The sequence below is a fragment of the Stegodyphus dumicola genome, chromosome 1, assembly GCF_044657685.1.
Source record: "Stegodyphus dumicola isolate Sdum_Otavi_A_Nest chromosome 1, ASM4465768v1".
NCBI classification, from domain to species: domain Eukaryota; kingdom Metazoa; phylum Arthropoda; class Arachnida; order Araneae; family Eresidae; genus Stegodyphus; species Stegodyphus dumicola.
Window position 1 is genome coordinate 110105173 of NC_140768.1, and position 144179 is coordinate 110249351.

General features: G+C 33.4%; 1 protein-coding gene across 1 annotated transcript; it reads left to right on the forward strand.

Annotated features, from left to right (window-relative positions):
- Nucleotides 1-61401: 61401 nt before the first annotated feature.
- On the forward strand, nucleotides 61402-120327 carry CCT2 (chaperonin containing TCP1 subunit 2). Its single transcript, XM_085819300.1, has 10 exons — nucleotides 61402-61532; nucleotides 77140-77277; nucleotides 79726-79843; nucleotides 82727-82916; nucleotides 87180-87382; nucleotides 107190-107374; nucleotides 109294-109441; nucleotides 112832-113184; nucleotides 117303-117402; nucleotides 119936-120327. Exons 1-10 carry the CDS (start codon nucleotides 61530-61532, stop codon nucleotides 120106-120108), a joined length of 1611 nt encoding a protein of 536 aa, XP_085675426.1. The 5' UTR covers nucleotides 61402-61529; the 3' UTR covers nucleotides 120109-120327.
- Nucleotides 120328-144179: the final 23852 nt, after the last annotated feature.

A 144179-nucleotide genomic window follows, 5' to 3' on the forward strand; every position in this document is an offset into this window, starting at 1 on the left:
ACTTTTCGCCATTTAGAGACCTTTTCTCCTGAGCATTTGCAAAGCCTATAGAACGACAGCTAATTCCTCTCTATGCGTTCTTACTGGGATTCCTCCCCTTCATTTAATTGCGACGAAGGATTCAATAAAAGCCAGAGTACTCCAGTTGAAAGAAGATGCTTACCTGAACGGCACCACCTTTTCTGCCTCAAAGTATGAATCTCCAGCCATACCATTGACCTACCATCCTGCAAAGTATTGGAATTTAATTATCAATACGGACGCTTCAGCAATCAGTAGTAAAAAATGTCCAAGAGCATTTACAGACGGCTCTAAAATTCATGGAGAAGTGGGCGCAGCATCAATAATCTATTCTTCTTCCTTTATTCCAACAGTATGGCAAGGAAAATTATCTCCAGAAAATTTCTGTTTATCAAGCCGAGCTGTCAGCAATTCAATCTGCAGTAAATAAAGCTATATCAAATAATTTCAGGACAATAGCTATCTATTCAGACAGTAAATCTGCATTATATGCCCTGAAGGACAGAAACAATAAGAACCAACTGGTTCAGGATATTCAAAATACTATAAGTGCCCACCCAGAAATCCAGTTTATCCTCAATTAGGTGAAAGCCCACAACGGAAACGACGGCAACGAGGCAGCTGACCTCCTTGCAAAGGATGCAATGACTAACATCAACAGTGAGGTAATTCATGTCCCGTGGCCCAAGTCCCATTTAAAATATACACTGAATGCAATTGTCGACTCAAAGTGGCAAGAAGAGTGGGATTCTACATTGCAAGGCAGAAGAGTCCACAATTTTTCTCAAAAACTGACAAAGAGGCCCTACACTATGACCATGTTCTGAATCAGTATATCACAGGACACGGTCCTTTCCCCACCTACTTCCATGACAGAGGCATGTGCCCCACGGATCTCTGCATATGTGGCGAAAGGGGTGACCCTGATCATTACATTTTTGACTGTAATCTAACAGACGGCAAACATCTGATCAAGCCTAACAACAATCTAATACCATTTAAGAAATATGCAATAAAGAACAGACACCTTAGGACCAAAATCAGAGACGTTCTTATTCATATCCAAAGACTCGGACTGGATATTTGTCATATCTAAAGCTTATTCATCTCCATATGTTACTATACCATATTTGTCTTTTTTATTTTATTTTATTTTATCTTTATATTTTTATTTTTTATTTTTCATTATTTATTTTTATTTATTTATTATTTTTTATTTTTTTTTATTTCATTTCATTTTAACGTTCCAACAGTTTCATTTATCTACGCAATGCTGATGGACGGGAGCTCCAAAGACTTGCTTATTACACCTTCCGCCTTAGAAAAGACATTTATTCTTACATGCCTATTGCAAATAAGGCTGTTTATCTTGGTGTGGTCATGAATAATAAACTCAGTTGGAAAGACCATGTGACTAAAGCCAGAAGTAAGGCCATGGCTGCACTTAAGAGTAGCATTATGGGCAAAAACTCAAAGTTAAACCTCTCTAAAAAGAGACATTTATATACGGCGATTATTCGTTCCATTTTCTCGTACACGTCCCCGGCGTGGGCGGCGGCCACACATAGAGATATAAATAAATTGCAAATTCTCCTAAACAAAGCCCTGCGTTTAATGACAAACGCACACTACTTTCTCTCTAATGACACGCTTCACGGAGACCTAAAAATTGAGCCTGTTGACAAATTTCTTCACCGCACCAACAGCAGTTTCTTCGATAGAACTGTCAATTGCCTGTACCTTGCTCAATTCAACACGTTTGATTATATACCTCTGCAAGAGGATTACAAAATAAGACAGTACGCTGCACATATCACGAGGAATGCAAATGTCCCTACTTAATTATGATAGCGCACGGACACTTTGTACATATGTAAATATTTATTTTAATTGTATTGTATTTTATTTTGTACCTTATTTGTGTATTTATGTACCCTGTAAATAATTTTATTTTATACTTACTTTCTGTGTATTGTTTTATACATGTATATGTCACGAACAGACACTTGTCAGACTGTGCGACAACAGCCTCTCCTTGGTATTTCGCCCCTTGTGACGCATGGTCACCTCCTCTCACCTACCTCCGATGCCTCCTTGGCCCGTCCTGTTTTTACCGTCATGGGCCCATACGGCTAATTCTATCATTGAGCAGGACACGTCGCGCTCCTCGTGATATCTTTGCGATACCGGTATGACTGACTGACTGACCGTTCAACTCATGAGCGGGGACTTGGTGGATGAAGGTTCGCCGTCAGAGATTGTGCCTGCCTCAGATCCATTTCTGCGTGTACGTACATCCAACGTGGTTTGCCTGAGCGAACACATGCAATTGCTTATCTGACTACATCAGCTTTTTTTAATGCTATTTTGTGGTTTGTATGATTTTTGAAACGCTGAAACGCTTTCACTAATTTCTCATTTTCGATTATTTTTGGTATATTGAGTTTAATTATGAAATTTAAAACCGCGTGTCTTGCCAAATAGCCTGATTGCTGGTTAATGATTTTTTCTGCCATTTTACGTTAAATTACGCTTAACTGCGCGATTTAAAAAATTAATTGGATAAATTTTATCTGCTTTGCGCGACTGATTTTGGATTTTATAACGCACGTCGTTACCCCCAAGCTTTGACTTCAGGTGACTGTCAGGGGGCCTCGTGTGTTCGCCTAGACATCCGTCTGTGGAGAAGGCTGTCGAGCCAGGGCTCCATTCTGGGGTGTAGGACTCCTGCTTTATGGGCGCTGGATTTTTGGATTTTTCTTCGTTTTGCTTTTGCTTAGCGCGACCATGGAGAGGCTCGTAGAAAATTACAAGTTACAAATACACGAGTTGTAGCAACTCAAATTGGATAAAAGTGAACTTACAAAAATTGAAGCTAAATTCTTAAACTTTTTGTTAAGCTCATTAGAAATTGTCAATGCACTTGTAGGGTTTATATTTATTTTAAATAACATTTATTTTAAGTTTAAACTATCTTTCCTGTCAAGCCTTACTTTCCCCCTGGAATTCCCAATGCCAGAGTATGTAAATTTTAGTAGAACGCGCAAAATATTCAAAATCGTCAGCGGAAGTAATCTGAGTTAAATAGAAGGGAAACGAGTTCGAAAGTGTGCTTTCTTGCTTCACGAGCGTGGAGGTGGCTAGTTAGAAATTGAAGAACCACGCGTTTCGGACTGTGTGCTTGCCTCGCGAGATAGTTAAATTTTTTAACGTAATATTCAGAAGTTTGCTGAATTATCAGCGGTATCCTAGAACGCGGTTAGATTAGTTACGTTTAGAGAGCCTCGTAGGTAGTCACTTGTTATTATTCATTTTTAGTTTCTTATTTTTATTTTACCGCCGGGACGGCGTAGTTTGTGAGCGTTAAGAGCACGCATCTGTAATTTCTAAAGTTGAATAAAAAGGGATATAAATCCTTCTGAAGACTTTGTATACTTTCCAGTTCATAGCAGTCACCACTATTGTTGCGTGCAGGTTGCAAGCGCGCAACATTACATTAGCGCCCGAACACTTGTCGAACTGAAACGGTCGAAAACTGGATGGAAGCTGCTGGACAACAACAAGAAATGGCAAGCCAATTTGAAGGATTTGGATACCTGGTCCAGACGATGAGAGCGTCAATCAAGCCAAACGTCAATTTCGACGGAAAACATTCGGTGGCGATATTTCTAGAAGGCCTCGAAAATCATTTCCAGCTCTACCCTGTGTTTGAAAGACAAAAAGTTGCCATCGCCACATCTGCACTAAGAGGACAGGCCGCGCTATGCTGGAAGAATATAGGCAAATTTTTATTAGGGGAATTTGAAAGCCAGACATATACATTTGAAAATTTCAAAAAACCGTTATTAAAGGCCTTCCCCATAGTGAAAGACCGAGCAAGGCTAGAAGCCGAACTATATAGTTTTTATCAACGGAATATAGAAGAGTTGACGGACTTTATTCTGCGAAAAATTAAGCTGACGGATATGCTGTATGGGAAGAAACCCGACGCGGAGATTATTGAAATAATCTTACCAAGATTGCTAGCTGCTGTTCAAGATTACTTCGAAATTAGAAACCCAAGCACATTGCAGGAGCTCTTCGAATTGGCGATCAAGTTCCAAAATCGCAGAATAGCTGAAAAAGCTAGAGGGGCATCGTATTCTCAAAGTATTCCAAGGCAATCTTCAAATGAGCAGACCAGAAATGCAAACCTCTTTTATGGGGGAAAGAGGTATCAAGCTAACTCATCGAAGCTCGAAGGTCAAGGCCCAAAAGGGAAATTTGAAAACAACCGTCTGCGTAACCAGAAGGCAGAAGTTGAAAGGAAAGATTTAAACGAGTAGAGGGGCCTGTGAAAGCGAGGGTCCAGACCTCGGAAGTTTTGAAAAAACCCTCAACAAGATACTTAGATATGGTCATCGTCAAAAACTCACAATTACCAATTGGTTGGCGATGTACCAATAGAAGCCCTCATCGATACAGGAGCAGAAGGTAATTTTATGAGTGATATTTTTTTAAGATGAATTTTAATAGGTTACGATTATTTAAAAATATAAACACAGAAATCATAGCAGCGCAAGAACAAACTTGTCACTGTATTGGAAAATTATCTTAAAAAATATAGGTTCAAAACGAAAGCCTTAAAGTATTAATTTTTGTAGTAAAAAACTTGCAAAGTCCACTTATTTTAGGTATGGAGTTTTTAAAAGCCGCGAAGGCCAAACTGAATTTTCAGGAAATTTCTATTGTGTTGGAGATGGATCGGAGGGTGGTGGAACCGGTGGAACAACCGCAAGTCGACCTTAGCCATTTGAATGACCATGAAAGCCAAGCCATCCAGCAAGTGATGAGTACTTTTTCAAACTTGTTTTCAGAACGGCCTGGTAGTTGTCAAATAGTTACGCATGAGATACAGTTATCTAACGACAAACCCTGTAGGACTAAACCTTACCGCTATGATAAACAGAAAAAGCAAATCGTAGAAGAACATATTCAGGAAATCTTAAAGAACCAAATAATAATGCCCATAAATAGTGAATACGCGATTCCAGTCGTACTATGTAGGGAAAAGAACGAGTTTCCTCCTTCGGATAAAAGGGCTTGGAGGTTTGCTATCGATTACAGAAAACTGAATAGTGTTACTAAATTCCCAGTTTACCCTTTGCCGGTCATAGAGGAAATTATTAGAAAGATTAAATCTACAAGATACATGACTACGTTGGACTTAACGTCTGGCTACTATCAAATAGCTATGAGACCCGAAGACATACATAAAACCGCGTTTGTAACAAAATCGGGCACTTATGCATTTTTACGCATGCCCTTTGAGTTGTGTGTGGCCCCGTCAACATTCCAGAGAGCTATGGACGTTATTCTAAAGCCTGTCCTAGGAAAATCGACTTTAATCTATCTAGATGATATAGCTATAACGAGTAGTACGTTGGAACAACATATCAAAGATTTAGAAGAGGTTTTTAAATTATTAAAAGAGGCCGGTCTTACAATTAACGCATCAAAATGCAAGTTCGCGACTAAAGAACTTAAATATCTGGAGTATAAAATTTCGCAAAAGGGTATAGAAACTCAGGATTCAAAAGTAAAAGCCATCAAGAATTTCTCACCTCCCATCACCGCCAAGAAACTTTCTTCTTTCCTTGGGTTATGTTCTTATTATCGGTCGTTCATAAAAGATTTTGCGAACATTTTTGAACCGTTGTTCGTAATTAAAAGAAAGAAAAGTAAATTTACGTGGACAGCAGAGGCAAATACTGCATTTGAAAGGTTAAAAGAAGCACTCATCAATGCCGCTGCTTTGAAATTCCCGGAGGGGAACGAAAACCTGAAAATTGCAGCAGATGCGTCGGACTATGCGATGGGTGCTGTAGGTGTAGGTTGTTTAGTAAAACGTTGAACCCTACACAAAGGAATTATACAGCTACAGAGAGAGAAAGATAAGCCGTATTAATGGCTGTACACAAATTTCGAGTTTATTTCGGCAAAGCGCCAGTAACAGTCTTTTCGGATCATGCGGCTGTTGGTAGACGTTACTCGGGGAAAACTCTAACGCCCAGGTTAATAAGATGAGCTTTAAAACTTCAAGAGTATAACCTAGTAATTAAATATAAACCAGGTAAGGAAGCAATGTAGCTGACGCACTTTCTCGTATAAAACTGGACGATGAAGGAAATGAACTCAAATGCGCTGTGTTGACTTCAAAAATTTTAGATTCCAGAGAAACAATTATTGCTGAATTGAAAGCTGATCCTGAATTTGGAAGTATCTATGCATATTTGAAAGACCCCGAAATCTTTGAGCACACAGATATCGATGCGATAAGAAATAGAGCAGAAAACTATGAAATAATAGATAATTTATTATTTTATACGAAAACAACAAACGAAATCCTCGAGTACAAACCAGTCATCCCAGCCTCGCTTCGATTAAGCATTTTGAAGGAATTACACGACGCGAAAACAGCGGGTCATTTAGGGGTCAGAAAGACTTTAAAAAACGGTACGCGAGGCGGTATATTTCCCGCAATTATACAAAATAGTAACTGCGTATGTCAGGTCCTGCAATCAATGTCAGTTAATAAATGATATCAATTACAGCCCGGCCGGGTACTTAAATAGCATTCGCGCTACATTTCCGAATGAAATTTTAGGCATAGATCTTCTTGGTCCTTTCCCCCAGAGTGAGTTAAATAAATATCATTTTCTTTTAGTAATTGTAGATCATTTTTCAAAATGGACAGAAATTGTTCCACTTAAACGCGCGTCAGCCAAAACAATCGCAGATGCACTCTTACACAGATACATTTTAAAATACGGTGCACCGATAAAAGTCATTAGGGATAACGGTAAACAATTCGTTAGCGAAATATTTGAAAATATTTGCTTTGGAATTGGCATACGCCATATCAAAATTGTTCCGTATAGACCACAGGCAAATATAGCAGAAAGAGTTAATAAAAATATTGTAAAAATAATTCGAAGTTATGTTAGCACACATCACAAGCGCTGGGATGGCTACATAAATGAGTTGGCTTATGCTTTAAGAACGGCAAATCACGATACTACGAGAAACACTCCAGCAGAATTATTTTTAGGACGGAAGTTAATTACGCCATTAGATAAATTATTCTTTGTGCAACAAAGAGAGCAAGAATTTAAACAAAAAGATGTGCAAAAACTCATTGACCAGGCGATTAAAAGCTCGGATACGGCAAGAAATAGACAAAAAATATACTATGATAGAAAACGCCGTGAAGCAGATTTTAAAGTTGGAGATAAAGTGTTGAAACGGATTTTTTCTTTATCAAGTGCCCGAGACAATTTTACTGCAAAGTTAGCTCCAAAATTTGAAGGCCCCTATGTAATTCAGGAAATAAAGGGAGTTGTATTGTACCTTAAGAACGAGAGAGGGAAAATTTGTAAAGCAAGTCCCGACCAGGTGAAAAATATTATAATCAAAAGTATTTTTAAATCCTTAAAATTTTCTTGCAGGACTCAAGCGTAAAAGAAGTGGAAGGTCAAGAATTAACGTCACCCGCTCCACCCACCCAAGAAGCAGAGAACTGAAGAGAAACCTAGCCTTTCTACAAGTCATGCGACGGTACCGAAAAGAAGAAATGAAAACGTTCAGACTCCAGCATTTAAGAAATACAAGAAAGCAACGCCGTCGCGTAAAGAAGCTTTGGTAAAGAGGAAAAGACCACTTACAACGTATCGCAGTAGAAATTCTGCATCAAAGAAAACGCTTCCAGGGCCGGAGTGTCAGGTGCAAACCAAGGAGGTTAGAATAGAAGGAGGGAGGGTTCGCAGTTTCCTCCTCTATCGGGAAATGAAGCTCCACGGAGCAAGCGGCGTCCATGTTTGTAACTTCAAAACATTTGCCATACGGTAGTGAAACGTACGTGTTTCTCAGCTGTTAAATGCAGGGATTTTCCAGTAAAAATATCTTAAATTTATAATGAAATGCTTCGCTATTGTTAGTATTTTGTTTTAAAGTTATAAAGATGATATCCGTAATTTACTAAATACAGAAAATCATTAAGAAATAGTTCGAAATCTAAATGATGTTTCTGCATAACTTCAAGAATTTGTATAGGTTTTATTATCAACTTGTTGGGTATACTTTCCAATTGTTTCTTTAAGAAGTGATATTTCTGATTTATTCGCAATATTATTACAATTTATTAAAGAATCAATTTATTAAATAATTTTTACCTGAAATTAATAGCAGATAATTATTTAAAAAAATGGTAACATGTTGCTTTTTTTTTAAATGAATGTTTTAAATAGCTTTTTTTCACAACCAACAACCTTATATCAACAAGCAAATAAACATTTTAACAACTGAACAGTTTATCTCGATCAAATGCACAAATTATATTCGTAACAGTTCACAAAACTTAAAAATGAATAATAATTAATGCATAAAGAAAGCGTTGATTTATTTAACACTTTTACAATTCATAAAAATAGTAACAATTGATTTCTTACTTTTCATGAAAATTATAAAACTATTTACCTAAGCGTTCAAATCATACAGTTTAATTACTAGCACATATCATTGTATGTTAAGGAACGAAGATACCAGCTGTAAGCAAAAACATTAAAATGTATTTAAGATGTTTCGATTATTATTAAGTCTTTTTTTTTCACATATGGAAAGAAAACAACATGACATTGTGATATTTTTTAACATATTTATGAAATTACACACACACAAAAAAAAAAAGAAAATCAATACTTACGAGTGAACAGTAATCCCAGGAATATTTTTTGAAAATCTATTTGTGCATCCATATGCAATATAAGCTGACATGCTTCAAAAAGAAAAGGGGGGAAAAATGTTACAATTACAGACTTCCTTGCACAAATCAAGTGATAACAGTAACATGGCCGCCATGCTTCACCGTTTGAGTTGAACCTTCCCTCCTTCTATTCTAACCTCCTTGGTGCAAACAAGGCCGCCGTTCCCGAGAACGAAAAGACAGCAGGAGGAACGAAAAGACCACCACCAACAGAAGAAATTCAAGCATGATTCCAGACCGGAAGATGCCAAGACCAGCCGTCCAGGGGCAAAACGGAAAAGACAGCAACCCGACGACTACCATTCCAAGAGGCCAGCATGCAGAGGGCGAAAAAGAAATATCAACATGGACGACACTCGAAGGACACAAAGGAGAAGATTGACGTCCATGAAACCTATAACGTGGGAACAATTTTTCCAGAAAACAATGACGGAGATTCAATCATCGAAAACTCAAAGATAAGTTAAAATCTTCTATAATTTTTTTTCTTTTGTTCCGAAATGTTATGCATAAGTACGAAGTTCTATGTTTTGACGAAAGTCAATATGTCTCGGTTGAGACGTAGTTTGGTTTTACTTTATTTAGCTAAGGCAAAAGTATTATTTTCTTTAAGTATAAAATCTAAGAACAAGCAGTTTCTGTTGGTCGAAAGACTAATTCTGTTATGTTAAAGCCAAAATTTGGCCGAAGATAAAAATAACTTCGTATTCTTGTATTAATAAGAAATTTGGTTTCAGTGCCGCCAGCTTGGCGAAGAATGCGTAAAGTAAAAATTTATTTTTCTCTTATTCATTTTATGGTAAATTGTAAAAATCATATGTATTAGAATTTTGTAAATATACATAAATACTTGAAAGTTATGTAAAAGTAGAATTTAGTCTAGAAGCATAAAATTTTAGACGCTAAAAGTAAATACTCGAAAGAAATGAATTCAAATTTAAGTATTAAACTGTAGATAAAATCATGCTTTAGAGCGAAAGCCTGCATGTATAAAGATGAATGAGGTGGAATTAGTAGAATGAATGTGTTTTGTAGGGTTCTCCACCTACACTTGAATTTTAAGAATGTTAAAATAGCTCATCGAGTTTTAGAATGTAGAGTAAGGTGTGTTTATTTGGTCGTTGAATTCTAACAAATCATGGTGGTTAGGGGAAGTGTTGTAAGACTAAAACACGAATATTCCCGTTTGACACCACACATGGTGGAGAGCCAGGGTAAAGTTAAATTCATGTTTGAATACTTGAATGAATGTGAATTAAGCAGTAACTAAGGAAAAAAATCGTTCAAAAACAAAAACTTATTTACTATCAAGAAAGTGTAAATTATAATGTATTTAGAAAGATACTGATACTTATTCCTTCCAGATGCTGGAAGGAAGAGAACAGATTGATTGCTGAAGTCCAGGAATGGTTACTGTAAGAAGAGAGGGTTAAATAAGTATCTACAGAAATTTATTCTACCTTTTGTGAGAAAACAGTTTTTTTATGTAAACGAGGCTCTTAAATTTTTCAGAATTGTTGAAACTTTTCAGCAGGTCGTTTCTAGGACCTGCTTCTAAGTTTACCAAATTCTGGCAGCGGCAAATGTAGGTTTTATATTTATTTTAACTAACATTTATTTTAAGTTTAAACTATCTTTCCTGTCAAGCCTTACTTTCCCCTAGACTTGCCAATGCCAGAGTATATAAATTTTAGTAGAACGCGCAAAGTATTCAAAATTGTCAGCGGAAGTAATCTGAGTTAAATAGAAGGGAAACGAGTTCGAAAGTGTGCTTTGTTGCTTCACGAGCGTGGAGGTGGCTAGTTAGAAATTGAAGAACCACGCGTTTCGGCCTGTGTGCTAGCCTCGGCAGATAGTTGAATTTTTCAACGTAATATTCAGAAGTTTGCTGAATTATCAGCGGTATTTTAGAACGCGGTTAGGTTAGTTACGTTTAGAGAGCCTCGTAGGTAGTCACTTGTTATTATTCATTTTTAGTTTCTTATTTTTATTTTACCGCCGGGTCGACGTAGTTTGTGAGCGTCAAGAGCACGCATCTGTAATTTCTAAAGTTGAATAAAAAGGGATTTAAACCCTTCTCAAGACTTTGTATACTTTCCAGTTCATAGCAGTCACCACTATTGTTGCGTGCAGGTTGGAAGCGCGCAACATTACACACTTATTAATCAAAGTAAAACTGATTCAGTTTTAAATCATGACATAACACAACCACAAATGCCATCTACAAGTAGCAGTTATGAGGATAATGACAGGGCAAGAAGCCCAATTAGTTTACATGATAACACAATTATCACTGATGATGAAAAAACACTAGATAAAGATTCTAGTTCTGAGGACGACTTCCCACAACGTTTTTGGAGACAAAACAGTCCGAACAAAAATTCCCAGACAGGGTATTAAGAAGATCAAATTAGATAATTATACACAAATAATTTCTCCAGTCATAATTCATAAGGATAACAATGGTACTAATGTGCCGCAGGAAAACACTCAAAATACTAATCAAGAATCAGTTATTCCTGAACAACACACTACCTCTGATAATACAGAAATGGATACAACTAATGCTGAAGATCAGCAAAATATCACGAATGATAACAATGCACAGGTTAAGACACTTAAAAAGAACAAACTACCTCCCACAATTCTCAAAGAAAACACAATTCAAATATAAAGCGTTAACAGGGTTATTCCATCAACATTAATATAAGTTCATAGGACAGAACATTAAATATGGTGTAAAAGTTATTACTTCAGATCCTGAAAGTTATAAGGGAATTGTTAGGATCTTAAAAGAGATGAAAGTGGAGCATCATTCTTACATTTTGCCAGAGGATAAGAATCTTAAAGTAGTAATTAATGGTCTACTTCTCACGACTGAAATTGAGGAAATTAAGGAAAATTTAACAGAATTAAATTATCAGGTTCTTGAAATCAAACAAATGTCACGACGTAGGGGCGGAGAAGTTCAGAAACTCCCACTATACCTCATTACCTTACCCAAAAATGAAAACTCAAAACAAATCTATCATGAACACTATTTATGCGACCTCAGAGTCAAAATCGTAGAATACAGAGGCCGACAAGGACCATTACCATGTTTTCGATGCCAGGGTTTTGGCCATACCCAGGCAGGTTGTAATTACGAACCAAAATGTGTCAGATGTAGTAAAAATCATTACATAAAAGATTGTCCTGACAAGAATAATAAAGACGTTCCCTTAGTTTGTGTAAATTGCGGTGGCAACCACACATCAAGTTTCAAAGGGTGCGAAAAATTCGCCAAAAATAAGACAGAAAAGCCTAAAACTTTCTCTAATAGAATAGTTGAAGGTAAATCTTTCGCAGCAGCACTTTCAACAGGTATCCGCTGGTTTTTTCCAGCTTACACAACAAGTTAAGGACTTGAACAGAAATAATCAGGAAAGCAGTCAACCCAACATTACTGATAATGGGCCCACACAGAATTAATAGAGCCCCTATCCAAATCATGATTTGGAATGCTCGTAGCATACTTAATAAAATCCAGGAGTTTCATAACTTCTTACTTACATATGATATTGATGTTGCTTTAGTCACCGAAACGTTTGCGACTCCATGCTTCAATAAGATCGCAAACTACAATTGTTACAGATGTGACAGACTGTGTCACCGAGGTGGGGGGTCGCTATTTACGTAAAGCACTTCTTACAATCAAATGTATGAAATGGCTACGAAGCTGTTACAGCTTCTGTTCTTTTACCACATTATGGCATAGTATATTTTATTGCATTATACAATCCTCCTAAGATTCCTATAGACGAGCATAAACTTGCACAGTTACTGCCCAATTCTGAACATATCATTTTAGCTGGCGATCTTAACGCTAAGAATGTAGAATGGGGAGTGCAGGCGCACCAATAGAAACGGAGAACTCTTATTTGACTTCATTAATAATTATCCCATTTATTTTAATGCTCCTGCTGAATATTCTTATCTTCCTGACGATCCAAAGAAAGGAGACATCCTTGATGTTATTCTTACCACCACTTCAAACCCGATTTACTTAGAAGTGAAAGTTGAATTGACCTCAGATCACGTACCGGTTTTAGCTACGCTTGGTACGAATAAAAACACTGACGAAAGGTTCAAAATTATTACTGACTGGAATAGTTATCATAACCACCTCGTTGAAAATCCTCCGGCTATTAAGCACCTTAAAACGAAATTTGATATTGATTATGCAATTGATGTTCTCAACAATAGCATCCTAAGTGCATATAACAGGGCCACTAAGAAAATTCCTGCTGATAAGTACAGTGCTAGATTACCAAGTAGCATCAGAAACATGATTACTCAAAGAAATAAATTACGCAAAAGATGGCACATTGCTTGGGACCCTAGAGTTAAGAAAGACTTAAACAAGCTCAACAGAGAAATTAAAAAATGTATTCATAGACACAGAGAGGAGACTTGGAACACAAAAATACAAACATTCAATGAACCGAATAACGCATTCTGGTCTTTTGCACGAAATCTTCGCGGCAAAAAGCCGAACAATAAACTGATTTACGGGGACAACAATATTCCTGTCACGAATAAAGACAAAGCCAATGTTATGGCTGAATACTTAGAAAAACAATTTGTTCCAAATCAAGATCCGAGTGACCCTTTATTTTCCTATGACGTGAGATACTTTATACAAGATTGGACTAGCGGCCCGGGCGCCAAAAATGAACAAATTATACTTCACCTAAGGAAGTTAGAAAGATTATTTAAAGGATGAAAAATAGAAAAGCTCCCGGGTTTGATAATACACTCATGTCCATAAATTAAGGATAATTCGGAGTCACGCGAAAATCGAACTCTAAAATAAATATATCACTTGTAAAATCACTACACACATCTTCAAGAATCATATGCAAATTTCAGAAAGTAACCAGATTACACCGATGGTACGTCACAATGAGGAGAGTGTAAGAGAGTGATATATAAGGAATACAGGCAAAGAAGTAAAATTGTTCGCAGGCGCTTTATAAGCATTTCAGTGCAATAACCGAATAGTTATGACACAAAAGACGCATTTGGATGATTTTTTACGTGGTAGAATTATCGGCCGTCTGGAATGGGCGCGTACCCAACTGGAAGTATCAGACGAACTTGGAATTGCCCAGAGTGTCATCTCCAGGCTTTGGCAACGATTCCAAGGTGATGGTAATGTGAGTAGACGTTACAGGACAGGTCGCCCCAGAGTTACAACGCCGAATGAGGACCGGTATTTGGCAGTTACTGCCAAAAGAACAGGTGGAGCACAGACTCAGACCTGTCTCGTCAGCTCTCTTAGCCACTGCTACGAGAATTTCAAGGCAGACCGTGTACAGACGCTTAGGGCAGATTGGTCTATATACTCGTAGACCTGTCAGACGCGTTCCACTTACTGCAACTCACTGTCGTCTGCGGTTAGCCTGGAGTAGAGAGCATGCATTGTGGACACCACAACAGTGGGCTTGTGTGATGTTTTCCGACGAGTCCAGGTTTAGCTTGCAGTCTGAATCTCGGCGGACTTTCATATGGAGAGCTCCAGGTACCCGTTACCACCAAGAAAACATCATTGAACAACACCGTTACGGTGATGCAGGAGTGCTCGTTTGGGATGGAATTATTCTGGGTTCCAGAACTGACCTGCATGTTCAAATTGGAACCATGACAAGCCAAATCTATCGGGACGTCATTCTGGAACAACATGTACGTTTGTTTCGGGGCGCCATGGGCGCACGATTTGTGTTTATGGATGACAACGCCCGTCCTCACCGTGCAAACATTGTAAGCGAATGCCTTCAATCGGAGGATATCACCCGTATGGACTGTCCAGCATTCTCACCGTACTTGAATCCAGTAGAGCACGTGTAGGACATGCTTGGCCGACGAGTTGCAGCCCGTCAACCTCCTCCTACATGTCTACCGGAACTTCGGAGAGCATTGCCTTTTGAGTTCTGTAATATCCCCCAAGATCAGATCGATAATTTGATACTCAGCATGCTTAGGCGTTGTACGGACTGTATTGCATCGTCTGGGAGACATACAATGTATTAACAATCATACCAACGATGTAATATTGGTTTTTTGTAAATAGGTTTTTTTTTGTAATTTGCTCCAGGGAGACAAATCTCTAATTTTTTTTTAATAATATCAAACATATAGCATCTTGTTTTGCTCTTTACCTTTTGTTTAATAAATAAGCTTTACAAATAAGTCAAATTTGTTTTGCTTCTAACTCTTCCTTTGCCTGGTTTTGCATTATCCTTAATTTATGGACATGAGTGTATTACAAACTTCGCTATCAAAAACATGCCCATTAATGTCATCACGAAATATGTTAGTATTTTAAATGCATGCCTGGAGAGAAATTATTTCCCTGATAAATGGAAAAAAGCTAAGGTAATTTTGTTACCTAAGCCAGGAAAAAATGCTACTTCCCCGGAAGGTTATAGACCCATAAGTTTAATGCCCGGACTGGGCAAAATTTTTGAACGTGTTATTTATAGAAGAATTGAGCCCTACATAGAAAAGATACCACCTGAACAGTTCGGCTCTCGAAAGAATCTCTCAACGACCAAACAACTTGTCCGACTTTGTGAATATATTGGCTGTGCACTTTTCAAACATCAGAGTGTCGCCTTACTCATGCTAGACGTGGCGAAAGCTTTCGACCGCGTCTATCATGAGGGACTTATTTTCAAGCTTATCTCCCTGGACTTTGACAGATATTTGATTATGCTTATCTATTCGTTTATCAAAAATAGAATTTTTTTGTCAATATTGGAAATGATAACTCTGATCCCAGAAGACTTAACGCTGGAGTATCACAAGGGTCAATTTTAGGGCCTATTTTATTTTTATTCTATGTTGCGGACTTTCCAAAAATCTGCACAGACCCAAATTTTTATTTACGATGCTACGCCGATGACACGGTTCTTGCTTATAAATCACATAACCAGGAACTTTCCATTTCCAAACTTCAAGAGAAAATACCAAAAATTGAGCACTGGTGCACGAAATGGCGTATAGCCATCAACGCACAAAAATCTCAACTCATTATTATTGGGAAAAGACACTCTAGAAGTCCTTTTGTCAATCAACTAAAAACCTTTAATGATGAAGTCCCGATTGTAAATAAGGCTACCTACCTGGGAGTTGTTTTAAATAATAAATTTACATGAAAAGATCATATTCAGGAAGTCAGAGGTAAGACTGTAGCTGCCATTAGAGATCTTATTCTATTAATCGGAAGGAATTCAAAACTTGATTTACGAAGAAAAAGGCATATTTATACTGCCATTATTGGACCTATCTTTTCTTGCGCGTCTCCTGCCTGGGCGACCTATTCGAAAAATGACCTCAAGAAATTACAGATTACACAAAACAAATTTTTAAGACTTATCACGAATGCTCATTTTTATGTTTCTAATGAAACGCTTCACAGGGATTTGAAAATAGAGAATGTCGAGAATTTCCTTCACAATGCTGCAAATGGTAAATTTTTTGATAAGGCGAGAAACTGCTCGCACATGAATAACTTTAAAGTTTTCGATTATGTCGTGTTTCCTGAAGATGTCAAGATCAGACCTTTAGCGGCCTTCCTCACTGCGAACCTTCCTCCCTTCTATTCTAACCTTCTTGGTTTTAAAAATAAGCTCTATCGTTTTTGTAAGAATAACTGCTTCTAAATTTTTGTAAATATCTGCAACTAAAGTATTTTTTCATATTAAATCTATAGTTATTTTCGAATCATTTAAAATACTGACGTCCGTGGGACAGAACTATGGATAATTTAAAACGGGAAAGAACACAATTACGACGATATTTCCCAACTTCTTTGAAAGACGTGGACACTGTTCTAAGAGATGAAGCAGTAAGTAAGATTGATTTGATATCTGTATTTAATATATTTAATGATAAAGCTGACATATTATTTCAGTCAGATGAAAAAGTTAAAAGTAAAATGGCTAGAAATAAAAAATTTTAATGAAGATGGATTTCTAATGATATGGAAAGCTATCGAAATAAGTGGGTTGCTGTGAAAACGAAAGTTGATTTAATGTTTTCCACCACTGAAAGAAAGGACGATATTCCCCGCGTAGTAAATGAAACCAAGCGAAATTTCCGTCTTTTTAAGTTAGAATTGAAACGTTTTGATGGTAATATTAAAAACTGGCTAGGATTCTGGGGACAATTTAAAAAGATTCATGACGATGATAGCATTGATGCAGATGACAAATTTCAGTATCTTTTACGAGCAACTGAAGAAGGTTCATCGGCCAGAGATTCAGTTGCAAGTTTTCCACCATTTGGCGAAAACTATTATAATGCTATTGAAAAACTGAAATCTCGTTTTGCTAAAGATTAACTATTAATTCAAATTTATGTTCGTGAACTTTTAAATCTAGTTTTAATTCAAAAGTGGAGAAAATTCTACTTTGTGGATTATTTATGATAAATTGGAGACTCAGCTGCGAGCATTAGAGACTTTAGGGGTAACGTCTGAAAAATATGAAGCAATGTTATATCCTTTAAGTAGAGTCTGCTCTGCCAGAAGTTCTTATCAAGGAGTGGAAACGCACACATAACCGTGTAGAAAATAAAGACAAATGAACACGTTAAGAAATTTATTAGAATTTCTTCGTTTGGAAGTCGAAAGTGAAGAGCGGTTACAACTTGCTCGATCAGGGTTTGTGAATGATCAATTTGAAAAATTGAAAACGAAAGAAATAATCCCCACTGCAGCTTGTATTGTATTTAATGAAAAGCAAAGATCTGAGAAAAATGGCAAACATTGTATAATTTCTAATAAGTCGTTTCATAATACCTCAGAATGTTTTAAGGCTGCCGAGATGTCATTGGAGGCGGAAAGGGAAACATTGAAGAAAAGGGCAGCTTGTTTCGTCTGTTTGAAACCAGGACACAATTCTAAGATCTGCAAAGCTTATTTAAAGTGTATTATATGCAAGGAAAAACACCATAGCATTTTGTGTCCAAATATAAATCAATCAAAACAAGTCAAACAATCTGAATCGGATGCACAGATTCAGGTTCTTTCGTCACCAAAAAATTCTCCAAAGTAATTGTTAACTGTAATGGTGAAAATCATCAATGATGACAAGTCCGGAATCGTTCGCGGATTATTTGATACTGGTGCTCAGAGATCTTTCATACGAAAAGATATTGCGGAGAAACTAGGATTGAAACTTGTAGATCAAGAAATGATGAGTCATGGACTTTTTGGGGGCAGTGAAACTAAACAAGAGTCCCATAATGTCTACACTATTACATTACAAAGCTTGTGTTCAAATTTCAAGTACACTATTTCAGTTTTGGACGAAAAGAAGATATGTGGTGCTTTTCCACGTGTAGAGGATCCTGATATTTATCCAATTTTGAAAAAGAAAAATATACGCTTAAGAGATGCAGGAGAATATGTGCCTGAAATAGGTTTATTAATAGGAGTAGATTATCTTGGCGTATTATTGACTGGGAGAATTGAGCCCATTGATAATAATTTGGTAGTTATTAAAACAAAACTTGGATGGACGCTTCAAGGTAAACAAAGAAACTACTCAAAATCTTTGGAGAGTATTGTATATGCTAATAATTTAGATTTGACGGAATTATGGAGCCTAGATGTCATCGGTATAAGATGTCCTGCAGAAGTAAAGTCAAGGCAGGTAACCGATGAAGAAACGGTAGATTTTTTCCGTAAAACTATTAAAAGAAACGAAGACAAAAGATATGAAGTATGTTTGCCATGGAAAAGTGGACGTCCAGAATTAGAAACGAATGAAGAATTAGCCACTAAACGGTTAATGTCAACGACCAAAAATCTCATACGATCTGGACATTTAAGAGAATACGATGATGCGTTTAATGATTGCGTTCGGGGTGGAATTATTGAAATTGTGGATAAAGACGAGGAAAAGAAACACTATTTACCACATCATCCTGTGATAAAAACTGGTGTAAAAAAAACAAAAATGCATCCGGTTTTTGATGCGTTGAAGAAATATTCCAAAGGAAATTCCTTGAATAATTGTTTAGAAAAAGGGCCAAATTTATTAGAATTGGTACCCAAATTGATAATGCAGTTTCGAAAAAACGCAATTGGCGTAACATCAGACATCAGAAAAGCATTTTTACAAATCAGTTTGAATCCAGAGGATAGGGAGTATTTTAAATTTCTGCAGTGTGTAGAGTTGCGCGCCTCCAACCTGCACGCAACCAAGAGGTGACTGTTGAAACTGGAAAATAGACAAAGTCTTGCTAAGGGTTTAAGTCCCTTTTTATTCAACCTAATAAATTACAAGTGCGTGCTCTTGACGCTCACAAACTACGCCGACCCGGCGGTAAAATAAAAATAAGAACCTGAAAAGAAAATAATAACAAGACTCTAACTACGAGGCTCTCTAAAAGTAACTACCCTCACCGCGTTTTACAATACCGCTGCTAATTCAGCAAACTTTGAATATCACGTTGAACAATGAACAATTCTCCTATTCAAGCACACAGGCCGAAACGCGGGGTTCTTCAATTTCTGGCTAACTACCTCCGCTCTAGTGAAGTAAGAACAGCGCACCTCGAACTCGTTTCCTTTCTATTTAACTCAGAATACTTCCGCTGATAATTTGAATCCTTGCGCGTTCTACTAAAATTTACATACTCTGGCATTGGCAATTCTAGGGGAAAGTAAGGCTTGACAGGAAAGATAGTTTAAACTTAAAATAAATGTTAGTTAAAATAAATATAAACCCTACATTTGCCGCTGCCAGAATTTGGAAAACTTGGAAGCAGATCCTACAAACGACCTGTTGTAAATTTTCTACAATTCTGAACTAACTCTCAAGAGCCTCGTTTACACAAAAAAATCTTATGTAACAAATTGTATACTAAATTTCTGTCGATACTTATAAATCTCTCTTCTTACAGCAAATTTTCCTGGACTTCACCAATCAATCTTGTTCTTTTCCTTCCAGCATCTGGAAGGAATAGGTATCAGTATCTTTCTAAATACATTATAATTTACACTTTCTTGACACTGAATAAATTTTTGTTTTTACACGATTCTTTTTCCTTAGTTATTGCTTAATTCACATTCATTCAATTTTTCAAGCATTAATTTAACTTTACCCTGGCTCTCCACCATGTGTGGTGTCAAACGGGAATATTCGTGTTTTAGTCTTACAACACTTCCCCTAACCACCATGATTTGTGAGAATTCAACGACCAAATAGACACACCTTACTCGACATTCTACAACTCGATGAGCTACTTTAACATTCTTAGAAATTCAAGTGTAGGTGGAGCACCCTACAAAACACATTCATTCTAACTTCCCCCTCATTCATCTTTAGACATGCAGGCTTTCGCTCTAAAGCATGATTTTATCTACAGTTTAATACTTAAATTTTGAATTCATTGCTTTTGAGCATTTTACTTTTAGCATCTAAAATTTTATGCTTCTAGACTAAATTCTACTTTTACATAACATTCAAGTACTTACGTACATTTACAAAATTTTAATACATATGATTTTTACAATTTACCATAAAATGAATAAGAGAAAATAAATTTTTACTTTACTCATTCTTCGCCAAGCTGGCGGCACTGAAACTAAAATTCTTATTAATACAAGAATACGAAGTTATTTTTATCTTCGGCCAAATTTTGGCTTTAACATAACAGAATCAGTCTTTCGACCAACAGAAAATGCTTGTTCTTAGATTTGTACTTAAAGAAAATAATACTTTTGCCTTAGCTAAATAAAGTAAAACAAAACTAAGTCTCAACCGAGACATATTGACTTTCGTCAAAACATAGAACTTCGTACTTATGCATAACATTTCGGAACAAAAGAAAAAAAATTATAGAAGATTTTAACTTATCTTTGAGTTTTCGATGATTGAATCTCCGTCATTGTTTTCTGGAAAAATTGTTCCCACGTTATAGGTTTCATGGACGTCAATCTTCTCCTTACTGACCTCCGAGTGTCGTCCACATTAGTTTTTCTTTTGCGTCCTCTGCCTGCTGGCCTCTTGGCGGAATAATCATCGGGTTGTTGTCGTTTTCGTTTTTCAATCACCCTCCGGTCTGGAGTCCTTCTTGAATTTCTTCTGTTGTTCCTGGTGTTTTCGTTCCTCCTGCTGTCTTTTCAGTTTCCGGAACGGCGGCCTTGCTTGCACCTGACTCTCTGGCCCTGGGAGCGTTCTCCTTGATGTATAATTTCTACTGCGATACGTTGTAGGTTGTGTTTTCCTCTTTACCACAGTTTCTTTACGCGGTGAATCTGCATTCTTGTATTTCTTAAATGCTGGAGTTTGAAAGTTTTCATTTTTTCTTTTTGGTACCGTCGTCTGGGTTGTAGAAGGGCTAGGTCTCTGTTCAGTTCTCTGCTTCTTGGGTGGTGGAACAGTTTTTATTTCTGGACCTTCTACTTCTTTTAGACTTGAGTCCTGCAAGAAACTTTTAAGGATTTCAAAATTATTTGGATTATTGTATTTTTTCACTTGGTCGGGACTTTCTTTACAGATCTTCCCTCTCTCGTTCTTAAGGTACAATACGACTCCTTTGATTTCCTGAATTTCATAGGGGGCCTTCAAATTTTGGAGCTAACTTTGCAGTAAAATTGTCTGGGGCACTTAATAAAGAAAATTTCCGCTTCAATACTTTATCCCCAACTTTAAAATCTGCTTCACGGCGTTTTCTATCGTAATACACTTTTTGCTTATTTCTTGCCGTATCCGAGCTTTTAAGCGCCTGATCAATAAGTTTTTGCACATCTTTCTGTTTAAGCTCTTGCTCTCTTTGTTGCACAAAGAATAATTTATCTAAAGGCGTAATTAACTTTCGGCCTAAAAATAATTCTGCTGGGGTTTTCCCCGTAGTATCGTGATTTGCCGTTCTTAAAGCATAAGCTAATTTATTTATGTAGCCATCCCAGCGCTTGTGATGTGTGCTAACGTAACTGCGAAATATTTTTACAATGTTTTTATTCACGCTTTCTGCTATGCTTGCCTGTGGTCTATACGGAACCATTTTGATGTGGCGTATGCCAAGTCCAGTGCATATGTTTTCAAATATTTGAATAATGAATTGTTTTCCGTTATCGCTAATGACTTTTATCGGTGCACCGTATTTAAAAATGTACCTGTGTAAGAATGCCTCTGCGACTGTTTTGGCTGACGCGCGTTTAAGTGGAACAATTTCTGTCCATTTTGAAAAATGATCTACTATTACTAAAAGAAACCGATTTTTATTTAACTCGCTCTGGGGGAAGAGACCAAGAAGATCTATGCCTAAAATTTCATTAGAAATGTAGCGCGAATGCTATTTAAGTACCCGGCCGGGCTGTAATTAATATCATTTATTAACTGACATTGATTGCAGGACCTGACATACGCAGTTACTATTTTGTATAATTGCGGGAAATATACCGCCTCGCGTACCCTTTTTAACGTCTTTCTGACCCCTAAATGACCCGCTGTTTTCGCGTCGTGTAATTCCTTCAAAATGCTGAATCGAAGCGAGGCTGGGATGACTGGTTTGTACTCGAGATTTTCGTTTGTTGTTTTCGTATAAAATAATGAATTATCTATTATTTCATAGTTTTCTGCTCTATTTCTTATCGCATCGATATCTGTGTGCTCAAAGCTTTCGGAGTCTTTCAAATATGCATAGATATTTCCAAATTCAGGATCAGCTTTCAGTTCAGTGATAATCGTATCTCTAGAATCTAAAATTTTTGAAGTCAACACAGCGCATTTAAGTTCATTTCCTTCATCGTCCAGTTTTATAGGAGAAAGTGCGTCAGCTACATTGTTTTCCTTACCCGGTGTATATTTTATTATTAGATTATATTCTTGGAGTTTTAAAGCCCATATTATTAACCTGGGCGTTACGTTCTTCCCCGAGTAAAGTCTACCAACAGCCGCATGATCCGAAAAGACTGTTACTGGCGCTTTGCCGAAATAAACTCGAAATTTGTGTACAGCCAATAATACGGCTAATGTTTCTCTCTCTGTAGCTGTATAATTCCTTTGTGTCTGATTCAACGTTTTACTAAAAAATGCCAGAGGATGGCTATTTTGCATAAGAACCGCACCCACCGCATAGTCCGAGGCATCTGCTGCAATTTCCAGGTTTTCGTCCCCCTCCGGGAATTTCAAAACAGGGGCATTGATGAGCGCTTCTTTTAATCTTTCAAATGCTGTATTTGCTTCCGCTGTCCACGCAAATTTACTTCTCTTTCTTTTGATTACTAAGAGTGGTTCAACAATATTAGCGAAATCTTTTATGAAAGACCGATAGTAAGAACATAACCCAAGGAAAGAAGAAAGTTTCTTGGCGGTGTTGTGCGGTGGAAAATTCTTGATTGCTTTTATTTTTGAATCTTGCGTTTCTATACCCTTTTGGGAAATTTTATAACCGATATATTTAAGTTCTTTAGTTGCGAACTTGCATTTAATTGTAAGACCGGCCTCTTTTAATAATTTAAAATCTTCTTCTAGATCATTAATGTGTTGTTCCAAAGTACTACTCGTTATAATTATATCATCTAGATAGATTAAAGTTGATTTTCCTAGGACAGGCTTTAGAACAATGTCCATAGCTCTCTGGAATGTTGATGGGGCCCCACACAACCCAAAGGGCATGCGTAACAATGCATAAGTGCCCGATTTTGTTATAAACGCGGTTTTATGTATGTCTTCGGGTTTCATAGCTATTTGATAGTAGCCAGACGTTAAGTCCAAAGTAGACATGTATCTTGTAGATTTGATATTTCTAATAATTTCCTCTATAACCGACAAAGGGTAAACTGGGAATTTAGTAATACTATTTAGTTTTCTGTAATCGATAGCAAACCTGCAAGCCCTTTTATCCGAAGGAGGAAACTCGTTCTTTTTCCTACATAGTACGACTGGACTCGCGTACTCACTATTTATGGGCGTTATTATTTTATTCTTTCACATCTCCTGAATATGTTCTTCGATGATTACGTCTTTTTGTTTGTCATAACGATAAGATTTAGTCCTACAAGGTTTTTCGGCATTTAATTGTATCTGATGCGTAACTATTTGGCAACTACCAGGCTTTTCTGAAAACAAGTTAGAAAAATTACTCACCACTTGCTGGATGGCTTGACTCTCATGGTCATTCAGATGGCTAAGGTCAACTTGCGGTTTCTCCACAGGTTCTACCACCCTCTGGTCCATCTCCAGCAGCACGGAACTGTCTTGAAAATTCGGCTTGGCTCTCGCGGCCCTTAAAAACTCCATACCTAAAATAAGAGGATTTTGCAGATTCTTCACTACAAAAATTAATACTTTGAGGCTTTCCTCTTTTACCTGTATGTTTAATGATAATTTCCCGATGCAGTGACAGGTTTTTCCTTGCGCCGCTATAATTTCGGTATTTTTGGTTTTAAATAATCGTACCCTATAAAAATTCTTGAAGAATGTTTCGCTCATAAAATTTCCTTCTGCTCCTGTATCGATGAGGGCTTCTACTGGTACATCGCCAACGGGGACTCGTATAATTGGTAGATGTGAGTTTATTACGATGACCGTATTTAAATGTTTTTTGAGGGTTTTTATAAAACTTCCGAGGTCTGGACCCTCGCTTTCACAGCCCCCTCTACTCGTTTAAAGCTTTCCTTTCCAGTTCTGCCTTCTGGGTACGCGGATGTTTATTTTCGAATTTTCTTTTTGGGCCTTGACCTTCGAGGTTCGATGAGTTAGCTTGATAGCTCTTTCCCCCATAAAAGAGGTTTGCATTTCTGGTTTGCTCATTTGAAGATTTTCTTCGGGTACTTTGAGAACACGATGCCCCTCTAGCTTTTTCCGCTATTCTGCGGTTTTGAAACTTCACCGCCAATTCGAAGAGCTCCTGCAATGTGCTTGGGTTTCTAATTTCGAAGTAGTCTTGAACAGCAGGTAACAATCTTCGTAAAATTATTTCAATAATCTCCGCGTCGGGTTTTTTCCATACAGCATATCCGTCAGCTTAATTTTTCGCAGAATAAAGTCCGTCAACACTTCTATATCCCGTTGATAGAAACTATATAGTTCGGCTTCCAGCCTTGCTCGATCTTTCACTATGGAGAAGGCCTTTACTAACAATTTTTTGAAATTTTCAAATGTATATGTCCGGCTTCCAAATTCCCCTAATAAAAATTTGCCTATATTCTTCCACCATAGCGCGGCCTGTCCTCTTAGTGCAGATGTGGCGATGGCAACTTTTTGTCTTTCAGGCACAGGGTAGAGCTGAAAGTGATTTTCTAGGCCTTCTAGAAATATAGCCACCGAATTTTTTCCGTCGAAATTGACGTTTGGCTTGATTGACGCTCTCAAAGTCTGGACCAGGTATCCAAATCCTTCCAATTGGCTTGCCATTTCTTGGTGTTGTCCAGCGGCTTCCATCCGATTTTCGGCCATTTCAGTTCGATAAGTGTTCGGGCGCCAATGTAGAGTTGCGCGCCTCCAACCTGCACGCAACCAAGAGGTGACTGTTGAAACTGGAAAATAGACAAAGTCTTGCTAAGGGTTTAAGTCCCTTTTTATTCAACGTAATAAATTACAAATGCGTGCTCTTGACGCTCACAAACTACGCCGACCCGGCGGTAAAATAAAAATAAGAACCTGAAAAGAAAATAATAACAAGACTCTAACTACGAGGCTCTCTAAAAGTAACTACCCTCACCGCGTTTTACAATACCGCTGCTAATTCAGCAAACTTTGAATATCACGTTGAACAATTAACAATTCTCCTAGGCAAGCACACAGGCCAAAACGCGGGGTTCTTCAATTTTTGGCTAACTACCTCCGCGCTCGTGAAGTAAGAACAGCGCATCTCGAACTCGTTTCCTTTCTATTTAACTCAGAACACTTCCGCTGATAATTTGAATCCTTGCGCGTTCTACTAAAATTTACATACTCTGGCATTGGCAGTTCCAGGGGAAAGTAAGGCTTGACAGGAAGGATAGTTTAAACTTAAAATAAATGTTAGTTAAAATAAATATAAACCCTACAAGTGGAAGGATTTATCAAGACGAGAAGAAATAATCACTCTCCGACATTGTAGAGGGGTATTTGGTGCTTCTCCTAGTCCATTTTTACTAGAAGTGGCTATAGCTTACCATCTAGAGAACGCTCCAGATGAAAGGAAGCAAACAGCTTGTCAACTCAAATAATCTTTTTATGTGGACAACTGTATTACAGAAGTTTTTAATATGGGCCTTAAGAAGATTGTTTGCTCGAAGAGGTATAGTAAATATAATTCACACTGACAACAGTACAAACTTCATTACTTCATTGCTAAAGTTTTAACTTTAAAAGTTGAGGAGGTCGTTCTTTTAGAAACTGTTGGCAAGCGTATCAACTGGCCTTTAGGAATCGTCATTGAAATCTTTTCTGGAGTAGATGGGCACTCAAGAGTTGCCAGTGTGAGAACAGCTGATGGAGAGAAGTTGAGACCATTCCAAAGACTTTATCCGTTAAAAATCAACAGTTCGGAAAAGTTACGATTCATTGTCCAAGATGCTGGAAGGGTTGAAAGTGCTCTACGAATATGCCTTTACGCCCTGCAGCTAATGATTCAGATTCCAGTGAAGATGATGATTCATCACCCAAAGTCCAAGATTTTGTTACTAGAGCTGGTCGACGTGTTAAAATTCCCAATAGACTTGATTTAAACTTTTATTGCAATTTATAGGTATCCTACAAATTACAAGGTGGGAGGTTGTTTGAGTAATACCAGCTTCAACTCAACTCTGTTTAGGTTTTATGTTTTAAAAATAAGCTCTATCGTTTTTGTAAGAATAACTGCTTCTAAATTTTTGTAAATATCTGCAACTAAAGTGTTTTTTCATATTAAATCCATAGTTATTTTCGAATCCTTTAAAAATCACTTTGTAAAAAACACAAAGTTCATTTCTTGAGATTAAACACACGGTAACTGCGATTCGTCGGGAGTAACTCGGTAGACGTGGTTTGGAGCTGAATTCTTTTCGCCTTGTAATACAGTAACTCTTGTTGAAAAATTGATTTTTTACATTTACATTGCAATTAAATAAGTAAATAAATTTGAATTATTGCAACGTCCTGGTTTGCCAGGAGAAAACTCAAAGTTTATACCTGCTTTGTCAGGTTAATACACTTACATAAACACATTTAGTTGAATTAAGATGAAAAAATAAGATAAAATTATTTACATATGTACAATCACCAAGAGGGTTTGTGGTGTGTCGATGGCAATCTTTTAACCACGTTTTCAATGGTTGGGTCACTGAGATATCTGATAGATTTATAAGTTGAATTTCTTACATTTTCGAAAAAGTTGTACGATGTAATTAAGATCCGCTCATGTATTGATTTTATTTTTAGATCATTTTGGATGTCTACATTCCTTACAAACCACGGAGCATTGCACATTTCTCTTAGAATTTGACTGGCTCTGGCAAATCACATTCGACTGTTTACAGAGAGACTTCTGCTACTAAAGAGAGGACTTTTCCCATATTTCGTTGCGGAGATCCGAGATCATCATTCGTTAAGTGGTGTTCGACCCGACCTTTACCACTACATGTTTATCAATCCCCTAAGGACCTGTAAAAGTTCGTTAAATTCCATAAACTGGAAAAGTCCTGTGCACTTGTAATAAAAATGCAAAGTCTTCAGTAGTGAAGAAGTTGATCAGGGATGACGCCATATATCGGCCACAGAATGAAGTCTTCGTTGGATAAGTTATAATAGCAACTAATAATCTTGGCATATCTTTTACACATTATCGTAGATTTGACACTGTATCGTACAGTAAAAATGGAAAATAATATATACAAGTCCCAGAGTTTTTTTTTCCTTTCGTCTGAGGCGAAAGTACAGTCTGCCACATTTGTTTTCGAACAAAATTTAATTTAGTGCTGCCAGCAGATAAAAAATTACACATATCCGCTAGGAAATCTATAACTTTTTTCAGGTGGCAAAGAGCCAAATTTGAGAGGCAGTTACAGATAAAAAAAATTACTGATTTGCTGAAGGAAGTCTATAGAGTTCGCGTTGCCAACAGATTAAAAAATAGATACTTCTTAAATCGAATTGCTAACTTTTTATGGCTGGCAACTTACATAAAAATTTCCAAGTTTGAGAGTAGTTAATATTTTCTTGCAAGAATTTCGTGTTGCCAACACTCCTTTAGGTAAAAATTAATTTTAATCCAATAGCAAGTCTATAGAAATTTTTACAGATTTGGGAAAATTACACATGAGTCTGCTAGGATATCTGTAACTTTTTTCCAGATGGCAATGAACGATATTATAAAAGCAATTACATATAAAAAAATTACTAATTTGCTTACGGAAGTCTATAGAGTTCGCGTTGCCAACAAATTAAAAAGAATACAGACCTCTTAAAGGAAATCGATAAGGAATTTCGCGTAGCCAACACTTCTTTAGGAAAACCTAAATTTCAATCCAATAAATAGTCTAAAGAAATTTACCTAGATTTGGGGAAATTGCACATGAGTCTGCCAGGATATCTGTAACTTTTTTCTGGATGCCAATGAACGACATTTGAGAGGCAATTGCATATAAAAAAATTACAGATTTGCTGATGGAAGTCTATAGAGTTCGCGTTGCCAACAAATTAAAAATAATACAGACCTCTTAAAGGAAATCGATAAGGAATTTCGCGTTGCCAACACTTCTTTAGAAAAATCTAAATTTCAATCCAATAGCAAGTCTAAAGAAATTTTCCCAGATTTGGGGAAATTCCACATGAGTCAGTCAGGATATCTGTAACTTTTTCCAGATGGCAACGAAACAAATTTGAAAGGCAGTTACAGATAAAAGAAATTACAGATTTGTTGATGGAAGTCTAGAGTTCGCGTTGCCAACAGATTAAAAAGAATACAGACCTTTTAAAGGAAATCGATAAGGAAATTTGCGTTGCCAACACTTCTTTAGGAAAACCTAAATTTCAATCCAATAAATAGTCTAAAGAAATTTACCTAGATTTGGGGAAATTGCACATGAGTCTGCCAGGATATCTGTAATTTTTTTCCAGATGGCAATGAATGATATTTGAGAGTCAGTTACAGATAAAAGAAATTACAGATATGCTGATTTCGCGTTGCCAACAGATTAAAAAGAATACAGACCTCTTAAAGGAAATAGATAAGGAAATTTGCGTTGCCAACACTTCTTTAGGAAAACCTAAATTTCAATCCAATAAATAGTCTAAAGAAATTTACCTAGATTTGGGGAAATTGCACATGAGTCTGCCAGGGTATCTGTAACTTTTTTCTAGATGGCAATGAACGACATTTGAGAGGAAATTGCATATACAAAAATTACAGATTTGCTGATGGAATTCTATAGAGTTCGCGTTGCCAACAGATTAAACAAATATAGACCTCTTAAAGGAAATCGATAAGGAATTTCGCATTGCCAACACTTCTTTAGGAAAACCTAAAGATACCAACAGATTAAAAAAGATTCACACCTCTTAAAGGAAATTGCGAATTATATAAGAAAATTTCCAAATTTGAGGGGAGTTAATATTTTCTTGGAGGAATGTCGCGTTGCCAACACTTCTTTAGGAAAACCTAAATTTCAATCCAATAGCAAGTCGAATGAAATTTGCCCAGATTTTGGAAATTACACATGAGTCTTCCCACATAGCACAAAAACATCCTTGGGATATCCCGAGGATGTTGCTCGCGGGATATGCGCAGATCCTCAGGACATCCCGGAATATCCCGTGAACCTCCTAAACACCTCCTCCCGAGTGCTTAATGTCGCATCCCGGGATATCCTTAGGACATCCTAACTAAGTCCCATTGACAGCGTGCGGGATGTTATTAGGATATGAACTTCTACTTACTACATCCTCAGGACATCCCGGGATATCCCACTAACCTCCTAAACACAGCCCATTATATCCTAAAAACATCATATCTATATCCCATCGACAGCGTATGGGATGTTATTAGGATTTAAGGTCCTACTTACTACATCCTTAGGACATCCCGTAATAGCCCAGTTTCCTCCTAAACTCATCCTCCCAAGTGCTTAATGTCACATCCCAGTATATCCTTAGGACATCCTATCTAGGTCCCACCGACAGTGTATGGGATGTTATCAGGATTTGAAATACTAGTTACACTATCCCTTTAACTCTTAAATACATACTCTCAACTGCTTAATGTTACATCCCAGTATATCCCCAGAAATCTTCTTTATATTCCAGTGAAAGTGTGTGAAGGTGTTGTGATAACCTGAAACTTGCTTATTTTCCACAGACAGTCTCAAGTCCTCCATCTGTGGTTACTATGGAAAAATAAGAAATTTTAAGAATATTTATACAATTTATTTTCTAATTTGAATTTCAATTTATTTAATAATTTGTAAATATATCTAAAACTGAGCAACAGACTTGAAATGAATTATTAATACAAAATATTATAAGAGAAAATTTTGCTTTAAAATATTAAAAATCTTTCGATCATTTTTAACCATTCAATAGCCCAAAAGTGAATTCTTCGACATATTCATAATTAAATTATTCTACAAATTCAGTTCTGACTTCAGTTAATTTGTATTCAAAATTCAATGATAAAATTAAGCATTTAATAACCTTTAAGTAGTGGACCAGATGTGTGTAAATTTTGAAATTCTGAACTTAAGTCGGTTACGTTGATTGAATCATTATTCATGGCTACAGTATGATTAAACAGTTCATGAGTTCGTCTTGCTATTTGCTGTAATGGAGCGGAAGATTTTCTAATCAATTTTTTATAGAAGATACATAGCTTTCAAATTTAAATGCACTGTAATTATCTAACGCCCCAAACATTTTTACATCTTCGCAAATATGCAGTAGGCCGTGAACATTATGAGCAATATACTGTTTTTCATAATAAAGCCCAAAATTTACTACGAAGAGTTTTAATAGAGACTGTGCGTATTCATCAATTGCCGTCTGATTCTCTATTTTGCATAAGAGTCTAATCGAAATATGAAGTAGTAAAAAATGATCATGTAGCTTTTTGTTAAATTTAAAAAAATAATAATAAATAAGTGGGCTAGTGTACAGTAAAAATTGACGGTATTCTGTAGCTTTCCAGTGTTTCAGTTCTTTTAGAGTTGGTTCCTTGGTTTTCTTGCAAATTTAATTGGTACATAAGGCTTTAAAAACTGGTCATTTAAAAAAAAAATTAGTTCAACATTTTTATGTGGTAATCGTGCTTGTAAGGTGCCTCCGCCTATCCTAATAGTAATCATTTTTTGTACTACTCCTAAGCACGCAAGGGACATAAAGTCTAACAGAATATTTATTAGTCCTATATTTGGAATATTCCTTAAAATGGGATAATCGTTTTGGTAATCGTCATCAGTCAGTTCTTCTTGAGACATAAAAGTTCATATTTCGAATCACAGTTTGAAATGGAACTTAAAGAATATTTGCTAGCGCGAAAATTCGACACAGTCCTTTTTCATAATTAAATACTACTTCATCTTCTGACGAATCCGATAATATACGTTGATTTATTCTGCTGTAAATCCGTCTTTTAGATATCTGAGATAATTTTTTTTTAGTTCTGATCATTTTTGTAGAATAAAGGAAACATTTAAAAACTTACTTTTCACACTCTGTCAATGTAACGCTTGCAAGCGTCAGCAAGTCAGTTCGTAACTGAAAGAGAATTTGGAACGACGGCTATTAACGTTTAGCAGAATAGCTGAATTCTGGAAATCAGAAAGTAAGTACGTGTACTTTCCACATTGTGGGGTTCTTCAAGGATATCACTATTACGGAGCAATTAAAACCGTTGGGGGTGTTCTGCGTCCTTTGTTGTGAAGGGATGTGAAGGGATGTTTCCCTTGTAGGGGAATACAAAAGAAGGGAAGGTTTGACACATAAATCTGCCACGTTAACAAAAGAGAAATCTTCTTGGGGCATCGGCTACAGAAAAAGTGCTCAGAGGTGTTACATTCTGAGAGGAGCTCGGTTTCTCAAAAGCAAAGAAAATTTGAGAAGCAGTTTTACGGACAATGATAATGATGGAAACGAAACTTTAAGATTTTCAACTTCAATTGTTATTTATAGTATAAAATAAAGTAATAAAAGTGCTGAGTTTAAAGAACGCGTTTAACTTAAAAATTAAATCATTTTAATTTAAAGTTTGAACATCTATTTAATCCGTTATCTAATTTTTAGTTTTCATAACAACATTTAACTTTGTGTTATATACCTTGAAGAAACGTGTTTACTGCATTTTCTGGATGTTACAAATAAATTAATAAAGCAGCAATTATTGTTAAATTATGAGGAGTCATGTAGCATTGTCGGCATAACGTATAAGACTGAAGAGCGCTGGATATATTTTTTTCGCGCTTTGTTTAGCAAAGACCGAATATTTGTATGGTTAAAGAGGTAGCAAAGTGAGGTTTGAGGAGAGTAAGAACTTAATGTTAGTTCTTCCCATTCTCAAACCTTATTTTCCTATTACAGAGAGGTAAAAAATAAGTTACTTCTTACCTCAGTCGCTTTGAAAGACTAATTCTCATTATTAAAGAACTTACCAGAAAATGCACGAAGAAACTGCAATGAATTTTTTAGCCCAATAAAATTATTCTTCTGTTTCATTCATTCAATAAAATTAAAGGAGGATAAATTCAAATTAAAGGAGGTTAAACCTCGTACAAACTAGTTTTTAACTGCGTCTGTAAACTAAAATTTCGTTTGTTAAAAAAAAAAAAATATTGTTACTTATTACTGCACAGCACTAAACATCATTCATTACTAATATAATAGTGTAACAGATCAAAAAGTATTTTTTTCTTCTGCAGTTTCAAAGTATAGCTATTTCTATGCTAAGAACTATCGATGAATTTAATAGAATACTTTTCTAACTTGATATTTCTGATTAGTGCCTCAGAGACGGGTAAGTGATTATAGTAACTGATGGCCGTACAGAAGGGCTCAAGTTCGAATGCCATATAAGGCATGGATGCACATCATGCCCATCTGTTCATAGGATAAATGTCTTTGTAAAAGATTTTCTGAGTTAACCTGTAACGTAAATAATATTTGTGTTCAAAGATATTAGAAAAGTATCTAAAATAATGTTTACAAAATATATTATGTAGCAATTAGAATTTAATCGTAAACACACTTTCAATATGAAATTCAAAACGGATGAAAACACGTGCCTATAATTTGTAAGAAAGTACTCTCATCAATAGGCACTGTGAAACAACAACAAAAATTTGAAAATATTATTACTTAATACTTACAGCCAACATATACGAAAACCAGTGTAAGCATAACAATTAAATTTTCATATGCAGAATAGGTAATCCATAGAGTAAGATTTCGATTCTTATAACATGACTTGCGTGTGGTACAAGGTTACTTTAATATTTTCAGATATGAGCTTCAATAAAAAGTAAGTACCGAAGATATCTGAGAAACAACATCCTCAGGAGATCTTCATATATCCCGGGACATTACGACTTGAACAGGACATCCTTAAGATGTTGATTTACGAACTCCTCAGGATATCTGAAAATCAACATCCTGAGGAGATCTTCATATATCCCGGGACATTGAGACTTGAATAGGATATCCTCAGGATGTTGACTTAAGAAGTCCTCAGGATATCTGAGAATCAACATCCTTAGGATATCCTAACTGCTTCCCGGGACATTGCGACTTAACTAGGATAGCCTGAGGATGTCTTGTGTTATGGGGGTTTCTTGTCATATTGCTTCAAAATTGCGTAATCCAATCATTTGACACCTCTGATAAACATAGATTAAGCGAATCTTCAAGAGCTTCTTGGCCTAATACTCTTTAGAATTGCCTTCGCGAAAGAACATATAAAAATCCTTCCCTTCAGTTTTTTCGTGATTCAGTGTGCCATCGATGAGGAATTTCTACACCAATTTTCCCTTAGAAATTCCTCCTCGATAGCACATTGCATCACCCAAAAATTACCAAATTTGAGGAAAGTTATATAAGCTACTCAGGAGCCTTTCGTGTCATACTGTTTCAAAAAATTACAGTGCAAAATCTTTTTAGCTTAAAGAGATTTATTGCGAGCTCCGGAGAGGCAAAAAATCCATTATAAAAGTTATGTTGTCAGTCATTAACAAATAATGAATGAGTCGATGACAGGCAATTTGCTTACCCAACGTTCCTGGAGCTATGGTGTTTCATGGTCAATATTTCTGATCAATACTTTAAGGTAACTGTGTAAGGATCTTAAGTTTTACTAACGTTTATTTTATTTTAAATCTTTACTATCATTTCTTATTTTCTACTTCCGGCCAGAATTATAAGCGTTAACGTATTTATGCAAAGTTTGTCTGGCGAACGCCAAGTACTTAAGTTGTGGCTTTTTGCCAAGCGAGAGAGAAGAAGCAGTTAGTCGAAGCAGGCCGCTTACCTTAGAAGTTTTACTCAGTTGCTGGTTGCCTTCCAGGCCAGAGGTTTAATCCTCTTGATAATTTTTAAACGTATTGTAGTGTTAACAGTTCTCTGTACTACATACGGCTTCCTGTTAATATAAGGCCGATCTTCCACGTTTATTATTTCAAAGTTAAGTTAGAGTTTAGTTCTATTTTTATATTTTTACGTTTAGACCACAAGTAGTGGGTCTTTGTATTCCGAAGTACGGAAGCTATTGTAAATAGAGAAAAATAAAGGGTTTTGTATACCCTTCTTGTGTATCCTGTCTACGTCCCACAGTTATTGAACATAGCTTTAGTAAGCTCTCTGTTCCGAGTCAGGTCCTTGCATGTTCCCAAAGAAAGTAAGACGGAACATTGAACCTGATAGTGGCACCGGCAACATTTCAGCGATGTATGGACATTGTGTTAAGGCCTACTCTTGGAAAGTCCACATTTATCTATTTAGACGATATCATTATTACTAGTGATAATCTCGACCATCATGTACAGGATTTAAGACAGGTGTTTTCTTTATTAAATGAGGCCGGTCTAAAAGTTAATGTCGAAAAGTGCAAATTTGCAGCCCCTGAATTAAAATATTTAGGTTACAAAATATCTCAGAAAGAAATCGAGACAGACGAATCAAAAATAATCGCTGTACAAAAGTATCCGACTCCAAACACAGCGAAGAAGCTCTCTTCTTTCCTAGGATTTTGTTCATATTATAGGTCCTTTATAAAAGATTTTGCAGCTATTGCTGAACCATTGTTAAAATTAAAAAGGAAAAAGGCAAGATTCTCGTGGACGGCCGAAGCCAATAGTGCTTTCGAAAAATTAAAACAAGCATTAACGCAAGCCCCTGTGTTGAAATTTCCTGAAAAGGATGAGAATTTAAAAATTTCAGCGGATGCTTCGGATTATGCAATAGGAGCGGTACTTTTGCAAAATCAGCAGCCCGTGGCATTTTTTAGCCGAACTTTAAATCAAACACAAAGAAACTATTCCGCGACCGAGAGAGAGGCACTTGCAGTTCTGTTAGCAGTGCAAAAGTTCCGAGTCTATTTTGGAAAGGCGCCAATAACAGTGTACTCTGATCATGCGGCGGTAACTAGATTGTACTCAAGGAAAAACTTATCCCCAAGGTTAATAAGATGGGCACTCAAGCTACAAGAATATAATCTGGTAATCAAGCATACCCCCGGAAAGGAAAATATCGTAGCAGATGCCCTATCCAGAATTAAAATAGATGAAGGAGGTAATACTGTAAAGGTGGCAATGCTCACAGCATGTACAATAAATTCCTGAGAAACTGTAATAACCGAACTGGGTCAGGATCCTGAGTTTGGAAGCATTTATGAGTATTTAAAGGATCCTGAAAATTTTAGCCACCAGGATATTGTGGCGATAAGAAATAGGGCGGCCCATTACGAACTAATAGATGGTCTATTATTTTATACAAAAACTACGAATTCCAACAACGAATTTCGACCTGTTATCCCAGCTAGTCTTAGATTAAATATCCTGCAGGAGCTCCATGACAGCCCTTAAGCTTCTCATGCTGGTATTCGAAAAACTATCCAACGCGTACTCGAGACAGTCTATTTTCCTGAACTGCAAAAGTTAAAAAGGGCGTATGTCCAGTCCTGCCCAACATGTCAAGCAGTTAATTATATTAATTTCCGCCCGGCCGGGTTTCTAAATAGTATTAAATCCGAATTTCCAAATGAAATAATTGGCATCGATTTATTGGGCCCTTTCCCTAAAAGTCAGTTAAATAAAAGTCGCTATCTCCTTGTTATGGTTGATCATTTTAGTAAGTCGACCGAAATTGTTCCCTTAAAACGAGCCGCGAAATTAGTTACAGTTTCTATTTTAAATAAATATATTTTAAAATACGGGGCGCCCCTAAAAGTTATATCGGATAATGGTCCTCAATTTGTAAGTAATGTATTTGAAGACATGTGCCAAAAACTAGGCATACGTCATTTAAAAATGGTCCCGTATCGGCCGCAATCAAATATAGCGGAGCGGGTCAATAGAAATATAGTGAAAATTATCCGCAGTTATGTTAAAAATTTTCATAAAACCTGGGATAACTATGTCAATGAATTTGCTTTCGCCCTTAGGACCGCAAAACATGATACAACGGGCAAAACTCCTGCTGAGTTATTTTTAGGCAGAAAGATTATAACGCCGTTAGATAAATTATTTTATGTGCAACAAAGAGCCCCAGAATTTAAAATGGGTGATATAGAAAAACTAATTAAAGAAGCAAAAAAGAATACTGAAGTAGCACAGAGAAAACAAAAGCTGTATTATGACTTGAAACAACGGGGAGTAACTTATACAGTAGGGGATGAAGTATTAAAAATTAAGCTTTCACTTTCTTCAGCACCAGAAGATAAAACTTCCAAATTTTTTCCACGATTTGAAGGACCATATGTCATAGAAAAAATAACTCACGCTGTAGTAGTGTTAAAAGCCAGGAATGGTGAAACCTGTTCCGCAAATATTGATCAAATCAAACCCTACTATGATCGTAATAAAATGCAAATTTTCAAAGATCTTTTGCAGGATCCGGCACGGCAGACACGGCAGGCACAAGCTCCAGAGGTGGAACAACGACAAGTACAAGGGTAAGCCATTAAGAGGCAGGAGCAAGTGAAAAGTAAGTTTCCCCGCGGGAAAATTGAAGGTAACAAGAAAAAGAAGCCGTTCCACCGTCCAGAAAAGAGAGCTCACGAACACCCCCAGAATGAAGAAGGGAGAAGGACGACGTATGCAAAGAGAGCCAGGAGAAATGACGGCAACTATAACCCGGCTCTAAAACGGAAGATCTACTCATCCGAAAGGACTCTTCGCAGCAAATGTCGCCGAACTGCGGAAGGGCCACCAGCGGCGGAGGAAAAGTTACAAGGAAAATTCGAACGGCCAGCAACGAGGTCCAAGCAGGAACGCGAAAGAAGTTTCCCGGTTCCGCCAAGACCAGCTGCCATCAAACGGCCAAGACCACAGTCAGAGGCGAAAAAGAATGTATTCAAGGGTGACCGAACTGGAGAAAAAAGAAAGCTTCTAGAGGAAAACACTGAAGGGCGAGCCCGCACAAGAAGGAGGATAAATCAAACAAGAATCTACGCTACCTTCCAGGACTGGGCTCAGAAAAGAATGTCCGAATATCACAAAGATAAGTAAAATTTTATGTTACTTTGCAAACTTAAGTTAATCTTTCATTCTTACTGCAAGTGGCAGATTTCAAGAAGTTTTACCTCATGCGAGGTCTACCTTTATCGCCAAAAGGGCGAGAAATGAGTTGTTACCGATTTTGGTATTATGTTTTTCAATTAATCGCGCGTAAAACTAAAGTTGATGTATAATAGCGATGTGTAAAGACTTAAATATTGTAAAAGTTATTGTATAAATTTTATTCAAAACATTCTGGCAAGAAAGAAGTTTTAGTCTGAAAGACTTTTTGAAATGTAGTATTTCAATGTAGAAAAATTGGCACTTGCTTTGAAAAGAATAGAAGTTAACAATGTACTACTAATGTATGTTTTCAAATGCGTAAAATTAACGGCATGTTAATATGTTCTTATATACAATGTGAACTGTTATTTTAAATGTTAAGAAATACCGTGATATGGTAAAAGTGAAAGTAATGTTAAAAATATTTTTTATTCGTGTGACTGTAAAAAGACTAAATCATGGTGAATATGTGTTAAAGGTTGAATGAATGTAGTTAGGCTCTCTGACGCTACACTTCAGAGTTAGCCACTTTCAGAATAGTACCTCAGGGTTTAGAGTTGAAGTTAGGGTGTGTTACGAGGTCTTGGTATGTTGAATTTTTAACACGTTAGTGTTTTGATTGTAGGAGGAAGTGTTGAACACGTATACATAAACACATTCGTGTTTGGTGTTCTTTTACAACACATGTCAGAGAGCACGGGGAGAGATAATTAAAATAGTCATGAATGAAATAAAAATGTTAAGAGAAATATAAATATGCATGTTACTTGCCATTTCATTGTGTAACATTTCGTTAAACTAGTTTTCCTTCCAGATCTCTGGAAGGAACCAGATTTGAATAAAAAGCTCCTGTTTAGATGCAGTACAGATGAAAAAATTGCGTGTCCTGGGAGCTGCTATTGTAAAAACAAATTTCTTTTTTTAAAATTTCTAGTTTCTAGTCAGAAATATTTGTAAAAGATTGGCCTCGCGTTAGATTCTAGAGCTAAAAGTTTTCAACAAGGTCGTTTTAGACCTCAGTTTCAAACTAATTAACTCTGGCGGGAAGTATGTAAGGATCTTAAGTTTTACTAATGATTATTTTATTTTAAATCTTTACTATCACTTCTTATATTCTACTTCCGGCCAGAATTATAAGCGTTAACGTATTTATGCAAAGTTTGTCTGGCGAACGCCAAGTACTTAAGTTGTGGCTTTTTGCCAAGCGAGAGAGAGGAAGCAGTTAGTCGAAGCAGGCCGCTTACCTTAGAAGTTTTACTCAGTTGCTGGTTGCCTTCCAGGCCAGAGGTTTAATCCTCTTGATAATTTTTAAACGTATTGTAGTGTTAACAGTTCTCTGTACTACATACGGCTTCCTGTTAATATAAGGCCAATCTTCCACGTTTATTATTTCAAAGTTAAGTTAGAGTTTAGTTCTATTTTTATATTTTTACGTTTAGACCACAAGTAGTGGGTCTTTGTATTCCGAAGTACGGAAGTTATTGTAAATAGAGAAAAATAAAGGGTTTTATATACCCTTCTTGTGTATCCTGTCTACGTCCCACATTTATTGAACATAGCTTTAGTAAGCTCTCTGTTCCGAGTCAGGTCCTTGCATGTTCCCAAAGAAAGTAAGACGGAACATTGAACCTGATAACTGAATGAATGCTATCTGTAAACTTAATTTATCTGTGTCCACTTCCGAGAATCACTGAATATGCATGTTATACAATATGTGTGTGTGAGAGTATGGAAAGCCTCGAAGGCTACCTGCTTAAGGGGAGGGATGCCTTCGTGGAGGACTTTCTAAGGGAAGCAGCTCGTATACACGTTATACATGGGAAAATCCATGAAAACTCCCCTGCAGCCAGTCCGTTCGCGGGATTCGCACCTCGGACCGAAGTACCAGTGTTCAGCGACTTTACCGCTCGACCGCTGTGTTATACAATATGACCATTTATATCAGGTTTACTAAATGACTCTCCTTCTCTATACATATATGACATTACAACGTAAAAGTAACCAGCAAAAATTATTCCTTTATAATGCTCGTCGATTTCATAAACTCAAGTGTTTTATTTAATTAAGGTTAACATTAATCAATATTGTCGGGGGTATTTCTAAGGAAAATTAGTTCGTATATGTTACAAATGGGCACGTGCAGTCAACTCGTTCGGTCAGAACAAGCAATGTTCGTGAATATGGTTTCGTTTGTTAAAAATAGCAAGCAACATTCACTGCACAGTGAATAAAGCCGGATGCCTTCATGTCTAAAATGAAACTGTTTTAATATACGTTACATATGGAGGGAAAAAATACATGCTCCCACTTAAGAGTTTTAGGCAAACTTATCAGCAAATTCACATTAAAATAAATTTCATTTTCTAAACAAGAACAAGAAAATTGATGGAATGAATATCATTAAACGCAGACTCGATTGTTTATTTATTTAGTGAAAATTAGTATCTTAATTTCAATTCTAAAGTCTAGAAAAACACCAATATTTATTTTTTAACACTCTTAACATTCTTCTCTCCGTTAAATACGAGCCAACTTCCTTTATTCCTTAGAAATTCCTCCTTGAAAGCACACTCACGATAATTTACTTTTTCGCTTCAGAGTAAAATTAATGTCTGATGGTAATACACAGGTAACTTTTTAAAATTTGAAGATACAAAAGTTTTTAAAATCCTTTTTTTTTTTTTAGATTAAAGCTAAATCACGAGGGGGGGGGGCGGGTAAAAGATCAATTATAAAAAAGTTATCATATCATCTTCTGTAATAAGTGAGTCGGGCAGCAGGATCTCTGAAATTCCACCTTGAAGGCCCACTCATGATAATTCATTATTTCGCTTCAGAGTAAAATTACTATCTGATACGCAGGTAAATTTGTAAATTATGAAGATACAAAAGTTTGCAAAATCCTTTTTTAGATTAAATCTAAATTATGAGGGAGGTGAAAGATCAATTATAAAAAAGTTGTAATATAATCTTCTGTAATAAGTGAGTTGGGCCACAGGACCTCCGAAATTCCTCCTCGAAGGCCCACTCACGATAATTTACTTTTCGCTTCAGAGTAAAATTACTGTCCGGTGGTAATATGCAGGAAACTCTTTAAATTGTTTGCAAAATTCTTACTTTAGATTAAAGCTAAATCATGGAGGGGGGCAAAAGATCAATTATTAAAAAAGTTATGATATCATCTACTGTAATAAGTGAGTCGTACCGCAGAGCCTCCAAAATTTTTCCTAGAAGGCAGACTCAAGATTGATTTATTTTTGGGTTTCAGAGTACAATTACTGTCTGATGGTAATACGCAGGAAACTCTTTAAATTGTTTGTAGAATCCTTACTGTAGATTAAAGCTAAATCATGACGGGGAAGTAAAAGATCAATTATAAAAAAAGTTATCATATCATCTTCTGTAACGAGTGAGTCGGGCCACAGAACCTCAGAAATTCCTCCTCGAAGGCACACTAACAACATACTTTTTCCCTTCAGAGTAAAGTTACTGTCTGATAGTAATACGCAGGTGAATTCTTAAATTATGACGATACAAAAGTTTGAAAATCCCTTTTTTTTAGATTAAAGCGAAATCATGAGGGAACAAAAGACCAATTATTAAAAAAGTTATCATGCCATCTTCTGCAATGCCTTAACAACCAGTGTTCATGAATACGATTTTTTTTCCCTTAGAAATTTCTCCTCGATGGCACATTGCATCACAAAAAAACTTTCCAAATTTGGGGAAGTTATAGACGCTACAAACGAGTCTTTCTTGTCATACTGTTTCAAAAAATTACAGCAAATTCCAATCTGATCTGATCTGATATGGTGAGTTATTTCTACGCCATTATGAAGATGAAAAAAAAAATATTACGAGGATACAAATGCTTGCAAAACTCTTTTTTAAATTAAAACGAAATCAGAAGAGGGGAACAAAAGATCAATTTTAAATGTTATCGTGTCATTAATCTATTGATGAATTAGTCCGTCGCAGAATCTCAGAAATTCCTGCAAGATTACGGCCAGCTAGAAATATATTGTATCAGTATTTATCGCTCACTTAAACTAAACAGGAACTTATCTTTTCAAGCTAAAGTAATCTTTCTCGTAAAAGAATTTTTATAATATAATCTATCTATATATATATAATTGAAACAGAAATTGTAAAGCTAACAAGTAATGAGACGTAAGACCTATTTGGTCTTAAAAATTTTTTGCGCATAATGTTGCAAAAAGATATGAAATAATAGTAGGTAGAAACATTGCAGTGATCTTGCTAAAAAGTTACCAGGAGCTGTAGCTCCACGAAATAGTTCAACGCTGTATTACTAAAATATTAACAAAGAAGAAATTTTTTTTTAAAAATATTAATCTGGAAAAAATTGGAAAAAAAAACTGCTTACACGCGAAAAAAACTGTTAAAATTAATGTTGGAAGACATGCGAATGCACGAAAAAACTAATGTGACCATTGTGATATGTGAAAAGTTAATACACATAAAAATAGATTGACGGAAAAAAATATTAAAACACAAAATGCAAAAATCATAATGAAAACATAAATTGCAAAATTACAAAAATAAAATAATTACAAAGCGGAAAATGATAAATTAACCCACTCGTACCCTCAACCAGGCTTTTCAAGGGAAAAATGATTGAGTGTCGGACTAGGCTAAATACCATTACGCGTTTCGCCGAAACAGACCATTGAAGCTCTTGTTTGATGAATAAAATTTTTCATAAAATTATGAATTGTCCCGAATAAATCTTTTTTGGAGCTTCAATTCTCTGTTCCTTTTTCCCGACGCGTCCGCAGAAAAACACATTAAGGTGTTAAAAAAGGTAAAAGCAACTCCGAGAAATGTAAAATTAAAATCAAAATAAAATAAATAGCGGTCTGCTATTAGTCAAAAATACAATAACGTACGGGCTCGTCCTGCATAGCTTAAAGAAGAAAAAACTTTTATAAAGATAATGGTACTGTAATCAAATTAATATGCAATTAAACTTGCAAGAAAACTAACGCCGTTGGGTCTTATTAGGACCAAAAAAACACATAAAACAAAAGAAATATTTGTAATAATAAAATTCCATAATCAAGAATACACTTAAAATTTTAACTGTATCTCCTTTTCATTTTTAATGGCGACGGTCTCTTATTTGAAACTACGTGGAATTAAATCCACAGCTCCGTAGTCAAGTTCTTTTTCCTGCCTTTTCTACACGTCCAGTTTTAGAATGTTCTGGAGATATTTAAAGCGAACTGGATTGACTGACGAGGCTGACGTCATTTCTTGGAAGCTCCGCCTTTCCAGAGGCTATAAAAGGACTCGCAAAAGAATATCAGGGCTTTTTCTTTAATGTCACGATGCAGTAAACTTCATACAAAAAGTTATTAGTAATTCTTTTTTATTTACTCCGGATATCTGATTTTGTAACTGCTATTTTCTCCTGAAATATAATAAATGGATCCTGTTTTTTAAAACTTATCGTCTCATAATTTAAGCTGTGACTACATCTATGATTCTTCACCAATCTATTTATTCCGTACAAATGCTGGTACACCACATATATTTATATATAGATTATATATAATTTATATATAGTTTATATTTATGTTATATATATATTTATATATAAATATATATCTCTCATTATCATTATAAGGGCACAGCCCCGATCCAACAAGCTGGCTTGTGCCGGTCGTATGAGATACATATATGTGTATATATGAAAAAAAAAAAAAAAATTAAATAGTTATGTATATACCATATGGCTGGCTTGTGCCAGCTAGTTGGATCAGGGCCGTGACCTTATAATTATATGGGGGATATATATATTATATTCTTTTACGAGAAATATTCTTTTAGCTTCAAGGACCTCCGAAATTCCTCCTCGAAGGCACACTCACGATAATATACCTTTTTACTTCAGAGTAAAATTAATGTCTGATGGTAAATACGCAGATAAATTTTTAACGACTAATTCATTATTTGTTAATGAATGACAACATAACTATTATAATGGATTTTTTGCCTCTCGGGAGCTTGCAATAAATCGCTTTAAGCTAAAAAGATTTTGCACGGTAATTTTTTGAAACAGTATGACACGAAAGGCTCCTGAGTAGCTTATATAACTTTCCACAAATTTTGAAATTTTGGGGTTATGCAGTGTGCCATCGAGGAGGAATTTCTAAGGGAAAATTGGTGGTTGTTCCGGCGAACAACCACCAATCTGCCTTCTGGAACCTTGCCATCTGGAAAAAAGTTACAGATATCTTAGGAGACTCGTGTAATTTCCCAAAATCTGGTTAAATTTCTTTCGACTTGCTATTGGATTGAAATTTAGGTTTTCCTAAAGAAGTGTTGGCAACGCGAAATTCCTTATCGATTTCCTTTAAGAGGTCTATATTTTTTTAATCTGTTGGCAACGCGAACTCTATAGACTTCCATCAGCAAATCTGTAATTTTTTTATATGCAATTGCCTCTCAAATGTCGTTCATTGCCATCTGGAAAAAAGTTACAGATATCCTGGCAGACTCATGTGTAATTTCCCCAAATCTAGGTAAATTTCTTTAGACTAGCTATTGGATTGAAATTTAGGTTTTTCTAAAGAAGTGTTGGGAATGCGACATTCCTTATCGATTTCCTTTAAGAGGTCTGTATTTTTAATCTGTTGGCAATGCGAAATCAGCTAGATTACAGAAATTACAGATAAAAGAAATCTGTAATTTCTTTTATCTGTAACTGACTCTCAAATATTATTCATTGCCATCTGGAAAAAAATTACAGATATCCTGGCAGACTCATGTGTAATTTCCCCAAATCTGGGAAAATTTCTATAGACTTGCTATTGGATTGAAATTTAGGTTTTCCTAAAGTAGTTTTGGCAACGCGAAATTCCTCCAAGAAGATATTAACTCCCCTCAAATTTGGAAATTTTTATGTAAGTTGCCAGCCGATAAAAAGTTAGCAATTTCCTTTAAGAAGTCTGTATTTTTTAACCTGTTGGCAATGCGAACTATATAGACTTCCGTCAGCAAACCTGTAATTTTTTTATTTGTAACTGCCTCTCAAATTTGGCTCGTTGCCATCTAAAAAGTTACAGATTTCCTAGCGGATATGCGTAATTTTTTATCAGCTGGAATCACTAAATTAAATTTTGTTGGAAAACAAATGTGGCAGACTGTACCTATATCTTAATACTCATAGGGAAGTAGACTGTCACGTGATATACGAATTTAATGATGATAAAGTCAGCAGCCTTGGTACCTGGCAAAGTCCATACACTGTAAAAAAAAATCTGTAAAGTTACTAAGAAAAGTCATGGAAACTGGGATGCCATGGATTATTTGAGTAATCAAAACAGGAATATTCTTAGTAACTTTACAGAGATTATACCTGTAATGGTTACAGATGTTTGACATATAATGTTACAGGAAGATATTCTGTAGGCATAACAAAGTTTTTGTATGTTGATTACCGAAGCATATGTCTGTAAAGGTTACAGATCAAAGATCTGTAATGTTACAGGAAATTATCCTGTAAGTATAACATGGTTTTCATATGTGATTTACCAATGTAAACATCTGTAAAGATTACAGGAAATAATAGTGTAAGTAGATCGTAATTTTTGTATGTGAATTACTAAAGGGAATATTTGTAGATTACTAGTGTTCTGCTTGTAAGGCTTGTAAGGTTGCTGCAAGTGATTATGTAAGAACATGTATTTTCATGTGAAATTTTAAAGGATATATATGTAAAAGTTGCAGGTAATTTACTTAAAAGTTCTTCCAAATAATTATGCATATAGAACATATTTGTCTTATACAAAATACAAAAATGATGTATTCTCAAATATTAAATATTTTGATTGTAATATTACTATAAATAATTACACATGTAGAACATATGTTTTATGTGAAATGTCTACAGCTACTGCTTGTAACAAAATATGCTGTTGCAACTCTCAGGGCTACAACGTGCAGGTTACAAATTAAATAATCACAGCAGGGATTATTAATATAAAGATTTAATATGGATATCTCACACAAGCTGAAAATGTTACATTACTCTATTAAGTGCATACATATAACTGAGTGAAAAGGGAATTTCCCCGCTTAGTTCTCAATTAAAGAAAAAATAAGAATAATAAAAAATAGTCCAATCAGATGCGGCGCTCCTTCTGTTGACCTTCGCCGAGCCGTTATGTAATCGTCTGTCTGCAGTGGCCGTCTTCAACATTCTCCCCCTCTTTGAGTCGACTTCAGGTTCGCTCAAAGACATACAGTACCTGGTCGAAGAGATCCAATTTCTGAGGCACCTTGATCACACGTCCAAATCTTGACACTTTAGCACCTTGCAGGATGTTACTAGAGTCATTTGAAGAATCATTAGTATCTGAATGCTCATCACTAGAAATAGAAGAAATAGGATTAGTAAAAGAGTTATCGTTTATGTGATCAGTGTGTTTGTCCGTTAACTGCACTTCCAATGGAAAGACTCGCTGAATGGGACGAAGCAGCGTACCAGCTTGAGTCTTCAGTTCTACAGTTCTCACTTTGCCATCTTTACCAGGAATTAGTCGAATGACCTTAGCTAAAGGCCAATGCATCCGTTTTTTGATGTCATCTCCTATTAGGACAATTTCACCCAATCGTAGCTCTAACGATAGATTCTTCTTATTTTGGACCAGAAGGCCTAAATATTCTTTCCTAAATCTATGCCTTAAATCATTAAGCAGTTTTTGGCGATGTCTAGCCCTTTTTCGAATCGCAGAAATCAACATCAGGAACACCTAAGCTACGATTCTCGATGAGAAACATGGCTGGGGAAAGTGGGATTAAATCATCCGGATTTTCCGACACATACGTAAGAGGTCTAGAGTTAATTATTGACTCGCAGTCGCACAATACTGTGTACAACTCCTCGGTTGTAAGAACCGCGTTACCAAGTGTCCTTCTCAACAGTTCCTTTACTACACGAACTAACCTCTCCCCCAGCCACCCCACCAAGCGGCTGTGGGTGGATTAAACTTCCATATTATACGTTGTATAGCCATTTGCCTCAAAATTTTTTCCAAATCGATGTTACTAAGTTCTCTTTGCGCTCCTCTGAAATTAGTTCCGTTGTCGGAATAAATTATTCTTGGCCTCCCCCTTCTGGCTACGAATCGTCTCAATGACAACAAGAATGCGTCGGTAGACAATGAGGAAGTCAATTCCAAATGAACGGCCCTATATATTGCACATGTGAACAAAACAATCCAAACTTTTTCACCTCCCTTCACATACAAGGGTCCTGCCAAATCAACTCCTACCACCTCGAACACCGCTGCGTCATTGACACGATCGCCTGGTAGCGACACCGGCTCGCAACCGGGAGCCTTAGCCTTATATCGATGCATCTTACAAAATTTTTTACAACTTTCCTGACCGCTTTTCTGCCCCTTACTATCCAAAATCGCTCCCTTAATATTCCAAGTAATATTTGGGTTCCAGCGTGACAATTTTGTAAATGATAATATTCTATCAGACGCTGGGTGAAAATACACCGGTGTGGTAAAATAATTGGACAAATAAATTCAAGGTCGTCTGATCGCTCTGTAATGCGCGTTTTCACCCTTTTTATACCCTCTTTGTCTGAGATGACACTCATATTGGGAATAGAGTCGGCAGAGGGAAAATACTTATTTTGTACAACTTTTACAAGAGTTTTTTCTGCATATTCCATCTCATGAACGGTTAAATCTTCAGTCTCTCGAAATGCACGTTTACTTGTTGCGTTTTTCACAAACCGCAATATCCATGCGACTAATCGAATGATGGATTGAAAATTCGAAAACCTAATTGCATACCAAGGTATTTCCTCTTCAACTGAATTAAGGTTACACAATCTAACCTTCCTTTTTCCTCGTTCTTCCTCAGAGGTCTCGTAAGCCAAAAGGTCTGGTGGCCAGTTGCTATTAGGTTCCAGGAGCCAGGATGGACCCTCCCACCAAAGAAAATCTGAAAATGAACGAGGGGAACTGCCTCTTGAAAGCATATCTGCCGGATTTAAATCACCTGGAACATGGCGCCAACACTGAGAAGGAATCAGACTGTTTATCTCTTTTACCCTATTCGAAACGAAAACTGACCAATCCCCACGGTTCTTAATCCACCAGAGTGCTACCATAGAATCACTCCATGCAATAATTTTCAAATCAGGCAAGTCTAAGGCGGCGTATACTGAGTGAACCAGTCTCGCGCCAATGCAACAGGCCATCAATTCTAACCGAGGTATTGTCAGAGATTTTAACGGCGCTACCCTGGATTTGGCTCTGATCAATCGAATTTTGACTCCCACGGGCGTTACAGTTCTAATGTAAACACATGCACTATAGGAGCTCTTACATGCATCAACGAATAGATGCAGCTCTGAATTCTCATTTATCTCTACATATCGTGGAATTCTAATTTTCTCAAGATATTTAATTTCATCCTGCCACTTCTGAAAAGTTTTCTGAATGTTATCTGGCAAGGGATCATCCCATTTTAATTTCATAGTCCAAGCCTCTTGTAATAGTAACTTAGGTAATAAGGTAGTTGGACTCAAAAAACCCTGCGGATCAAAACTTTTATGTACCATAGCCAAAATATTACGTTTACTTATCTCATTATCCACTGAATAATTAAGATTACATTTTAATGTATCGTTATCCAAATCCCATAAGATTCCAAGAAGAGAAGTTATACCTGAACTACGGGAAATACAATGGCCTGGAACATTACTTTCCCAACCCCGTAGGTTAAAACATCCCCGAGCCATTACTTTTGTCGCCTTAACTATAAAATTTTCTTGCTGTTTGATATCGTGAACCCCAGTGACACAATTGTCAACATAAAACGAATGCTTTAATTTTTGGGTCACATTGTCAAACTCGGCAGGGGAATTATGCAAGAGATGCTCTATTGATGCAGAGAGTTGGAACGGAGACGAACAAATGCCGAACACCACTCTGCAGTGTCTGTAAATCATGGGTTCTTCAAGAGTTGGAAGAAAAAACCTCAAATAATCTCTGAGTTTTGGGATAATACTCAACCGAAGAAATGCTTTTTCTATGTCCGATGATAAACCAACGGAATACAATCTAAACCTGTCAATTATATCAGGTATGAGTTCAATTAAGTTCGGCCCTCTATTTAAACAGTCATTAAGGGATGGTTGATTTCTCTCTCGGGCTGAAGCGTCGAACACCGGCCTTACCTTCATTGTCTGGCTAGTATGCTTTATAACAGGTCTATGGGGCAAATAATAACTCAAATTATCAATTTCAGTTTCAGGAACCTTTTCTATTATTTTAAGGTCTTCCCATTGCTTAAAAACTACCTTATAGTCATCTAACTGATTTTCCTCATTAATTCGGTGACACATTCTTTGATGCCTTTTAAAAGTCATAGACTTATTGTTCGGTAACAGAATTTCAGATTTAAAGGATAGTTGCAATTCGTATCGGCCATCAAGAAGAACATTTAAATTCTCTTTAAATTGCTTAACGGTGTCAGAGTCAGCAAGTTTACGTTTAATATCTTCAGTTCGATCTGTTATGCCAATGGAATCTAAATTCCAGAGTTCAGTTACACTAAGATTAGCACAATGCAACGAAACTACATTATTGCACAAATTATTTTGTAGTAATACTGGAATAGTAGCTGAAGTAGGTTCTTTAGGTAAGCTGTTTACTTTACCAATCACAGTGTATCCGAATTTAGTCCCAACTACAGTTACACCAGAGTTCAGTTTCAGAGAACTGCCAGTAATAATGTCTCCAATGGCATCTGCTCCTAAAAGCAACTCAATGTCATATTCTTTAGCTTGCAAATCAGACAAAGTAATATTTCTTTCTTTTAATTCTCTTAGGGTATTGGGATCAACTACTTTTGGAACACATTCACATATTTTGTTCTGAGAAAGTACCTCAAAGTCATGGTCATAAGTGCCCTCAAAATTTCTTAAATTAACATCAAACACTAAATGGGAATGAGGACTTGTCTTTCTCCCCCCCCCAAACAAACCGTGTATAATGGTTTGTTTCGATTTAGGACGCAGTTGCAAAAACGCGATAACCCTTTCTGAAAGATAAGATTTCTGAGAACCACTGTCCAAAATCGTACGAACTGTAAGTTGTCCATCCTCAAAAACTATTTTTAAAACAAGTGTTTGCAAATACACATTTTCATTAACAGTTGACTGATTAGACAACACATTACTTGAAATAACAGTACTGTCAGTTTCATTTGGCTTTACAGGTTCCCCATTTGAGCACATAATGGTATAGTGAAATCTATCACATGTTAAACATTTAACTTTATTTTTGCATGCCCGTGAACTATGTCCAACTCGTAGGCAGCGAAAACAAGGCGCGCTTTTGCACCAAAAGTTTTCGTTTGTCTTCTAAAGACATTTTGCGAGCAGAAAAACATTCGGCAGAATTGTGGGATTTCTCACAAAAAATACAACGTAAATTTCGCCTACCTGTATTGCCTTGAACATTTACCAAGGCAGCAGCTGTAGAGCAACCCGGATCATCACAATGGGGACGCGAATGTGCAGAACGTGAAGCTCCCAACCCGGTACGAGCGAGCTTAATCATTTCCTTACTTTGCACTTCGTTTCGAAGAAAGCACAAAAGTTTATCCAACGAAAGCGCACTATCTTGCTGTGACGCAGTATCTTCCATAGAGCGGCTTCTTTCCCACGCAAGAAGAACAGTCTCTGGTAAACAGGACTCAACAAGTGGCTCTAAAAATTCTGCAAATTTTTCTTTAGTTCTACCTAGGGTGTCCAGTGCCATAAGCTTGCTCTCAAGTAAATCTCAAGTAAAGTTCTGCTAAATCTACTTTAATCCTACCAGTAGCATTTGTCATTACTATGGAAAGTAGATCCCGTACATAAATCTGAACCAAAAGTTCATCTCTGCCGAAGCGTTCTTTAAGTTGTGCGATCACCTTTGAATAGTTTTCTTTAGTTGGCGGAAAACTGGTTACGAGTCTTGACGCTTTACAGTCTGCTACACACATTGTAAAAGATATTGAAATTTATCTTCATCGACAATGGAGAGGTCGTTGTGAATTTTTTCAAACTGGGAACAAAAAGCAAGAAAGTCTTTCGGTTCTCCACTAAATTTTCGCAATTCAAGTTTCGGAAGCTTGAATTTCCTTATTTGCTCGGTTGTTGTTCCTTCCGTAACCGAATTTGCCCTCTTTGCATTTTCTAACAGCGAACAGATCAAGCAGAACTTGTCACGGTATTCTTCTGCTTTCAAAAAATCTCCAGAACATTCATCTTGAAGGGCATCATCACTTAGCAACAAATTCGAAACTTCTTCTTGAGTTGTTTCCAAACGTGAGAATTTGTCTTGAATCTGCCGAAACAACGTACTGACTTCGTCACTTATTAAACTTTTGTTTTCGATCTTCTGAGCTATATCGTTGCAGCATACCGTAAAAGCTGTTCTCAGCGACTTTCGTTTTGCTTTCAAAACTTTTATATCCATATTTCATCAAAAATATAAAGTAGCGGACGCCAAATTTACTATGTTGCAACTCTCAGGGCTACAACGTGCAGGTTACAAATTAAATAATCACAGCAGGGATTATTAATATAAAGATTTAATATGGATATCTCACACAAGCTGAAAACGTTACATTATTTTATTAAGTGCATACATATAACTGAGTGAAAAGGGAATTTCCCCGCTTAGTTCTCAATTAAAGAAAAAATAAGAATAATAAAAAATAGTCCAATCAGATGCGGCGCTCCTTCTGTTGACCTTCGCCGAGCCGTTATTTATGTAATCGTCTGTCTGCAGCGGCCGTCTCCAACATATGCTGTATTTATTTATTTATGGTGAAAGGGAAGTTATGTAACTTTAAATATTATTAAGTTTTTTATAAGGAAAAATACCTTAGATTTTCTAAAAGATATACATTTTCTTTCAAAATATTCCCAATATTAAAAAGAAGCTCAAATTTTATGTTTTTCTTACATATGCATTACTTTCCTTTATTGAATTTTAAGACATCTCAAAGTTACATATGCATCATGAAATAGCTGGAAAAAAACTTGTGTATTAGACTTAATGGTTTTTGGGCAATAAATTAGTAATGTTCTAGAATTCCTCCGCTGAACACTGGTAGTTTGGTCCGAGGTTCAAATCCCGCGAATGGGCTGGTTGTATGGCTATTTTCATGGTTTTCTCCATGTGTAACATGTATATAAGCCAGTTTCCCTTCGAAAGTCCTCCACAAAGGCATTTCTCCGCTTAGGCAGATAGTTCTAGTGTGCTTTGCCATACTTAAATAAACTAACTTAAATACATATATAAAAAAATTCTCCTTATACCCAACAGTGTAATCTAAAGAGACTGCAATTGGATATGATTACAGTAAAAAAATATTTTAATGAAATTGTTTCAATAAACAATTCTAAATATTTTTTCAAATTCTAAAAAAAAATTACAAATGTAAATCAACAATGAACTTAAATTCAGGTATCACAAGCTATCCAAAATTATTTTCATGCTTAATTGCATTATTCATTTAAATTACAACATATAATTCTTTTAGGCATAAATGCTTTTTAATCTCTTCTGCTACTGACCATTAATTGAAATAATAGATTAATTAATCGGACAGTTGTACAGGCATTTTCCCAGATTTAAAACTTTATTAATAAATTACATTCTTCTCATTGAATACAAAATTGAAGAATTAGTTAGTCCTAAATTTAATTTTTCAAGTATTCCTTCTACTAAAACATTTATTGCCTACAGGCAGCCAGACAGTAAGCTGAACACTAGCATTTGGCTCTAGATTTAAATCCTAGAGAATGGGCTGCCTGTGTAAATGTTTGTGTAACATGATGTTTTCCTTAAAATATTCCTTTCCTTAGACAGATGGCCCTCTCTTGCTTTGTCATATTTCAAATAATCAATTCAAACATTTAATGTAGGTATGACTTCACAACTTCGTCCCAAATTCTAACTGAAAAATTGAACAGAATCCCTTGATACTGTGTCTATAATACATGATGAATATAGAAGGATCTTAAAAATTTAAGGAAGAAAATATAACGTATTTGGTAATGCCTTGATCCTATAATTATATTTTTCTCTGCTATGCCTAGAAAATTAAGAAAAGTAGACTTAAGAATGTAAAAACTGAAGATAAAGAATTCAGCATTAATAATTGATATGTTAGTAGTAATAAACTAACAATTTTTTAATGAAAAATTGATAATGCAAAATGGCTCCTTAAAATTTTAATTTTCTATCCTACTATTAATGGAACTAATTTATCACTATAATCAAAATGACTCAGATTTTCTTCCTTTAATTGATGTCAAAAATACGATGATTATTTCAAAATTCCTGTGGATGATATAATTGTTCTCAAAATTGTCTATTCATTTATTAAATGCTTCAGATTAATGTTTTTGTTATTATTTCAAACCACTTTTTAAATCTTCGGGAAAAATGTTTAAATCTTCATTCAACAAAATTATATTTTTAGATAGATTTTTATGGAATAAAAAATTCTGTAAGATAATATTCATTCACACAAGATATTAACTTAGTATTTGCTCATTATTTTACAAGTATTCGATGAAGCCTTTTAGTGTAACATACAGGTTACATAAGGAACCATTTCATTTTAATGTAATATTCCATAATCATATATTTTATTTCAAAAAATATCGTATTCTGAAAATATTGGATATTGCAATGTATTTCACTCCTAACATATACAGCTAGCGTAAAGATCTATAATTACCAGTCAATATAATTCATAATAATGAATTTCGTTATGCATAATTACATCTTGCAAGATTAGATTTAGTTGACAAAAACTATTAAAGATAATGTAAAAGATCTATTTGGTTCCAGCAATTTAATGCAGAAATGAAAATACTTTTAATACCATATATTAGTGGTTCTCAAGCATTTTACCTTTGCTAGATCATGCCTCTCCTCCTTACCCAACTTGAAAAATAGATATACACTTATTTTGATTTTATTATATTTTAACTTTTTTATAAATTAAATAAGAAAAAAAGTATGGAAAATGTTGATACATACAAAAACAGATCTTATATTTAAAATACACAGAAAAAAAAAAAGACTTATCCAAATGCTACAATGAATCTTCTATTGTAGATATTGAAAATTGTACACACTGTGAAAAATGAACGTGACAAACAAAAATTGATTTAATTTTGCACACAATTCTTTTACATGCATATCAGTGAACACTGGGGGGGGGAACTCTTTATTCCAATACACAGAATATAGAAACAAATTAGGTTTATTTTTATTTGAAAACTATCCAAAAGGAAAATAATATAAAAAAAATAGGTAAAATTTATATATTATTGTTATTTTTAATTAATCATAGTCGTGAAGGAGCAGTCCCCTTCTTCTTAAGATTCAAAGCATGGCTCCTAAATAAAGAAAAAATCCCATTCGTTAGAAGTACATAACATATTCTAAATTTGTAATGTGACATTTTAATTCAGAATCTCTTCATAATAATTACATGCACTTGCACATATTCCAAATGATTTAAATCTTTTTTAAAATTAAATAATTAAATTGCAAACAAGATTCCTTTTGGTCCTTTCATGAAATCATAAATTGCATGTTTCATCCATTTTTGAAGCAAAAGCAGTACAAATTTAAATAATTCATTTTGCAGAAAATAATTTGAGGTTTATTAGATATTTACTATATTTATTTATTATATAAAATAAATCTGTAAAGTAGTTTTAATAATGATCAGATTTTTTTAAAGATTAATTTCTCTAGAAATTGAAATGTATTAAGGTAGCACTTCTCAATCTGTGGATCATACAGCTTGCCCTCGTGGTCCTCCGAAGTTTCCAAAGGAGACAAAAAAATTTAGTTGAAAAATCTCAGAGTTTAAAAGTTACATATGACAATCATCTGTCACCTTTTCTCATAAGATAGACATTTTATGAAATTTATCATTGGTACAGACTTCCCACTCAGTCTTAGCAGTAAAAGATGGATTTAAAGCACTATAACTGTGGTACTTACCACCATATATCCAAATATACTATCATATATCCACTAAGACTGTGGTCTTACCATCATATATCCAAATATAGAAGAGCCATGCAAGAATTACAACTCATCCTTCTCATTAATAATCTTGAAATATTAGAAATATAACTTTTCTTCAATGGACTTAATTATAAAATATAACGGATTTTAATTATATGTTAAAAATATAAGTGTACTAGTAGTAATATATGCTAAAAAATTGCTTTCGAAGGTAACAGCAGCAAGGTGATTCACAAATTATGATAATTCACATAATCTCTATTCGAAAAAAGTTTGAGAAACGCTGAAACAGGAGAATAATTAAATTATGGTTAATACTGGTAATTTCAGCCGTATGCTTTAAGCTTAATGATCAACATTAAAAAATTCTCAGAAAGTGTTAAATCAAAAACTACTTTTCCACATAATATGAACTTATACGTAACAGCATTTAATACTTAGCTCACTGGCAAAATATACAAAATTTTGAAATGCAAGTATATATATAAGGCCAATAATATAGTTATCAATGAACATCAATTAATGCATGAACTTCAAAACTTACACAATTAACAAACACATGAACAATGATGTTACATGCATTCATCCTCTGAATTAACTAGTCAGTTTGGGTATTTTCTATCTTAGATGTCGCAAAAATTGATCGTGGATTTAATATTTTAAATGTTCCTCTCATAGACATTTTAATACTTGTATTTTTTGCATAGAGTGTCATCTTTAGTTTTACAAATATTCATTTGTTCACTTATTACGATTAAGTTTTACAGACAGAACAGATGATAACTGATTACATTAAGTGGTATTTAAGACAGAAACTTACTTACGGGTACTTAACACAGTTGCTAGAAAAATATTACATAGTGAAAGACAGGGTACAAAGTCAGAATCTGAAAACTTATTGACTTACACTAAGCTATTTAATGCTTGAAATATTTATGATTAGATAATATCTTTTACATCATCAATATCTAACAGTGATATGATATACTTTAAGTATACAGTAAAACCTCTCTATAACCTTCCATAATTTTGTACAATTTTGATATTTAATGGAGGTGGTTACTTCAGAAAGCATGATTCTCAGCGATAATTAATATCAATATTTGTATCACCAGAATACTTGACATAGTCACTTAAAGAGGTATAGTTGCTAAGGAAGGATTTTCTGTACTTCAAACAATGATTTACATATTTTAAAAAGTATATTTTTCTGACACTGTTATTTAAAAAGTGTACAACTCCTTCTACTCAAGAGTCATTCAGTTAGTTGTAACTTACAGGAAGATATCTTAAATGCCTAAAATGTTTTAATTTATGAAAAACAGCAGTTAGAGTATATTGAAGGGTGCCCCCTGTATTATCAAGGGAGCGCAAGTTTGTGCAATTCTCTGATGTTTTCTTAAGTGAAAATAGGTCGATGGGTACATGGATAAAGTCAAGGGAGTGCGCGATGCCAAGTTTGTACAATTCGCAGATTTTTTTTTTAAGTGAAAATAGGTCGATGTGTACATGGATACTGAGTATGTGCAATCTCTTGTCTTCGTGTAGCGGCGGTTTTTGGCACACAAATCGTCGCTACACAAGCCAAAATAACATGGTCAAAGAATTGCACAAACTCGGTATCCATGTACTGCCGAAAATCGCCAATTTTTGCCAAGGGGCCCCCATAAATATGCTTTTACCAAAACAGGCTTTAAGGCATACTGTCAATTACATTTTAAATTCCAGTGATTTTTCAACACTAGTTCAAATACTCTAAGCATATGTTTGCATAAGTTACATAACTTTTGCATGAGCAAAATTTATAACTTAGCAAATATGAACTATGAAAAAAAATCTCTGAGCTTACCTTGACCCTTGAATTTACTAAATCTGTGACACTTTTAACGCCAAAGAAATTCGATGACCGAAAATACGCGATGATTTATTTAATCTGGTTTTAAAATGGGTCATTTTAAGTTTGGCTATATCAACACCTTATATTACTCAGTATTGTTGGATAGTGAATTTGTAATTCTTTTTCATTCTTGAAATATATACACATGACAGAATTGGAATAAAAATTTTAGGTTTTTCAGATGAACTTATAGATTGAACTAATTTGTTGAATTTTATCAAGTAGTTCTTAAAAATACAACCAACGATTAATTAAAACCAACTGTAATTCAAATGGATACTCTTTGTCAAAAAGCAGTAGAACTTATTTTAAACATTCAGCAATAAATAGTTTTCTGAATATATTTTTTAGCGTAACGGCAGTTTCAAACATAATAAAGAGAACAACATTCATTCTAATGAGGATAATTTTGAAAATAATTCACATTAAAATATATCTCAAAGAGATTTTTAAATGAAAAGATGACACAAAAGAATTATTCTCAAAAAATACATGTTATCTCAGATATAGAAGAAATTTGGCATTGAGCTGAGTATTGAAATTAATATATGCAACTGACGTATCATTACTTAAATTTCCATGATTTGATATTGAATGCTATAACTATTAAATATTAGCAAATGCATTTTATAATGAACTTTGCACCAAAATTTATAGTAAATTTATATGTAAATTTAGATTATAAGTACTAGAATGAATGTTGTACCATTTTATGAATATTTTACTTTTCAACAAGCATAAAGAAAAAAATAGAATTTTTTTCTCTAATGTTCCTAGTATGTTACATCATAGTTAAAATATGTCAAAGTCATGGCATTTCGATTATTGCCTTTTGTAAATGTTGGTTATAATGTAACTTAATACAGTGTCTCACATAAGTGATGGGACACATGTGCTTTACAAAAGGAAACTGTTGTAAAACAAATTTTAAAAACATGTAAAAATTTTTTGTGGGTGTGTTTCATACTTAAATTTAGTAACAATTATTACATAACATACATTTTCTCAAAATATTAAAATATTAGTTTAATAAAAATGCAATTGTTTAGAACGGAACAAAAAATGGCTCACATAAGTGATGGGACACTTACTTTTCCGTCAAATATTTATCCAAAAATTTTACATTTTAAAAGGTTTTAATATTTTGTTGGATTTCCTTTTACTTTTAAAACATGATTTAATCTTCTTGGGATGGATTCGACTAATTTTTTTGTGATTTCTGGAGTGATTTTACCCCATTCTTCTTGAAGCACCGATTTTAATTGTTGTTTTGAAGAAATGGTGTGTTTGCGAATTCTTGATTCCAATTTTTGCCACATATTGTCTATGAGATTTAAGTCTGGAGATTGTGGTGGTGTTTTTATTATTTCAGGACAGTTATACAGCAGCCAGAGTCTAACGTTCAAAGCAGTGTGCTTGGAGTCATTGTCCTGGTAAAATTTAAAATCGTTATGAAGGTTCAATTTTCGTGCTGAAGATTTCAAATTTTAATTTAAAATGTCAATATACTTGTACTGATCTATTATACTGTCAATAAAAACAAGATAACCAACTCCAGCAGACGCCATACACCCCCATACCATAACTCCTCCACCATGTTTTACTGTTGGCACCAAGTTCTGTTTGCGAAATTCTTCCCTGGGTTTTCTCCACATGAAGATTCTACCGTCAGAACCAAATACATTAAATTTACTCTCATCAGCAAATAAAACTTCATTCCAGTAATCAGAATTCTTATTTATGTTGGATTTTGCGAAAGCCAGTCTGAGTTTTCTATTCTTTTCACTTACGAAGAATTTTTTCCTGGCTGCTCTACCGTGATATCCAGAGATCGAATTACTCTTCTAATAGTCTCAGGATCAACAATTACTCCATATAATACTTGTAAATCAGCTGCAATTTTAGGAGCACTCATTCTTGGATTTTTTTTTTAATATTTCGAACGATAATTCGCTCTATTCCATTGGATAAAGCTCTATTCCATTGTAGTACGTAGTAGTATCTAATGGTCAGCCAGGTCTTCTTTTATCCTGAATCATAGGAATCTTTTTATATCATTTAATGATATTGAAAACTGTTGAATGACTCAAGTTAACTGTTTCAGAAGTTTATATAATAGATTTTCCACGTTCAATATGCAAATTAATAATTAATTTTCGAATTTCAGGCAAAGTGTCTTTTCGTTTAGCATTCATGGCTGCACAGAGCTAAAAAACACAAAAATTCCAAAACAAACTGGAGAGAAATACTGCAGAAGATTTTATAAATTATTGCCAATTGCTTTTCAATAAAAATAAAAACCCCAAAAAATATTTTTATTGTAGTACGTAGTAGTATCTAATGGTGTCCCATCACTTATGTGAGTCATTTTTTGCTCCGTTTTAAACAATTGTATTTTTATTAAAATTAATATTTTAATATTTTGAGAAAATGTATGTTATATAATAATTGTTACTAAATTTAAGTATGAAACACACCCACAAAAAATTTTACATGTTTTTTTAATTTATTTTATTACAGTTTCCATTTGTAAAGCACAAGTGTCCCATCACTTTTGTGAGACACTGTAGATGCTTTAAAAGTTGGTAAAGACTGTCCTGGATTAAAACTATCTTAACACAAAAAATAATATACATTGAATACTTTTACAAATATGTAATTGCTATCCGACTATATAATCTTTTAAGGCGAACTTATCGCATGTATTAATGAAATAATATTCCATTTTTAATGTATTGTAAGGATCCTAAGTTTTACTAACGTTTATTTTATTTTAAATCTTTACTATCACTTCCTTTTTTCTACTTCCGGCCAGAATTAAAAGCTTTAACTTATTTATGCAAATTTGTCTTGCTAACGCCAAGTACTTAAGTTGTGGCTTTTTGCCAAGCAAGAGAGAGGAAGGAGTTATTAGAAGCAGGCCGCTTGCCATAGTAGTTTTACTCGGTTGCTGGTTGCCTTCAAGGCCAGAGGTTTAGTCCTCTTGATAATTTCAAACGTATCGTAGTGTTAGTAGCTCTCTGTACTACATACGGATTTTGTTAAATAACGGCCAATCTTAAAGTTAGGCACTTGTATATTAATCCAAAGTTAGTTTTAGTTAAAGTTTTAGTTAGTAGTTTTATATTCTTACGTTCAGACCACAAGTGGTTGGTCAGCTGTATTCCGAAGTCCGGAAATCTCTGTAAAGATAGAAAAATAAAGGGTTTCGTATACCCTTCCTGTGTGTATTGTCTACTTCACAATTTATTGAACATAGCTTTAGTAAGCTCCCTGTTCCGAGTCAGGACAGTTCATGTTTCCAAGGCAAGTAAAGAGGAACACAAATCCTGATAGTATGTTAAGTTATTTATTTTGTCGAATTTTTTAAATATATTACATTTATTTTTTCTTTTTCGTTGAGATTAATAATAACATACATAGTGTAATAATGCTCTGAAAAATATTCTAAAGCAGTTCACTCTGGGATTAATGATAACATGTATGGAATAATAATGTTACATCTGTCCACAAAATGAAAAATATGAATATTCTAACGCGATATGTTTTAAAAGATACATAAATGTTTAACATGAGAAATTATTAGACTATAGATAGAACATTAATATTAAGCTTATTTGTTTTTAAACTAACATATTAACAAATTTGTTTCTGTTTATAAATATGAGCAGTTTAACTGCAGACACCTGCAGATGTAACGAATAAAAGTTGTTATTTTACTAAATGGACGTACGCTAGATGTGGCGCACTGTTAATTGGACGCGTTTGCAAGATTTGGCGCTTTTGCGCATACATTTTTGCTGCAATTTTTGTATGGTCCTCAAAACGCAATAGTACCAAAAATTATTTTATTTGTATAAATAAAAAAAAAAATTGGTACTTTTTCTTTTCGCCGGCGCAAATCTCGCCAAGCAGACTTTATTGGCTACAGCATACAGTATGCACATAAAAAATGTTAACAGATGTTAGTTCTAAGAATTTTTTTTATTTTGAAGGCATAAACATTTTAATATGGTTTAAAATTTTGTAAAAAGCCAATAAATAAAGACAATAAATTTATAAAAAGATATTAATTTAAGAATTTACTAAACTTTCATGGTTCAACATTCTGATTCGCCGGTAAATAGTTTTCTAGCTCTTGCTTCTATTTTTTCCATTTTTCTTTAGCATTTCCGACGGAGAATGTTAGGGGAGCAGGTGATCTTAAATCCATTTTGCTCCTGACACCATGTAACTTCTTGTGTAGTTTGTTGAATTTAATTACTTCTGTACTTTAAAAGTACTAACAACTAATGAGTATATCAACTAATGAGTATATCTCAAGAATTCAAAACTTTTATTATTACAATTTTAAACAGTTCACATGACATTCAGCTAGCACAGTAACACGTGCATCACAACAACGGAATCGCATAGCATGAGCGCCATTAAAGTTATTTTAAATATACATCACATATGCTATGTAACATATTTGTAAACACCCTAAATTACAAATTTGGTTCAGAATTTAAATTTCTGTTTATTTTGCTTCTGTCCTGCCAAGGCATTTAATTTTCTGTAAAAGGAAGACTGTTTGACTGAAGAAGGTACATTTTTTCGATTAGATCTAGAGGAAACCTTATTTTGTTTCAGCAAGTTCCATTTTATTTCAAGTTTTTCGCTCAAATTTCTGATTTATGCTTCTTTTTCTTCCAATTTAAGCGGAGGTAAAGGCTCAAAAATTTCGAAATCGCATTTGGACAAATTAGTCTTTGAAAAAGTTTTCCACCTTATCAGTCTTTTTTGCGTTTAGTTTAATAGAAATTTATTTTGGTTAGAAAAGTTCTTAATTTCTTAATTAAAAAATAAAATAATAGAAAGAAAGGTAAAGAGGTATATGCATTTTCATGAAGTTCTTTTTTGTAATGGCAACAGGAATTTCTTACAACTTTTAACTCGGTAAAGAAAAGTTTAGATCTCCTGTTTGGCAAATAAAATATAATCATGGTATGTGTTTCTAAAATGATTAAGAGCTATTTTTTGTTAATTTATGCCGAATGACTTACGTACCTTTAATTTTGATCTCATTAACAGTAAATTTGTTTAACTCCATTCGATCGAATTTGCACGTGTGCCGGCGCCTTTACTCTCCTAACAGCGTTAAATAACATTATTAACTGTATGCTATAATTTTAGATTAACTTTGATCTGTTTTAGATTTTCTGCGTATAATCTATTCTGAAAAATTAATGTAAAAAGTTTATAAGTAGTTGGTTTTATTAACCGTTTCTATAAATTAGGGTGTTGGTATATCCTTTGCGTATTTTCTGTTTCTGCATATAAACCTATTTTCCATTGAACATATATCTTTCATTACCATTTTTTCTTGTATTTGTATTGACTGTATTACTGTATGTCAATATTTTCGTAGGAAATATGTATTATTAATTATTTCTGAAATATGCTTTTGACAGCTGACCGGGTAAATTGTTTATTTTTACATTTTTGCTCATTTGATATTTCAGTTCAGTGTACAGGGGTTATTAACTTCGCTGTTCAGATGTGATTTGCATTGAGTTGTGTAATGCAAAGAAAAAGATTCCTTAAAACACTTCAGCCCACTTCAAAATTTCCATATGCCAAAATGACTAAAAAATTGGAAGATGAAAGATAATCTAATGTAATTTGATATCAAACATGAAATGCTGAAGCTTTTCAAAGAAATTAGGATTTATTGTGCCATGCAAATAGTATGTTTAAAGTGTAAGAAAATGGGCTTAGCTTTCAGAAGTTAAAGCTTAACTAATTTGTTAAAGCACAGTAATATAGACAGGGAACTTTATTCTACTTCACAACTTGTGAGGGTCAAATTGAAGTATTACAACAAACAAAATACTATGGAGAGAAATAAAATTGGAGTGTTAAAGTCTTTTGAATACAACTATGGGTATTTTCTATCAGGACTTCAAGATTTGAGTTAAACAGCCAAAATTTAGATCAAAATTAAATTTCCTATTAAGGCTAATGTTTGCTAATTCTGTAAAGCAGTGGTGTTTGCTAGATAATAGGCAAATGGCATTACTCACATCCGAATGATCTATTTACGACTCGTACGGCTATGAAATCTTTCCTTTACTTTATCTAAAAAAATTTCTCGAATGAGTAAATGTATGACAAAATGAGGCTTAAAGGAAATATGCAAATTAAAATTTTGAACTATTTGGTTAAATTCAATTAAAATGCCGCAATATTAACTGCTACTGTCAATTAATGGTTTTCTAAAAAACACAACATTTTTTAAAATTAGTAATGGGCACAGCTTTAGTATTAGTCCTGTTTGGCACGATAAATGAAAAATTATGATAACCTTGTTATTGATGGTAACTCAAAATACTGAGCTGAAAAACATGCCGCCATTTCTGTTCACGTAACTTTAACGAATTTGGTAAGTATCAGAGCTTTGATAGCAGGAGGGATAAATTGCATGTTTTTCTTAAGTTACTTTCGTGTTAGGAAAGCACAACATTTAAAATCTTTTTAAAAAAGCCAAAATTTGATAGTTTAAACTGATGTTTTTAATATTACATCACACGAGTCTTCACATTTTTTCATATGTCAACTCTGCATATTATTAACTCCATAGCCCCCAAAGTAAAAAAAAAAAAAAAAAAAAAAAACTCATTTTAATAGCATCAGGTAAACTCTTGGTGTTTCCTTTGCTAAGGAACCACATGCTTCTTAGATGTTTCTTAAAATGGGCAATGATTAAAATTACCATGGTCTAAAAACACTTTTTTGCCTCATTTCTTAAATTAGAACTATAGGGATGTGTGCATGAATTCATAGACCAAAATCAGGTTTCATTATTGCTTTTATAACATTTTTATAATTTGTCTGACTATAAAAAATATAATGTTGCTTAGATTATGGAATATATTGCTGATAATTTATAGTTCTCAAATTTTGTAAATCTCACAGTCTGTATATGAATAACCTTCACTGAGTATTAGTACTTGTATTAGTAGCATGTTGACATAACAGTTGACATTTAATTTTAAATTTTATGCAAATTTTCTACATTACTTAAACATTTAATCTAACAGAAATCTGAATTTTTTGTAATAAAAATTCTATAATAAAAGTTAGAGTACAATTTATATATAAAAATTTGACTACATGGCAAGCACTTAGATACTGATTTCAATGTCTTTAAATGTAATTATTACAAAGTTTAGATATATTCTTATTAAGATATACTCTTATTCTATTATAAAGTTTAGATGTACAGAACAGAAGGCAGACTTTGTACTTATGACTCAGTCAACCACTTGTGGCAAGATAACTTACGATAACAATTAAGTTCAAAGGTAAAATTTAAATTAAATTAAATTTGTAGCTGAAGGCTACACAAATCAATTTAATGCAAAGTTGGTTCAAAAGTTAACTGGCATGGAATTCAATTATCAGCAATTATAATGCAAGACTGAAGACTACAAATCTTATCTAGTAACGTGGCATTGAAAGGCAAAACACTGTTTGTTTTACAAACTAAAAACTTCAGTTGGATTTTGGTGGAAAAACAGATGGGGAAATTGACAGTAAAGATCCCAAACATAAAAAAAAACTCTGGTTACAAAATAAAGGAACTTACATTATACTTTGTTCCCTGATTAATTGTTCACTACATGATAGCATAGTGTAATGCATTTTTGTTTGCATCATATACAAATTATTTATTTTATTTAAATGCTGTCGAAAACCGAACAGGATTTTGCAACCATATTTTTAGACCTATAGATGCAACACTTCTTGACTTCAGAAGTAAGATTTGGAATTAAGAAAATATGAAGAGAGAACAGTATTTATGAATAGAAAATAAATATATATGCTGGTTAGCAGAAGAAGGATGCCTACATAAAGGACTTTAAGAGAAACTGGCTCTGATTTACATTACATGTAAGGAAAACCACAAAAACTCCCATATAGCCAGCCTGAGCTACTACTGTTCAGTGGCTTATTACTTCACCACTAGTGGATTCCAATAACTGTTCGAATCTTTCACAGAAATCATCAGTTATGATGATTGTTGTTGTGTATCATTACCATTGGTACAAAATTTACTCATTATGATAATTTAATTTTAGCTTTTAAATTATAATCATTAATTACTTGTAATAAATTGACTGATTAAAAAATACACACTTCTTAATATTTTTACCATTTACAAAATTTAATCATAAAAAGTATTTCTAACACTGGTACAAAATTTACTCATTGTAATTTAATTGATTTCCTTCACATTGAATTTTTTTTTTAAAATTTCCTTTTAATAACAGGATCTAAGAAACTAAACATATGCTAGTTTGAAATGCATTTATTAACCTTTTGTAAATTTCATTATTCATAACATAAATATTAACCCTTTGTAAATGTCATTTCTCATAACATAATCACTGCCATAAATTCCTTTACCGTAGTGTTTTAAGAATTTATCATAGCAGTACTAGAAATGTTGAAAATGAGAGATAGACTGTTTTTTGCAATTTGTTAAAAGTTAGAGAAAGTCTGTTTATTATAATCAAGAGCTTATTTTTTAAGATTGTTATTTAGTCTAGATAGGATTTTGTTGGCAATCCGTCATTATTTTTCCGATTTTCAAAGCCGGACCTACCTTGGCGACCGAAGTTTGTCGCCAAATCAAAAAAGTGCCAAAAGGACCAATACTAAAGCTGTTCCTAGTAATGTAATAAAAATAGATATTAAAGTAAGTTTGGGCCTATTAGATATTAAGGGGTATCAAAAACCCCTATACCGACAATGTTAAATTGGCCATTTTCGATGTACCTTTTCTCAAAATCTGCTGTAGATACAAGCTTGAAATTTTTTCTGTAATTAAAGTATACCTATCTGATTATACTGAAATTAAGTTTTGAAACATTTTGAATTTTAGAGTAAATTACAGAATATTTTGTTAGGCATAGTAAAATTTAGCACTTTTCTCACACAAAAAATTAAAAAAAATTTTTTTTCTAAGTTTATTACAAAAAGCTCATTTCAGTAAATATTAGGGAACTTAATAAATAAGCCATAAAAAGTTTAGATACCTGTGAGCAGTAGTTCCTGAGAAAAGGTACATTGAGTATAAAAAAATCACGTTTGGAGAAAAATGCGTTTTTATGTAAAAATCCTCATTGATCAAAGCTGTAGATAACAAATTAAAACTAGATTTTTTTACAGTTCTAATTTTCATAGAGATTAAAGAATGGTATTTTTAGAAAGATAAAAGTGTAGAGAATTTGAAAATGCAAAAATCTGAAATCGTAATTTTTTGAAGATTTTGGGGTTCCAACACCCCTTAAAGTAAAGTAAGTTCTTTTATTTATTTATTTATTTATTATTTTTTTTTTTCATTTTTGTAAAAATTCTAGGCACAGCTTTAGTATTAGTCCTTTTTGGTGACATTTGGGCACAATAAATAAAAAATTATGGTAACCGTAAATATTGAGCTGAAAAGCATGCCGCCATTTCTGTCCATGTAACAAATTTGGTAAGTATCAGAGCTTCGATGGCGGGAGGGATAAATTGCATGTTTTTCTTAAAGTTACTTTCGTGTTAGAAAAGCACAACTTAAAAAAAAAAAAAAAATATTTAAAAAAAAAGCCAAAACTTGATGGTTAAAACTGATGCTTTTAATATTACATCACGTGAGTCTTGACATTTTTTCATATGTCAACTCTGCATATTATAAACTTCACCTCCCCCAAGAAAAAAACACATTTTTAGTAACATGAGGTAAACTCTTGGTGTGATTTAGACGTCTTACATGTTTCTTAAAATGGGAAGTGATCAAAATTACCATGGTCTAAAAATACTTTTTTTGCCTCATTTCTTAAATTAAAACTATAGGGATGTGTAATTGTATGAATTCATAGACCACAATCAGGTTTCATTATTGTTTTATAACATTTTTATAATTTGTCTGACTATAAAAAATATAATGTTGCTTAGATTATGGAATATATTGCTTATAATTTACAGTTCTCAAATTTTGTAAATCTCACAATCTAATAGCTGTATATGAATAACTTTCACTGAGTATTATTACTTTTTATTAATAATATGTGTACATAACAGTCGACTTTTTATTTTAAATTTTATGCAAATTTTCTACATTACTTAAACATTTAATCTAACAGAAATCTGAATTTTTTGTTATAAAACAGGGTTTGTAGCAGTCCTTATAAGTGCTTATAAGTCCTTATATTTGAAAATAAAATATAAAGGCCCTTATAGGTGCTTACTTTTTCTTTAAAGCCCTTATTTTTTTTTTTAGTTTTTAGTGCTTATTTTTTGCTTTTAGTGCTTTTTTTTAAATGAACGCGAAATTTTACCCCGTACCAAAGCCGAAACTAAATAAACAACTTTTCTTCCTAATATGGAATGTCAGATGGTGAATCATACTTCCGGAAATAGCTTTTCCCCCTTTCTCTGCATGAACATAACCTTGATCAGTTCATATTCGTGTTTATTATGATCGTTATGCTTATATTATGAGCATATGTATGAATGTTTATAATAACATAGTTGCAGTAACTGCTGAAGTATAGTAAACTTCCAAAAATGGTTGTGCTTTAACACAGATTAGCTTTTTAAGAAATAATATTCGGAATGGCTTAAATAAAGAGGTTCTCCCCTTTCTCCGCAAAATCTCGAATATTGAAACTGTTACTGTTAGCTGCAAAACAAGCAACGGACCTTTTTTTTTTTTTTTTTTTTTTTTTTTTGTCACTTTTCAATTGGGATTGAATATGACTAAAAGTTCTGTGGTCTACCAACCCAAGCGAAGAATGATTCTATTCCAGAAATTTTACGCAGTCTGTTGAAAATTAGAATAAAAACCACCCCAGATTGCTAAGTCTCTTTCATTTCCTTTAGATGTTGAACACTGGTAGTTCGGTCCGAGGTTCGAATCCCGCGAACGGGCTGGCTGCATGGGCGTTTTCATAGTTTTCCCCGTGTGTAACGTGTATACAAGCCAGTTCCCCTTAGAAAGTCCTCCACGAAGGCATCCCTCCCTTCAGGCAGATAGCCCTCGTGTGCTTTGCCGTAATTGAATAATCCAATCCAATCCTTTCTTTTCCTTTATTTAGTTTTTTATTCTCCCAATACTGGCAGCTGTTGAATCCGTTTGTGTAATATCATGTAGGGAAGAATTACGGCGTACGTATTGGGCAATAATGTTTGTGATATTTTGCAAAGATAATTAATTTTGATGTTCGGTCCGAGATTTGTTTATGAGCACTTAAAAGAGTTTTACTGTGCTTGCAAAGCAGAATATTTTTCTGTTCCATTGGCTTGTTTTTATATGATACACATATCGAATGGTCAAAGGCTTTTATTTAACAGAAAAATCTAAAGAATGGCTACAGTCTATCCCCCCCTCCGCTTCTCTTTTTCAAGTTATGCTCGACTGTCCGAATAGTCGCCAATTTTCAAGTATGCGGGTAGTTAAGCTTTTACTGTTAAAGAATGACTTTATGAAGCAAATTTCTGTCTTCTGATTTCAGAAATGCTCCTCTTTTTTACTTAAATTACTTTGCTTGCAATATCTGTTAAGAGAAAACTGATATACGATGAAAATTTAGAAAATGTTCAGAATTTAGATTTAAATTAGTTAAATATCAATATGAGTGGAAAAATAAATTGTATTTATTATTAAGTTCCAAGCGAATAGAATAAATATGCCTCATTATTATTTATTTCCTCTATTTCGAACTGAAATTTCATCATTAAATCTTGTAATATAGTTTAGTTCTGCATAGTTTTTTTTCTCTCATTGTAAACTAGTTCTGTAAATTGAACTGTTATTTAAAATTTTAAAAAAATGTAATTATTTTCCATGGTTGAGGTAATGCTTATTCTCTCTTAATAAATACTGCATTTCTCATATTTTAAATTACGAGTCTAATTTTTAAGGTTATGCAGTTGTGTATAATGTAATTAGACAGGTGCTTATTTTTTTTCTTAAAATGTGCTTGAAAAGTACTTATAGGTGCTTATTTTTTTAACTAAAATGAGGCTATGAACCCGGTAAAAACTCTACAATAAAAGTAAGAGTACAATTTATATATAAAAATTTGACTATACTATATGGCAAGCACTTGGATACTGATTTCAATGTTTTTAAATGTAATTATTATAAAGTTTAGATATATTCTTATTAAGATATACTCTATTATAAATATGTTATTATATATCCTATTCTTATTAAGATATAGTCTATTTAGATGTACAGAAAAGAGGCACATTTTGTGCTTACGACTCAGTCAACTACTTGTGGCAAGATAACTTATGATAACAATTAAGTTCAAAGTAAAATTTAAATTCAAATAAACTTGTAGCCAAAGGCTACACAAATCAAATTAATGCAAAGTTGTTTCAAAATTTAACTGACATGCAATTCAACTATGAGCAATTATTTTACCATGTTACTAGGTTGCTAGATAAGATTTGTAGTCAAGACTCAAGACTACAAATCTTATCTAGCAACCTATTAACGTGGCCTCGAAAGGCAAAACACGGTTTGTTTTACAAAGTGAAAACTTCATTTGGATTCTGGTGGGAAAACAGATGGGAAAATTGATAGTTAAGATCCCAAACATAACTCTGGTTACAAAATAAAGGAATGTTACATTATACTTTGTTCCCTGATTAATTATTCACTACATGAAATAGTGTAATGCATTTTTGTTTGCATCATATACAAATTATTTATTTTATTTAAATGCTGTCCAAAACTGAACAGGATTTTGCAAACATATTGACCATATTTTTCGACCTATAGATGCAACACTTCTTCACTTCAGATATAAGGTTTAGAATTAAGAAATAAGAAAATAAGAAGAGAGAACACTATTTATGAATAGAAAATAAATATATACGCAGGCTAGCAGAAGAAGGATGCCTTCATAAAGGACTTTTTAAGAGGACTGGCTCAGATTCACGTTACATGTACGGAAAACCACAAAAGCTCCCATATAGCCAGCCTGAACTACCAGTGTTCAGTGGCTTATCACTTCACCACTACATTCGAACAGTCATGGATTCCAACGACTGTTCGAATCTTTCACATAAATCATCAGCTATGATAATTTTTGTGTATTATTACCTTTGGTACAAAATTTACTCATTATGATAATTTAATTTTAGCTTTTAAATTATAATCATAAGTTAATTGTAATAAATTGAGTGATTAAAAAATACACACTTAATATTTTTACCATTTACAAAATTTAATTCATAAAAAGTATTTCTAACACTGGTACAAAATTTACTCGTTATAATTTAATTTGATTTCCTTCAATTTGAAATATTTTTTATTTCCTTTTAATAACAATCTAAAACTAAAGTAACATGTACTAGTTTGAAATGCACTTAACCTTTTGTAAATTTAAAATATTAGCTAAATACTAATATAAATATTAACTACTTAAAATATTAATATTTAATACATTAATATTGTATTTTGTAATTTAAAATATTAACCTTTTGTAAATTTCATTAATCGTAACATAATCACTGCCATAAATAAATTTATGAATTCATAATAAATAATAAATTTATGATTATTCAGAAATAAATTTATGATAATTCAAGAATTTATCATAGCAGTAAATGCTGAAAATTAGAGAAAGACTGTTTATTTTAATCAAGAGCTTATTTTTTTAGGATTTTTATTTAGTCTAGATTGGGTTTTGTTTACAATCCGCCATTTTTTTTTTTTTTCGATCTTCAAAGTCGGGTTTAACTTGGCGATAGAAGTTTGTCGTCAAATCAGAAAATCGCTAATGCTAAAGCTGTTCAAAATTCTATTATTTAAAAGCACTTTTTTTATTTGTTTGCATGGTGCATAAACTTGGGTGCTTTGGGTTGCTTGCTAGTAAACAAAAACCAATGAATGTCTTAATATATGGAAAAGAAATCATTTAAAAGAAAATAGACTTATCCTTTCTCCATTACCATTCATATTCCAGTCATATCATTTTGTTCATGTGCTCTTTGTAAAATTTATTAGTAACTAATTCCGAAATGTAAGGTAGAATAGCAGTACAGCACCTAGCAAATATGGGTGAATCAACAATTGAAGTTGGTGACATTCAACTAATTCTTCAAAAATCTTTTCTAAAATATTTTTAGCTCTTCAAGTGGATGCTATAATTAATCATTTATTTGCTATTTAATATTTAATTAAAGAGTAGAATTAGTTCTTAAAATTTTTTAATTTCAATGCTGCCTAAATAGAAAAAAGAAATGCATTTTGAAAATTTCAGTGTACTGTTTTAACATTTCGGAGAGAATTTTATCATTAAATAAATTGAAATATCTGTTTTTACAAAATGATAAAACTACATTCTTATTGTTAAAAATTGAAAAAAAAATACCAATATAGTTTTCGAATGTAAAATATAAATAATAATATGCACAAGAGTTAACAGATTGAAATTATGTAATGACGGAGAACATTAGCATTATAAAATAAAACTTATTGCAAAGTGTCATTAAGAGGTACAGATGAAATTATTTTTTAAAAGATAATCTGTTGAGTATCACACTTTTATGATATGGAAGATTAATCATATAAATCTAGTCTTTGTTAGTTGGAAAGTACTTGTCTGTCTTTTATTTGAACCAAGAATAAGTAAGGGAAGAGAAACATCAGTCAAGTTTTCCCCTCCTTTTGATTGCATTTGAAAACTTAAGATTATAGTCTAGGATCTCAGACTTGATAACAACAACATAAAACAAAGTTCTCTTGCAAGTTGTAAAGACCATTAAACAGCTCAGTTAATTATCCAAGATTATTTAATAACATTAAAACTCAGATTGTAAAATGCAGTTTTGCTGGATTTTTTTTTTAAAATTTGTGTAGAAAAATGCAATAAACTAGTAAATATTAATATAATAAATAATACATTAGTATTTCACAAAAATTCACAATACTGATGTATCCTCTTACAATATAACATATTACAGTATACAATATATAAAATGCCAAAATGTTAAAAAGGGAAAAAATGAACATAAATTTTCTTATGTTATTTATAATAAAATGGCAAACGACATATGAATCTTTTTGTTTATCTCTGGTTGCATTTTCGTGGTGGCAGAAAAAAAGTGGGATAAGCAGGGTAAACATTTTCTCACAAAAACCTCAAAGAAACTGCATGTTATGCTCAAAAAGCAAAAAATGGTTTGGGCAGTATTTTTTTTAGCAACATTATGACATTGTGTTGTTTGGGTTATGCCTTCAGAAAAAATGCATTAATCATTTATTGTTGGATGAGAATTCTTGCACTATCAATTAAACAACCACTAAAGCATTTTGTAAATATTACTGGGCTGTGTGTCACTTCATCTGTAATCACTTATAGTAAAGTTCTTACATACAAATTTTTATTCATCTTTAGCAAGCACTCATTTCATTACACAATGGATATTGGGTGGTCTTACGGCAAGTGACCTTGCCCATGAGCCATGATCAAAAACAAAGTAGCTGATAACATTTCTATATAACTGCATAAAAAGCAGGAGTATATAAATAAATACAAAGAAATTATATGTGCTTACTTTTATTATATTACCAGATTATATATATTAAATTATACGACATTACCAGAAGAATGCACTGATGTGGCCCTGAAAATGGCCTATTGTATCCCTTGATGCATATCATTGTACTTTAAATACATTAAAAAAATCAGTTAATTAGATATAAAACAACTGTTTTTCATTATCTGAAATGCTGTTCTAATGTCAACATGGCCAGAAATATGCCAACTGTTGATAAATCACCATCAGAATTCAACAAGGTGACTGAGTAGTATCGTGGATGTTGTTCTGCACCACATTCAGTACAGTACAAAGTCTGTAATCCGGAATGATCTATAATCCAGACCTCAAAGCTACGCATGCGAGTTTAATGTATAATGATGTATAATGTACGGTATAAGCTAGGCTAAAGTTATCTAAGGCATTTCAGTTAATGTTGCAGATTGCGCTGTTCCTTAATCTTCTAAATGGATTTGGCTTTTTATTTTTTGCAGACTGTTAGAACAATTTTATAAAAATTAAGCTTGAACTTTCGATTATGTCAAAAAGAGTTTCCAATTCTGGAGCTGCCAAAGGATCTACAAAGCAAAAGCATGTTTCGATGTCCATTAAACAAAAAGTGGAATTGCTGCAAAAAATGGATAAAGGCCTATCCGTCTCAAAATTATGCAAGAAGTATGGCATTGGAAAGTCCACTATATATGACACAAGAAAAAGGAACTTTTTGAATTTTTTGTGGAAGCATCTTAAAGAACTTATATTAAAAGAAATGTTTAATAAAGTAAACAAATAAATATTAAGCTTTTTTTTGTAAATTTTGATGCCCTTTAGATCATAATTGTTCTTTATTTCATAAATTACGATTTCATATTTTTAATCGTATAATTTCTGCATGCCATCTTACCAGATTTAAATTGATGATCTACGATCCTGAAAAACCCCTAATCCGGAATCGCTGAAGTCCCGACAAGTCGGATTACGGACTTTGTACTGTATAATTATTTATTTAAGATGCCCCATAGGTCTTTTCTATTGCCAGAGCTTTGGCACCATAGCAGGATCAACAAAATTCATCTCATTTACCATCAGGTGGATGTATCGCAGTGGTGGCAAATGTATGACATGCAAACCATTTTGGATGGATGACATGTTTTTCCTGAGCTGTCGATGGAGACAGGAAGTTCCATGATACAAAAATATTTGTTTCTTGCCAATGGCCTTGTCATTGTCAATGTACGCTGTGCTTATCTGGAGTGTGTTCAAAAGCATTCTTGGCAGATGTAAGATTCTGTATGTGAACACAGCACTAGGGTTAAGCTAGGAGTTTTCTGAATTTTGACATGCTGAGTTCAAAAGATTTTCCCATCATTGGTGTAACATGATTCATATTCAGTAACTAAAGATAAATCTAGGGTAAGTTACATGTTAGGTATGGCCTGTTAGGTAATCTGTTATGAGAATATCGAAGATTTTTATCGCCCATTATTCTGGTAATAATCTCTCAGCAAAGTTCCTTTTACTTAGTAAATAAGCTTTCATTGGCTTTTGTGATTTTATTTTCTCCATCTCTGTTGTGATTTTTTTTTCTTATATAGTTGAATGCAAAGAATTTCACCTAGGTGTTTGCATTAATCAATTGTCATTTCTATCCATATATATCAATTTCTTTTTCATGATATTCATGAAATGTGATTTCAAAACACTAGCTACAAATTAGGCATAATGCAGTTACAAAGGATATTTCTTCAATCACCATTAAACCAACTGAACACAAGCAAATTTTATTAGCAGTTGTTCTGTAAATTTTTTTTAATCATCATGAAGTTTTTAACCTGAAAAAAGGTTAATTCTTGAGAAACAGCTTTAGCTGCTGGATCTGCCCACGGCAAATTCTTTAAATTATATTTGCTTTTACATGCGGAAATGATGTGCATATTGAACACAACTATAAACAAATGAGGTTATAGAAAAATGCCTAACTGTTGCACACTGTTAAGGCCCGTCCACATGACTACGCTCGAAACGTAGCTAACGAACGCGCTTTTACGTTACCAGCATAAAAGCGTCCAAACGAGTATGCTTGCAAAGAGTGCGTTTAACCAGTATGATTATTTTGCGCAAAAATCACGGGGCGCTGTAATATAGCGTCAACGGAGCTGTATCTTATTACTTCACTGTGCTTCTATATATTTGCAGCAAGTTTTGTCCGAATCGGATGATTTTTTTTATAGCTGAAACTTCATTAAGCAGAGGCAAAACCGAAAAAAAAATGGCAATTTTTTTTTTTTTCTTTTCTGCCTCGTTTGCGAAATGAATATCCGGAATTATTAAATTCCTACTATTAACTCATGCTCTCCATACATCTTGTTCAAATTTTCAATCGTTAACCGTTTGAGTCTGGCGAAGCGCTATCACGCTTTACTTGTTGTATGCCAAAAATACGGCGCAGCGCGATAGCGCTTTTTTTGTTTTGTATCGAGAATGCGAAGACGCTGCTGTTGGTTAGTGTATTTTACCGCAGTTGTAGTGATATCAGTAGCAGTTGTTTTATAGGAATTGGAAATTTTCATTTTTTTACCAAGTGTTATACTGATAATTACGAAATAACCCATGTCAAGTTCTGATTCATTTGAAAGTGACTATGTTATGAGAAGTGATAATGAAGAGTATAGTAATAACCTTGAAAGTGATTGTGGAAGTGACATCATCATTCGTTCTAAGAGATTACGAGTTATTAGTGATAACAGTGATGATGATGAAGTAACTGCAAGTACCTCCGATGACGATATTATTGATGAGTTTTTACCTGTGGATACAATTTTTCGAACGAATCGAATACTTTTTCTGAAGTACCTGGACCAAAGCATGCCCCTCCTCCTGATGCGAAACCAACTGAATATTTCAATAATTTTTCTCAATTTTCAATAATTTTTTTTTTTCAAGTATACTAACCGCGTCTTCACATTCTCGATACAAAACAAGAGAAGCACTATCGCGCTGCGCCGTATTTTTGGCATACGACAAGTGAAGCGCGAGCCGGACTCAAACGGTTAATAAAATACTTTTTAATCATTCACTCAAGTTCAAATACAATTTTTTTTTAACTTGTAGTGGATGGCACTTGATATAGCTTTTTCACATATTAAAATTTTTTTAATTTAAAAAAAATTCTGTTTTTTTTATTTATTTATTTATTTTTTTGTGTATTTTTTTACATTGTTCTTTGTTGACCTAAGTAGGAATTGACTTAAATTTTTTTATATATATTGTTTTTTTAATTACTTCAGGATGAGTATCGACCAGTTCAACCAGTTTGGCGGCGCGCAATAAACTTGATGTAAATTTTTATACCCTTTAGATCATAATTACTCTTTATTTCATAAATTATGGTTTCATATTTTTAATTTTATAATTTCTGCTTGCCATCTTACCAGATTTAAACTGATGATCTATAATCTGGAAAAACCGATAATCCGGAATCACCGAAGTCATTACACATGATATAGCGAATATTTATAATAATTAAAGAGAATTTTGTAAGGCAGAAACTTTGATTTCATAGAAACTGTAATTTATTTAGGTTCCTAGTACTTACGGTGTTATAGACAGGTGAAGCATATGGATATACTCATTAGATCATTGCTTTATAAATATACAGTTTTCCCCTTTAATGAGAATTTGAAATTTATACCAATATATATGGTTTGAGAAATCTGAGGATGGCGTGAACAATGCTGATTATTTTATTGCTGTATACAGTTATGATATTTCTAAGCAAAAACTCATCTCTGTGTGGTTCTGACACCATATTGAAATGGGTAAGCAAGAAGATTTTCCGGTTATGACACATGATACAAACTCGGTCGGCTATTGGCTGTTCGTTCACTTTACGGATGTAAAAGCTGAACAGGAGCGAATTCAGTTTTACGTCTTCTATGTATTACGCTGGGGAAAAAAAAGTTGCATCAAGTACATCGTGAGCATACTCGTGTGGACAGGCCTTTAGCTAGATACTGTGTTTTAGCGTGTATTGAATTTTGTTATGTATTATGACTTTTGAGTGCAAGAAAAGCAATGTTTAACATTGCATGACTAACATGACTTAGACATGTTTAATTAAAAAATTAACTCCCCTTTTTATCATTGTTAAATTTATTATGTTGCTGAACAACCTAATGCTTTTTTAGCTCATTTAGTGTATTGTGAAATAATTTTTGTATTCTCTTATTATCCTCCATTCCTAATCACCATCACTAAGAGAATCATTATATTGCCAAAATAGGCAACCTACTAAGAGTTGCTTACGATTTTGAAATCTGAGTGTTGCATTTGAGTTTTCTTTCTGTTGTGATTAGTATGTGGAGGTCCCCTCTCCTGGTAATGAATCGTAATGCCATTGTAGAGTTTGTTTGCTAATGAAAAAGAAAGTGCTGTATTTTTTAAGGAGTATGGTTCACTGCTTAGTAGAACATAAGAATGCACATTCAGCAAAGTTAATTTGTGCAATTCTCCGATCTTTTTTTAAAGATAAAATAGATCATTGTGCACATACGTAGAAGACGTGGGGAAAAAAGAAAGTTTTTTAATTATAGATTTTTACTGCATTTTTAATTTAGCTTTCCTGTTGCTATTTTACATAATTTTGAGTGTTTGTCATATGCAATCAATGTTTTATTATGCAAGTTTCTTTCATTTTTAATTTCATTAATTCATTGCTGTTTTATGTAATTTTCAGGGCATTGCCATTTTTTTTTAAATATCTTTTTTTCACATGTTAGGCAACAGTTGCTGACTATGTGGGAGGGTTGACCTGATAATCAAAGAACTAAAATTTTTAATAATTAATTAATTTAATAAAGTCAATATTTATAAAATAATAAACTGTTTGCTTCCTGTAAAATATGTTTTCAATATCTCATAATTTTCTTACATAAGCATATTTGTTAAATTTACATTCAGTACTATTATCAGCCCATTGTCCACACCTGTGCATACTTTTTTGTAGGCTATGTCTTTGAATCCTGTTCGAGTCCTTAAGGGAGATACTGAAGAAGAAAAACGAGAGGATGCTAGGTTATCCTGTATCTTTGGCTCTATCGCCATAGGTGATCTTTTAAAATCTACATTAGGTCCCAAAGGAATGGTAAGATATTTTGTTAACAGTCTTCTTGCATTTTAAGTATTATAAATCGATTTTCATATTTATATTCACCGAGTTTTAACAACTCCATAATAAATGTTTCCATATGGTTTTTGAACAGTAAACCCTTAAAGAGATGTGATTTTGTGTATATGCATTATCTTAATTGTCTCCAATTAATTTGTCCAACACAAGGATTTCAATTATATGCTGTATGCTGCAGAGTGTCAGCTAAGTTGTGATAATACTGTTTAACAACTGGTTTGGAAATTCATTCATCAAAAAAGTCGAACATTGCTTAGAACAGCAAAACCTGAGCTTTTAAGTTATCTTAATTCTCAATAATGATCTAAAGACATGGTGCTGAATTTAAACAAATTCTTAAAAAAATACATGGAAACTGACTGATTTTGTAATGAAGATTGATTCAAACGAAGAAAGAAGGGAATACTTTATGAAAGGTGTTGAAAAACTTGATTTCCTGATTTCAAAACATGTAATGAGTTGGACATTACATGTTTTGAAACATGTCCCCAGCAAAAATCACCAGCTATAAAAAATAAAAAAAATAAAATAAAATAAAAAAAGAGGCATCATGTACCTATTTATTAAGTAATAATAGAAAGCCTTTCAGTTAAAATTTTCCCCTTTTAATTACAATGAAATTTAGTTTTGTATAAATTATGCATACTTTTCTAATCTGAATAAATGCTTTTTTCGAAAGAAAGTTAACTTTGTGGAATGGGATTTTGCCTATGTGCACTGTGTTAATGATATAACCTCTCTGTTAGGCAAGAATTTACTGTATTAGCATATTTGTATTGATCAAAATGTGGGCGTAAATTTAAGAAGGATGTCATGCCTGATGATGCTATTATAAATTGCTAAAAATAATATGGAGGCTAATAAGCCATCTTATGTGTGTTCACTGGTCAAATCCATAGAAATAGTACAATTAATGCACCTATTACTGGTTGTAATCAAAGTTTTAGCAAAAAAAAGGTTTTTAATAAAGTTGGAAAAAAAAAACATGAAAGCAGTACCTTTAGTGCGAGTAGTAATCACCCAAATCTATGATTTTCTGCTCAATGTTTTGGTAGTTTTTCAAAGCCTTCAACCCAGAAATTTGGTAGCCACAAGTCCAAAAATGGATCAACTTCATTTCAGATATCCTGTACAGAATGGAAGATAGCACTAGCAAGATGTAGCTGGAGTTGTGGAAAAGGATAAAAGTCCGAAGGAGCAATGTTGGGGCTATATGGTGAGTGTGGCAGAGGTTTCCATTTGAGTCCGTATAGTGAGTCCGCTGGTGAATGCAGACATATGTGGTCTGCTGGAACATTCCCTTTTTGTGATGGAACTGAGTTCAACATTTTTCCGTGATAGCAGCATCAACATGGACTAGCATCTTGCTGTACACCTTACTGTCGAGGGTGTTACCTTTTTCCAGTTTTTGTGGATAAATACCATGCCAATCGCACCAGATACAAAGCATGATCTTTTTGTTAGTCAAATTGCCTTTGCAACACTGCCGATGAGCTCGACAGGCACAGACTTACCCCCTTTTCCGGCTTGTGTTGTTGAAGTAAATCCACTTTTCATCACAAGTGATGGTCAAGTTCAGAATTTTGTCCTTGCATTGATATTTGAGCAGATTAGTGCAGGCCTGAATACATCTGTCTTTTTCTGCTTAAAGTCAGCTCATGAGGCACCCAACAATTGAACTTGGAAATCAAGTTTATGTAATGCATAACGCAACTAATATACATGGCACTAATGTGTAACTCCTTAGCGAGTTCTTGAGCGATTGCATATGGATCTTCTTTCACAAGTTCTCGTAGGCAGGCCTCATCAATATCAGTACATCGGCCAGAGTTCTCTGCTTCTTAAATGTTAGTCCTTGTTTTTGAACTTTCAGTACCAAAACTTCACAGTTCCATATGATACAACATTAGTACCTAAAGCTGATTTGGTGATATTCTGTAGCTGACTTTTGTAACAGAACTGGAAGTAAATGATGGTTGTAATCTGGTAGCGTGATAGTTCCATTTCAGTCACATAGTTAATGATAATTTTTTTTTTTTTTTCAGATTTTGCAATACAGTGTTTTACAGCAAATCCTTTTTCTCAAGTGCCAAAAATTGTTTGACAAAATAAAATTAAACACACAAACGAGAACTGTTCACACAGATGATATATGTAGTGGCGGGAAAAATTTTAATTAAATTTACATTAAAATCCAATATTTATTCTACTTTATTGTTATAGAGTGTAATAGTGTTTAGATAATAAAAGAGCAAAAAGAGCAGCAAATATTTTATGCTGCTTTTTTTTTTCTTGTGCATATATTACAAATGCAAAATTTGTATTATTGCCTTTTTATATATCCCATTCAAACAAAGTGTTAATAAATGTTTTTAACTTGTAATTTTCTTATGTGTATTTTTTCAGGATAAAATTTTAGTATCTGATTCTAAACGAAGTGCTAATGCTATAGAACTAACTAATGATGGTGCAACAATTTTAAGATCAATTGGTGTTGATAATCCTGCTGCTAAAATACTTGTTGGTAAGATATATTTGTTTCTGTTTTATTTTTCAGTTGCTCATTTAAAAATTAGGTGTGATAAATTAGCAATGAAGTTAATTTAATTGTAAGAAATAGAAATGCCTTTTTTATCATTGTATTTTTAGAATGAGTGTAATGAAAATATCTTTTAAATAAATATGTTTTAATTAGGCTAATATTATACAGTACGTTGCATCAGAAGTTTGATACTTATGTATTATCCCACTTCTTGAAATGTTGGCACCTTGTTTGACAATTTTGTCCAGTAATTGGATAATTAATTTTATAGTGTAAAATATTTCCAGTAATTCTTTATTTAATTTTTTCAGTGAAAATCCTCAGATCATAGTTTGTTCATTCTGTTGAAAGAAAAAAATATTAAAATTTAGAATTTGTTCAAACAAAGGAAGATGCTATGCATTATTTTAGTTATTATTAAGAATTACTGGCTGCTATAGTATTTAATGCTGGTTAAGATCATGCACAGCCAAACTATTGATGGTAGCTATGTTAACCGCTTGCCTGATAACTCGGGTTCGTATATATTGCAGTTAATTATTATCCCGAGAAAACTCGGGTGAAGCAGAATTTGTTAGTACGATTTCTTTTATCACGGTTTTATTCGATCTGGAGGAAATGAAAGAAAATATTCAGCTTTGATTGGTAATTTGCCAAATTTTGTTGGTTGCGCGGTTCTTTTGGAGGGATTGGTCACATGTTTCTCTATTATATAGTATACGTTGGCTTGTGGATTAGTAATGTATAAAGAAGGATGCATGCATTGGAAAAAAATAAAATAATGGCAATGATGCAAGATAGCAAAAGCGATGATTTTTCAGATAGTGATTAAGAAGAGGTGGAAAAAATAATTTTAAAAAAAAATCAAATCCAACGAAACAGTGCTCTGTGCTCCGGTGAAAGAGATTCCAGCGGTAAGCCAGTAAGAAAAGAGACCAGATACCAGTGTAGAATGTCAGGTATCACTGTGTTGTCCTTTGTTTCAAAAACTATCACACAAAGATTAATATTTCACTTTTTTCCGTTTGCCCGAGATAACGCGGGATAGTAAACTAATATTAAAAATAAATGCTTTTACACCTTCAAAAAAGTAAAAATTCAACTTGGGACCTTCATATTTTGATTTGTGTCGTTTTGTTGTATTTAATAGTAAAATAAAAAAATGTGATGATTTTTTGCAATATTTTTCAAAAAAATTTGTAAGGGAAGCGGTTAATGTTCCATCATTTCCAGTGATGGTGCATTAAAGGTAATTAATCACAATGATTAAATAGCATTTATCATTACTTTTTTGTTTTGAAATCACTTATATGTTTTGCCTCTCCATTTTTTTAAGAGCAAATTCTATCGTATTGGAAATACAAGGGCTGATTGAAAAGTTTAGAACTGCCTGTTTCTCTTTTCCAGTGCCGTCCAAAATCCAGATGTTTATCCAAATGAATATCTGGAATGATTTAATATCCAGACGACTAGCTGCTCCTCTCACAAAATACATAATACTCAAGAAATGGAAAATATTATATGTGAGAGAAGGCAGGTTTACCATGGTAGTGATTTTTTCTCACGGAGGTTCCCATATGTCATTTTCAAATACCTTTTGGCTAGGAAGCCACACCAAATTATCAAATCAAACCACACAATCAAATTATCACTATTACAGTTTTAGCAAATAATTTGTACATTTTATTCTTTACCCAACATTTTACATCAGTCAATCAGCCAATGTATATTGGAATTTTGCATGCACTCAGATGCAGATATAAAGTAGCTTTTTAAAAAACAATGCAGCAGTAAGACCATGTAGTAATTCTGGAAATATTTTAATGTATAATCTTGCATGTGGGATGTTGCAAGGTCATGAGAAGACATGTCTGCAGATATTAAAAGTGCTCAGTATAATTTACAGCCAGCTACCAGATTTCATGATTATGATGATAGCAAAATTTAGCAAAATTTTCCAATTAATGGAACATACAATGAAATTCTTAATGAAGATGATATAATTGAAGTCTTTCTTACATTGCACCAATAATGTCCCAATCATCGATCAGTTAATGGAACAGTAAATCTCTTGAATATATGGTTTTAAATTTAGGAAATATCACCATTTCAGATTTGTGACACATCACCATTTTGCTATTAATTTATGAATCACCACCATATGGTAGAAAAAATCTATAGAAAATGCCTCTTTATAAGTTTATAATTTCTACATGTAATCTCACTGGATTTAAATTGATCTGAAATCCGCAATAACTAAGTCTCGATGAGACTTTGTACTGTATTAGATCTAGCAATATGGTAAAAGTTGTCCATTGACAGGTTTGAACTAGCAGTAGAACAACAATGATCTTCACTGTTTAATCACAGATATTTTGAGCACCTACGTCTATTGAGATGGCAGATGAGAAAAACGGTTATGATTAAACACCAGAAATGCGACAAAATTTTGCATTTGACTGGGGAAGAGCCTTAATGATCTTGAAGTGTTATATTATGCATATGGTGATGAAACATTTAGTTGTGCCTTTGTATTTTAGTTAGAGGCGCTTCAAGCATGCAGGTGATCAATAAGGCATCTTCTGGTGTGTTATCCTTTGCAGCTGTAAGTATTAACATTGTACACCCATGGGCAAGCAGTGAATAGGCACTATTATATAGATGCCTCGAAAACCATTTGCATGGATCCATAAAGGAAAAAACTAGTGACTTTTAGGGAGGTTTGGGTGGATAATCAGATAGTACCTAAATAATTTAATAATGGTCTCTGAAATTTCTAATAAAATTTTTATTTCTTTTTATTGTTGTATGAAGCTGATTTTCTTTACAGATGTCAAATTTACAAATTTAATTTCCATTTTCTAGAAATTTCAAAAGTTCAAGACAGTGAAGTTGGTGATGGAACTACCACAGTTACTGTTCTTGCATCTGAACTATTAAAAGAAGCTGATAAACTTATTACACTAAAATTACATCCTCAAACAATAATTTTAGGTTGGCGAAAGGCTAAGGAAGCTGCTTCAAAGGCTATGTTAGCTCATGTTGCTGATAGAAGGTATTTGGTTTTTTAATTTATTGTGATTTTTTAGCTGTAAAGTGCCATAAATGCAGAAAGTCTCATATTAAATAAATGTGATGGTGTACCATATATTCCGATGACTACAGCGTCCGATGTATAATGTGCACCTATAATTTCAAACTTATTTTTTTATTTATTTGATTTGGTTAATTTATTTACGGCAAAGCACACTAGCGCTATCTACCTAAGGGGAGAAATGCCTTCGTAGAGGACTTTCTAAGGGAAACTGGCTTGTTTACACATTATACATGGGAACTACCAGCCAACAGCTGGGGATACTTTAACTAGCAGTTTTTGGGTTAAATTAATAACTGAATAACTTACTTTAACCCGAAAACTGCTAGTTAAAGTATCCCCAGCTGTTGGCTGGTGGTCTAAATTCACTGACTGAACCAACTTGAGAAACTTGCACATTATTCTAGTCACATGACATGGTGTACCAGCATACAGTGACAAATTCAAAGCTCCAACCTATTCATTATATCTTTTTTCTTCTATAACAGTTGTGTACATAAGCTCGTCCATATCTTTATGTCTCAAAAACTGTGAGCACTGTATTTGCTACAAATACATAATTAAAATGTATTCGCTGATTGCATAAAATAGTGTTGGGGGCTGCAAGTTTGAAACCATTATCTTTAATGATATTCCTGCATTTTCAAGCAGTTTAATCTGCAGAATAAGCTTACTTTGTATTTAGTTCAGTATTTAAAACAAATATAATGCACTGTATATAATGAAAGAATAAATGTAATTAAATGAAGGAATCTGATTGTAAATTATATTACAAAACAGCAATTATTGGCTGTACACTTTTTTTTAATACTTGGCATGCGGGCAACGTATTTTTACGTTTTTTGTAGTCTGTCACTGGAGCGCGGGTCACATAAAAATACGTATGGCATGCGGGCAATGTATTTTTACGTTTTTTGCAGTCTGTCATTGGAGCGAGGCTCACGTAAAAATACGTATGGCATGCGGGCAACGTATTTTTACGTTTTTTGCAGTCTGTCATTGGAGCGAGGGTCACGTAAAAATACGTATGGCATGCGGGCAACGTATTTTTATGTTTTTTTGCAGTCTGTCACTGGAGCACGGGTCACATAAAGATACATATTTAGTAGATTTTTGGTGGACACCCGCTAACCACCACAAATCTAGACATTGTATAAGTGTTGTTTGCATTGCTAGGCAACACTTTGCATTTTTTCTTTCAACAAGTTACGATTGGTCAAGTTACTTAGTGTCTTTTGTTGAGTTATTTCGCCTTCAGTCAAATTCTTAGCTCCAGAACATACAAGTGTTTTGTCAATTTGAAGCTTGATTTTTTTATTATTGATTAAATAAATTGATAAAATGAACCATTGTGACAAAGATAGTGATGAAGAAATATGCGCTGACAGTTTATCGAACTTTTCGTATGATAGTGACTCTGAAAGATATCGAAGAAAGTGATGTTGATGACATTATTCCACGTTCTCGAGTGTTCATCCAAAGAAGAATTTCTAGTAGTTCTGAAACAACTTCTGATAAAAAAAGCAGATGAATGGTCATTGATTGACAATCCTAATGACCTTGAAGAGTTTTTGGATCATCCTGGGATAACTAACATGGCTAATGTTCCTGAATCCACAGCTGACGCAGTAAAGTTATTTATAGGCGATGACTTTTTTGCATATTTAGTCGCGGAATCAAACAGGTATTATTATCAAAATATGAATCAGTTTAAAATATCTCCCAAAAGCATGAAATGGAGAGATATTATGATTCCGGAGATGAAAAAATTTTTGGGGCTTATTATTTTCATGGGACAAGCCCGTAAAGATGTCCGTCAACTGATGTCTGCACAAGTACACCGTGTTTTCAAAAACTATGTCAAGGATAGATTTCGCCAAATATGGAAAGCTCGGCATTTCAATAACAATGAAGACGTCATGGACGATTCTGATCGATTATTCAAAGTCAGGCCTATACTAAATTATTTTGTTGAAAAATTCAGTAACATTTACAAACCGAAACAACAAGTATCGTTAATGAGGGTATAATACCTTGGAGAGGACGATTGTTTTTTAGAGTTTACAACGCAGGAAAAATTATAAAATACGGCATACTCATACGAATATTGTCTGAAAGTGACACTGGTTATATTTGCAATTTTGAAGTTTATGCAGCTCAAGGATTACGTTTGATCGAAACGATACTCACGGTAGTTTTGCCATATACTGTTGTCTGGCACCATTTGTACATGGACAATTACTACAGCGTCAATAACATGGAAGCCCTTAAAAAAAAAAAAAAAAAAAAACTAATTTGAAAAAAGGAGAAACAATCTTTCGAAGAAAAAATGATATATTGGTACAAGTTTGGCAATCCAAGAAAGAACTCAGTTTTATCTCTTCAATCTATTCCGCGGAAATGAAAGAAAGTAGTAATGTTGATCAATGATAAGAGACAATTATAAAGCCAAATGCTTTAATCGACTACAACAAGTACATGAAAGGAGTAGATCAGGCCGATCAGTATTTGTCCTACTATAGTATTTTGCATAAAACAGTGAAGTGGACAAAGCGCTTAGCTATGTATATAATGAATTGTGCATTTTTCAATGCATATGTAGTATACAATTCGACAAAGACGCAAAAAATAAAATACAAGAAGTTTTTGCACGACATCGCATGACATTGGGTTACTGATGAACTACCTGAAATCAGCACTGAAGAACCAGAGCAAATGATATCAAAACGTGACCCTCCTGGAAGATTGTCCATGGATATGCACAAACACGTATTGGAGAAAATTGTTGGTGCTGGGAAGAAGAAAAATCCACAGTGTCACGTGTGCGCAGTCAAAGAATGTGAAGTTAAACGTGTTTCATATGTAGCTTCTGCCGTGTTCCACTTCATAGAGGAAAATGCTTTGAATGGTACCATACTGTAAAGAACTATTAACGTGTTATCAGTTCTATTTGTACTTGTTATGAAAAAATATTTTGAATACATTGTAAAATTTTAAAAATCGTTTATTTTTGCGATTTCGTAAAAATGTCCTTTTTTTTTTCTGGTAAATAATCATACAGTATATATTTAAGTGTAAAATAAAAAAAGGGTACTTACGTATTAATGCAACCAGGCCAAAATTCGCATAAATCGCCAAATTTGGCGACCCTACTTACGGCAACCCTACGTGCACACAAAATTTATATCAGCACGAAATCGTAATATTCGTATATTCGTAATATAAACGAAAATATCAAGGAAGGAAGCATCGTTTATTCGGATTGCTGGAAAGGATACAATAAAAGTGAGTTCGAAAATGCTGGATTTCTGCATGGAACTGTTAATCACAAATATAACTTTTGTGGATCCCAACACGGGTGTTCACACACAACATGTAGAGCGCATGTGGGGCTCAGCCAAATGGCACAACAAAAAACAGAGAGGAACAGCCCGTCATCATCTTGACTCATACCTTATCGAATTTATATGGCGCCAAGCTCAAGCTGTTAATGGCGAAGACGGTTTTCAATCAGTGCTAAAAGCAATAGCCAAAAGATTTCCGCCGAAAAAATAATTCTGCAACTTATTCAAATTCAAAACCGGAAGGGTTTAATTGCTATTTCATATTTTAAAACAAAATAATATAAAAAACTGTATTAAAAATTATCTGTAATTAATAAATGTACATTTTCTTTCTATTCATACTTTTTTACTCAAACTTACAAATCGCGCCAACCTGGTTGCGATAATACGTAAGTACTAAAAAAAGTTTCATTCATAAAAACGTAGTTTTCTATTTACTGCGATTTTCCTGAATAACCGTACTTTCGCGCGATTCATGAAAAAATGCCCGCTGCATGCATAAGTTTGCGCTGTAGTATACCTGCATGCCAAGTGTTAAATAATTGAATAATTTACTTTTAACTTAAGATTTAATAATCTGGATTGCATACAGTTGAATTAAATAGTGCTACAAATGGGGGAAATACAAACAAACAAAAAATGATAATTATTTATTGTTATTCCATCCTTTTTTTGTGCTGATGATTTTATGAAAGTAATTTTTCCATTCTTCTACATTAAACTTTTTTTTTTTTTTTTTAAATAGGACCCCCAAGTACATTGAGATTTGTTTTGTATATATATTTTGTTTAATAATACATATTAAGATTCTTTATTTTTATCTCTTAAGCTCTCTAAAAGTATACTCAACTGTAACTGTGTGTCTCTTTATTTATTGCAGTGGTGATAAAGAACAGTTTGAGAAAGATCTCCTTAACATTGCTCGAACTACTTTGAGTTCTAAGATTTTGAGTCGGCATAAAGATTTTTTTGCCAATATAGCTTTAGATGCAGTGAAAAGATTAAAAGGATCTGCAAATTTAAATGCTATACAGTTTATCAAAAAACTGGGTGGTTGTCTCACAGATTCATTTTTGGATGATGGTAAGATTTATGCTGGAGAAGGACTTTCTCCTTTATTTTACTATTGAATGAAACCTTTTATATTAGTACTATATGTATGTATTCTGTGTTTCTTCAGAGCCTAAAAATACTTTTGAAACTGAAAATTTCCGTTCTTGTTGAAAACCATCATTAAAAATTTTTCACCATTCATTTCACCCACCATTTAACAAAATAAGATCTGATACTTTCTGATTATCTGCATCCCCATGAAAAATAATGCCCATGCATGGGCGACTGTGAATTTGAAAAATACTTTGCTTGGCTAGCTTCGTGGTTTATAAATACTGTCCTGTTCATAAATAATAATAAAAGAAGATATTTTATCATAAGCAAGAAACATTATGAGGTGGGAAAAAGTATATATGGCCAATATTTACATTTTTGCACCGATGGTTATTGTTCAGTTTAACCCTCTCACAGGGTTGCCATGCTACCGGGAAAAGTCAGGGAATTCGAAAATTGACCAAAATATTCAGGGAATTTAAGTATTTTTGTCAAAATCTGGAAAAGTCAGGGAAGTTCATACAACGATCCCGCCAAAAAAAGCGATTTTTGCGCCGACGTCGGAAGAGATAACTTTTTTGGCGAATTATGTATCACGTGAGTGTCATTCGGGTAGCTGGCATAGAGCCAATTTTCGCAGCTCCAATTTGATTATGTTTTAGAAAGGCAAAGCAACTTTCCCGCAACTTTTGGTTTCTAGTATTCTCGAGAATAGCATGTGCAGTGCATGAACTAAAGAAAGTACCTGTTCTCGTATAAAACAAAATGGGTTTAATCCTAGTATACGGTACCATGGAGGTTAGAATCAAAGAATATGTATTGTAAAGAAGGAAAACCTCTCTGCAACAGACGTGGCTCCATTCCATCATAGAGGGAAACAGCTGTGCATGTCTGATATATCTGTCGCCAAAGCTCGAAACCGGTGTCGAAGTTCGAAGGTCACGTTATCAAGAGTTCATAAAATGAATATCGTTTAAAATTTCTTTAACCACTTGCGCTAAAAAGACGTGCCACGCACGTCAAGATGCTTTTGTCCACATCGCACGCATTTTTGCGATAAGCATTTATCGCAAAAATGAAAATAACGTGGTGCACACACCTAACAACAACATTGTTTATTTCTTGAGTTACAGCTCTGGATTGCACTCGCAGATGTGGAGCGGCGTAAATGAGACACTTTACTGCTTAGCGCACGGCACCGCAACCGTGAAGTTTAGTCTTGCAAGTGGTTAAACTCTAAAGGAAAAGAAAATATTTTTTGGCACAAGTAAATTAATTCATGGATTAGTTATTTTCAGGGGAAAGAAAAACTACGAAAATCCATTTTTAAAATTATTGCGAAAAATCCAAGAAGAAACGTCCTTTGATAAAATGTTTCTTCTTGGATTTTTCGCAATAATTTAAAAACGGATTTTCGTAGTTTTCTTTTTGTCAAAGAGCGTTTCTTCTTAACACGTGTTTCTCAATTTCCTGTACACGTCGCGGAGAGGAAAATTCTGGCCACCAGGTTCCGTCGCCAAATCCCTTGGCAAATTTTCCCTCCGCATTCTAGCGGCGTAATAGCATTTTACTTGTATGGAACCTTTTCTTCTTTACATAGACGTTCTTTGGTTAGAATAATAATGGGATTTGGCGACATCATGATGCGCAGTAAACGGGTCATTTTGGTCTTGGCGACAATTTTCAAAATCGTGCCAAAGCCTTACCGTATACTAGAATTTTACCGCAAAATCTTTTTAAACCTTTTTTTTTTTTTTTTTTTCCTTTTTAATAAATACCTTGCCATTTTGCAGTAAAATAAAAAAATAGTAATCAGTCATCTAGGCTAGCCATGTAACTATATTCGCTAAAATATCGTTGATTATTCTAATTCAATTTTAGTCATTATCTTTATTTTTATGTTATTCATATAATTTAATGTTGCTTCTTCCCTATAAATTTATTTATTATTAGTAAATAATATTTCCAAATTTCAGGAAATTTTCTCTGGCATAATCCTGAAATTAATTATAGCAGTATGATGACATACCATCACGAAATTTAATGCACATATTTTTTCCTTATGTATGCTGCGAAATAAATATAAAATACCTCAATTTATTAAAATAGATTTCTTTCTTTCGTTTAGCTGCAGAATGTCTGCAAAAAAAAGCCTTATTTTATTCCAGATTGGGAAGATTCTAATCTCAATCTTCAGTGGAGAAAACAACAACTATTATAATTATATTTGTGTTTTCAAGTGTTAAGGTGCCTTTTAAGAACATACCTCACGCAAATTAAATTTACCTAAAATCTAGCCTATTTAGCATTGCGTTGTGATTTATAAGGACCGGATTAGCCTCGTGTTGAACTGGTGATGATCATGAGTAATAATTAAATAAAACATACATTTGTTATCCAATGTATATATCTTAAATTTTATTAAGTTTCTTAAGTGGAAAACTAAACAAAATTATCAAACAAAGTATACCAAGAATAATTAAGAATAAATGTCCTCTGGGATTTATTGAATAATTAAGTGAATTTGCTACACAATACAAGTAATACCATAATTAATTTACCTCTTAGCACAGCCAACGTACATTATGTGGATAGACTGGAATTTTCTTGAAACACACCTGGAAAACCTGGAAAAGTCAGGGAATTTCATTCTCCTGTTTGAGTGGCAACCCTGCTCTCAGCGTTACGAACGGATTTTTCCATATTGAAAGATGGCTTTCCAAATCGTCTCACACGGATTATTTTGCCAGCTTTTGATGAATCCAAAAGCGTTTCAAATGCTTTTTTCTGTCTTCTGTCTCGAAATTCTTGAGGACGGAATATTCTGTACTGTCGTTCCTTCCGACCTCCTGTCGCTCTTAATTGGTAGTGGGGAAACAGCGATAGTTAGAGAAAGATTTGACAATGGGAGTGTCATAAATAAAAACATCAAATCCAGCCGTATTATCTGCCGATCTGAGGGCGATTTTCGTGCTGAAACTAGAAAATACTGGAAAGCCTTTATGTATGTGAAAAATTTGCGAAGCAAAATTTCTTCTGCAAAAGTAAATGTAATTAGCACGGAACCCATGAATAACTTTTAAAGAATTCAGCATCACCTAATTTACAAATAATTTCTTTTAGAATAGAATGAATACTTAAACAGGTATCTAACAATGACTGTAGAAACAGAGAAATTTGATATAATTTTTGTTTTAGCTGTGTGCATTGATTAAAAATACTGTATTTTTAAAAATTATTATAACAGTTCACAAAAAGAGTTAATTCAATATATATTTTGGATAATTGTTCTGAAATAAAAATGAAATTTTTGAAACAGTTTAAATCTTGTAATTCCGTTTTAAACTAATGTGTCATTTATATGTTTGTATCGAAATTCATTTAGTTGTGTGAATGTGAAGTATGGACATTTTATTATTGAAATATGAGGACAAGGTGTGTTTCCTTAAAGAAAAATTCGTTTTACTCTTCTGATTTCTCATTTAAAACGAGCTACTGAGAAACTTCCCTGGCATGATATGAAAATCATTCGTAAATAATATCATATTTGATTAAATCACTTTTTGGCGTTGATAAAATAAAGTACTGAAAGTTTATGAAATCGTATTACAATCATCGTTTTTTACCCTAAGCAAATTACTCCCGTTTTACTGAAAGTGTTATCGAATAAAATTGTCCGGACGATATTTGACTATGAATATTTTACTGTTATGAAGATGTGTTTATTTCCAAATTTCGAAACAGTTGGGACATAAAATTCTCAGCAAGTAAGAGTAAATAATTATGAAAAATAGTTGTTAGTAGAAAAGACATGTAAATAGCTTTTTATAAAATCGTCGCAAGCATTATATGAAGGTCGAAAAATTATGATGGTGATCTGGGTGATGCAAAATATTTCAAAAAAGGAAATAAGAATTTCTGATTATTTGTCTATATCAAGATTTGAAATGACACAATTAGATGCTCAGGTAAAGATAGACAACTGTAACTTTCATGGAGGACTTTGGGATAGAAAAACAATTTGTTATTTACGACTACTGTTAATTAAAACAAAGGAGGGCTATCTCTGTATGGGAAGGGATGCCTTCTTGGAAGACTTTTTAAAGAAAACTGGCTCGTATTCACGTTACAAGTGGGAAAACTCAATTCCAGATCAAACTATTAGTGTTCAGTGACGTTACTGCTCAGCCGCTAGTGGATGTTATTTACGACTAAGGACTGATGAGCTATGTTAAATTAGGTACTGATTACCCTTTATTTTTAAATTCATTAGTTAATGCTTATGATTGGGGCCAATTATACTAAAAAGGCCAATTATATGCCTGTATTTCTTGAAATCAGTTTTCACATCTTTTTAACATTTTATGTGCAGTTTTTATGGCATCCTTCCTTCACGTCCACTCAAATAATTTCACAGCCTAAGAACAAAATAGAATTATTTAAAATTTAATATCTATGCTGTTTTTGAAATATTTCTTCTTTGGTTTGGTTTGGTTTACTTGAAAAGCGCTCGAAGGCTATCTGCTAAAGGAGGGAGGCCTTCATGGAGAACTGTCTAAGAGAAAATGGCTTCTATACATATTTCACAATGGAAAAATCACGAAAACGTCCATGCAGCCAGCCTGTTCGCTGGGATTCGAACCGACTACCCGTGTTCAGCAATTTTACTGCTTGGCCGTTAGTGGGCGTATCACCTTTTGATGTAATTATCATAATATTATATGTTTTAATAGGCATCAATAACAATCAATGCTTACTATTGGGATTTACATTTCCAGTGATGTTAATCTCGTAATTAATACTCTTGACTCTGTGCCTAAGAGCAGTAAAGCTTCAACTGAGGACTTTGTAAGCGGAACTGGCTCCATAATTAATACAAATGTGATAATATTATTCTTGTCACTGTCGATGATACCAAACATATAATTTAGTATTCACTTTCGGAGCAAAAGTACATTGAGAAAGAAATCAATTTGGGGACAAATAAAAAAGAATTGATGAAATAAGTATTATAAAAAAGCAAAATTATTTTATATCTGAGTCATTTGTTACGATTTACTTTGTGTTTTAATATCTTTTCATATTTTATTTCAGTATTGCTTTATTAATTCTTAAATATTTTGTGAAATTCATATTTTCTTTCAATTCTAAATATAATTTTCTTTCCCAGTTCTAAAAATATATTAGTATATTATAGAGTAACAAAAAGATGTAGTAATCACTAAATCAATGTGCAATTATCGTTAATTAAAGTGCATTTTGGTAGTAGATTCCTGATAGTTGTAATGTACACATGCTTCAGAAAGATTGCACGACTAAACAATTTTTTCACCATTCTGGGCAGAACCATGGTTCCAATTTCAAATAAATAAATAAATATAAAATAGGTTTCAGCACAACGACAATTTTTTGACTCATTTTATTACAAATGTATGAAGCAAATTTCTTTTCGTTCTGCAAAAGAAATATGTCGATGAATAATATGTTTTTCAGTGTGCTATTAGAATAAGAAATCCATACTCGTCTGGTGCAAATTAACTGATATATATTTTTAATCAAAATTTTGCAGGAGATATTTCAAATATTACTTTCAAGCACTAACTACACAGAAGTTGTATTTTTAAGTTTTTAAACGCAGTTTTCGACCGTTTCAGCATCTTTTATAAATGCTAGGAATGGTCTTATTTCTCTAAATTTTCTTTAGCAAGGTAAGGAACAACACATTCAATGGCACTTTTTTCGCACAATCACTTCGCAGACATTTAAATTTCACAAGTCTCTCATGCATTCGTAGACGAAATAGTCCATAACTGAAAGCCTAACTTTATTCAGTTAATTTCTTACATTAAAATCATAATCACTTGTACTCTTTTTAAGATGTTCCCGGATAAATAGGCATTATTCTAAAATAGAAATGATAAAATCATTTGAGATATAATTTTTCCTTCTCAAAACAAGCTATTTATTTCGGCAAAATATAATCGAAAATAATTTTAGAGCAATGAAATAAATTCAAGAAGATGAATAAATATTTTTAAATTCATTCAGTTGTATAAGAAAGTAAATAACGGCAGCACAACATTATAATGCATCATCATAATATCAGCTGAGAGCTGTAAAAAGTTTCATTCCTACTAAATGGTTTATATAACTCTTTTATAAAAGCTCGAAAAAGAATATATATATATCGTGTATTTGGTGAATTGACGTATTAAAGGCATTATTGTATATGATATAAATATTTCCTTATTTTATAAAAAACAAGCAAGCCTCCAAGCAAGCAAGTCTGAAGCCCATTCAAATACCCTGTAGAATTTTAACAAATTATTTTATAGGATACAATTATGCAAACACTTTTTATGAAATATGCAAACCTCATGCGAATATAATTCAGTTTTATTAAAAGTAAGGATTATGAAAATTAATTTTTTAATATAAATATATTGCTCTACATAAAGAAATCTGCAGGCATCTTTATTACCATTATTTTTCTATTATTAACATCGCAAAAAAATAATAACAGTCTTTTTCTTATAAGCTAATTAGATTAGTGTAAAAATACGACCTGTGAAACTTTTTATCCTCCTTGCTTCAGTTTTTCTTATGAGTTACGCACTTTCTTTAACTTGTTGATATAAGATCCATTTATTTTAAATGCTTTTCTAAAACGTTTTATAAAAAATAAGAAAATAATGCTAGCGCAAAATATTTGGTTGAAAAATTATGTAAAACTGGATTCAGTACCCAAAACAATAAATAAAAAATGAAAACAGATTTTATATTAGGTCCAAACTATCATTTTTTTTCATTTACAGACACATACATGTTTTGAGAGCATTTTGATTAACACCATTTTGGGCTAAAAATATTTAGAAACAGCATATCATTAGAATTTCCGATACACAGGCTCGCAGGCAGTAGACAAAAATGTTTTATTTCTTACAGTGTTGCCATTACTCGCTTTGAAACTGTTGAGATTTTTAATCAAAAACCCAGTAAAGTTTTACAGAATATGAAATCGACAATAAAAACATATTCTAGATTCTAAATTCGGCCTTCTAAGTGTCCTTTTTCGTGTGGAGGACTATGTGATTCAAAATGTGATGACTCTAGGTAACGTTGTTTTTCCGCAATGTGAAAAACATACATACTTTCATGTAGATTCTCATTAGTTAGTTTCTTTAAATAAATACAGGGCGATAATATTTGGTGGCAATAGTTTGAAAAGTGGTTCAGGCATTTAAAGTGATTCGATGCAAAATGCCGTTTTGAAACTAATAGCCCTTCTGTACTAACACTCATTTGAATTTTAAAAAAGAATTATAAAATTAAAAACATTAAAATAAAATTCAGAAGCTTTCAGATTTTATAATTACGCCCAAAGGGGCTTTTTTTCACGCTTTGTGTGTTACCTTTATTTATTAAATACCATTTTCTTCACAATTAAAGCACATAAATTCCAATTCAAGAGTAATATCATAAAATATTTAAAAACAGCATATCTTTAGAATTTCCGATAAAGAGTCTCGCACGCTGGAGATAAAAATACAGAGTTGCCAACTCTCCCAATTTAGGCGGGAGACTCCCGATTTTCGACCGACCTCCCGCCAACCCGATTTACAATATATTTCTCCCGACTTTTTCTTATTCTTAAAATTTCTCACGATTTTTATGGAACTTGGCTTAATACTTTGTTATATGAACAAAAGTGATTTTGGACGTCTGAAAGCAATTGAATTTTCTCTAGATTATATCTAAAACAAAACCTTGCGAATCAGATAACTTCTGCTTTGTGAGTGAGAGCATTATACGTATCCCAGAAACGTCGTTCTCCAGTTCTCCAATGGGCATCGAACTCCACTGAGTGTCAGCTGGCATATATTAGCCAATGAGGACAAGGCAAGCTGTTATTTGGATGTTCTTTAGTTATTTCGTTCAATTTGTCCTGAGTTGTGTGTGTGCATGTGCCTTCGGAAAATAGTTTTAGAAATTATCATCTGTTGTTGTGTCTGAGAGAAAGAAATACTCATGTACATTTCAAAAATCGTACACAGTTGACTTTCCTTCCATTATTTCCTCACGGAAATGTAATAAATTTGCGATGTGTGCCGCCTGTTGTTGCGATTTTTCGATTTCGCAATGTGGAAGGGCGGATGTTCTCAAACATGTGCGAACACAAAAACACAAGGATAACATGAGTTGTTTTTTAAAAAAACGAAAAATTAAATTTTTCTTCGGAAACAAAGGACCAAAAAGTTATTAATGCAGAATGTCTGTTCTCTGCCTTTTTACTGGAGCACAACCTGCCACTGAATGCATCGGATAACGCTGCAGCTTTATTTAGAAAAATGTTTCCCGATAGTGAAATTGCTAAGAAATACTCAAGTGCAAGAACCAAAACAGGTACAATTGTTAAAGAAATGGGTTTGAAAAATAAATCTTCAGTTATTGATTGCACTAAAACAGCTTTGTTCTGTCTCTCTACGGATGGAAGCAGTAATACCGATTCAAAACTGTATCCAATTGTTGTTTCTTTTTTTAATCCAGAGTCTTCAGAAATTGAGTGCAGTTTACTTTTTGTCTCCACTTTAGAAGGACATTTGACAGGCTTTAATATACCACAGCTAATTATTAAACTTTAAAAGAAAATGCAGGCCCTCGGGATAATTGCTTAGCACTTGGTGCCGATAATGCAACAGTATTGGTAGGCTTGAACACTAGTGTTGCAGGCATCTTAAGAAAGGAAAATTCAGATTTGCAGATTACGAAGTGCACCTGTCATCTTAAATTTAGCAGCTGAAAAAGGGGCAGCTTCTTTTTTACCAATAAATGTGGATGAACACATTGTTGATATTTATTATTATCTTGAAAGGAGTTCTAAAAGGAAGGAAAAATTGAAACAGTTCCAACAGCTGCATAACAGCAGTTTACAATTAGAAAACTTGAATGAAGTTATAAAATCAGCTAGGATTGACACCCAGTGGAGTTTAATTGGAAAACTGAAAGGTGCTGATGGAATTTTAAAATATAGTGAACTGTCTAGAATTGTGTTGGCCATCTTGACAGTTCCCCATAGTAATGCAGAGTGTGAGAGAATTTTCAGTGTTGTTGCCTAAACGAAAACTAAATTTAGATCTAATATTGGTGATGACACATTAGAAAAACTTTTATTAGCGAAAGCAGGCCTATGTGGCAATTGCTGTGAACAAAATTAGGAAGTTTCTTTCTTAAAGAAGGCAGCAAAATCTGCCACTGTTTATAACATTTGTACGAAAACTGATTAAAGTGTCTTTTTTTTTTCCCCCTTAAACGATGCAAGTAATAATTTTTTTTTATGTGTAAGGTATTTTTATGTTGCTTACATTTAAGAATTAGTTACTATTTAAAGTTAATTCATTATTTAAAGCCATATTTTTATCATTTAAGAAGTCTTTTAACATTGTGAAAAATCTCCTGATTTTTTAGTGTCGTAGGTTGGCAAGTATGAAAATATTTTATTCATTACAGCGTCACCACTGCTCGCTTTGAAACTGTTGACTTTCCTAATCAAAAATTCGTCAAAGTTTTACAAAATATGAAAGATAATAAAACAAATTCGAACTTAAAAATTCCATTTTCCAGTGTGTATATTCGAGTGAAGGATTACGTTATTCTTAATTTGATGGCTCTATGTACTGTATTTCTAATAATGTATATTGATGAAGATCCTTAATGATTTAATTTCTTTAAATATACAGCACAATAATATTTGGTGGCAACAATTTAAAAGTTGATTCGCAGTTTATAGTGAAACGCTATAAAATGCCGTTTTGAGACTAGTAACCCATCTATCCTATAGTAAAGTGCTATAAAATGCCGTTTTGAGACTAGTAAGCAGCCCATCTGTCTGTCCCTTTGGGAAAAAAAAAAAACTATGATTTTGAAAAACAAATTTGTAACTATATATATGATTATAAAATCCGTTCTTAAATTTTGCATATATTCTGCACATATTTATTATAAAATGGAAGCATTTTGCAGAAGATTTTCGTACAAAATTGTACTTGCAGAAATGCGTTCTTGAACATCTTTCTCTTTCGATACTAAGAAAAGTTTAGCTCTATTTCTAAAAACAGATCAAGTATTTTCAAATAGGATGCATGTTGAAAAGAAGCTGTAATGTAAAACGACTAGAAGAAAGAGTAGGATATGCGGTGAAAATTAGAGGAGGGACGATAAGAATTAAAGGCAATGTGCATTGTCATTCTACGTATTATATATGGAACGTTTGATGAAAAAGACTTCTTTTCCACTATCCAGGAGAGTCAGTATGCACTAGACATATATAATTATTATCTGTTCATATAACTTGGCTCATGCTATAAAATTTAGAACGATGTGAAAGAAAATTTGAAAGTGCAGTTTACATTAAAATTTTTCCAATATCGATATTACCTGCTAATTGCATTAGAATTAGCTAACTACAGAGCACAAGAAATATAGTAAGACTAGAATTCTCTTATTGCGAGTGTCGAGTTTAGTACTGTATGCAAATAAAAGCTTTGAATTGATTTCATCTAGTTGAACCTTGCTAATAGCCGAATGATAAAACACTTGCCGATAGTTTGATTTAGGTTCGAACATAGGTGAATGGGATGACTGCATCATAGGTGTTTCGTGTAAAGTCAGTTTCCCTTAGAAAGCTCTTCACGATGGCAGCCCTGGTATGTTTGCAATAAATAGCTCTTCTATGTTCTGCAATATCCAAATAGTATAAACTATTTTTTATTGAAAATAAATAAATTACGTGTTTTGTTTTGTTAAAAAAACAAGTATCTTGTTGAATTTTATTTTCTTAGAGGAAAGAAGGAATAAAAGATTATATATTTATTTCTAACTGAGCCAGCCAGCCATGTGAACAAAACTTAATTTTGCTTCTTTTAGTTGAAGTAGAAATACGAGGGCTATCCAGAAAGTAGATTACGTTTTGGAATAAAAAAATAAACAAAGTATAGGAAACAAATTTTATTATATACAGATGAAAGCCACACTCAAATACTACTTTTCTACATAGTCACCATACAAATTAAGGCATTTATCGTAGCGATGTACGAGCTTGGAAATTCCTTCGTCGAAAAATTCGGCCGCCTGCGCCTTCAACCACTTCGTTACCTCTTCTTGCAGCTGTGCGTCGTCATCAAAACGCTGCATAGCCAGCCACTTCTTCATTGCTGGGAATAGGTGGAAGTCGCTCGGTGCCAGGTCGGGACTGTACGGCGGATGAGGAAACAACTCCCACTTAAAAGATTCAAGAACTTTACGAGTGACATTTGCCGTGTGGGGCCGGGCGTTGTCGTGAATCAACAAGATCTTAGAGCTCAACATTCCTCTGCGCTTGTTTTGAATTGCTCTTCTGAGTTTTTGGAGAGTTTGGCAATACCTTTGAGAGTTTATTGTAGTGCCTCTTTCCAGGAAGTCCACCAAAATTACACCTTTTCTGTCCCAAAAAACAGTCGCCATCATCTTCCTTGCCGACATTGTTTGCATGCATTTCTTGGGTTTTTGGGGAGAACTTGTGTGCCCCCACTGCATTGATTGCAATTTCGTTTCACAGTTCACATGTTTCACCCATGTTTCGTCACCAGTAACGATGCGATCGAGTAAAGAGTCACCATCCTTATGGTAAGCGTCCAAAAAGTTCAACGCTGCAGCCATTCGCTGATTTTTGTGGTCCTCTGTCAAGATTTTTGGAATCCATCTTGCACAAAACTTGTGGTAACCAAGCTTTTCGCTGATGATTTCGTGCAACAAACTTCGCGAAATTTGTGGAAAACTCAAAGAAAGTTCCGTTATTGTGAAATTTCGATTTTCACGGACTTTAGCATCGACTTTTTCGAGAAGTTCGGCGGTCACTATGCTGGGTCTCCCACTTCGATCTTCGTCGTGAACATTGGTTCGGCCATTTTGAAATCTTATGACCCACTGACGCACTCCACCTTCAGTGATAATGTTGTCCCCATACACTTCACGAAGCTGCCGATAGATTTCTATCGGTTTACAGTTTTTTGCAGTCAGAAACCTTATTACTGAGCGCCCCTCGCAGCTCGCGGGATTTTCAATTAACGCAGACATTTCAAACCGTCACAGCATCTGAACGGAGCACAGCACGAACCTCTCACTAGCACGGCTAGATGCAGACTGAGCTGCGCAACGCTCTGACCCCAAGATGGCCGCGCTAGCCCCGCCCCTAGCGGACACAGACGGAAACGTAATCTACTTCCTGGATGGCCCTCGTATATTGTGCATTTTGGTGAATAATAAGGGTTTTACACTTCAGTTTTGCCTTAGAATGTCTGTTTTGTATTTTGTTTTACGGAAATTAAAATCTAATTTTTTTGTTGCAAACCCTAGATGGGAAAAACATTCTCTGTATAAAAAAATAACAGTCACACATGTACGTAATAATAAATAAATATGAGCCTATAAAAAGCAAACATTTGCCAAGACTTTTTTAAATATTCAGATAGATTGTGATCATATTATCCCGGGTATTCATTGAAATTAGTTAAATTTCTGTTGCTTACTTCCACTTCAGTGCATGTTTTATGTAATTTCTAATATTCGCACTTTGAGCATGTGTATTCTTGAACACATCAATATTCTTGAGAAAAACCTAACTGAAAGAAGATGAATCTAATCATGATCAGTGTTTTGAGGTCGCTGGTTAGACTCTATATTAAAGACAAATTTTACAACAACAACAACAATTTTATTTCGTGGACTGTAATATAACTAAAATTCTAAATCGAAAATGATAAATTCCCGACCATACGGGATCAAAACATGGATACTATGCTAGGAGTTTGAATCTTAACTAACTGAAATTGCGCAGAAACAATGCGCTGTACATAACTTTGAAATTGCGCAGAAACAACGCGCTGTACATAACTTATATTGCCGCGTAGGAGGCAACAATCAGTTCTACACAATTTTATTTTAAAATTCGTTATCATTTGCATTTTTTTTTTTTAGCGCAAACATAATTTTTTTCTTTTCATATTTCAAAACTTTCACCATTTAAAAATAACTGCATATTATTATGCTGAAAAGTGAAATTTAAGAATGTATAGAATTCTGGGAAATCTTAATTCATTATATCGAAAACCAAATTATAAATATAAATATTTATAAAACTATATGTTTCTGCATTAGGTAACGACACTGAAAGTAATACTGATAGAAAATGTTTAGTAAAACTATGCATTGCCTCTATTTAACTATAATATTTTGAAAAAAAAATATTAAAAATTTTCCGACTGTATGTGCAAAACTTATATTCAATAAAACGCATCAAGAGCGTTGGCCCATCATCAAACGAGCAATAAAGTCTCTGAATACTGATAATTCGGCTGAGAATTAGAGTTTCAGCGAACGAGCTCATTGCGTAGCCGTATTCTTTGTTTTCCCCGTGTGCAATGTGCATGTGAGACAGTTTCCCTCAGAAATTCCTCCACGAAGACATCTCTACCCTTAGACAGGTAACCTTCGAGTGCTTTGCCATATTCAAATTAAATAAAAATTAAAAAATAAGTGCATCATGAGCATTTGACTAGAGTCTGTTTAATTCATTCTATGTATAGAGAAAGAGAAAGAATTAAAGCTGTAGAGATTAATAAAACCATAAGAATCAATCTATCACAATCTGATGTCTTTTTTCATTAATGCTCTTATAATTTTTCAACGCAGGAATTTCTAAGAGCACCTGTTTATTTGCTGTTAGCCCCCCCCCCCCCCGCAAAAAAAATAAGTAGTGGAATAGTAAAATGTACTCAGGGTTCGTAGCGGTGCTTATAAGTGCTTATAAGTCCTTATATTTGAAAATAAAATATAAAGGCCCTTATAGGTGCTTACTTTTTCTTTAAAGCCCTTATTTTTTTGTTTTTAGTGCTTATTTTTTGCTTTTAGTGCTTTTTTTTAATAAACGCGCTATTTTTCCCTGTACCAAAGCCGAAACTAAATAAACAACTCTTCTTCCTAATATGGAATGTCAGATGGTGAATCATACTCCCGGAAACAGCTTTTTCCCCTTTCTCTGCATTAACATAACCTTTGGTGTGCACGAAGAGTACAAACAGGTGCCCGTCGTTCTATTGATCAAAGAATTGGGAAAGCAGTAGAAAATTCTGGTACATTCGGTATTCTTTTCCTCCCACCCAAATACTATACACGTTTGAATTTCTATCAAGATCTTAAAAATTTGCATTCTCGTTCTGCTTGGTCAGTTCATATTCGTGTTTATTATGATTGTTATGCTTATATTATGAGTATATCTATGAATGCTTATAATAACACATAGACTCCAACTACTATGGATTCTCCGTAGTTTCTACAGAAATTCATGAAAAACTACGAGCTACGAAAAGTATGGAAAAAACTACGGATTTTACAGAAACAAGAGCAGGAGAACCAGTACGCAAAACGGAACCAACTAATTCATCCGATGATTGGCTGAATACTCGTGTTATCATATATCACGTGTTGAGTGCGTTCCTAGTTTTGAAGAATTAGCCAATCGTAGATCAGTAACTCCAACCGTTAACGACTTATCAATAGTTCCACCCAATTGTCTGTCTCCCAGGTTCCTCGCTGATGCGTGTTTAGGCTGCATTCGGCTGCATTGTGTAGTTTACGGCGAGAACTTAGCATGTGTCTTGTGAACTGTGAATCAGGTGAAAGATTTTTAATCATAATGCTGCCTCGAACGAAGAAGCCAAAATTATCAAAGCAGAAGTTTAAAGATTCATATTCTTCAGAATTTCCATGCATTAAAGCGTCCGAAATTTCTGTGAATCACGCACACTGCAGTGTATGCAACAAAGACTTCTCAGTTGCTCATGGCGGAAAAGATGACTGTAAACGGCATGTGTTTTCTCAAAAGCATATAGAACTTGGCACCGTAAAATCTAAAGAAATAACAAATTTCTTAATAAAAGATGATGAAACAGATCCTATAAAAGCCGAATGCTATTTTGTTCGTTTTTTAATTGAACATAATCTACCGCTTTCTGTTTCAGATCATTCCAAAGAGCTTTTCAAAGCAATGTTTCCGGATTCTGCCATAGCAAAAAAATTTAGCTGCGGTCATACCAAAACTGCTGCTATTGTGAAAACGCAAAAAAAAAAAAAAAAAAAACTGTTGCTGATATTATAAAATCAGTGTGCAGTACATCATTTTCTCTAAGTACTGATGGAAGTAATGATAACAATGATAACAAACTGTACCCATTGGTTATAACATACTACAGTAAAGAAAAGGGAGTGATAATTACTTCATTGATTTCTATTTTAGAATGCACAAATAATACAGGAGAAGGTATTTTTAATTGTATAAATGAAAACTTTAAAAACTAAGGTTTAGAATGGAAAAATTGCTTATCATTTTCTTCAGATAATGCTAGTAATATGATTGGAAAGTTTAAAGGTGTAGCATCATTTATCAAAATGCATCAACCAAGTATAATCATCCGAGGTTGTCCGTGCCACCTCTTGCATATAGCTGCAAAAAAAGCTACTGAAAAATTAATTGGCTCAGAAATTGAAATGTTGATAATAGATATATATTTTTACTTGGAGAAAAGTTCGAAACGGAAGCATAGCTTCAAAGTTGCTCAACAAATTTTGGGACAGAATGCAAAATCTCATAAAATTTTGAAATATTGCAGTACGAGATGGTTGTCTCTTTTAGAATCTATAACAAGGATTTTGGAACAGTGGGATGCTGTGATAAATTTTTTTGGAGATAAACCAGATAACAGTGAGAATGAAGGAAAGAGATTGCAAAACATTAAAAAAATTTTACAGTCACCGACCACCAAATTGTACTTGTTATTTTTGAAAAATACTTTGCCTTTGTTTATAACAGTAAATATTAATTTGCAACAACAAGCTCCTTATATACATAAATTGAGAAGAGAACTTTTTGAAGTTTTAATGAATTTATTTGTTAGATTCGTAAAACCATCAGTAATTTCTAAAGAAAATGAAGATGTTACTCTAACGTCTATTCCATTTCAGAAGTATAGTAAACAAAAAGAAAATGAAAATTTAGTGATTGGTGCGGAAACAAGACTATATTTAAAAAATGCCAAGTTGAATGAAAGTGAAGTGAAATCATTTTTCAATTCTGTGCGAGCTTTTTTTGTAACTGCATGTTCATATATAATTGATAAATTTCCACTGAGTGATCCATTTCTAAAACATGCTGAAGTTGCTGACATCAACTTGAGAACTGAAGTCTCATTTTCATCTGTTCTTTACTTGATGAATACTTTTCCATCCATTATTGATGAAAAATGTCTTAATCAAGTAGAAATTGAATTTTCCATGTATCAAGTAGATGATTTGAAAGAAATTGTAGATTTGCGTATTGATATAGCATGGGGAGAAATTTCCAAATTAAAAAATATGAATGGGTGTATTAAATACAAAGTATTGCCTTCTGTAATGCTTGCTGTCTTAATAATACCTCATTCAAATGCAGCTTGCGAAAGAATTTTTTCTATTGTTAAAAAAAATCAGACGGAATTTCGACCAAATTTAGGTCTTAAAACTCTTGAAGCAGTTTTGATTGAAAAAATAAATATGCAGGCAAATGAAGAACTGTGTTATAAAAAAACATTCTCAAAATCAGAACTTAAGCTTGCTAAGCATGCTACATATAAATCTTTGCATTCATAAATTATGCGTATTTTGTTTAATACTTATATGTATCATTCTTGGTTATTTAAATTTTATTTCCCTGTAGAAATTATATCCAGAATAAAGATATGATTTATAGCTTCTGATTTTTTCTATGATTAGTAGTGATTTGAAGTACTTTTTATTAGTGAATGCTTGAGGAGTTAAAAGAAAATTTCTAATTAAATGTGCATATAATTTACAAGGTATATTTTTAATTATTCAGTTTTATATGTATATGGATTTTAAATGTAATAAAATTGATTACAATTAATTATTAATTTAAAATTAATGAATGGTTAATTACAACATACGCTACGCGCACATTTTCAAAGTTGTAAAAATGTCGTTCGCGCGTTGACTACTGACAAGGTTTGCTGAAGGTTGGAGTCTATGATAACATAGTTGCAGTAACTGCTGAAGTATAATAAACTTCCAAAAATGGTTGAGTTTTAACACATATTACCTTTCTAATGAATAATATTCGGAATTGCTTAAATAAAGGGATAGTAATCAAATAGTCAAAATAATTTCTCTACAAAATCTTGAATATTCGCTACAAAACAAGCAACGGACCCCCCCCCCTTTTTTTTTTTTTTGGTCACTTTCCTATCTGGATTGAATAGGACTAAAAGTTCTGCGGTCTACCAACCCAAGCGAAGAATGATTCTATTCCGGAAATTTAACGCCGTCTGTTGAAAATTAGAATGAGAAACACCCCAGTTATTTAGTTCTTTATTCTCCCAATACCGGCAGCTGTTGATTCCGATTGCGTAATATCACGTAATTCACGGCTCACGTATTGTGCAATAACGTTTGCAATATTTTGCAGAGATAAGTAATTTTGATGTTCAGATTTGTTTATGAACACTTAAAAGAGTTTTACTGTGCTTGCTAAGCAGAATATTTTTTAGTTCCGTTTATATGCTGCGCATATATGTTTTATATGATGCACATATCGAAATGTCAAAAGCATTTATTTAGCGGGAAAATCTAAAGAGCGGCTACAGTCTACACCCCCCCCTCCACTCCTCTTTTTCAAGTTACGCTCGACTGTCCAATATTCGCCAATTTCCAAGTATGTGGGTTAGTTAAGCTTTTATTGTTAAAGGATGACTGCATGAAGCAAATTTCTGTCTTCTGATTTCAGAAATGTTCCTCTTTTTTGCTTAAATTACTTTGCTTGCAATATCTGTTAAGGGAAAACTGATATATAATGAAAATTTAGAAAATGTTCAGAATTTAGATTTAAATTATTTAAATATCAATATGGGTGGAAAAATAAATTGTATTTATTATTAGGTTCCAAGCGAATACAATAAATATGCCTTATTATTATTTATTTTCTCTATATTGAACTGAAATTTCATCATTAAATCTTGTAATATAGTTTAGTTCTGAATAGTTTTTTTTTTTTTTTTTCCTCTCATTGTAAACTAGTTCTGTAAATTGAACTGTTATTTAAAATAAAATTAAAAAAAAAAAAAAAAAAACAATTATTTTCCATGGTTGAGGTAATGCTTATTCTCTTTTAATAAATACTGCATTTCTCATATTTTAAATTACAAGTATAATTTTTAAGGTTATGCAGTTGTGTATGATGTAATTAGACAGGTGCTTATTTTTTTAACTAAAATGTGGCTATGAACCCTGTGTACTGATATTTTCTTAGATTTTAAAGAAAACAATATCATTATGGCACAATTAATAAACTCGCAGCTTTCCTTACTCATGGCTATACACAAAAGCGGAAAATTGCATGACAAAAACTTAGACATATGATTAGCAAATAAACAAGTTTTTTACTTCATGTTTAGTTAATTAGTTCTGTCATTATATCAAGTAAATTGTGAAATATTATTTATATCCGTAGCATCAAATAAACTCTGGATCAAAAATACCCGAAGTTGCAAATAAAATAAGAAATTTTCCGATAATAAAGTCCATTCAAGAGAATGGACTATTGCTGAGTGTGTATTTAAAAATGCACTGAAAATGCAGCAGTTCTACCAAACGTTGAACTAAGGTGTACAGGTATCTGAAATCCTTTATTTCTAAATTCTCCTAATTCTGCTAAGAATTTTCCTCTTCTGTCAGTTTTTCTGAAAAAATTGTGTGAAAAACACACAAAACATTTTCACATAATGAACTAAGATTCAAGTAAAATTTAACCTCAGTATAATTTTGTTAAAATATTAGTAATTTTGTTAAAACATAATAATATAAAAATTAATGAGTAAAATTGTTTATTCGTTAATTAATGTAATTATCATAATATTATTGGTTATTATCTCATTTATTAATTAATATAATTTATCATTATTAATGATACATTGCTTATTTATTAATTTATTAAAACTGAATATTAATACTTTTGCTGCCATCTACAAGAATACTTGTTGGCAAACTGAGTCTAGTATATTTGCCAGTTGCGAGTATTGCTATAGTAAATGCATGCAGTGTTTAGGTGTTTGGCATATAAGAAAAGGAGAGAAAAATATATATGGCCAATATTTGTATTTTTAAACTTGGAGATTAAATGTTTAGATCTCAAAATATTTTCTTCTCCCCCCTTCTATACCTTTTTTTGGGGAGGGTTCATGTTGTTGTCGTGTTTGAGCAATGTTATAAGTAGACTACCAAAATTCTTGTTTGATGAGATGTGTAAAACTAATGAAAAATAATGCATTGCGTGTGAGTTTTGTGGGAATGCATAAAAAGGTGGAATATTGTTTATTTAGTTCTGAGTTACTTCTTAATTGCCACAGGGGGGGGGGAGTATTTCATATGCCTACTGTGAGTATACCCTTGTGAATTTAATTACTACTAAAAGTAGCTTGTTATGTCTATATGTAGGCAGTGAATGTGTTAACCATTTTATAATTAACTTTGATATTTTTATAAATAGACTTTAGGTGAAAGAATAATAAATATTTATATGCGTAAAACATATGCGTCTATTATCATATCAGATCATATCAAATTCAGTGTGCTAAAATGCATGTCTGGTGTTAAAAAAATGCATATTATTTTATTTTTGAGGTATGTCTAAATGTGTAATTTATAGGTTTCCTACTTGATAAGAAGCCTGGCGTCCATCAGCCTAAGAGAGTTGAAAATGCCAGAATTCTTATTGCTAATACTCCTATGGATACTGACAAAGTAAAAATATTTGGATCTAGGATAACTCTTGATTCTGTAGCTGCACTTGCAGATATGGAACTGATTGAAAATGCAAAGATGAAAGCAAAGGTAACAAAGTCTAACAAAAGTGATTTAAATATAAATTAAATGTTTATGTGTTAGTTGTTTATGTATTAGTTTGTCTTCTAAAGTGCGCTGAAATTCTGTAATTAGAATTAATAGCAGACAAGTGCATGGGTTTGTTTTAAGATAAATATGCCTCTGTTCCATCTACTTACCTTTTGCTTCATTCTAATTTTATTTTGTGCTTAATGTGTCAGTAACTAAATTTACATACTTATAATTTTGTGGTATGTTTTTCAAATTTGAATATAGTAAATGCTGTAATGTATGACCAAGAAATTCACATGAATGATTTGTGTTAAAGAAATTTACGTTCCTGTGGATGTGTTAATTTTTGACACTTTCATAATTCTACATTATCATTGGGATTATAGTATTCAGTATAGCAGCTTAAGAAGCTATTGAAACATTAGGTAGTTTCATTTTTTTTAAATTGGTATTTTTTCATGTATGCACAGAAATGTATATTTATGACCCCGGGGAGGATGTATTTTGTTAATTAAAATTTTGATTACCCACATTATGAGGGTTGCTATATATATTTCTGGCATAATAATGAAAAAACAAATGTTTATGATCGAAATTAGTTTTATTGTTTTTCAAAATATTTTCCATCGAGATAAATACACTTTTGTATGCATTTGAACAAATTTTCAAAGCCCTTTTTCCGTTTTGATTGAGGTAACTCCAAAACATGCGTTTTGAATGCATCAACTGCTTCTTCAGGTGTTACAAATTGCTGACCGCGTAATTTATTTTTAATGTGCAAGAATTAAAAAAAGTCATTGGGTGCTAGATCAGGACTGTATGACAGATGACCCATCAGTTTGATGTTTGGCTCGTCAAAAATTCTTTTGTTTGATCCGATGTGTGAGAACTCGCATTGTCATGTTGAAGAATCTTCTGCTTTTGTCAAATTTGTCCGATGACTTCTGGCAAACAAATAATCATGTACCATTCAGAATTGACTGTTCTGTGCTGCTATAATGCATATTATCACATATATGCACTACAAAAAGGAAATATTAACTTACCATCTTTAGAAATTTCTGTCTCTTCAGTCTGTGGCACACAAAAATTCCTTAATGGCTTCCAAAAGCTTTCTAAAATTATCTGAATTAGAATATGCATACTGTATGTCACCACATAAATTCACAAAAATAAGAGTAAAAAATATCCTCCCTAGTGCTGAACTGTCGGTGGTATTTCTTGAATGAACCTTTCTTGCATCAAAGCCATCTGAACGATCTTTACGCTCGACCGTACGCATTTCCTTCGTACAAACAGGATACTTATAATGACTACTAAGCAAACTTTCATTTACACACCAGTCAATTAATGCAGTTTTTCCTTTCATTCCAAATCGTACAGAAACTTCACATTAATCTCATCACATACAGCCATTTTACGGTGTACAGCACAAAATCAGCAACGTACTTCCTAACTGACATCCAACACACAAACAATCCCTTACAATCTTTTCCCCATCAGTCAAATTCACCGCAATCATGCAAACAATGGTCATGCAAATAAGGTTTCCATAATATTTAACTAATGAGGTTACCATAAATGAACAACTTGGTGATAATCCAAGGGGCACCCTTAAATATAGGCTAACCCAAACTTTTGATTGGAATCGTCTGCGGTAGCGTAGCAACACTTACTATATCCAAGGCCAGGAATATAAATAGCAACCTTCGTTTTTAAACGTGTCACCTTGTACATTGTTAGAAAAAGACATGTTATCTCGCTTTTCAGTATCATAGACATGTTATCTATTATAGACATGTTATATATTATAGACATGTTATCTCACTTTATTATATCTGTATCTGTATTTGTTAACTATTATCATTAGATATGTTTAAAATGTATAGTAAAAAACTAACTGTTCTGCTTTACAGGTTGATGCTTTTCTCAAACATAATATTAATGTATTCATCAATAGGCAACTTATTTATAATTATCCAGAGCAGCTTTTTGCTGATGCTGGTGTAATGGCCATAGAGCATGCTGACTTTGAAGGTGTAGAGAGGATAGCTCTTGTAACTGGTAAATGCGGTTTCTTAATTTTTTAAAAATTATAATACTTCTAGTAAGATGTTTTAATTTGGTAATACTGCAATTTTAAAATTAATGAAGTAGGAAATGATTGTTTTTAAACTGGTTTTGCTATTATTTTATTTTTATTTAATGTTACATTAGTGATTTAGCAGCAGTTCATAATCATTCATTGCTATTGGCTAAAATGCATTACGCTGTGAATGGAATAGTTCTTATCAATATAAAACTGCTAATTTTGATTTAAAAAAATCCTTGAGTCAAAAATAACATTAAAATCCTAACAGTAATAGAAAAATATTTTTGAAAAGACCAAGCAATGTAATACCACTTGTTATAATTTGTCTTAAAAGTGCTATGTGTTATTTTCCAAGAATGCGTAGTGGTTCAAAGAAGCAAGAGTACAAACATAACCCCAAAATTCAGCATTTAAAATATTATCTTCAAGTGAGGAAGGTGATGACAACATTATCAAGAGATATTTTCAGTACTTCAGGTAGTGATGAAGATTTTTTGCAAAGTGCCATGAAGTGCTTTATAAAAAATAACATTTCGTTTCAGTTTTGATTGAAGAGGAAATTGGAAATTGTGGCAACTAGAAATTATTGCTGTAGAAGTCCACTTGATCTGGTTTTGTACACCTGATAATCTGTCACCCATATATCTTAGTGCGTGATGAAACTCTGTGTGTATATGAAAGTAATCAGTAGCATTTCTTGTGGAGCCAGACTAATTATCACTAATGTTATATACAAAATTTTTTTGAAAATAGTAAAAATATTGAGAATTTTATCATTAACAATCCCATATCCCCCCACCAACTGAACAGCTCTATAATCATATTTGCTGAATAGATGCTCAAAGGTGAGTTAATTGTGTCAAAACAAGTGGAGATCGGCTTGGAGGAAGTGTAATCACTTAACTGTTTCATTTTCCTACCATATTGTGACCAAAAATAAGCATATTTTTTATAAACAATTTTGTATTCTAATTGATTACATGAATTCAAATCAGCAGTCAAAACTTATTAGTATTGCATATATTAATTTAAGATAATTTTTAATTCCAGCGAAATTAAGGTATTTTTACTTAAAGTTGGCTTTTTTCTACCGAAACTGCAAAACTAGAAAGAACATTTTGCAGGAGATAAATGTGAGAGGAAATAATGACGGTGGTGGAGAAGAATGACTGGTATCCATTTCACAAAAGTTCTGAACGTGAGTCAGATCATCTGAACTTTGTTTCCTCATCATCACTAGAGAATTACGATAAAGGACTTTCAGGACTACCAGAATGATTTATATTCGCTACCTGATCCAATATCTGAATTATATTTTGTTATGAGCCATTTACTGTCACCCATTGTTCTTTTATTTCATGACAAAAATTGGGAAGAAATACTATTCGCAAAGGCCAATGCACTGAACACATGCAAACAAACTCTTTGAATTTCTCCACCTAATAAAAGCGGTAAAACCTATCCTTGAATTGGTTTTACAATCCAATCTCTCTTGGACTACTAGAGACATCTACTAGAAATGCTGCGAAGTAAAAAATGTGAAAAAGCTGGGAAAATCAATGGATTGATGTAGGAAAATACACAGCCCAAGTGGTGTAGGGACAAATCAAAAAAAGACCCTTTGGTGTTATGTCAAAACAGCTAAGTGGTTAAATTAATATTACTTATTGTAAGGTTGCAGAAGCATTAAATGCATTTGTGAGATTTACATAGCATACAATACTGATAAAGCAGTCGAAAAGTAAAGAATCTTTATAGCAGAGGTTCTCAACCTTTTTTCCTCCATGCAACCATTTTACCATTACTAAGTCATCCTCCCTTCTTTCCAAAATTCAAAAAATGAATACATGTTTATCTAAATTTAGATGTTTTTTCAGTGTGTTTTATAAAATTAAATCACAAAAATTGTTGAAAATGTTGATAAATACAAAAATAAAAGTTTTTTTTTTTTTTTTTTTTCTGTGTGTGTGTTTGTAAATTAAAACTAAATTTTTAACAGATAAACAAAAGGCTGGTCATGTTTTCCCCTAGTTGAGAACTGCTTTATAGTCTTCTCCATGGTGTTTTGATTAGAAGCGAAACATTCAAACTCTGAAAAGTAATCGTGTCACAGCAATACAATAGATTCTAAAATATAAATTGATTAAGAATAATTAAATTATGCAATTTCTATAAACTATTTTGGTGCTAGAAAGCTGGCAGCAAACTATTTTGGCGCCAAACTCTTTTCTTTTGCAATGTCAAACTTCACTTGGTCAAATGAAAATGACGCTAATTACAACACAAGCATAAATTACTACAAACTAAAACATAAATTTAATATAAACTACAAAAAATTCAAGCCACAAACATGAAACTAAAAATATAAAAATAAATTACTACAAAAATGCAAAAATAATACATACCGAATGTCTCTTGAATCGCATAAAAAAATTTCATGTCTACAAAATAACTAATAACAAAAATATTAATAAACTCGCCATACTTGAAACTTGCTAATACATTCACAAAAATAGTCAACCAAGTAAATATATTCAAATTCACTAACAGTGGATGGATGCATCATAAACTCACGAAATTCAATGTACTGAACTACTTTCACTAAATACTTTAAACATTCTACATCTCTTGGTTGTCACATGCAAGAAACAAAACAACTGACCTGAAAAACATTAATTAAATATAATTGAATGGAAACTTTCATAAATTATAAACTACACGTCATCTGAAATCCAACATTCTCCCACCAACAGCAGCTTAACCTCCTGCAAATATTAAACAGTAAAACTTTTAAGAATAAGTGCAGTATTTCAAAATTAAATTTAAAAAAAATAATCATATGACTCACTAAACTCACACTCATTACAATCAGCAAAATAAAGCTCTATGTTTGCCAGAAGAAAGCATATAGCCGGTAACAACAAACAAATCGAAATCGCTCCAAATAAAACCTCTTGCCAAGTTTCGTGCTCACCCTGCTTATGGAAGATTATTCTATTATCCTCTATTATGTTTTCTATCATTAAATACATTTTTAAAAATTTTCATTCTTGTAAAAAATTATTTACAAATTGTTTTTGCTACACTGTCTTGTTTAGTCTAATAATTCAGCATAACTAAAGTCCCAGACATGCAAGATAATAGATTACTGTTTTTAGTGCTTTTTCTGAGAAAAGCAATTGTGTAACAAAGAAACATCTGCAAAACTGAGTTCATTAAATTCAACAAAATCCAAACACATCATCAGTTGTAGATTAAGTGCAGTAAGTCTTTTAAACAAATTTGGATAATACTGTCATGCTGTGTGGAACTTAAACCATTAATTGAAAATAGCATTTTCTATATAAAATTTTATTTTTCAGGTGGTGAAATAGTTTCTGATATCGAGAGGTGTGAAACAGTTAAACTTGGAAAGTGTGATCTGATTGAACAAGTTATGGTTGGGGAAGACTATTTGCTTCGATTCTCTGGACTCCCCATGGGTGAATCATGTACTATTGTGCTTCGTGGAGCCACCGAACAAATACTAAATGAGGCCGAACGTGCTATGCATGATGTATTGTGTGTCTTAACAACAACAGTGAGTGAAAGATTAACTGTGCTTGGAGGTGGATGCATTGAAGTGGCTATGGCTAAAGCTGTCTTTGAGCTGGCATCACAGACTTCTGGAAAGGAAGCGTTAGCTATGGAAGCATATGGAAGGGCACTGTTGCAGGTATTTTTTTTAAATGAGTCAAATCAAGAGCTTTATGGTAAAGAAAGGATTATTTTAATAACTTTCCATATTCATAATTGGATATATATCCATTTATATTATATTGTTGTTCTTAGTTATGTTATTCATTCAGCTGTTAAATGTGTGACAGGTTTTAGTTAAGTATGCATATTGTTGCGTGCATACGGGTTCCTTTGAATTGAATGCACAAATCCGATGAAAAATTAACAAAGTTTATTATTATCACAACAAAAATGCTTAATTTTCCTCAGATATTCGTTCAGTATTACAATATCTCACAGTAGTTGTCTTTTAACTACTCAAACGTTCAAGAGAACTTAATTCAAAACAGCTAGAGAAAGCTAATCCGCGAATTCACTGCATTCAACAAGAGCAGTTTTCTAAACAAACTCTTAAAACAACAACAAACTAACTACAATAACAACGAACTGAAAGGTTTTCCTCCTTTTATAAGATTTTAAATCGCACGCGAAAATTTCTGGAACTTTCTCGAAATCAAAAAGAGATTTATTTATTAAATGTTAAATGCACATGGCTTGACTCCTTTTCGTCGAATCGTGTTCCACAACCACACCTTGTCTCCTCTGTTGAATCTGTGTCCAGTAGCTCTCGTGTTGTATCTGGTCTTCACTTTCTCCGTTGCCAAGTTGACTCGCTTTCCTGCGGAATGGTGCATCACTTCAAAGCGGGCTTGGACATCTTTGATGTATTCCTCAGGCGATGAACCGCATCTGTAGGGCGACCAAACAGGCAATCACAAACCTGACAAAGGTCTCGACCGAAGAGCATCTGATGGAAAATAGCTGGTAGTCTGGTGTTTCTTTCCGACCCTAGTATGATTTCGGCAGCTTTCTGAGCTGGGTCTTTCACACAAGGTGTCGGCGTTTCCAGGTAAGGATGGATAGTCATGTCATCAGATGCTGAAAGCAGTTTGTTGTTTTTGAAGTCTAAGGAAAAATTGTATTTCCTTAAAAATTCCAATCCGAGTATGCATGTTTCTGTAATATCCGCCACATATGCCATGTGATGGTAGGCGGCACTTCCAAACATGATGTTCTCGTTTAACTTCCCAGCTATGTCGATCTTATCACCAGATGCAGTCTGAAGGGTAACACAGGATGGTGTCCAAATAAGTTTATCTTTAAACTGTTGAGCTAAATCTCTCCGAATGATGGTAACATTGGCTCCTGTGTCAATGATCATATTGCAAGGAACTCCATTGATTTGATAATTAAATAGCTAATGTTAGTTGAATTATAAATTAAATTCTTTTATTCCCCATGCAGTGTAGCACATGATGAATATTAAAGGAAAGCTAAGCCGGAAAATTAAAAATACAAGATACAAGAGCATGTGCATTTAACATTTAATAAATAAATATCTCTTTTTGAATTTGAGAAATTTCCAGAAATTCTCGCGCACAGTTTAAAATCTTATAAAAGGAGAAAAACTTCTCAGTTCGTTGTTATTGTAGTTAGTTTGTTGTTGTTTTAAGAGTTTGTTTAAAAAACTGCTCTTGTTGACTGTAGCGAATTCGGGGATTAGCTTTTTCTAGCTGTTTTGAATTCTCTTCAACGTTTGAGTAATTAAAAGATAACTTAAAAAAAGTATCCAGTGAAAAATGGGAAAATGTGGTTCTAAATCTGAACAAAAACCTGTTACTCTTAAGAAGTCTAAGTAAAGCCAAATGAATGTAAAAAGTTGTCTTTGGTATGGATATTAGAAAAGTCACTTTTGATGAAATTAGAAAACTGAATTTCTTTGTTTTAAAATAATAGTATTACTTTCAGAAGAATTTTTTTTAATTATTACAAAAGATAAAATTACATACCAGTGTACTGAGTAATAATTGTCATTTAATGTGTATACCACGCTAGTGGCCATGTAGTGAAATTTCTGAACTTTGTTCGACTCTGGTTCAAATGTAACTGAATGGGCTGGCTGTTTGGAAAATTTTATGGTTTTCTACATGTGTAATATGAATACATGTAATTTTCTCTTAAAAATCCTCTATGAAGGCTTCCTTTCCCTTAGGAAATAGTCTTACTGTTCTTTACATCAATTTAATGAATCTAATCTAGTCTAATTTATGAGACATTTGCAATAAAATACTCTTTGTTCATGGATTTATTTCAGTAAATAGTAGCTCCATGTTATCCAGCCTTCCGTCAGTCCATTTATCTTGGGTAATTGAGATTGCTTATATAGTTTTATGTTATCTGTGTTGCATATGATCGTAGTTGGTGTTGTAAGAAATCTTACAGTAAATGCAAGTAATTTCTTAAATTTAATTCAATTAAATACATAACTTGTTAGAATTCCAAAATAGAAGTACATTTTCAAAGTAAATATAGCAATAAAAATATGCTGAAACAATAAACAATAAAAACATGTTAGGTGATGTAGAATTTATTGTAATACTTCTGTAATTTTTTTAATTTTAAAATAATTTTTTAAAATATTCTGCACAGTATTTTTTATGCGGAAAAAAGTTAGTGACCCTGAAGTCAAATTGTCAGCTTGAAAACAAAGTTATAGAATAATGTCAAATGATCACAGATTTTGAAATGGTATTAGATTTTGTTTTGACAAGAAAATCGTATAGTAGTTGCAGCTTCTATGCAAGTGTAATATCACTCAAAATTGAATAGTCGAGATTTGAGATAACTACCAGTGAGTCAATTTGAGCTAACCACCAGTGAGTCATTTTATAATTGAGTGCCCATATAAATTGATGTGCTTGAATCCATGTCAATAGAGTTTACTTCAAGAATAAAAGATAAGTATGGATGTTGTAGATATCTTGCCTAATTTTATCTTTGATTCAAGGAAGACTTTTCTGCCTTCCATGAAACACTGATATCAGGTTAATATTTGTTGTGACGTGATATTTTTGCCATTAACTTTCTTCAGCACCTCTTTCACTTCAGTCACAAATCTTGTGCTTCAAACTTGTCAAACTCATGGCCAGTGATCTATCTGCACACAGCCCTAGACTTATTTTTATGTGGCTCTCAGTTTACTCCAAGAAAATAAAAAAAAGGCTGGGAATACTAAAAATATAACAAAATCGAGCCTCTTTTGTACAAAACGTGTGCTGAGAAGCTTCAGTGTTTGAAACTGAAATCAAACAAAAATTCTGCAGTATCAGATTTGTTGGATGTAAGCTCCTCCTGTTTTCAGTCCCTGTTTCAACCACTATTGAGAAAGTGCTATACAGATTACAGAAAATATTAATTGGAATTCACTGCGACTCAGGTCTAAAGCAAAAATTCAATGAAGTAGGTATCTTTAAATTTTATAAATACTGCACGTTCTCAGTAATTGGAAAATTTGCATCATATGCAGTTTCTGTGTTAGATAGTATAAATCAGTATGAACAACTTTTCTCGCTAATAAAAAGGAACAAATCCTCAGCAAGATTCTGGTTAACAGACTGTCATCTGACTTTCATGTGAAAATAATCTGTGCGAGAGCAACTTGTCTGGGAACTCCCGAAAACTGGTTTCAGGAAAAAGGTGCCAGATTTTGTGAAAGAAATTGTACCTATATGTCTGATACTTAGATTTCCTAACATCATTCCCCCCTTTTTTTTAAAGAACTAATATTTATTAGGTATGTAGAATTAGACTATTTATCTTGTATTTTATGTTTAAAAATTTTCCATTGTATCATGCTTTTAGTGGTTTTATATTTGATTTTATGTTATTTTATAATTGTCATACTTGTTCTAAGTTCACATTCATTCTGAGTGAGGGAAGTTTACATTATTAAATATTTTTTGCCTTAAATAAGGAAATTTAGATAATTATTTTCTATATAATGTATGGTGGATTGTATACACACACATATTTATTTAAGCATTCTCTAAACATGAAGATAATGTTTTATGTAATCATAACTTATTTCATTTATATTTTTTCTCTTTCCTTTAAGGTATGTAAAAGGAGGTAAAATTTTGCTTAATTTTTTCCCCTCTTTTCTACAAGTTTAAAACTATAAATTTCTTAAACTCGTTTTAAATACTTCTTATCCAAAAAAATTTTTAAGAGGTGTTGTATTTTATTTTCCGTGTATAAACAAAACATGTTTTACAGATTCCAACAATTCTTGCTGATAATGGAGGATATGATAGTGCCCAACTTGTAACAGAATTACGTTCCGCACATGCTGAAGGAAAAACTACGTATGGTTTAAGTGAGTATTTATGTAAAAACTCTTAAAAACATAATGAGAAACCAGTTTAACCCTTTCCGGTCGGATTAAATTTGGAGATGGGTATCGTACTGGTCGGAATTAATTTCCGTCGATAGAGCAGAGATACATAACATGCAAGTTTACGATGGATAAACAAGATTTAGTAATTCTTTTGTGAACTTTAGATATATCTTTATTCAATACGCTAATCTAGTGATATGTTTTTGTATAAAAATTGTTTTATAATAATTCTCCTTCGTGTGATATTTTCAAAACACTCCAACATGCAGGCCAGGTTTTCGAGTGCATGTATCGCAAAAATAATTGGTTTGGTGCCTTCCACCCTTAATCTTTCTGTTTGAGCATACACTACAATCTTTACTTTTTACATTTTCATAATGCCGCAATATATGCAGTTTTCCATTAAGTCTTTCTTCCTTATCGGAGGTCGATGGTCTTCCTGTTTTTGAATCTGCTCCGTCATGAAAATCACCTACCAGTTGTGCCACCAATTTTCGAATGAACATAAAATGTGGCATAGGTGTCCTGTTCTCTCTTGTAGCTGAATTTTGGGGAATTATTTTGGAATATTTTAAGAAGAGAGAATGTCTAATTACTGTTAAATACAATTTATAAAATATTCTTTGGAATTCTACAAGGTATCGTTGAACGTTGTCGATTTCATTACATTCAAAAGACAACTGACTTGCCACTGCGTCTTGCATGGCAAGCGCTGGGTCACAACTTTTGTTTAGATTAGATTACGTTATCTCCAATCGATGGAGCACCGTATTGGTTCGTGAATAGGTTCTGTAGGCATTGATGTTCGTATAGGAAAAGTGTAAACTGATACATAAATGCATTCAGTATACTATTCTTATAGTTCCTTGCTGTGGTGGTTGAGAGCAGGCATATGACCGGAATGGTAAAAAGGCTTTGGTAGCTGAGAGCAGACATACGACCAGAACGGTAAAAAGGCTTTGGTGGCTAAGAGTGGACATACAACCACAAAGGGTTAAGATACTGTGTTGTCAAAAGTGTGTGGTCCTTGTCATACATCAAATGATAGTCATCTTTTGATGGTCATAATATATTTTGAGGTTCTTATAATACTTTCAGAAATAAAATGAACACTTAACCTGTTTTTTTTTGGGGGGGGAAGTATAGAAATGTTGAATTAATAGCCATGATTTCATAATATTATAATCCCCTGAACTAAGGTTAATGTACATTAATGAAATTTCTTAATAATATAACTCATAATTTTCTAGCAGCTCTCAAAAGTCTGTCAGTGGCAGTTGTGGGGTGAATGATATCACCTTCAGTTTGATCATTAAAATCATTCATCATCATCATTTCTATCTGCAGTATTGCATGGAAAATTTGATTACTTTTTAGTTAAAACTAGCAGAAAATGCAGTCTTTTTCTCCAGATATTTTTCACTGTGTAGCAGAAATAGCAAAAGCAAAACAGGAGAAAATATGTCGTACAATTGCTTGTGAATAATTATCGCTAAAGTAAAATTTACAGTAAATTTACAGCTAAAGTAAAATTTGCATTGTATTTGCTAAGCATGAAATGGTATATATGAATAAAATTAAGAGAAAAACTATTGGCAATAAAAGTGCCCATTTATTTTACAGTGCTGTCACCATTATTTTTCGAACAGAGGCTGCATTGGAATTGACACTTTCATCTCATTTGATAAATCTAGCTAAGCTAGATGACCAGTTATTCACACATTTGATGATATACAGGGTGAGCAAAAAGTTTTACCCTTATTATAAACATTTTGTTCAAAATAATTGCAGAAAATTATTCATCATTTTTATCATTAAATAGTTCTGTAATAGATTTTTACTATGTAGCTGATTGTAGATTTTTACCATGTTTGTGATATTAAAGAAGAGTATAAAAGCATAAAAGATAGTTATTAAAGAAATTGCATCAATGAAAGGAAAAAACTCATTGTATTTTAGGGTATTAAATTTTCCTTTATTGGCAGCTTAGAAGTTGTATGAATGCAATACTGCAGATGTCAACAACATCAGGAAATGGTATGAAGTGTTTAAAAGAAACTGGTTGCATTGGTGATTACTGTCATCCATTATCTCTGTCGTGAATCAGACAGAGAATATATCAAGGACCAATTTGTAATATTAATATTTTGGAGGTCAGACTAATAGATGCTATTTCAAGTGTTTAAGAACAGATACCAAGTATGTCGTTAACAATTTCTAAAAAGACATGTAAATGTACTTAAAATGGTTTTTGTGAAATAATTTGTTTAGAACTAGGAGAAAATATTTTGCTCACCCTGTATCTGTATTGATTTTATATTTTATAAGATAGTTTTAAATTTATAGGGTACTTATACACTGGTTTTCAATTTTAATTGAATTTCTTAACAAAATCTTATCTTTTAACTTGTACATAGATTGGCTAATATTCAGAATTATATATTTCTTAATTAAAGTGTTGTGCAATGTGTTTGTGTTAACTCCAAATATAATGTATGTTTTTTCTTTTCAGATATGTATGAAGGAAAAATTGATGATATGGCTAAGTTAGGAATTATAGAACCATACAAAGTCAAATATCAAGTTATTAGCGGTGCAACTGAAGCTGCAGAAATGATTTTGCGAGTGGACAGTATAATCAAAGCAGCTCCTAGGAAACGCACTCCAGATGACAGATGCTGTTGATGAAAAGAATGCATGCATAATAAATGCATCAAAAGGATATGATTTAAAATTCAGTGAATGCATTTTAAGTCATTGCCTGTACATTTGAATTACATCATATTTTTTTGAGCTCACAATTATAAAAAATGCTGTCTTCATTAATTTGCTTTCTGCAAGTATGTGACTACCATCGTATTCTTCTGTAATATCAATGTATTAATAAAATGGTTTTCTTATGTGTTTGATCTTTCCCGCCCTTTTTTTTTTGGTCAATTAACATATTATTTATATTTTAGGATAAAACATAAATTTGTCAGTTTAGAGTATAATTTGGCAGCTGGTATTATTAAGGAGGCATTGAAAAGCAAAAGTGCAAGAAGGGAATGCATGTAAAATTTAGTTGCTTCAGCAGTTTTAAAACAAATTTTTACTTAGTTATACGATGCATTATTACATTCTGCATCTCTGCGAGACTCAAATTATACCAATGTTTTTTCTAAGTAGTGTCGGGTTTGAATCCTGGCTGAATGGGCATTTTAATGTTTTTTTTTTTTTTTTTTTTTTTTTTTTTTTTTGTCATGTGTATACAAGCCAGTTTCCATTAGAAAGTCATCTATGAAGGCATCCGTCTCCTTAGGCAGATAGCCTTCGGGTGCTTTGCCATAATTAAATGTACCATACCATCAAGTAGTGTCATTTTTTTATTGCTAAGGGTCAAAACTTATTATTTGGGTATTGTAAACATTTAACAAAATTGATATTTCTATATATAGCATAGCATCTACTGTAATAGGGTTCTCTCTTTTTTGCAAGTTCATTACTGTTAATGTTTTGAAAAACTTTATTAGCATTTTGTTTCCATATTACGTGATGAATTTCAATTAATAACATGATGCAGTATGTAACTGCAATAAATGTCTAAAGTTTTTATATGTTGCAAGGTTAGAAATATTGAACAAAATTGCAGAAAAAGGTGTCAGCCAGCAGTGAAACTCAAAATACATCTAGAGCAAATACACAGTCTGAAAAGAGCTGATGGGTCATTTCCCCCACCCGTTCAGAAAGATATGTTTTTGCTAATAAAATTAATATTTTAAATGAGTATTAAATTCTGCTTACTAAACATTTATCAAAGCACATATAAACAATAATATCATAAAGGGAAAAAATCAGATTTATATTTATTTTCTAACTGAAATTGTAAGTCTGTACCTGCAATACATTTTTCTTGGTTACACTTTATTCTCTGTAATTCAAATATATTGACAGCTGAATATTAAATTTTCAGATTGGCATTTAATTTTATAATGCATAAATTAAAATAGATATGTTTGTATGAAGGTAATTGTAAACATCCTTATTTGTTACTTCAGCTTGGCACATGATTGTATTTTGATTCTACATAATAAAGTTCATAGCCTTGGGGAGATCCAAACAAGGAAGTTTTAGTACAAAAATTTGCAAGTGTGGTTATTTTATCACAAACATCCAAACAAAAACAAATGAAATCTGCATCCTGAAATCTTTGAATAAGATTTATATCAAATTGAAAAGTAATTACTTCCATTTATAGATTTCCTGGTGCATTATTCATATTCATTTTTAATGATAATTATTATAATGTAAACTCGTAGACTTCAAATAGCTAAAGTCTTGAAATCTTTTGTAACAAATGCATAAAAGTAGTTCAGGGGGCATCAGCTTGAGACAATGGAACTTGTCCATATCAGCAGTGAATGCTGAGCTTAAAACATTCTATGTAATTTCAAAAATTATTGCAGTAGGTTAACAAGCTATACAAATTGCATAATAATTTTGAAATCACACTGTCTGCATGCAATTTTTACAGCTTGATATGCAATTCCTGAAGGTCTAACAGGGCCAGGCTGTGGTTCTTTGCCTATTAAATTCAGCTTCACTAGTTTTTGTGCAAATGCCAAAACTACTTTCCCTTTTGCAAAGTTTGCATTGTAACAAACTTTTTCTTTTAGTAATATAATTAAAATTTAGAACTATGAAGTTCTGCCTTTTTTAAAAATCAATAGTTTTTAAAGTAATGTTCAGAATTAAAGGATAATTTGATAGTTCTAAAAGTGAATTATTTAATTATACAAAATCTGTTTAAAATGGCATTCTGTCTAATTATTTAATGGTTTTCATATGCTCTTGTGTACAGAAATCTATTACTGCGCAGGTATTTATTTACCTGTCTGGTTTAAAAAAGAGCCAAATCATTTAGTTATTTCTGTACAGCTGTGTCTGAATTTTAGTTGGAATTAGTTTAGTTGCTAATTTGTCTTAAATTAAAGCCCAAGTGGAGGTTTCGTATTACCTCGAGAGGGGCCAACGTAAAATATTTCTTGAGTTAAAGGGTAATTTAACCCTTCTTTGGATTTTGTTTTTGCAGTTTTAAGAAGACCAGCGAATAGTCTCTACACTCTTCTACAAGGATTGTAGTTGATAAGGACACTCAATTTAAGTATTGGGTTGAAATTAATGGCCGTTTTTTTAATTTAAAAATTTTTATTTTAACAAAACAATTAGTTAATAATATCCGAGTTTTTGAACTTTCCCCATGGACCCAAGATGTCGAACTATACTGTCTGAACACATATTCCAGATTTATGTAAACATCCAGTTTGGGACGGAAGTGGGCATATCTGTCAGTGATGTAGTGCAGTAGCCCAGTTAAATTTAAATGGTTTTTTCCATTTCATGCTCCATCTTTCGAGTGTTGTACATTTTAAGCTGATGTACTGTGAAATTTTAAAATTATAGAATTAAATTAAAATGCATAGAAACATCAGAATGTGATATTTCAAAGAAAAACCATTAAAAGAACTGTAATAGTAAACTATTTGTCTTAATACAATTCATCATCAGTTTATAAATATATTAATAGATAATAATTTAATAGATAACAATTAAATTTATAATAGTTTAGATAATGCATCTTAATTTTTAATATTTTCAAACATTGAATGAAAAACTTTTATCTGTTAAATATTCTGTAATAAATTACATTTATGAATATAATCAAATTATCTACAAATAAAATAAAACAAAATAATGAGAAGAGGTTGCATAAAAATTATTTTAGTTTTAACTAGCAGCTTCGCTGCCAGCCTTCGTCTGGCTTTTAAATGTACCGGGAAAATGGCTGAAGGAAACACAACGTTAAATTTAAAAACTGCATAGAATTTTACTCTGCAGAAGAACTTCATAAAAAAAAGTTATTACATATGACAAAATTATAATGAAATAAGCAATATCCCTTAATACAAATATTAATTATCCTAATAAATAAATTAACCAACTTTCCTTTGCAAAATCTTAAGAACTCAAATGGTATAAAGGAGGTTAAGAACTATGTTTCCTAAAAAAAATCACTCAAAACTTTTCAGTATCTTAAAAACAGTGAAATGAGCAATAAATAACATAAAAGAATACAAAAAAACAAAAAATTCTGAAAAGGCAAAGTATAATTAATTATATTTTATCTTATACTTTCAAGAGAAAAAAATTACAATGAAATAAGCTATATCCCTTAATACAAATATTAATTATCCTAATAAAAAAATTAACCAACTTTCCGTTTAAGAAAAAAAATTATGCAAAACTTATCAATATCTTACGAACAGTGAAATAAGCAAAAAATAACATGAAAGCAACTCAAAAAACATAAAATTCTGCGCAGAATTTTACTCTACAGAACAACTTTCTCAAAAAATAAATAAATAAAATGTATTACATATAGTATATATAAAAAAGAGTATGAAATATGGGAATCTTTTAAAAACAGTGACATAAGAAATATGATGAAAAATTGTTGCCAAACCCATATTTCTAAAAGAATGAAACTTTTCCAATAAAAAAATTAACCAACTTTCCCTTGAAGAAAAAAAATCAAGCAAAACTTTTCAATATTTTATAAACAGTGAAATAACATGAAAGCAACTCAAAAAACATAAAATTCTGCGCAGAATTTTACTTTTCAGAACAACTTTATCAAAAAAAAAAAAAATCAATAAAAATGTATTATATATATATATAAATGAGAATGAAATATGCGAATCTTTCAAAAACAGTGACATAAGAAATATGATGAAAAATTGTTGCCAAACCCATATTTCTAAAAGAATGAAACTATTCAAAATGATGCTATTTCATCAAAAATCTATCAACAACAATAAGACAGGAAAATTGTTGCCAAAATCATATTTTTAAAGATGTGAGAAGTTGCTGGGAAGCTTCATTTAAAAAATTTTTTAAAAATACAAAATATCATTTTTCCAAAATTATTTTTGCGAAAGCAGTCGCAAGGATGAAAGTTTAACTTGTCGAAAAATCAAAGAAAAATAGACTGTACATTTTTAAAAATAAACCTTTTTAGAAAATATCCCGCTGAAAAGGTGTTAAGCTCCCTTTGTTAAATAAATTCGTATTTAATTGATTTATTGAAACACGAAATTTATTTTAAGTTCGTAAAATAGCTAAAGTGCCTACGTTTCATGACGATGTGAAAATGAAGTGTGTAGAGTAAAATCTCGCTTTCCTATAGCCCATTATGTCTCAAAATGAAGCGATTTCGTCACAAAACATAAAATTTAAAAAAAAAAAAAATCTAATTTGAATTTCGAAAAAAACGCTGCACTGACTCTTGTCTAGATGCACCTATGTACCAAATTTCGTAGCCGTGGGTCTATTAGCTTACGCGCAGCGCGAACGAAAGACACAGACAGACGCTTTGTTTTATTGTATGTAGAGAAGAGATTAGATATGCCATACCCCCTTTACATTTTTGGCTGCATAACTGGGATGGTCAGTCTTCCTGATTGTGATTCTTCATCACAAACTTTAATCACGTTATACACTAATTTCTTAAAATCACTGCGGAAAGTTTTATTTCTAGAGCTTTCTGGAACACTAGAACTCGTCGTAAAAATAAACATTTGAAAATAAAAGGTTTGTATGGTGAGATGCTATTTGCTGTGTGATGGTCAATATGATTTCCTGTGTGATCTTTATATTCATTATTTGTGTAAATAAAGTGTGTTGTCCTACGATGGCTTCTTTACTCTTAATATTGGCCTCTGAACAACAAATGGTAGCAGCTTCGTGGTTTTGTCAAGAAGAATTGGATATAAAATACCAAGTCGAAACCGAAACTGTCTTAGTGGAAGCCAAAAATGCAGAAGTGGAACGTTCCCGAATTAACTGGAGAGAACTATTTTATTTGGTCATTGAAAATTAAAGCTGCCTTATCACTGAAAATACTTGAGTCGGTAATTTCGACAATAAAACCAGAAAACTTAGACGAGAAAGATGAAAGATTGTGGAATGAGATAAACGCTGACCCTGTAGCATATATAAAACTTTCACTATCGGATCAACCGGCGCTTCAGTTCTCCACAGAAGAGAATGCAAAAATTCTTTGGGAAAAAATAAAGTCAACATTTACGGGACAAGCCGAAGATCGAAAAATAGATGCTGGTAATGAGTTAAAAAATTTAGAAATGAAATTACACGAGTCGGCTAATGATTATATCGCAAGAGCGAGAGGAATAGCAACTAAGTGCTAATCGCTAGGACTAGATGTATCTCCCCGGGAACTGGTGTTTTACACAGTCCGTGGACTTCGTGGAAAATCCTCTCGAATTAGAGAAATTGTAAAAACTCAGCTTGAAAAAACAATTGATGAAGTACTCGAAATACTCCGTAAGGAAGAGTCCGTTCACAATTCAACGAACGGGAAACGACGTGATGGAACAAACGCAGATGCGTTCATATCAAGAAGGAATAAAAACTATAAGCCAAGAATTTGTTACATTTACCGACGGCCTGGTCACATCGCGAAGGACTGCTATTACAGGAACAAGAATCCAAAAAGTGAGTTATCCAAAGGCTACAAGGAAAGAAAGAAGTCACAACCTACAAGTGTGAACGTTTCATCTCGTTCTGATGAAGGAGAAAGTGATTTTGCTCTTCAACTTACGCGTGGAAAAAATGATGAATGTGATAAAATTTGGTTGCTGGATAGTGGTGTGGAAAAATCCCCCAAATGATTTGTGTATCGCCGTTAGAGGCCGCTTCGCTTCTGAGAATGTTAGTTTTTGAGTTTGCGACGTAGTCAGTAGTGAACCATCGATGCATTCCAGGTTGCTTTGTAAATAAAATGATTATTTTTGTAGATTGTTGAAGTATTTGACTTCATTTAGAATTAGATCAACCTTTCGCAAAATGGTGCACCACGGCCTGGAACCTTTGGCCAATTTAGTAGTTTGTGTTATTTAATTTTGGATAGCATTTTATGCAAAGACAGCCAAGGTAAGCCTGTATTTTCTATTTTGATATAATATGGAAGATCTTATTGTTAAACTGAAATCGAAACGAAAGGTATTGAGGACCGCAGTGTCCTAGATATTAAAGAAAATTGAAACCGAACTGAGTAAAGATGATAGTAGTATAAATGTAAATGTATTAGAAGAAATTTTAGACCAGTTAAACGAAAAATCAAAATCCTTGAGCAATTTAGACGCTCAAATAGAACGAGAATTAAAAGTCAAAGCTGACGAATTTGAACTTGAAATCTCATCCGTTTTGGAATATGAAGAGAAAATTCAAGTGTGGCAGTTTAGAGGAAAGAAAAAGTTGAAAGAATGAATAAACTCGAAAATTCGGACAATGCAAATAGGGACATTTCTAATGAAACCGTTACAGAATCCCAAAACGAAAGTAACAAATTCACTCGTCTTCCAAAATTAACCATCTCTAAATTTTATGGTGATCCTTCGGATTGGTTAGAATTTATAGTCAGTTCGAAAATGCGATTGATAAAAATCTGAATTTATCAAAAATAGAAAAATTAACTTACTTGAAAAGCTTTCTTGGTGGCTCAGCCGCCAAAGCAATTTCTGGTTTCGCTCTCATCGAAAATAATTACGAAGCTGCTCTTGAACTGTTTGTTACGTTCCAGATTTGGTCAAACGAACATCTTAATTAATTCGCATTTAGGACAACTCTTAAGTACTTCACCAGTTAGAAACCCTAATGATATAAACGGATTAAGAAAACTTCTCGATCACGCCGAAGTACAGATAAGAAATCTTGAAGCATTAAAAATAGACTGATACCTACAGAAATCTGTTAAAGCCTTTAATTTTGAAATTACTTTCTAATGAATTTGTTCTTCATTATAGCCGAAAAATTAAAGACGAAAATTGGGATTTTAAAGGTCTGTTAGCCTTTTTGAGGAACGAAGTATTCAGTAGAGAACGCGCGGCTTCTGTTAATTATAACTCTAGAGCCGTGTTTCCCAACGTAGCGCCCACGCCCCACAAGGAAGCAATGCGACTGTTAAGGGGGGCAATTCGAAAATGGACTCGTCCAGAGTTTAAGGCTACAAAGAATGTTCTAAATATGTTTCATGAAGTCAAAATTTTTCGAAATTTCATTTTTTATTCCCCAAAATAAAGAAAAATGTAAGTTATGTATACGTAAAAAAGTTTTTAAATTGCGTTGTATTTTAAATATTTTATAAAGAATTCTCGCTGTAGACATGGACATTTAAATGTCCATATCATTTAAATGCTTTTTCGATTATTAAACATGTCCATATCATTTAAATGCGTTTACAGGCATTTAAATGTTCATATCTGTCATTATGTTGGAAAGCCCAAACGTTTCGCGCACATTTCAGCCAACAAATTTATTTTATTTTTTACTGTAGGAATGGCAACTGGTATATTATTCTTTCCTTGAATGACTACAGCAGCTGCTTTCAGCTTTGTTTATATTGATCTTATATTTCTTTCTTTCTTTTATTTATTTATTTATTTATTCTATTAACTAGGTCGTCTTGAAGCACATTTGAAGGCGAAACATAATGCTGATATTAATTTAGATTCGAATTATTTTCACACTTTAAGGAAATTTTTTGAAAATAAAGTAATATTAAATTGTCTATTTACTGCTCATATTGCAACTGTTAATCGTGCTCTTGAGGCTATTTATCAAATTTCATTACTGATCGCTTAATCTGGGAAAAGCCGTACTATAGGGAAGAATTTAATCAAACCATCAATATCAGCATTTAAAACTGTTCTAGACAAAGACATTAAAGCTATGCCACTAAATAACAATATTGTTTCCAGAAAAAAGATTAAATGAATGAGGATATTGAAATACAACTTGTTGAAAAGCTGAAAACAAGAAAATTTTCGGTGCAAATGGATGAACCAACTTTGAGAGACAGTGAGGCTGTATTTGTAACTTATGTAAGATATATTCATATAGCGGATTTTGCCGAAGAAATGTTCTGAAAATCATTACAAAGCACCACTACTCCCAAAGATATTTATAGTAAGCTAAAAAATTACTTAGATATAAAAAATATACCAGTAAAAAATATTACATCTTGTACTGCAGATGGTGCTCCTAATATGATGGTTGAAAAATAAAATAATGCACGGATAAGAAAAAGGGTTGCTTAAAATTGATAAAAGATGAGAATCCAGAAATGCTTCTTGTGCATTGTGTTATTCATAGAGAAAACCTGGTAGCTAAAAACAATTCGCCTGTTCTAAATGAAGTACTAAATTCAGTTATAAAGTGTATCAATGCTATTAAGCTGGGGCCAAATGTGAACATCTTTTCAAGTTATTTTATGAAGAACAAAATGAAAACTATATGAGACTTGTACTTCACACTTATGTAAGAAGGCTGTCGAAAGGGAACTGCTTGGAAAGATTTATGAAACTATTTGATACTCTTAGTTATTTTTTAAGCGACAAACCTGAAATGAAAAATCCGATAAGAAGGCAATTGTGAGTTATTTAGCGGATATCTTTGAAAAAATAAATATATTAAATATACAACTTCGAGGAGCAAATAAAACTTATGATGCAAAAGGAAGATATTTGGTTTCATTATCTTTGTTGAATTATGTCAGGCATTTACTATTTACCACAAAAATTTTGAAAAGTCTCATTGGCTCCAAAAATGTGACATGACTACCGCTATACTTGTTATTGTCGATCATCTGAAAATTTTATTGACTGATTTAAAAGATTTTGTAACTTAAAACAAATTGATTTTCCAACCAATTTGAACTTGGATGATGCAGCCAATGCTAGTGGATTTGGCTGATATTTCAAATATGCAGTAAAAAGAAGAACTCGCAGAAATGCAGAATGATGAGTCAATTAAAACTTTATTTAATATAAAAGGAGCGATGACGTAGCTTTGTGAGGAAAAAAGAATCAGATATCCAAATGCAACAAAATTTGCAAAAGAGAATTATTGTTACCGTTTCCATCTTCATATTTTGCTGAATGCGGATTTAGTGTCATAAATGATTTACTGCTTTAAAAAAAAAAAAAAAATATCGGTTGGATATAATGAAACCGGGAGACTTGAGACTCAACTTATCTAAATTGGAAACTGACATAAAATTTCTTTGCAGCAAGTATCAAGCGCAAGGAACTCGCTAAATTTAAATAATAAAAATTACTAATACTTAAAACAAAAAACATTTATTAAAATGAGTTTTTCCTTGAATTTCAGTTCTCCATGTTTTGAAAGTTCACTTACTGTTATTTCTTGATAAAAGCTATCATTCAAGTTTCTTTCGTGAATATTTCAATTTTGAAGTGTTAAAAATTATGTATATGCTAGGGGAGCTTAAAAATGTTAGAGAGGATTAGGTGGGGCATAGCACAAAAAGGGTTGGGAAACACTGCTCTAGAGAGAAATATTCGCGTTTGGAAAAGCATCTGCCCTTCAAACCTAAACATTCTCCAGCCATAACGAGCAAGCCGTCTACAGTTGAGTTATTAGCGGCGTCAGCCGAATCGCAGTGTCTGTTCTGCGGGAACACAAATCATAAGTCTGCGGATTGCGAAATTTTAAGTGTAGAAAAGTAAAAAAAGAGATTTTGAAACGGGAAGTGCGGTGTTTTCTTTGTCTGGGTCGATTTCACCGGATCCAAAAATGTAAACAAAAAATAAACTGTGCCTTCTGCTTTATTAAACACTCGAAAGCCATTTATTATTCATTCCATCAGAAAAAAGATAATGAGAAACCTGAAAAGAAAACGACGGATTCGAGCGTTATTTCCGCTGTTTCGTCATATAATTCCGATGAAAATAAATCTAATAAAATATTATTACAAACAGCTTCTGCATTGATTCGAAATAATGATAAATCTGAAAAATGTCAGAATTCTTTTTGATAATGGCTCAATGAGATCTTTCATAACTAAAGATATATCTAATAAAATGGAACTTCCGATTGTTAGAAAAGAATCATTTTCTGTTTATTCTTTTGGAAATAAAACTGCGTTAGAAGAAACCTTTAATGTTGTTGAAGCAAAACAAGAAAATGTTAGCGATCCCAATCTTAATATATATATTGAGCTTCTTGAAACCGAAAGTATATCCAATACTGTTATCTCTCCTCCAGATTTGAACTTTGCTAAGAAAAATAAAATTTTACAAAATTTAAAATTAGCAGACTGTTGTAGAAAAAGGGGCAAAATTGATATTCTCATAGGGTAGATTTCTACTATTCTGTAATTACTGGTAAAATTAAAATAATTTCAAGAAATGTAGTAGCCACAGAATCTTTATTTGGGTGGTGTTTGCAGAGTAAAGTAAATAATGATAATAGTGAATTATTAACTATGAAAATAATAGTAAATGAAAACTTGATATCAGATCAGTTACAACAATTTTGGAAGCTAGAAAACTTAGGTTTGGAAAGTGATACTCAAAACGACAAAACTGTTGATTTAGAAATTATGAACTCTTTCGAATCTGATATCAAGTATGAGAACGGCAGATACCAAGTAAAATTACATTGGAAACTGAAATCAAAACATTTATAATTTAAGATAATAGGTATATAGCACTTGAAAGATTTAAGAAATTGAGTAACAAATTTAAAATTGATAAATCTTTGTTCAATACACAGAGGTTTTAAAGGATTACGAGTTAAAACATATTATTGAACCAGTTCAGGAAGACAATCAAAATGATAAACCCTATTTTATTTACCTCATAGAGCAGTCATCAGAAATGATAGAGCAACAAGGAAACTAAGAATAGTTTATGATGCTTCAGCCCATAAACCAAAAACACTCTAAATGACTGTTTATATACTGGTCCGAACCTATATCCTGATATTTTTGATTTATTGATAAAATTTAGACAAAATTCGATAGCCTTTACAGCGGACATTACACAAGCATCCTTACAGATAGAGTTAAATGAAGAAGACAGGGACGTTACACGATTCTTTTGGAAAGATGATCCTGATAATAACAATGAAAGTTTGAAAACCTTTAGATTTACAAGAGTTTTATTTGGAGTAAAATCTAGTCCCTTTCTCCTAGCTGCTACTATTAAGCATCACCTTAAAAAATATTCAGAAATATATCCTGAAACAGTAGAACTCTTAAGCAACTGCCTGTATGTTGATGACATTATTGGTGGTCAACAAAATTTAGAACAAGCCCTGAAAACAAGTTTAGAAATTGTGAACATTTTTAATGAAGCTAGCATGCCATTACATAAGTGGCCTACTAATTCCAAAGAACTCAAAGATATTTGGCATCGCAAAGAATTTTCGATGCAAGAATCTCCTGATGTTGTCCCGATCAAAGTGTTAGGAATTAACTGGGATACGGATAAGGATAATTTTTATTTTGACATTCAGCACTTGACAAATTTCATTTCCTCGTCAATCAACTCAAAACGTTTTCTATTGCAAACAGCAGGCCGTATTTTTAATCCTGTCGTATTTTATGGTCCTTTCACTACAAGAATAAAGTGTCTGATTCAGGAAATCTGGTCTGCCAAAATTGATTGGGACGATGAACTGCCACCTGATCTCAGTTGTAAATGGAAAGCCTGTTACGAAGAAATTGAAGAACTGAACAACCTCAGAATTACCCGCTACTATTTAGAGGGAATATTAGATGCAGATGTGAAACAAATAGAACTCCATAGCTTTTCTGATGCTAGTGTGAAAGCTTATGGATGCGTGGTATATCTAAGAATAGTTTTGAACAATGGAACTTTTCAAACAATTTTTGTTGCTTCCAAGAGTAGAGTTGCACCTCTGAAATCACTCACACTTCCCAGATTGGAGCTTTTGGGAGCGCTTTTATCCGCTAGATTGAGTGATAAAATCGCAAAATGTTTAAAATACGAAGTAATCCCCTTCCGCTGGACTGATTCTCAAATAACGTATTTTTGGATTCATGAATCTCCTGAAAGATTTAAATCTTTCATCAAAAACAGAGTTTATGAAATTCAGAAACTAACTGAAAGCAATAATTGGCATTATTGCCGTGTGAAAGATAACCCCTCCGACCTCATATCACGAGGAACTACTGTTGCTAATTTAAGAAATTGTTCACTTTGGTGGTTTGGACCAGAATGGTTACAAAACAAACGTATAGACTGACCAGTTCAACCGAAGTTTGATGTGGGAAACGATAAGCAACTAGAACTCCGTAGTAAGATATCTGTTTATGACATTGTTGTGAAAAGAGATGATCTACTATTGGATATAACAAAATTCAGTAATGTGCTGAAATATCTCAGAATTATGGCAGGGATTAGACGTTTCGTTGCTAAGGCAAGAAAACTACCTGCTAATAGTGGAACATTAAGTACTTCTGAAGTTCAGGACACTAAACGTTTTTTTGTATTCGTAAAGCCCAGATGGATTTCTACACACCTGAAATTAAGGCTCTTCAATCTAACAAGTCAATTTCTCCAAGCTCTAATATATTCAGCTTGGCACCGTTTCTTGATGAAAATAAAATTATTCGAATTAAAATATACAGTTGACGAAGAAGTATCCAGTTCTTCTTCCTAAAGATTCCAAATTTACTGAATTAATTGTAAAAAGGGAACATAATAACGTTCTGCATGCGGGAGTTGCGGCAACTTTAGCCAAGCTATGACAGAAATTTTGGATTCCTAAAGGCCGTCAGTTGGTAAAGAAAGTCTTAGGGAACTGTTTAATTTGTCGGAAATACGCAGTAAAACCAGCGAAGTAAATGACAGCACAGTTACCTAAAGATCGAATTGTTGAAACTCCACCTTTCTATGTTACAGGCGTAGATTTCACAGGTCCAGTTTACATCAAGTCTGGAAACTACATTCAGAAATCATACATCGTATTGTTTACGTGCGCTGTTACACGAGCGTTACATCTAGAGCTCATTTCCAATATGTCTGCAAACAAATTCATTTTGGCTCTCAGACGTTACATTTCGAGAAGAGGAAACTGTCGCACCTTTTATTCAGACAACGCGAAAACTTTCAAATATGCTGCCAAAGATTTACTGTATTTTTACAGCATAATTAAAGGTACATTTGCTAGAAAATTTCAAAATTTTCTAGCAAATGAAGGCTTGACCTGGAAATTTATCGTCGAGCTTGCTCTTTGGTGGTGAGCTTTTAATGAACGCCTTATGAAAACCATAAAGGAACCGTTGAAAAAGATATTAGGCAGAGCTCAACTCAATTTTGAAGAATATATGACTGTGTTGACAGAGGTCGAAATATTGTGAATAGACGTCCTTTGACCTACGTTTACAACGATTTACATGAACCTGAACCGCTTCCGCCGGCTGATTTTCTATTGATCGGACATAAGGCGGAATATTCATACAACTTTTCTGAGATCCTGAATAGCTCTCTAACAAGAAATAAAACGAAAAGAATATCAGAAAACACTTATAAAACAGTTCTGGAAAAAATGGAAAAATCAGTATCTTCTTGAGTTAAGAAATGCTCACTTCTTCGGTACACCAGAAGCAAAGAAAAATCTTAAAATTGGTGATAAAGTTTTACTTCAAGGAACAACTAAATCTAAGTTCCTCTGGGATTTAGGTCGAGTAATTCAAGTCTTTCAAGGACGTGATGGTCTTGTACGATCATGTGTGGTAAAAACTAAAAAAGGGGACTTTAAGAGACCTGTGCAATTGATATACCCCCTTGAACTTGTAGGGTTTATATTTATTTTAAATAACATTTATTTTAAGTTTAAACTATCTTTTCTGTCAAGCCTTACTTTCCCCTGGAACTGCCAATGCCAGAGTATGTAAATTTTAGTAGAACGCGCAAGGATTCAAATTATCAGCGGAAGTATTCTGAGTTAAATAGAAAGGAAACGAGTTCGAGGTGCGCTGTTCTTACTTCACTAGAGCGGAGGTAGTTAGCCAGAAATTGAAGAACCCCGCGTTTCGGCCTGTGTGCTTGCCTAGGAGAATTGTTCATTGTTCAATGTGATATTCAGTTTGCTGAATTAGCAGCGGTATTGTAAAACGCGGTGAGGGTAGTTACTTTTAGAGAGCCTCGTAGTTAGACTCTTGTTATTATTTCTTTTCAGGTTCTTATTTTTATTTTACCGCCGGGTCGGCGTAGTTTGTGAGCGTCAAGAGCACGCAATCGTAATTTCTTAAGTTGAATAAAAAGGGACTTAAACCCGTAGCAAGACTTTGTCTATTTTCCAGTTTCAACAGTCACCTCTTGGTTGCGTGCAGGTTGGAGGCGCGCAACTCTACATTGGCGCCCGAACACTTGTCGAACTGAAATGGCCGAAAATCGGATGGAAGCCGCGGGACAACACCAAGAAATGGCAAGCCAATTGGAACGATTTGGATACCTGGTCCAGATTTTGAGAGCGTCAATCAAGCCAAACGTCAATTTCGACGGAAAAAATTCGGTGGCGATATTTCTGGAAGGCCTAGAAAATCACTTTCAGCTCTACCCTGTGCCTGAAAGACAAAAAGTTGCCATCGCCACATCTGCACTAAGAGGACAGGCCGCGCTATGGTGGAAGAATATAGGCAAATTTTTATTAGGGGAATTTGGAAGCCAGACATATACATTTGAAAATTTCAAAAAATCGTTAGTAAAGGCCTTCTCCATAGTGAAAGATCGAGCAAGGCTAGAAGCCGAACTATATAGTTTCTATCAACGGGATATAGAAGAGTTGACGGACTTTATTCTGCGAAAATTAAGCTGACGGATATGCTGTATGGGAAGAAACCCGACGCGGAGATTATTGAAATAATCTTACCAAGATTGTTACCTGCTGTTCAAGACTACTTCGAAATTAGAAACCCAAGCACATTGCAGGAGCTCTTCGAATTGGCGGTCAAGTTTCAAAATCGTAGAAGAGCGGAAAAAGCTAGAGGGGCATCGTATTCTCAAAGTACCCGAAGGCAATCTTCAAATGAGCAAACCAGAAATGCAAACCACTCTTATGGGGGAAAGAGGTATCAAGCTAACTCATGGAACCTCTAAGGTCAAGGCCCAAAAAGGAAATTCGAAAACAAACATCCGCGTACCCAGAAGGCAGAAGTTGAAAGGAAAGCTTTAAACGAGTAGAGGGGCCTGTGAAAGCGAGGGTCCAGACCCCGGAAGTTTTAAAAAAACCCTCAAAAAGACATTTAAATACGGTCATCGTAAAAAACTCACATCTACCAATTATACAAGTCCTGGTTGGCGATGTACCAGTAGAAGCCCTCATCGATACAGGAGCAGAAGGTAATTTTATGAGCGAAACATTCTTCAAAAAGAATTTTTATAGGTTACGATTATTTAAAAACAAAAATACGGAAATTATAGCGGCGCAAGGAAAAACCTGTCACTGCATCGGGAAATTATCATTAAACATACAGGTAAAAGAGGAAAGCCTCAAAGTATTAATTTTTGTAGTGAAGAATCTGCAAAATCCTCTTATTTTAGGTATGAAGTTTTTAAGGGCCGCGAGGGCCAAACTGAATTTTCAAGACAGTTCTGTTGTGCTGGAGATGGACCAGAGGGTGGTGGAACCTGTGGAATAACCGCAAGTCGACCTTAGCCATTTAAAATGACCATGAAAGCCAAGCCATCCAGCAAGTGGTGAGTACTTTTTCAAACTTGTTTTCAGAAAAGTCTGGTAGCTGTCAAATAGTTACGCATGAGATACAGTTAACTGCCGAAAGACCTTGTAGTACTAAACCGTATCGTTATGATAAACAAAAAGACCTAATCATCGAAGAACATATTCAGGAGATGTTAAAGAATAAAATAATAACTCCCATAAATAAGTACGCGACTCCAGTCGTACTATGTAGGAAAAAGAACGAGTTTCCTCCTTCGGATAAAAGGGCTTGGAGGTTTGCTATCGATTACAGAAAACTGAATAGTATTACTAAATTCCCTGTTTACCCTTTGCGCGTTATAGAGGAAATTATTAGAAAGATCAAATCTACTAGATACATGACTACTTTGGACTTAACGTCTGGTTACTATCAAATAGCTATGAAACCCGAAGACATACATAAAACCGCGTTTATAACAAAATCGGGCACTTACGCATTTTTACGCATGCCCTTTGGGTTGTGTGGGGCCCCATCAACATTCCAGAGAGCTATGGACATTGTTCTAAAGCCTGTCCTAGGAAAATGGACTTTAATCTATCTAGATGATATAATTATAAAGAGTAGTACGTTGGAACAACATATTAAAGATCTAGAAGTTTTTAAATTATTAAAAGAGGCCGGTCTTACAAATAACGACTCAAAATGCAAGTTCGCAACTAAAGAACTTAAATATCTCGGTTATAAAATTTCGCAAAAGGGTATAGAAACTCAAGATTCAAAAATAAAAGCAATCAAGAATTTCCCACCGCCCAACACCGCCAAGAAACTTTCTTCTTTCCTTGGATTATGTTCTTACTATCGGGCTTTCATAAAAGATTTCGCTAATATTGTTGAACCACTGTTATTAATTAAAAAAAAGAAAAGTAAATTTACGTGGACAGCGGAAGCAAATACAGCATTTGAAAGATTAAAAGAAGCGCTCATTAATGCCCCTGTTTTGAAATTCCCGGAGAGGGACGAAAACCTGGAAATTGCAGCAGATGCCTCGGACTATGCGGTGGGTGCGGTTCTTATGCAAAATAGCCATCCTCTGGCATTTTTTAGTAAAACGTTGAATCAGACACAAAGGAATTATACAGCTACAGAGAGAGAAACATTAGCCGTATTAATGGCTGTACACAAATTTCGAGTTTATTTCGGCAAAGCGCCAGTAACAGTCTTTTCGGATCATGCGGCTGTTGGTAGACTTTACTCGGGAAAGAACCTAACGCCCAGGTTAATAAGATGGGCTTTAAAACTCCAAGAATATAATCTAATAATAAAATATACACCGGGTAAGGAAAACAATGTAGCTGACGCACTTTCTCCTATAAAACTGGACGATGAAGGAAATGAACTTAAATGCGCTGTGTTGACTTCAAAAATTTTAGATTCTAGAGATACGATTATCACTGAACTGAAAGCTGATCCTGAATTTGGAAATATCTATGCATATTTGAAAGACTCCGAAAGCTTTGAGCACACAGATATCGATGCGATAAGAAATAGAGCAGAAAACTATGAAATAATAGATAATTTATTATTTTATACGAAAACAACAAACGAAAATCTCGAGTACAAACCAGTCATCCCAGCCTCGCTTCGATTAAGCATTTTGAAGGAATTACACGACGCGAAAACAGCGGGTCATTTAGGGGTCAGAAAGACTTAAAAAAGGGTACGCGAGGGGGTATATTTCCCGCAATTATACAAAATAGTAACTGCGTATGTCTGGTCCTGCAATCAATGTCAGTTAATAAATGATATTAATTACAGCCCGGCCGGGTACTTAAATAGCATTCGCGCTACATTTCCGAATGAAATTTTAAGCATAGATCTTCTTGGTCCCTTCCCCCAGAGCGAGTTAAATAAAAATCGTTTTCTTTTAGTAATAGTAGATCACTTTTCAAAATGGACAGAAATTGTTCCACTTAAACGCGCGTCAGCCAAAACAGTCGCAGATGCATTCTTACACAGATACATTTTAAAATACGGTGCAGCGATAAAAGTCATTAGCGATAACGGAAAACAATTCATTAGTCAAATATTTGAAAACATATGCACTGGACTTGGCATACGCCATATCAAACGTATAGACCACAGGCAAACATAGCAGAAAGTGTGAATAAAAACATAGTAAAAATAATTCGCAGTTACGTTAGCACACATCACAAGCGCTGGGCTGGCTACATAAATGAATTAGCTTATGCTTTAAGAACGGCAAATCACGATACTACGGGAAAAACCCCAGCAGAATTATTTTTAGGCCGAAAGTTAATTACGCCTTTAGATAAATTATTCTTTGTGCAACAAAGAGAGCAAGAGTTTAAACAGAAAGATATGCATAAACTTATTGATCAGGCGCTTAAAAGCTCGGATACGTCAAGAAATAAGCAAAAAATATATTACGATAGAAAACGCCGTGAAGCAGATTTTAAAGTTGGGGATAAAGTATTGAAGCGGAAATTTTCTTTATGAAGTGCCCCAGACAATTTTACTGCAAAGTTAGCTCCAAAATTTGAAGGCCCCCTATGTAATTCAGGAAATCAAAGGAGTCGTATTGTACCTTAAGAACGAGAGAGGGGAAATCTGTAAAGCAAGTCGCGACCAGGTGAAAAAATACTATAAACAAAATGATTTTGAAATCCTTAAAAGTTTCTTGCAGGACTCAAGCCTAAAAGAAGTAGAAGGTCCAGAAATAACGGCAACCGTTCAACCACCCAAGAAGCAGAGAACTGAAGAGAGACCTAGCCCTTCTACAACCCAGGCGACGGTACCGAAAAGAAAAAGCGAAAATGTTCAGACTCCAGCATTTAAGAAAAACAAGAATGCAAAGCCACCGCGTAAAGAAACCTTGGTAAAGAGGAAAACACCACCTACAACGTATCGCAGTAGAAATTATACATCAAGGAGAACGCTCCCAGGGCCAGAGAGTCAGGTGCAAACAAGGCCGCCATTCCGGAAACTAAAAAGACAGCAGGAGGAACGAAAATACCAGCAACAACAGAAGAAATTCAAGAAGGACTCCAGACCGGAGGACGTCAAGACCAGCCGTCCAAGGGAAAAACGAAAAAGACAGCAACCCGACGATTACGACGCCAAGAGGCCAGCATGCAGAGGACGCAAAAGAAAAACTAATGTGGACGACACTCAGAGGTCAGTAAGGAGAAGATTGACGTCCATGAAACCTATAACGTGGGAACAGTTTTGCCAGAAAAGAATGACGGAGTTTTAATCATGGAAAACTCAAAGATGTAGAATTTGACTTAATTCACAGCATGAGAGCACGAAGTAATATTTAAATGGTTTATTTAATAGAAAGAAATAAAAGTATATAAAGAAAAGTATATAAAGATGAAGTTAACGGTATGCAGGATTAACATAATGATGTAAAGGCATAACATCGAAAGCGCAATTAAAGTTCATAAACTCTTGAAGACGTGTGAGCCGTCTGCTCACGTCTGCCATCCACTCTCGACCAGGTCTCAGCGCTGTCTGGGATGATTCTTACTGCGCTGGGTGATGCTATACTGATGACGTCATAACGGGCAATTCTACTTCAGCATTGGACGTTGTGATTTCCCACAAAGATAAGTTAAAATCTTCTATAAAATTTTTTTCTTTTGTTCCGAAATGTTATGCGTAAGTACGAAGTTCTATGTTTTGACAAAAGTCAATATGTCTCGGTTGAGACTTAGTTTTGTTTTACTTTATTTAGCTAAGGCAAAAGTATTATTTTCTTTAAGTACAAAATCTAAGAACAAGCATTTTCTGTTGGTCGAAAGACTAATTCTGTTATGTTAAAGCCAAAATTTGGCCGAAGATAAAAATAACTTCGTATTCTTGTATTAATAAGAATTTTAGTTTCAGTGCCGCCAGCTTGGCGAAGAATGAGTAAAGTAAAAATTTATTTTCTCTTATTCATTTTATGGTAAATTGTAAAAATCATATGTATTAAAATTTTGTAAATATACGTAAATACTTGAAAGTTATGTAAAAGTAGAATTTAGTCTAGAATCATAAAATTTTAGATGCTTAAAAGCAATGAATTCGAATTTAAGTATTAAACTGTAGATAAAATCATGCCTTTAGAGCGAAAGCCTGCATGTCTAAAGATGAATGAGGGGAAGTTAGAATGAATGTGTTTTGTAGGGTTCTCCACCTACACTTGAATTTTTAAGAATGTTAAAGTAGCTCATCGAGTTGTAGAATGTCGAGTAAGGTGTGTCTATTTGGTCGTTGAATTCTAACAAATCATGGTGGTTAGGGGAAGTGTTGTAAGACTAAAACACGAATATTTCCGTTTGACACCACACATGGTGGAGAGCCAGGGTCAAGTTAAATTCATGTTTGAATAATTGAATGAATGTGAAGTAAGCAGTAACTAAGGAAAACGAATCGTTTAAAAACAAAAATTTATTCAGTGTCAAGAAAGTGTAAATTATAATGTATTTAGAAAGATACTGATACTTATTCCTTCCAGATGCTGGAAGGAAAAGAACAAGATTGATTGCTGAAATCCAGGAAAAGTTGCTGTAAGAAGAGAGATTTATATAAGTATCTACAGAAATTTAGAGTACCTTTTGTTACATAAGATTTTTTTTTTTTTTGTGTAAACGAGGCTCTTAAGAGTTAGTTCAGAATTGTAGAAACTTTACAACAGGTAGTTTGTAGGACCTGCTTCCAAGTTTTCCAAATTCTGGCAGCGGCAAATGTAGGGTTTATATTTATTTTAACTAACATTTATTTTAAGTTTAAACTATCTTTCCTGTCAAGCCTTACTTTGCCCTGGAACTGCCAATGCCAGAGTATGTAAATTTTAGTAGAACGCGCAAGGATTCAAATTATCAGCGGAAGTATTCTGAGTTAAATAGAAAGGAAACGAGCGTCAAGAGCACGCAATTGTAATTTCTTAAGTTGAATAAAAAGGGACTTAAACCCTTAGCAAGACTCTGTCTAAATTCCAGTTTCAACAGTCACCTCTTGGTTGCGTGCAGGTTGGAGGCGCGCAACTCTACAAACTATCAGACTGAAAATGAACTAATTTTGTAACCTTTTAATTTTATTTCTTATATTTCATGTTCACTAACATTAGTTTTAGATAATTAGTTTAGTTATTACTAATAATTTACTGTTTGTAATTCGAATTAATATTTACGTATTGAGTAATATTTGAATTGGTGCAGTTAACTATATTTGTTTATTTTTTAGAATTTTCTTTTCAGTTTATATTTACATCAGTTGAATGTACTCGATATGTAAGTTGCTTTCTTACATTTTTATTATTTGTATGCTGAAATAGTGATAATTTTTCAGGTTTGGAGCGTGGAAAAATCCCCCAAATGATTTGTGTATCGCCGTTAGAGGGCGCTTCGCTTCTGAAAAAGAATGTTAGTTTTTGAGTTTGTGACGTAGTCAGTAGTGAAACATCGATGCAATCCAGGTTGCTTTGTAAATAAAATGATTATTTTTGTAGCTTGTTGAAGTATTTGACTTCATTCAGAATTAGATCAACCTTTCGCAAAAAGTGGTGCAACTGGACACATAGCAAAAGACTTCTTTTGGTTTCCGAATATTACACCAGAGGTGAGGAGATTAACCAGGCAGGTAAACATTCAAAAATATTTTCCGAAGGTATTGGTACTGTTAGAGCAAAAACTATAAATACAAAGAATTCTAGTTTTATTAATTTAACTATTAGTAATGTTAGTTATATTCCTGATTTAAGAAATAACTTATTGCCACTCACTGCTTTAATGGATAAAGGATGTAAAATTGAATCAAGGAATTATTCTGTATTAGTTTTTAGTAGGTGTAATGAATTACTTTTTAAAGCATTTAAGAATAACGGTAGGCTTGAAGTTAATTTAGAACCATATTATAATTCTGAATCTTGCATTGCTAATGATTGTACTTGTAATAATTATGAGCTTTGGCATAGTAGATTGTGCCATTTAAATCCAAAATATATGCTTAAAATGAAAGAATACATTGATATTAATGATGTAAGTGATTTTAAGTGTGAAACTTGTGACATAAGTAAAATAACTTACATCATTAATATCAATGTATAACTAATAAAATAACTAGAAAAGTCATCCAAATATTGACATTAATCAGAGTTCAGAAATTTTAGAATTAATTCATTCGGATTTATGTGGCCCTGTTCAAACTGAATCAATTGGTGGGTCTAAATATTTTATGATCTTAGTGGATGATTTTTCTGGAATGTATTTTACTTATTTTCTTAAAAGTAAAAGTGAAGTATTTGACGCATTTTGTAAATTTAAAGCTAAATATGAAAATTTAATTGGTAAAAGAATTAAACTTTTGAGAACAGATAATGGTTTAGAATTTGTAAATCAACAATTAGATAATTATCTTGCTAATTCAGGTATTTTTCATGGAAAAACAATTCCATATAACAGTGAGAGTAATGGGAAAGCTGAACGGGCAAACAGAGTTCTTTTGGAAAGAGCTAGGACATTACAACATGAGAGTGAGCTTCCGGTAAAATTCTCGGCAGAAGCAATTAATTTTAGTACTCAAGTATCAAATTTAACACCCCGGAAAGAAAAAGAAAAAATTCCTTTAGAAATTTCGACTGGTAAAAAACCCTAATTAAACTACCTAAAAAAGTTTGGATGTGTGGTATTCTTTCACATTCCGAAAGTAATGCGGAACAAATTTGACATACCTGGGAAAAAAGGGATAATGTTAGGATATGCTAGAAAAAGAAAAGGATATCGTGTTTATGATATAGCAAGTAATAAAATAATTGAAGAACGATCAGTTAAATTTAACAAATCTTTAAAGGGTAGTAATTATATGGGGGAAAATAAAGCCTTAGAAACTTGGGATATTGAAGAATTAAAAGGAAAGGGAAACGAAGTAAATCAAAAACCACAACTCGAATTGGTTGTTACGGAAAATACTCAAGCAAGCGAATATGATGACTCATCGAATTTCGAAATCGCCGACATGAGCCGTTGTAGCGGGGTTGATGATGTTGGTATGCATATAGTTGATGGACTGTCGCCAATAGCACGATAAACTGTATAAACTGGAAACCCTGAAAAAGAGTTTTTAATTGTGTAACACACTTATTCTTTATACTTACTTTTCTCACTCCTTCAGGAAAGGACAATGATATGACACTCTCTATAATATAACTCCTTTTTTTCAATATGTATTTGGAATACTAGCGAATTTTTATCTATTTTTCATGTATTAATAAAGAATGTGTTTTATAATCTTACAATTTCCGTCTGCACCTATTTTGGATTACAAGTTAATTAGGTATGATCTCGCTGGATACAAGGTAAGAAGAATCATTTTGCTCTCTATTTTTATTAATTTGTTGTGAAATTTCGAGGCTTTAAAATGTTTTACAACAGATGATAGGGGGAATAAAGTCCAAACATCTGATAGCTATGAAAAAAGTAATTATTATGGAAATGAAATACCATTACGACGATCCGAGAGGATCAAATCAAAACAACCAGCGTCAAGTATAATCAGTAATGTTCCGAATGATTTTTCAGAAGTAAAACAAATTGATAATTGGTATGACTGGAAATCCGCAATGGGAAATGAATTAAATTCATTACATAAACACGAAGTGTTATATATGTAACTGTATCTGTTATTATCTTTAATCATAACTGTAATATAGAATAGTGGATGAGCAATGTAGAATAAACGATGTTTGTGTACATCTTGGTAATCATCACTGAGCACATACCCAACATATATAAAAAACAACACATGGCGCAGTCGGACCGTACATTAAAAGAGAAAATCTTTTTTGAAGAACCATGCAGCGTCAGTAAAGATATTCTAAACAAAAACATGATGGGAAGTTGTTTACAGTGAAATCGAAACTTCCATCCCTGGTAAGTTGTTATTTTTATTCGTTGTTTATTTTTATTTGAAGTGGCTAAAAATGCGTATATATAAAAAGTTTTAAATTATAAAGTCTATTTAAAGTCCTAAATTAAATATGGATGGATTAAAGCCAACAAGTAATCTAAATTTCGAAGGTAATTTAAGCGAAAATTGGAAGAAATGGAAACAAAAATTCCAAATTTATATGTTAGCGTCTGGTGGTATTACTAAATCACCTGAAATTAAAATAGCTATTTTATTGCACATTATTGGTGAA

Bases quoted from the DNA above. Each gene is read 5' to 3' on its own strand.
- CCT2 (XM_085819300.1), top strand. The intron at 77,278-79,725 runs GTAAGATATTTT...GTATTTTTTCAG, and splicing joins CATTAGGTCCCAAAGGAATG to GATAAAATTTTAGTATCTGA. The intron at 113,185-117,302 runs GTATTTTTTTTA...CATGTTTTACAG, and splicing joins ATGGAAGGGCACTGTTGCAG to ATTCCAACAATTCTTGCTGA.